Source organism: Pogona vitticeps, chromosome 4 (genome assembly GCF_051106095.1).
Source record: "Pogona vitticeps strain Pit_001003342236 chromosome 4, PviZW2.1, whole genome shotgun sequence".
Classification (NCBI taxonomy): Eukaryota; Metazoa; Chordata; class Lepidosauria; order Squamata; family Agamidae; genus Pogona; species Pogona vitticeps.
In genome coordinates this window covers 203,807,466-203,951,644 of record NC_135786.1, presented here as the reverse complement: position 1 = coordinate 203,951,644, position 144,179 = coordinate 203,807,466, and the positions used below count along the sequence as shown (strand labels likewise).

Below are 144,179 nucleotides of genomic sequence, written 5' to 3'. Positions count from 1 at the left end.
AATATTAAATAAAAATAAGAATACATTTTTGGAAGTAAAATTAAGCTTAAGCAGACTGAACAAAGTCATTAAAAATATTATGAGATGGTATCTACAACTAGATAATACATTTTGATGAAGTGGGGAATTCAAGAAGTGACACTTGGATGTGTAAAATTCACATATACATAGCATGGTGTAGTGGATAGAGTGACAGGCTATAGCTCAGGAGACCAGGATTCAAATCCCTACCTAGCTCTGGGAAATTGCCGGGCCGGGGTGGGGGGCTGAGGCTGGCAAAACCACTCCTCAGATATCTCACTTACCTTGAAAACCTTATTAGGATTGCTGTAAATCAGTTCTGACATGATAGCACACAACAACAACAACAACAACAACAACAACAACAACAACAACAACAACAACAACAGTCACAATGTCAAGATTCAAACCCAGACTGACAAATGTCTTTGAGGGAATTTGGGGGGGAGGGGGACACACACATAGAAGTATCAGTAGCACCTTAAAGACTGAGATACTCATTGTGACACACGCTCGTGAGCTTCCAGTGAAATATTGCCATTGCTTATAAAGGCTCATAACAAAATCAATGTATTCTTCTTTAACATACTTCAAGGTCTGTTGTTTTTTATGAAAATATACTCTGCAAATCACAGAAAATGAGATACCACTGGACAAAAAAAATTGCCTTATCCCTGAATGGCCACAAGAGGTCTCCATATTTCTAGAAATAGAAACCCAAAATTCATTGAGTGTTTCTCCAGTGAAGTTCTAAATTAAGGACTCCCTTCTTTTTATAAATCAGATTTTTTTTTTGTAGTTTAATGCTAGTGATACTGAAGCTGCTATGCCATATGTGCCTTCTTTAATGTTGCATATCATTCTTGTGCAACACATATTTAATGACTATTCATTAAATATAGAGCAGAATCCTAGACCAGAATGCAAGATCTATTCCCCACTGGCGCAGCTCCCACCCACCACAGGCTTCAATTTGGCAACCAGTACTGCCCAGAATATTTGCCCACTCCCCAGTGCAGCCTGCCCTCTGCTTCCCCAATGCTGCTGGCATTTCTTGGTAGCATTCCTGTCTGTCTGTCCATTTGTTTCAATTTAATATAAATTAGACAGAGAGTTAATATGATAAAACCATAACATCTAACCAGAGACTGACAGCGTTAATAAAAAAAACTGTGGAAAAGCGAAAATATAACACAGATACAAACAACAAATAACTGAATAGAGATGTAAAAGTACCTTGGCTCAGCCAAGGGTAGAGTGGAAAGCCTCTCTATCTTTAGTTGCCTCTTAAATGTTGCCAGGCAGAAGGCCAGGTAAAGCTCCTCTGGAGCTGATTCCACAAAGGTGGAGCCACGGTAAAAAAGACCCTTCCTCTTGTAGAAGATTTATGGATCTCCCTCAGGGTGGCTACCTGGAGGAGTCTTATCTGCAACAATCTGGTGGGCTGGGCAGTTGACATTGGGTCAAGATGCTCCAACAAGTAACGTGGGTGCAAACCATGGAGGACTTTGCATGTGAGAGTCAAGACCTTGAACCTAATTCGGGACTCCACGAACAACCAGTGCAGGTTCGTTGATGCAATCATGTCTGCTTGATATGTCTGGCTGCCAGTCTGGCCATTGCATTCTGGACCTGCTTGAGTCTCCAGACCAGACTCCAGGGAAACCTCACATAGAGAACCTTGCAGTAGTCAATCTGGGAAATGACCAATACCTGCAGCAGGGTTCTGAGGGAGCTGTCATCCTGGAAGGGGCAGAGTTGCAACCTGCCTAAGCTGGTTAAAGACTAATCTTGGCATTCCAAGAAAGAGCCATGTCTACAAGCATGGCCAAATTCTGAACTTGGTTCCTAAGTGGTTCCTAAGTTCCTTGGTTCCTAAGTTCCTAAGCTATGCCATCCAGCGTAGGGACCACTACCCCTAACTTTTTGACCAACACCCCCCCCCAAGAACACAACCTCTATCTTGTCCAAGATCAGCTTGAGCCTGTCTGTCCCTGGTCCATTCCAGTACCAAATCCAAATAATGCTCGAATGGACAACATCCATTACAGGAGTGGTAAAGGAGAAATAAAGCTGGGTATCATCAGCATACTGATGACTCATCACTCCAAAACTCCTGATGACCTTCTCCAGCAGCTTCACATAGATGTTAAACAGCATTGGGGACAATGATGACCCCTGAGGGACCCCACAAGTCCAAGGGGCTGACGCATCACCCCCAAGCTGCACTCTCTGCACCCAGTCCTTCAGGAAGGATCAGAACCAGCACAATGCAAGCCCCTTGATCCCAATCTCCAAGAGCCTGTCCAGGGGGATAATGTGGTAGACTGTATCATAAGCCACTGAGAGATCGCAAAGAACCAACAGAGTACATCGACCCCGTCAGTCTCGCTTAAAAGGTCATCATCCTGCAGCGCAATCAGTGCTGTCTCAGTGCCGTGGCCTGAATCCAGACAGGAATGGATCAAGGCAATCCTGTTCCTCCAGATATGCTTGCAGTTGTTTTGCCACCACCCTCTTAATCACCTTGCCCAGGAATAGTATATTGGCAGCTGGGGAGTCAAATGATGGTTTCTTTAATGTGTAGAGGGAGGGTACCCTCCCTCAAAGATGCATTTACAATATTCATGACCCATTCATTCACAGCCCCCTCCTACTCTTCAGGGTTCAATTAGTATGCCCATTACAGTCATTTTCTAATACCTAGTCCCTTCTGGCTCTTGGTGTGTAATCTTTTTGTCTGGCACAATCATTGGGAAGATTAAAAATGTTTTCCCGGTTTGTTTGTTTTTAAAGGGGAAAATTTAGTACTCAGATTGACTTTAGCAGAGTTCCAGATATTCAGAAATTCTGAGTTTTTAAAATTCCAAATTCAAATTTGTAATTCTGAATTTAAATTCCAAATCCAATTTTTGGTGGTGCTAGTGCACTTCCCTAATCACAAGCTTATTACAATTCAGCAAAGTTTGCTTTGTTTTGTGTGTTTTTTTTAAGAGTAACAGCAACACACTGTTGAATTTGAATGCCAACAATGAAAATACAAGATGAGCATGGAGAAACTAAGACAGCTTGCACAAATACAATACAAAAGTTATTATTCAATGCTTCTATCCATGGAGATTCATTATGTGCATAACAGGAAAATATATCAATTGGCTGTATCATCCACATTCAAAATTAGGAGTCAGTCCTTCTAGGCTTGTAGTATAAATATACTTAATAAGATAGTAAGATCCACTGGTTCCCATAGGACTTTACGCATGTATGCATGCCTTTAAGACTGTGGCCGAACAAACATTTGGGATTTTTTCCAAACTCTCTTACTCACTTGCTTTGTAATCTGTGCAAGTCACATGAGGTCTTGTTATGTCTGCAATGTGAGTGTAATATTCTCAGCAGGGACATCTTACTTCCCCACCCCCCAGATCTGTTGCCTATGTGGACTGAGGCTCATTCAGTACTGAGAATTTAAATTCCTTTTTGTTTATATCCCTGTTGATTAATTTCACTATGTGATCCTAAGTTACAGCACTATGAGAGAGGGAGAAAAAAACCTATTTACAAACAAACATTATGTTCTTTCTTAGTTAGGATGTCCCCCCCCCCTTTTTGTCTTAAATTAGAAAGTCACATATCTCTTAGCCTTTGCTCATAGGGAAAGTATTTCAGAGACACTTGATCATTTCACTTGCCCTTTTCTGTATTGTTTCCATTTTATGTTATCTTTATAAAGAAAACTTTATTGAAAATGCACCCATGCCACCCCTTCCTCTTCTTGCTGTTTCCTCTTTTTAATAAATGTGCCCTGTTCAATTAGAAATGACTTCTACAACTTAACCAACACATTTTGTTGTGAGTTAATTTCAGAGAGGCAAAGTACAAATAAGCAGCATTTCAAATGATTAATATAAAGGGCCCATTTGTTATGCTATGAGAATGATTTGAAGCCAAAGACAGTCATGATGGGAAAGGCTGAAAGCAGCAGGAAATGAGGAAGACCAAATATGAGATTGGTTGACTCCCTAAAGGAAGTGACAGGCTTGAGTCTGGAAGAGCTGAGCAGGGATATTGAGGACAAGACTTTTTAGAGATTGCTCATTCATGGGGTCACCATAAGTTGGAGGCAACTTGACAGCACACAACAATAAACAAAATCCTGAAGAGAGCCTCCACAGAGGAGGTTCCTCTTACTAAATTGCCCTCTGCACATAGAAAGGAACAGAAATGAAAGCAATAGCATATTTTTTCTTTCTTGCATGATAATTTTCCTCAGATTTATGATATCTGAAAAGGGTTTATGTTATCTAAATTTCAAATTATTCAGAGCTTTATTCAGAACTTTAGGAGTACAATTCCATATTAAACTACAAAGTGACATAAAACCCAACAGCTGCAGTATACCAAGGAGCTTAGGTTACATATTTCAAATAGTGTTGGGATGAAAAAAAAATGATTATAATTTTAACCATTCCCAAGTGGTATGATAGAAAAGAAATTCCCTTAAAAATAATTTTACATTTCAAAAAAGAACAAGAAGAAACAATATCATAGGTGACATTCAAGAGTCATGTGTTTACCATACTTATGAATTAGCTCACAAGTGTGTGTGCGTTTCACATCTTACACTCGTACCAGCCAACAGGTACCCTTTCCCCTAGCATTCCTTATTTCAATTAAAGCTCAGCACAAGATGCCATAAGGTAACTCCTTCCACAGGGCTTTGTGAGATTGGGAAGAGTGAATGGCCAGGCAGCTACAGGGAGATAATAGGATTTATAATAGAAGGTGGGGTGAGGATGGCGTGGGGAGAGATAATAGCTCTCTGCGTGTTTGTAGTAAACTCATAAACACGGGTCAAAAGAAATTCTACAGACTTCTGAGAACGGAGTACGAAAAAAGCCCCTTTAATATGGAAATCATAATTTGGATCATCAAAGTTTGGCACAGAATAGCTTCAGTTTTTTCCTGGAGCTGGACACAGACTAACAACAAGACTTAATAAGAAGGAGCTGTGTAAGAAGTACTTTTATTTATACACTATAAATGTATTTACAATGGCCCCTCCACAAGGGAACATGTGAAAGGCCTATGGAAGGTACCGAACCCTTCAAGAAGAACCCTCAAGAATGACAAGCACTGAGGCAAAAGTTCTCAAAAGACATTTTTCTTACTCCCTTAGACAAAGAAGGCCATTTGGAGAATGACTGCCAAATTTTATCCATCATTTTCAGTGGATGCTTCCTTACCGTTAGCACCGCAGTGCCATAGATTGGGCATTAGGGAAAGGGAACCGTATAGGAAGCAAGCTGGTAGGCAGATTACCAATACAGTTGCTGTTGCTATTGTCACATGCAGCTATGTGGAAAGAAAGAAAAAAAGGAACAAAAATCCTTTGGGGACAAAACAACAAAACAGTGCTACAAACACTGCTAATGGCAATTCTCAACTCTGAAATTTTTTTGGAGAAATTCAGTGAAACTGTTCTCCCAATTTAATCATCATCATCATCTTAGAACTGCAGAGCTGGAAGGGACTCTTGTTGTTGTTTAGTTGTTTAGTCATGTCCGCCTCTTCGTGACCCCATGGACCAGAGCACGCCAGGCCCTCCTGTCTTCCACCGCCTCCCGGAGTTTGGTAAAATTCATTTTGGTAGCTTTGATGACACTGTCCAACCATCTCATCCTCTGTCGTCCCCTTCGCCTCCTGCCTTCACATTTTCCTAACATCAGGGTCTTTTTTGGGGAGTCTTCTCTTCTCATGAGATGGCCAAAGTATTGGAGCCTCACCTTCAAGATATATCCTTCGAGTGAGCACTCAGGGTTGATTTCCTTTAGAATGGATAGGTTTCTTCTCCTTAGTCCAGGGGACCCTACGGAAAATCAAATCTAGCCCCTGTCAAGAAGGCACAGTGGAGAATTGAATTCACAACCTCAACTTAAACCACTAAGCTATTTCTCCCCCCACAAATAGTGAAGCATTCCAAAATTATCTTTGTGGAAATGTTAACATTGTTTAAGGAGACAGAAAGACAGACAGATTGAAGTTTTTAAGTAGAATTGCTAATCATATGCGAAACCTGAACATTTAATGAATATCTTTCATTTCATGCAAAACAACTTTTCTTCAGTTCAAAGTTCTCAATCCATTCCATTAAGAGGCCACATCCCCAATTAATGCAATTCTCTGAAATTACAGCAAGTAGATAAAGGTTGCTATTCATTTTACCCCATCTTTCTCCAAGGCAGCCTATATCATTAAAAGATAATATTTAAAAATGAAGTGTCCTTTTCTGTATTTATAAAGGATCTGATTTTCCTATAGTTAGATCTCAAATGAGAACCAAAGTGCCACCTCCAATATTTTCAGTACTACTTAAAGACCGTCCTGTTTCTCATGAGTCAATGTTGCTCAGCTTGTTTTTATTTTTAAATGAATTATTAAACCAACGTTGCATTCTGTTATGGCTGTTCATATTTCATAGGTATATATTTATGTGAATGAGCATGGATTCACACTTTCATGGATTGCACACCCTTCAGTAAAGAATGCTTATGGAAAAAATTAAATAAATTACAGCATGCTTCATTATCTCCTTCCCTTTATTATATTAGTTGAGTCAGTTTTTGTCAAATGAAGGAAAAGAGAAGACATGAGGATCTTTCTGCATATGCCACTTTTGGACATTGCATTAAGTGGAGAAAGTTTCTTGTCTTTTACTAAACGAAAAAAATGTTTAAACTAAGTGGCTTCACATCAAGAAATGAGCAGGTTTTGCATGCATTATGCAATTCCAAATTTAAAGCTATAATATTTCCCTCTCCTTAGTATTTATGCTTCATAGATATTTCTCATAGAACTCTTAAAGACATATAGCTAGGCAGATTGAATCATGTCTTCTTATTTCCAGGGTGATTTTAAAATTTTAATTAATGTGGAAAGACAACTGGAATATTGAAGGACAGAATCTGGAATCTCTATTTTGTGTTAGCACTTCACCACACAGACAGCAAAGTTGTTAAACACCAAAGAGAAAAATCAGAGTGTGGGGGGACCATTTTTCAGTGTTCCATCTGTATTATGCAAGTAGTTGCATGCTTCACTTAGTGCCACAAATAACAGCAAGCTCTCATGCAGAACACATTCCATATTTTGAAACACTGAGTCAGCTGCTGCTTTGATATATAGCTTGAAGGAGCCAATGCTCTTTGCTCAGGGCCCTTCTGTCCTCTTCCCATTTTGCTTGATGTCAGCTTGATCTCGACGGGAATTAAGTCTCCCTTAGCCACCACTAAATTTACGAATGTTTAATCAAAGCCTTTGAATGCTTGGCAGCCAATGGCTCCACTGGGTGCTGGGAAAGTGATCTGGGTCTGTGAGTGGAGGAACAGCATGACCATATTTACAGCTGTTGCTATTTTGGGGGAGCATGCTGCCTCGTCTCTTCTTGGCACCCAAAGCACATTGCCTGTCCCTTCATCTTTCAACACTCACTTCTAGCAGGAGAGGATGAAGTGAAACACAGTTTACTCAGAGGAAAATTGCATCTGTGCATCATTCTTTTTTAAATAAGTGGATAACTATCTTAGGTCAATACAAACATCTGTTCCTGTACTGTACCAAAGACCATGGTTTAGTGGCAACTGAAATCACACTCCTTACTTATATTTAGGCATTATATAGCTACAACTCTTGCAGCCTGTTCTTTGCATATAAAATACAGCTAATCTCAAGTGTTGGGTCATACAGGTTCAAGGCTGTGTTGGGTTATCATCACCTACCATATCCTGGCTTGCAGTCATATTTAGCAGACTGTATAAGGCAAACATCGGCATGCTAGCAAGCATCAGCATGCTACCACATTTTCAGAGATGCAGCAAAATTCCTATATGGGTACTGGTTTTCTGCATGAATCAGTAAGCAACTCATACATAGATTATACATTTTTAGGGACACATGCATATCTGTTTTGCTACATGTAGAGCCAACATAAGTCAGAATTGCCCTAACAACACACAATCATTATTATCACATACTGGAAAGCTGTTAACAGGCTGCAGCTTCAAAACAGAGGAACACATATGTGAGACTGTATAAATATAGACACTGGTTTAAGCACAGAACAGCTTCCCTAGAATCAGACAGGAAGAAGAGATAGGGTTGAGTGCATCAGCATACTGATAGTGACCCCAATAGTATGGATAACCTCTCCCAGTTCTTTCATGTAGATGTTGAATAACATGGGAGATAAGATTGAGCCCTGAGGGACATCACACACCAATGGCCAGGATATTTAACAGAAACACCATCTTCTGAGTAAGGCAATTCAGGAAGGATCAGAACCACGATAAAAGAGTACCTCCAAGACCCATCCCAGACAGTTGCCCCAAAAGGATGTCATGATTGATGGTATCAAAAGCCACTGAGAGGTCCAGCAGAAATAACTGAGACACAGTTCTCTATCCAGTTCCTGGCACAGTTCTTCCACCAAGGCACTCAAAACCATCTTTTTCATAGCCAGGCCTGAAGCCAGATTGAAATGGATCTAAATTATGCATGTCATCCAGGAACCTGCAGAGTAGGAACACCACCACATGCTCCAAAACCTTGCCCAAAAATGGACTACAGTGGTGCCTCAACTTATGAACTTAATTGGTTCCGGAACTCCGTCGTAACTCTAAATGGTCGTACGTCGAAACACCATTTCCCATAGGAATGCACTGAAATGCCATTAATCTGTTCTGGCCGAAGGAAAAAAATCACCAAAAAACAAAACAAAACACTGCAAGATCCATCGGAAACACTATTAATCCATTCCGGCCAAAGGAAAAAAGAAAAGCAAAGCGAACAAACCATGCAAGACCCTTCGGAAATGCAAAAAAAAGCAAAGCAGAAAGCAAACAAACCATGCAAGACCCATCAGAAATGGGGGGAAACCCCAAAAAGCAAACAAAGACTTCAAGACCCATCACAGCACAGAAACATAACTCCCCCAGCCCAAAACCATGCTGCAAAACCCACCCAGAACAGTTTTCAAAAAGCAGAAAGCAGCACCTTATCTTACCAGGCAGTCCGAAGGCTCCTCCAGTCGCACACTCTCTAACTGCTGGGGCAAAAGAGCTACAAAGAAGCAGCCTCTTCTCCACCAACCGTTAGCAATTTGAATTCCCCGCCTTTTTTCCCTGACCTTTTCTGGTTGTAACTCAACGCTCTGACTGCAAGCTGAAACAAAATCTCATGGCCAGAGTTGGTTGTAACTCAAAAAGGTCATATGTTGGGACATTCGTAAGTCGAGGCACCACTGTATTGTGCCACATATTGGAGTCTGCATGTTGATCAGGAGATATCCAATGTGGTACTCAGCCATGGAAATTCATCAGGGATGAGGATCTAATCAAACCACTTACCTCTAAAGCCCTATCAGGGTCACTATAATTGGTTCTGACTTCACAGCACATAACAACAATATCAGTCAGATTCCTGTGCAGTTGAATATGAAGACAAAAATCATAACAAAAGAAGAACTACACAATTTTAATGTTGACAATGAAGAAATTGAAATTGTTAAAAGTTTTGTATACCTTGGTTCAGTCATCAGTCCAAATGAAAACTGCACCCAAGAAATCAATAGGAGCTTGAGATTTGGAAGGGCAGCAATGAAAGAATTAGAAAAGATCACCAAATGTAAGGATGTGTCATTGGAGACAAAGATCATCCACACTACTGTATTCCTGATTAATATGAAAGCTGGACAGTGAAAAAAGCCAATATGAAAAAAATCATTTGCTTGGAATATAGTGCCGGGGGAGAGTTTTGTAGATACCGTGGACCACTAGAAAGATGAATAAATGGGTCATAGACCAAATAAAGTCTGGACCCTCTCTAGAAGCAAAATGATAAAACAGATGCTGTTGTACTTTGGGCACATCATGAGAAGGCTAGAATCTATGGAAAATACAATAATGCTGGTAAAAGTTGAGGGCAGCAGGAAAAGAGGAAGACCAAATATAAGATGGATTGACTCCATAAAGGAAAATATAGACTTAAGTTTGGATAGATGTAACAATAAGAACAACACTAATCTTTTAGTTAGGCACTTCCCATGGAAAGCCTTTGCTAATAATTAAGTAGTCTTCCTCCAGCTTCAAATCCTGTCAATCATAAAGCTCATGGGCACAGCCTTGGGTGTGTTCTTATATCGCAGATTAACCAAAACCTTGTTTTAGGAATAAGATGGGATGGGAGAACCACAGACTTTGTCTTGTGCTTTTTATGTGAAATATTCACAATTCGTATAATAAAATTAAATGAACTAAGAAATGGTGAAATGCGAAATGTTTGAAATGTGGTTCTGGAGGAGTGCTTTATAGATACTCTGGACTGCCAGAAAGATGAACAAGTGGGTCCTAGATCAAATCAAGCCTAAACTATCTTTGAAGGCACAAATCTTGAAATTGAATCTGTCCTACTTTGGGCACATCATGAGATGGCAGAATTCTCTGGAAAAGATAATAATGCTGGGAAAGTTGGAAGACCAAATACAAGATGGACTTGCTCCTTAAAGGAAGCTACAGTCCTGGCTTTACAAGAGCTAAGCAGGGCAGTTGAGGACAGGACATTTTGAAGATCGCTAATTCACAGGATTGCCGTAAATTGGAGGTGACTTGACAGCACATAACAAGAACAAGAATAAAAGGTGATTGCTACATAACACTTGATGAGATGTGTAAACTGAGTGGGTGTGAATGAATGAGTAACACAGAGAGTTGAAGGTGGATGGGCAAAAGTGCTATGGTCCCTCATTTTCTTTGGTTGCTTAGTAAGTTAGGGATAAGGTACAAAGGTGTTGTCATCACTAGGATTGGACTCTAAGACAGTAGGCATGATTTTCAGTACTATATATTGCTTTGTAATAACAATTAGAATTTTAGGTTTCTTTCCATTTCCTTAGAATATTTTGAAACTACAAAACCTTGTTTATTTTCTCTCTCTCTTTGGGGATACACAGTCAACATATTTTTGAACTAGAAATCTCTTCTAATACCTTTCTGTGAGCCTAAGGGCTCCTGGCAGCTTCCAAATGAAGCAGAGGAGGCATTCTCAGAAATTTATGGGTGTAGGAACTCCCTGTGCAGTCCACCCACCACCCCAGATTGATGCAATATAAGGCAATAGAAAGAATGCTTTTCATTTAAATGAGGTACTATTTTATGCATCAAATAAAGTATACTATTGTCCAGAAAAGTTCATGTCAAAATAGCTCCAAGAGGAAAAAAATTAAAACGACAGTTCTGATTTGTACTCTCGAAGGCTTTCATGGCCAGGATCCAATGGTTGTTATAGGTTTTTGGGGCTGTTTGTCCATGTTCCAGAACATGGCCAAACAGCCCGAAAAACCTACAACGACCACAGTTCTAATTTATTTGAACAAAAAATGTAGCAGAACCTTCAGAAAACCATGAGATACAAGGGGTAGCTTAGCAACCATTCAGTTCTGCACATGGAGCTTCTGAAACAAATTGCTTTTTAAACAGTACAGCCAAATGCCCATCTATAAAAAGAGTTTATCTGGTAAAAATGGAAAACAAAAAGAGCCACAGAAAGCAATAACAACAAAGCATTCCAAACAAACAAAAAGAGTTAAGTTATTCTATACCTGTTTAACTAGTGACATAAGATTTCAGAACATATTCCAAGTTCCTGGTGAAAAGGATAATCTTGGGTAAACCTTATAGTTAGACATTGTTAGGAAGAGCCTGAATGAGAGTAAACTATGTATATATTCATCAGAATGAGACATAAGTCAGCAAAGACTATTGTTTTATCCAGTGAGACAATGTTCTTCTTGTTGTTATGTGCTGTCAAGTTGCCTCTGCCTTACAACAACCCTATGAATGATCTCCAAAATGTCCTGTCCTCAACAGCTGCATCCGGCTCTTGAAAACTCAAGGCTGTTGCTTTCTTTAGGGCAATGGTTCTCAACCTTGAGTTCATATATATTCTTGGACTACATTTCTCAGTAATCTTCGCCAACACAGCTTGCAGTGAAGACTTCTAAGAATTTAGTGGAAACATTAAGGAACCCAAGGTTGGGAACCACTGCTTTAGCCAATCAATCCACCTCATATTTGAACATCCTCATTTCCTGCTGTCCTCAGCTTTTCCCAGAATTATTATTTTTCAAAGATTTTTGCCCTCTCGTGATGTAACCAAAGTAGGAGAGCCTCAGTTTTGTCATTTTTGCCTCCAGAGATAGTTCAGGTTTGACTTGCTCTATGGCCCACATGTTCATCTTTCTGGCAGTCCAGGGTATCCACAAAGCTCTCCTCCAGCACCAAATTTCAAATACTGTAAATCTTTGTTTTTCCAATTAGTCATACATAGTGACCAAGAACAGGAGAATGGCAATGGTCTTGGTATTCATCTCCAATGACACACCCTTACACTTTTTGGTGCTCTTCCGGGTCCCGGGAAATCAGTCTTCTGATTTCTTAACTGCAGTTTCCATTTGGATTGATGACTGAGCCAAAGTATATAAAATATTTAATTTCAATTTCTTTATTGTCAACGTTAAATCCTGTAGTTCTTCTGTAGTCATGATTTTGGCCTTCAGCTATAATCCTGTTTTAGCATTTTCATCAGAAGGCATTTTAAGTCATTGTTCCTTGCTGCCAGTGAAATGGTAACATCTGCATATCTAAAATTGTCAATGTTTCTTCCACCAATTTTCATTCCTCTTTCATCTGAATCTAGTTCAGCTTTCCACATGATATATTGTGCCTACAGATTGAACAGATATGGAAATAAAATGCACCTTTGCTTATAGGAAACCAGTCTTTCTCCTCATATTATTTTCCTGAAGTGTAATCTATACATGTCCAAAATACAGGTTACATATCAGGACAACCAAGTGAGGAACACCCATTTCTTTCAGATCAAAAGTGTCTCATGACCCACATAGTCAAAGCTTTTGCTGTAAAGTATAAACTGATATTCTTCTAAAACTCAATGGGGCACTTTAATACCCAGTGGATATTTCCAATATAATTTTGAGTGCCTCTTCCTTGTCAGAATCCAGCTTGAACATCAGGCATTTCTAGCTCCATCTAAGGTAAAAGCCTTTGTTGCACCACCTTGAGCATCATGTTGCTTGCACGGATATTAGACTAATGGCCTTACAGTTATTGCATTTTGGCATCCCATTTCCTGATGACTTATATGAAGGGTGGGAGTTTCTAAACAAGGAGGTTCTAAAGGCACAACTACAAACAATTCCAACAAGAAAAAAAGGTGGTCAACAGCAAAAAAAAGAAGAAGAAGAGGAAGAAGAAGAAGGCCACTGTGGCTTCACAAAGTCTCAGATAGGAATTGAAAACAAAAAAGGACACATATAGGAAGTGGAAAGGAGACCAAGTCACAAAGGAAAAGAAAAGACAAGTACTGTAGCAAGGAATTGCAGATATGGCATTAGGACAGCAATTGAGCTGAGAATGAGCTGGAGTTAGCTAAGACACTAAGAGCAACAAAAAAGCATTCTTAGGTACGTGCATAGCAAAAGTATAAACTGACATTCTTCTGAAACTCTATGGAACACTCTAATACCCAGTGGATATTTCCAATATAATTTATCCCTGGAAAAGACCCTGATGTTGGGAAAATGTGAAGGCAAGAGGAAAAGAGGACGAGATAATTGGACAGTGTCATCGAAGCTACCAACATGAATTTGACCAAACTCCGTGAGGCAGTGGAAGACAGGAGGGCCTGGCATGCTCTGGTCCATGGGGTCATGAAGAGTCGGACACGACTTAACAACTAAACAACAAAAACAAATAGCAAAAGACAAAGAAACAGTGGCTCAATTACTCAGTGGAGATGTAAAAATTATAACAGAAGGCAAAGAAAAGGCAGACATGCTCAATTTTTGTTTTAGCTCAGTCTTTTTCCCAAAGGATAGACTATGACCCTCCAGACAAATGTGAAGTGCAAGTGGAGGGGACAGGATTGCAGCTGAAGATTGATAAACAGTCAAGGAATACCTAATTACTTTGAATAAGTTCAAATATCCAGGGCCAGATGAACTGTATTCAAGAATATTGAAGGAATTGCTGAAGAACTCTTTGAACCACTTCCATTATAATATTGTCCCTATTTTCAAAAAGGGCAAAAGGGAGGATGCTGGGAACTACAGACCAGTCAGCCTAACATCAATCCCAGGGAAAATTCCAAAAGAGTATAAAACGGCCACTATGTGACCACCTAGAAAACAATGTATTAATAACTAGAAGCCAACATGGATTTGTCAAGAACAAATCCTGCCGGACTAATCTGATCTCTTTTTTTTTTTAATTCGGTAACCTCTCTGACAGAGAGAGGGAATGCAGTAGACATAATATATCTTGATTTCAGCAGAGCTTCTGACAAACTGCCCAGTGATATTCTGATTAGCAAGCCAACTGTCAGGTGGAAACACAGTTGGCTATAGAATCATACTCAGAGGGTGATGATTAATGACTCCTTTTCAAACTGGGTGGAAGCAACAAGTGGGGTACCCCAGAGCAAAACCTTGGGCCCTGTGCTCTTCAACATTTTAATTACAGTGGTGCCTCGCAAGATGAAATTAATCCGTTTCACAGTTAATGCCGTCTAGCGAAAAGTTTGTCTTGCGAGGCACGGTTTCCCATAGGAATACACTGAAATTTAATTAATGCATTCCTATGGGGAAAAAAGTCCAAAACAAAAAAATTAAAAGTAAGTCACTTATCAGGTACTGTAGACTGAGCCCGGCTCCTCACAGTGCCTTGGTAGCCCCAAAAAGCCAGAAAAAGAGCCCCCCCACCCCTACCCCATGGCAAAGCGGGCCCTGCTTTGTCTTGTGAAGCAGGGCCATAGGAACATTCATCTTGTGAGGCACCAAAACCCTAGCCAGACCCATTTGTCTAGCAGGTTTTTCATGCCACAAGGCGTTCGTCTTGCGAGGCACCACTGTAATGGCCTGAATCAGGGGGTGCAGGGAATTCTAATCAGATTTGTGAATGACACAAAATTTGGTGGAATAACTAATACTCTGGAAGATGGAAACAAAATTCAAAAGCTTCTGGATAGGCTTGAGCACTGGGCTGAAAACAACAGAATGAAATTCAATAGGGATAAATGCAAAGTACTGCACCTAAGAAAAAGAAACCAAACACACAGTTACAAGATGGAGGATACCTGGCTCAGCAATACTACAAACAAGAAGGACTTTGGAATCATCATAGATCACAAGCTGAATATGAGCCAAAAGTGTGATGTGATCACAAAAAAGGCAAATGCTGTTTCAGGATGCATTAACAGAAGTATAGTCTCGAAATCCCATGAGGCACTAGTTCCTCTCTATTTGTCACTGGTTAGGCCTCATCTTGAGTTCTGTATTTACTTCTTGACACTGTACTTCAAGAAGGATGCTGACAAACTGGAACAAGTTCAAAAGACGGCAACAAGGTTGATCAGGGGGCTGGAAATCAAGCTCTCTGAAGAAAGACTGAAATAACTCGTCATGTTTAGCCTTGAGAAGGGAAGACTGAAGGGTGATATGATAGCACTTTTCAAATATTTGAAAGGCTGTCATACAGAGGAGGGGCAAGATCTGTTCTCGATCATACCAGAGTGCAGGACATGCAACAATGAGCTCAAGTTACATGAAGCCAGATTTTGGTTGAATATCAGGAAAAAGTACCTAACTGTTAGAGCAATATGGCAATGGAATCAATTACCTCAAGAAGTGGTGAGTGCTCCACCAGTGGTGGCATTCAAGAGAAATTTAGACAACCACCTGGCAGATATTCTTTGATCTGCATTGAGCAGGGTGTTGGACTTCATGGCCTTATAGGCCCCTTCCCACTCCATTATTCTATAATTCTATGGGCTATGAAAATATTATGAAAGTTGAACATTTCCAGGCTGTGGATCATTGTCTTATTTTGCATATTTGTTGGCTATCTTGTTAGGATATTGGCAGATTCGCTCTCTGTGGCTTGATTTACCCCAGTGATTTATTTCTTCCCAGTGTTTTCACCCCTTCTTGGATGCACATCTTAACATGGTGACAGGTTTAAAGTGTGTCAGAGAAGCCAAGACCAATACCATGAGGAGGCTATGCTTTCATTATGAGTCTGGACTCACCCAAAATAGAATGTTCACAGCTGAGGCACCAGAATAAGATGCATCCATCTTTTTCAAAAGTAACAGCCACATCAGCAGAAGAGAATGGATAATTCCAATGGTGATGGGGACAGAGAAACTTCTGGAAAGCAGCTACCAGCCGAGAACCTTTCACAGACAATAGTAAACCACTGCTGAACCTTTCTTGCTTTGAAAACCCTATGATGAGACAGTGTGGTAATTTTTGTAATGCGCTATTAAGTCAACCAACTTAAGGCAACCCTAACAGGGCTTTCAGGTTAAGTCAAATATTTAAGGAGTAGTTTTGCCAGTTCCACAGCCCCAAGGAGTTTCCATGGCTGAGTGAGAATTTAAATCCAATCCTTTTGAGCCCTAGTTCACCACTTTATCCACTACATGACACTGGGTATCCAGTAAGGTAATACTCTCCTCAGAAAATTCAAACATTGATTAACTCATGTAGGCAGTACAGCCTTGGGCAGTCTTAAAAGTCTTGATTTAATTCCCTGTCCCATCAACCACACTTACAGTGCTCAATTAGGGTAACAGCCTTTTTGTCTGAAGGGTTCATCATCTTTAACAGATATGTAGTACAATGGTGTAACAAGGCTGTCTCCATACTGGAAATACCTCTGTCGACTGAATTTGGACAATGCAAAGGTTGACAGTCGTGTTAAGGTCCTTTGTTTATTCAATACAGTACAATAAAGTACATACCAACATGTCAAAAATTTCTTCAGAAATCTAATAGAAAGAACTTTAAAATGAACTTTTTAAGATGAACTTTTTAAAATGAACTTTGGAAAAAATTTAAATGAACACATTTGTCCATGCCTGCTTATCACAAGTATTCACATTTTCAATAGTGGATACAATTGATTGGTTTGTTTTCCTTGAGTCACAGACTGCGTTTCAAGCTAATTATCTCAAATTAAACAAAGCCAAATTTGCACAATGGCTAGGGTAAATTTGATTTAAATCAAATAAAAAACCTTATTTTTATTTAAATTATTATTGAATCTTGTTTTAAATCAATTCAATTTTTTAAAAAATCATTGATTTTTATCCATGTTGGCTGTGGCATTCATGCAATTATATATACATCACATTACTGTCTCTTCAATGTGAATTTTCCCCTTCAACAAAGTCAGAATGCCTTACCATGAGATACAGAGGTAAGGCATGTTTGAAAGAAGCCCCTGAAACGCATTTGAATTTGTTTGCCACTAAAGAATTCAGGGAGGAGTGGAACAGCATTTATACTCCTAAAAAGGTACTGTACATGTAGTCAGCAGGACAGTGAAGCCTTGAGTATAAGAAAGCAGAAGTAGAAAGCTACACAGTCAAGTTTAAATATCGTGATTGTAAATTCATCCATTAAAAATGCATGATAGTATGTTCACTTTTAAACATTCTTCCCAGTTACCACTTGTGCAGTTTATAGAATTACACAGTTGTAGAGTTGCAGAGGGTCCTAAGAATTATCTGGTCTAACCACCTCTCAATGCAGGAATTCATAGTGAAAGCTGTCCTGACAGATGGCCATGCTATCTCTGTTTAAATCCTTCAAGGGAAAGAGATTCCGCCACCTTCCAAGTAGTGTGTTATACTGTCAAACAGCTGTCACTAGCAAGACATTCTTCCTAATATTTATTCAGAACCTACTTATACACAATTTGAATCTACTTATTCAAGTCCTGCTGGACGCTACAGCAGAAAACAAGCTTGCTCCATCATTCATGTGATAGCCCTTCAAATATTTGAAAATGGCTATTAAACCTGTGCACCTTATTTGCTGAATGCAAAAAACACTAGCTATATCAGGATTATTTTTGTGGCTTCTCTTTTTTGTTGGTATGATGATGATGTCAATGTTCATAAGACTGGCTCCTGCTTCTCTTCTCCTTCTCATGTTATCCAAGTTGGTAGTGGACAAATAATTCTTCCAGAAACAAATATGGTGGTGCAGCAGAACCTCCTCTCCATGATAACCATTTGTTTTTCCCCATGTGCAATACGGAGATTCAATAACACATGAATACTAGCACAGACATGCATTGATTAAAAGTATCCTCAAAAGGGCATAGGGCAAGTTAGATCCTGATATGTTTCCCTTTATTTGGATTCCAGTTTAATCAGGTGTGAGGGCACAGTTATACCTATCATATCACCTCTCAGGCTTACCTTCCCGGGGCTAAATACATCCAGCCCCCTCAACTGTTCCTTGCAGAGCTTGATTTCACCAACTTGGTTTTTACTTCTGATCATATGCCAGTTTGTAAGTATCCTTCTATAACTGGGGTGTTCATAACTGGAAACAATACTCCACAAGGTTTGGCCATAGCAGATTAGAGTGATATACTACGCTCCTTGATCTAACACTGTGCTTCCACTGATGTAGCCTAAAACTGCATTATTTTTTCTTCTTTTTCGTCTGCTGCTGCATTGCACTATTCACTAATGTTTGCCATGTAGCCTACTAAGCCTCCTGGATACTTTTCACACATATTACTGCCAAGGCAAGTGTCACCCATTCCATGTTTGTGCATTTGATTTTTCCTGCCTAAATGTACAACTTAATATTTATCCTTGAGGAAATTAATTTAAATTTCTCTTAACCAAATTCTTCATCCTGTCAAAGTCATCTGGAATCCTGATTCTATTTTCTGAAGTATTAATAGCCCCTCCCAGTTTGCTAACATCTGTTAATTTGATGAGCATCCATTCCTTCATCGAAGCCACTTATGAAAACTTTGAACAATGGCTGGCCCAGGATAGAACCCTGTGGGACTCCTGTCACTTCTGTCCACAATGTGATGGAACCATATGTGAGCACTTCTTGGGTGTGGTCTGTTCATTTAGTACAAATCCACCACATAGTAATATCTCCCACGTTTCTTTCACTCTTCTGGTTTCATGTCTTCCATTTTTCTTTCTCATGGGAACTTATGAAGAAAGGGAGAGTAGTCACAGGCCCTCCTCATGTGTGACTGACAAAGAGAAGACTGAGGGAAAATAGTCTTCCAATATCTGAAGGGTTGCTACAGAGAAGAGGGCATCAATTTATTCATTGCACCTGAGGTTAGGACAAGAACCAATGGGTGTAAACTTGTCAGAAGGAGATCCAACCTGGAAATAAGGAGGAATTTCCTGACGGTGAGAACCATTAAGCAGTGGAACAGCTTGCCTCCCAATGTTGTGGGTGCTCCATTGCTGGAAGTTTTCAAGAAAAGACTGGACAGCCATCTGTCCGGGATAGTATGAGGGTTGGTATGGGGTCTCCTGCCTTGGGCAGGGGTTTGGACTAGAACCCTACGATGATTCTATGATGACAGTATCATTTGTCCCACAGGGAGAATAAAGAAGTGTTAATGGGTTTTATGAGTGTTGGCAGTCTTTCTCTTATGACTTTGATCCTCACAACAGGAAAACAACATATCCCATCAGGTCTACACACTGCTCTCTGTTCCCTCACCACCATGTGGCATGAATCCTTCCATTCATTCTTCCAATCCTCCATGGTTACCTCTGCCTGATCTCTCAGTTTAAATAGCCCAGAATCACCATCCATGGAAAGAATCCATGGAAAACTCCTCTCCAGAACCATCAGGGTAAGTCATCCAAACAACATGTTTGTTTATTTATGGAGTTTTCAAGGATTCAAAAGCTTGTCAGCATTTATTTTTAATTTTAAATCTTGACTTTCTATCATGATGGGAATTCAAGGTCACTTAATAATTACATTATCCATAAAAACAAAATAAAAATATAAAAATAAAAGAACAAATAAGAAAGACAAAAAAATGTGGTGGCACATTAAAGATTAACTGTTATATTTTATTGTGAGCTTTTGTTGACAGGTCCACTTCCTGAGACATAAGAGAGAGATATAACTGGCTGTCTGGTTGGTTGGTTGGTTGGTTGGTTGGTTGGTTGGTTGGTTGGTTGGTTGGTTGGTTGGTTGGTTGGTTGGTTGGTTGGTTGGTTGGTTGGTTGGTTGGTTGGTTGGTTGGTTGGTTGGTTGGTTGGTTGGTTGGTTGGTTGGTTGGTTGGTTGGTTGGTTGGTTAGAAAGTCAATTGGTATTTAACAGTGGGATAATAGCCTCTTTGTTATACAAATATATTCATTTAAGGTTGTGTTATAAAGGATGTAAGAACTTCTATTTTGAATAACAATGATAGAATTGCATGAATGTTAATTATAATGAGGAGACTGACTTTTTATAGTTGCTAATGACCTTTTCTTTATAGGAAGTTATCTGGTGTAATTCACAATATTTTGATGCCATGTATAAATATTTGCTATAACTCTCTCTTATTATGCCTGAAGAAGTGGACCTATCCATGAAAGCTCACATTAAAATACAACAGTCCTTAAGGTGCAACAATGTTTTTGTCATTTTTATTTGTTATTTTATTTTTATTTTGTTTTTACCTATAATGCTTGCAAAGACTAACATGGTTACCTCTTCTGCAACTAACAATGGGCAGGATAATATGGGAAACAAATAGTAATTTAAGTGTCCTTAGGCCAAACTAAACATTATGGTTTATAAGTTATCTGAAGCTAATGGCATGGTTTCCCTCTAGGAATGAAAATCCTTCAAAACTGTGTGTGAGCATATCGAAGAAAAAATTGTGTTAAGATAAACAGATAAATCTTATTTCTCAAAGCAGCTCTGCTTTAAAATGATGACTAACTGCATCATATATTTTGACCTCTATTCAACTTTTGGACTTAAAAGGTAATGGCAGGACTACAAATTGGGTCCAGAAATTACATTGCAACTCAGAGAAGATCAAACAAACAGGGTTCTCACAAATCACCTCAGACAGTAAAAGAATTTTGGAAGCAGTGCGCCTATTTTGTGGAATTTGCGGTCGAGTGTGCCATGGTACGTTAGCCAGCCTTGATTACTACACATTTTGCATTAAAAAGAAAGCATCACCTGCTATTCTACCTGAAAAATGTCTTACATCAGCCCTGTTTATCAGCATTCTGGGTACTACACTCTCTGCCAGTCTTCAAACACTTTCCAAAGATATGCCCAACACATGGACTGTGTTGCTATAATCTAGTGTGGATGCTACAAAGGTATCTACTGCTGTGATAAGGTCAGAGCTGACCCTAAACTCATTAATTAAGCTTTTTCAATCAGCAACTTAAGACAATGTTGCTATCTCCATATTGCAGGAGGAGATGACACTGAGCAAATACTCCTGAGGCAGAATCTGAACTGAGGAATTTCTCACAGCTTACACACCTGGCTAGTCATAACGCCAGCTGTCACTGTGATCCTACACAATATGCTTCAATTCAACTAGAGCTGTGTGCATCTTCCATTTGTGGGGCTGCAGTTTAACACTGGACACTATTATTCCTTATTGGAAGTAGGGAACAAACAGGGAGCATCATTCCACTTATAGGTCTATCATGTAACTACCATCCCACTCTGAAAACTCAATCCTTCTTGTTCCCATGACAACCTACATGTGATTCCATTGTCTCTCCAAGGCCCCTTTCCTGCATTTTTATTTCTGTTCCACCACTTGCCTCCCCCTTCCCTCTTTTTTTTTATTCTGCCGCTTCAATAGTATCTCTGTATTCCTCTCTGTCACTGATTTAACATTCAATATACTGACATGTATACAGTTTTTGTACTGTTATTAGCACTGCTTTCTCTGCAAACCTTTCCAATCCAGGAAGAAGTACCACCGAACTTGAGGTAGACAGTCAAATCACTTATTTTGCATTGGCCATACATCAGGAGCCCATGTATTTTCTCTCCCCTACTTTAAATCACTTTATTATTTTTTTAAAAAACTGGTTTTTCAGTATCCAGCTTTTGGACATTCCCTTTTTCATAGCCTGTTCTTGGAAATGCTGAAAGAAAGACTGAGCTCTCAGTTTATTAATGTACTACATGTAGTGAACTCCCATTCTGGTGTACTGGACAGAACAACAGACTAAGATAGCACATAACACAAACACACACATTTTTACATGCCCTTCCTCCAGAAAAATCAAAGTAGCACATGTGGTTCTCTCCATATCTTTGATTCTTACAAGAATCTTTGAGATACGTTAAGATGGTAATGAACCTAGACACAAAATTTTGCCTGATTCGAACCCTGGGCTTGCCCATTCTAGTCATGTTGCCAAAACTGGGGAGGGGGGAGTACAAGGTATCATGGCACTTGAAGGACTAACATTTGTTCCAGTGTGAGCATTTACAAATCAAAATCTACTTCCTAAGATCCATGAAGAAGACATGTCTTTAAGGAACCAGAATATTTTGCCTCTTTTTTCCCCCACACGTTTTTTTCCCTTTCTTTTCCCTTTCATAGAACTGCTCTATTATTTCCCTGGTTTAGGCATCTAGCTGCAGAGCCAGAGGTTGGGAGATGGATTCCCCACGGGGTCTCCCTGACAGAGGCTGGACTCAATGATCCATTGGGTCCTTTCCAGTCCCGGAAGTTCTAAGATGATGATTATGATGATTTTCACAAAATTCTGAAACAGACTAGCATAGTTACTTTTTTGGAAACTACAATCCTAATTAAACATTCAAGCTGACTTTTTACAGAATTGCCAGGTATTTGCCGATAAAACTTTTATACCTTTAAAGAGTGTTAATATCAACCTCATCATTCTGGAGAAGCCTCGCCTTCTGGCTGCCACTTAGCTGTAAAGGTGTTGGGTTTGCTTGTTTGTTTGTTTGTTTGTTTGTTTGTCTTTCTAAGTAGCGACTCTTTCTCAAACAATTTCAACTTGATTTGATAGAGGGACCATAATCTGATCATAACCTGGGCAAAGTTAGAGCCATTGCAAAAGGAAACATGTCCAACATGCCAGGAGGCTGGTTTTCTGTTTGTTTTGTGGGGTTTTTTTGGTTTGGGGTTTTTTCTTTCTTTCCTGTTAGACAGTGACAGGGTTATCCCCTGGCGTTTCTACGGTCTGAAGTGAAATCGAAAGACCCAAAAAGTCCCAGAGGAAGGCTCTCTAAGAACAAAGGTGGCCAGTGTTTCAACTTCGGAAGCAGAAATTTTTTGGTTGTTGTGGGTTTTTCGGGCTCTCTGGCTGTGTTCTGAAGGTTGTTCTTCCTGACGTTTCGCCAGTCTCTGTGGCCGGCTTCTTCAGAGGACTGCTGACACACTAGACGTGCGAACACAGGCAGCAAGGCAAGGGTGAGGGAGGAAACGCACTCTGCACTTGGCCCCGGGCAGGTACCTTCTTATTAATCCCTCTTATCGTACTCCTGAGTCCGGAGCAAGCAGGTCTGGGAGGGAAACATCCCCCAGGTCGCAGGCGGGGCGAGAGGCACCGCGGCCTCTCTCTCTCTCTCTCTGGAGTCCCCCCTCCGCTCCCCGCTCCCCTGACGCTTCCCCTCAAGTCCGCGGAGGCAGAGCGACACCGCCGCCCCTTCACCAAAAGCACCTGCCTTCCCCTCCCCCTCCCCCTCCCCCTCCCCCGTCCCACGCGCGCCGGCGCGCCTCTTCGGCGAGAGCCTTCCGGGAACTGCGCGCCTTTCGCTCCCGCGCGGCACCTGTCTGCCTGCCTGCCTGCCTGCCTGCCCGTCCGCCGCGGGCTCCGCCTCACTCCCTCCTATGCCCGGGTTGGGAGCCCGCCGGCGGCCGGGCTTGGGTGTGGAAAGAGGGGAGGGGCGGAGGGGAGGAGCGGAGCGGAGGGGAGGGCGGGCGCCGACGCCGAGCTGAGGAGCGCTGCCGGGGAGGGAGCCTTGCCATTTGTCGCGGGGGTCGCAGCGCAGCGCTCCGCGGTGGCAGGAGCCCGAGCAGCCCGGAAGGCGGCGGCGGCGGCGGAGCCGAGTTGGACCCGGGCGTGTCCCGCTCCCCCTGAATGACGGGCGGCAGGTTCGACTTCGACGATGGCGGCACTTATTGCGGAGGCTGGGAGGACGGCAAAGCCCACGGGCACGGCATTTGCACCGGGCCGAAAGGGCAGGGCGAGTACGCGGGCTCGTGGGCGCACGGCTTCGAGGTGGTGGGCACCTACACCTGGCCCAGCGGCAACACCTACCACGGCTACTGGGCGCAGGGCAAGCGCCACGGGCTGGGCGTGGAGACAAAGGGCAAATGGATGTACCGCGGCGAGTGGTCGCACGGGTTCAAGGGCCGCTACGGCGTCCGCCAGAGCCTCACCACCCCGGCCCGCTACGAGGGCACCTGGAGCAACGGGCTGCAGGACGGCTACGGCGTGGAGACCTACGGGGACGGAGGTGAGCGCGCGGGAGGGGGGGAGCCGGCGAGCGGCGGCCGCTGGGGGGCGCCCGGGGGGCGGCGCGGTGGTGGGCGTGTTAAGAGCGCCGCGCTTCCTTCCACACGTGCGGACTTGGAAGTCGCCGGACGCGGGAGGACGGCCTTGCGGGAGGCAGCTCGTAGGTTGAGCCCGCGCTTTCTGGTTTCCTCAGACCGGAGGGGTTTCGTGGAAGGATCTAGCTTGCGAAAGACATGTATGGAGCCTTCGATGGAGAACCAAACCGGGTCGTTCTTTTCGAACCAGAAATAAATGTAATAGTCGCTGTGGGAGCTACACAGTTTACAAGTTTCTGGTTGTTGAAAGAGTCCGGCTTTTCCCCCTTTTCTCCCTAAAGAGCACCGATTTGGCCTTGGTGTTTCATTGTAGCACCGTGGGCCTGGCTGCAAATTGTAACTTACTGAGAAAGAATAGCTAGCCTGATTTCTGGAATTTAAAGAGAAAGAGGTAGAACCACGTTTACTAATCTCACAACCCCCTCTTATATCTTGTGCAAACAACTTTTGGAAGCGTAGGGAAATCCCATACTTAAATCAGTCTCATTATACATGGCATAGTTGAAGGGTGGGCCCTCTATGCTGCATTAATAATTTGCATTTAGCCATCTGTTACTCTTTCTCCTTACCTTTTTGGGGATGTGTTGCGGTAGGTAATTAGGACTCAAGGGAGTCTGGCTAGCCTGATTTAAATTTAAAAGGTTGCCTCCTAGAATCCTTTTCCCACTTCAGCATTCCTAGGTTACACAGCTTTGTAGAGTGCTCTTGGAGATATGCTGTACTGGAAGTGGTTTTTAACTCACAGTGTAAGGGTTACGTCCTTCCAAACTGAACTGTACCATTTTTAAAAAATCATCACTAGCTGAAAGGCAAAACTTTAAAAATGCATTCTTGTGTGGGCTGACATTGCTATAACATATCTGGAATTTTTCATTCCCTAAAAGGTATCTTACAGAGTGATGCTGTCATTCTAATAGCATTCACACTGTTTGCAAGCTTGTTATTTGGGAGGTCTCATTAATGCAACTTCTGTTGAAATCAGTATAGAGTTCCCATAGGTAAGCAGACTTTCTCAGGATTAGTTTCCCAGGAAAGATAGTTATGGGTGTATGCATTTTTACACCAGCATCAATATAAAACGTCTGGTGAGCATTCCATCAGTAACCATATTTCAGTGTAAACAGATAGGTTAAACAACACCCATGGAATCAGCAAAATACAGCATATTTGTATTATAAAATTAAAATCAGTGATAAAACATGCAAGAATGCCTCTGGCTGAAAGTATTGTAGGCTTTGTACTATGCATACTTTCCTGAAGTGAGCAATGCTGAGTTAGGGTGCCAAAACTAAACAGGCCACTTTCTCTGATCCTGATTTACCTGGATAGTGGAGAAACCCATAGAAGGGCCTCAGAAGTAGACTGTGGAGGAAGGTAGAACAAGTGGGCAGGGGCTGAGCTATTTTGGGCTTATAGATAGTAACCAGCACTTCACATTCTGCTGGGGAAAGGAACAGCAGCCAACATGGCAGTTGCAGTATTGGCAAATTGTGTTCTCTGTAGATGTTCCCAGTTAGCAGCTGTGCAAACCGAAGCTTCCAAGAACAACTCAGAGACAAACCCATGTACAAGAGCAATACGTTGTATGTGGCTCCACTGAAGGATTATTAAGACATGGATGTAGAGTCTGGACAGGGAATTTGTGGCAGCAGTTGGTTAAGGGCACTTTGTGCCATGAATGGTACTTGAGCAACCAGTAACAATAGATGTGCTGATAGATTCCACCAATAGAACCAGATACTGAGGAGTAGAGTCACTCCATCCAGAAAAAGCTTGAACATGACCTTTTGGACTAGACAAACAAAGTACTCCAATGAGTGGCCACCAGCTTCTTCCAAGCACTGCTTCAACACTTCCACAGCCTCACCTGACTACGTAAAGTTTAGGAGACAACACAGAACTCTAGGAGATCCCAGGGCACAAATGCTGTGAAGCTGAGCAATAGTCTTCCAGCATCATTCTCTGTAGCAGTAAAAACATTGGAACTAAATTGGAACTAGAGAAGCAAAATAGCTTTTCTAGAATGGAATCTCCATCAAAGCAGTTGCCATTCCAGAGAATAAGCAAGGAGAATAAGCAAGGTGCCATTCATTGGTCATCCATCCTGCTGTGTAGATAATCCATCTGGGTGAGGCTATTTCCATTTTGAACTGAGGCCTAAAAATGGGTGAAATTGATTCAGAAAATAACGGGCTAAATCTAGCATGGTGCTTCCAGCAGTATTGGCATTTTCTTTGTCTCCCTCTCCCCTTACAGCCATCTGCCTAAAATCTGTTCCAAAATATTGGGAAACTATCCAGATATGGTTTTTGTGGAAGTCTGCAGGAAGGCTGGGAATTCTTGCACTTCCACTGGGAGAGCTATCTTCTGCCACTGGAAGTACAGTGTTGGCCATAGCACATTTCAGATATATTTCTACATATTAACTCATTCTTAGCATAAGTGGACAACTAGAAGAAGAGTTTGGAAATCTCAATATCCTTACTATTTACATTTTAAACCATGTGTATTTATTTGAAAAGTCTGAAAGATGCAGAGCTTTGAAGGGCTGCCTCTTGGAACTAAAGTTCCCAATGTTTCATTGTTACTGGCCACACAGCCTGGAGGATTCTATGGTTTGTGGGCCAAAAAACAAACATTTCCAGCCATGCACATTGTAAATCTGAAAAGGACCTGAAGTGTCTATACCATTCTAGATTTGTGATTGTTTGTAAAGTGAATTTTTCTTGGCAACAAATCTCTAAATTTATTTTGGCATTTGAAGTGAACATTACAAGATGTATCAATCAGAAGTTCATTCAGGTCAGGTCAGAGTACAACTTGTCCTGATGAACTGTTTCATTGACATACTATACTAGTATTACTGTATAGAAAAATGCATTTGGGCCAGATTCCCACTGTTTGCAGCAGTGAAGCTTACTGGAAGTTATAGAAGTGCCCCTAATTTATTCCAGGAGAAAGATACAACTGGATTGATTCTTTTAAAAATGTGTGTTCTGCCTGTTGGTCTCAGTCATTTCATGCTGTGGAAAAGACAGGGTGATAAATACTTGCATAAGTAAAGCTTGAGCATATTTATCTTGCTTGTTATGGCAATAAAGGTTGTAGCACTTCAGTGCAACATAATAAATACTACTCTTGTTCTTAAAGCAAAGTTTTTAGTCCAGGAGCAGATACAATAGTGCCTGACATTCAATGCTGCAGCCTATTGGGGGGGAGATGTTTCCTGGAAATTAGTTAGTAATGAGACTAATGGTTCAATTGTCTGCACACAAGTCCTACTAAATTTGGTAGGATTAATATGATAGGATAATGCATGGTTGTTGATCATGGCAGAACTTTTAAGTGGATTCAGCAGAAGCCTTTACAATCACCTCGGCAGACCTTCACACTGAGCATTCAAAGGTTTGCTCCACTTTTAGGTGGGACAGAGCAGGGCTTACATGCACGCAACCATCCACACTATGATTAGAACACTTCCTGCTTTCAGGTGGGAAGCCTGAAAAAGGCTTGTAAGTAAGCTTATTGTGTGTCTGTTCAGAATAACTGAAAAAGAGATTTCATTGCTTCCTAGGTGGCTGAGTAGTCTTTGAGTAGGATGTCATGTCACCCCCCCCCCAGCTTCAGCCAGATGGAAGCTGGCTCTCACACTTCAGATAAGAATAGGAAATAGGAAATTCTGAGGCTGGCTACATGGGAATTTACCCTTCTCTGTAGCTTCCTTCTGGAATGGTTGGGATCACTCAAAGAAGTTGACTACATGTTGCTCTTGTTAGAACATTCCAACCCATCACTAATGAGGAGCAATCCATCCCAGATTGATCTAGGGTTGGAATAATTAGGAGTAGTCCAAATGAAAGCGGTTGTCTTCCTGTCTAATCACCTACATTACTTCAGTGTGGGTGAGGGGTGTATTCTTCTTACATGTCAGTGATGATGTGTAGAGATATTAAATATATATTCAATATATATAGTTTAAATATATATTCCATATGTACAGTTTACTGTATATATATTCTCTATATATAGTTTATATATATTCCACTATAGTGTAGCATCATTTATATCTTATACAGTGGACCCTTGATTTACGGAATTAATCCGTATTGAAACGGTAGCCGCAGGTCAAAAAGTCCATAGGTCTAGGGTCCATTTCCCATAGGAATACATTCAAAACCCATTAATCCATAACCGGCCGAAGAAAAAAATACCCCCCACAAAAAATGAAAATAAATACACCTTACCGGTCCGAAGCCTTCCAAGGGTCCCCCGCCACTGTCATCGCTGCTGCCTGAGGCCTCTGAGGGCTTCACCGCTGCTGCCGGAGGCCTCACGGGGGTCCCTCGCTGCTGCCTTCGCCACTGCCCGAGGCCTCTGAGGCCTTCCCGGCCGCTTCTGGAGGCCTCTTGGAGGTGCCCCACCCCGCCAACGCAGGCTTTCCCAGGGTGGACCGGGCCTACCAGGGGAGGGCTTCCCCGGTAGGCCCGGTCTATCAGGCTTTCCTGGGGAGTAGACCAGGCCTACCAGGGGAAGCCCGGTGTACCCTGGGAAAGCCGGTGGTGGCGGTAGCGGACGATCTCCGAGAGGCCTCCCATGGTGGCGGAGAAGCCCTGGAAGGCCTCCGGAGGTCCCCCTACCCACCAGCCGTACCTCCAGAGCTTCTCCAGAGCATGATTGGTGGTGGTGGGGACCTTTGAGATGCCTCCCATGGTGGCAGAGAAGCCGTGGAAGGCATCTTAGGCACAATCAGCGGCCTACGGACTGGAAAGGGGAGGCGGGGAAAGCGACAAGTTTGAATTTGGCACTTTCCCCACCTCCCCCTTCTGGTCTGTAGGTCAATTCTCCGGCCACAAATCGAAGTAAAATTTTGCGACCAGAGAAGTCCACAACTCGAAAAGTCCGCAGGTGGAGCCCTGCGTAAGTCAAGGGTCCACTGTAAAGTATAGGGCTGAAGATGTTGCTCAGCACCTGTCAATGAAGAGTACATACCACAATAATACAGTAGACAGCATTGTTTGTTTGTTTTTTAAAGTCAAAAATGTATTTCACCCTTTCCTTAAAAAATATGTTAGAAAACTGGAAAAAGTTTAGGGTTGTATTCAGCCCACCGATTTCTCCCTTATCCCAGGTTGTGGATGTAAAGAATTTTCCAGAAAATCTTTAAAAAAACCTCTTAAGAATATATTAAACGATAAAGGGATAAAATGGATAAAAGATTGGATGGAGAAGATGAAAGATAAAGGAAATATAAAAGAGATTTTGGGAGGAGAGAGGATTTCTTGGTTTAACATGATTCAGATAGAAAGGTGGACAAGGTAATGGAAAAGGAAGGAAGGAAAAAGTAGAAAAATGACAAAATTTGAAGAGATTATTGAAAAAATACTGAAATTAGAGGAAAAGACAAAAGAAAGGGAACTGTAAATCAAATGTATAAACTATTAATTCAGGCCGAACAGTATACACAAGGATTAAACGCACAGTGGCAACATGATTTGGATAAAGAAGCAGTAGGAGAAGAATGGGATAAAATGTGGGATCAAAGAATTATGAAGAACATGTATGTAAGGATAAAGGAAAACTGTTATAAGATAATATGGAGATGGTATTTAATTGTAATAATGGTTACGGCAGCAAGGTTAATATTTGCAACAAACTGGAAAAGTGATAACCAAATTAATTTAGAGGAATGGTAGAGAGAATTATGGGATATGGTAATTAATAAATTGACATGTGATGTGAAAATAAGAAGAGGCCTATCAAAAAATAATGATTTTAAGAAAATATGGTGTGTATTCCTGGAATATGCATTTTGGAGAGGGAAGGGGTATATGCCAAGTGGAGAGAAAATGGATTGAATGAATTTTAAAAATATTATTAATGCTAGCCCAGAGGGTGAAGGTGGTACTGGTGTATTATGTAATTGTATTTTCTTGTGGTATTAGGTTTATGTTGTTTAGGTTGGATGTTTGTTTAATAAAAATTAAAATGAAAACAAAAGAAAATGTATTTCAGCAATGAAGAGAGGCAAAGGGTCACTTAGGATTAGAAAGAGAAAAGGAGAAATGCAGAGCTTTTCTCCGTACTCCACCTCTTTGTGCATATAAAATCCAACATTAATGCCAGTTGCAAGCAAATGGAAGCAGGCTGTTTCCTATCTTGGAGACAGCTATTGCAAAGAGAAGGCAGGGAGTGAAAAGGGGAGGGAGCCATTGCAACAAAACAGACAAAAATGGAGCGATCCAGTGCCAACATATGGTTGACTAGATTGAAACTACACGGGCTGCTGGAGTGATTTCTGTATGAATGAAGGAAGCAATTTCATCAAGCTCTACCATTCCAAGGATGTAGTGGCACTGTGGATTAAACCACAGAAGCCTCTGTGCTGCAAGGTTGGAAGACCAGCAGTCATAAGATCAAATGCACACAACGAAGTGAGCTCCCATCGCTTGTCCCAGCTCCTGCCAACATAGCAGTTCGAAAGCATGTAAATGCAAGTAGATAAATAGGTACCATCACAGTGGGAAGGTAACGACGTTCCATGTCTAATTGCGCTGGCCACGTGATCACTGAAACTGTTCACAGACAAATGCTGGTTCTACAGCTTAGAAATGGGGATGAGCACCACGCCCTAGAGTCAGACATGACTAGATTAAATGTCAAGGGGAACCTTTACCTTTTACCTACCATTGCAAAGCAACCAGGCTAGATTGTTCCCTGTCACTAATGTTGGTCTAATTGTAGCATGGAGTCCAGTGTGTGCTGCTTCCTTTCTCTGGATTTAGTGGTCCTGAGGTAAAACCATGCCATTGTGCAAGGCTTGGGAGTGAAAAGCGTATCTTTGTGGTGCACTTGACAAAAAGATTTGCCAACACTGAGTTATCTCAAGGGTTTGTACTAATATAGAGAGATCTTAGATCAGCAGATTCTGTGACATGCAAGATATATGATGATAATACCTATAACTGAAACTGTCTTTAATTTCTTAATATCTTTGTTCTGTTCTCTTTAAATGGCTCATAGTGAATGGAAAGGAATGATTCTGGACACTGAGATAGGAAAATTGAATCTATGATATTACTGACATCATGTAAATATAAGAGAAGATACTTGGTCATTTTCTTTCTCTGATGTTTTAAAATTTCTTTCAAAAGGTACATACCAGGGACAATGGACAGGAGGGATGAGACATGGCTACGGTATGAGGCAGAGTGTTCCCTATGGCATGGCAACTGTAATCCGTTCACCCCTACGGACATCTCTAGCTTCACTTCGTAGTGAGCAGAGCAACGGCACTGTTCTGCATGACATTACTTCAGACAGTCCAGCTGGAACAAGAGGAGGATTTGTGCTGAATTTTCACAGTGATCTTGAAGGTGTCAGTAGTAAGAAAAAAGGAGGATTGTTCAGAAGAGGATCCCTTCTCGGTAGTATAAAACTTAGAAAATCTGAATCAAAATCATCAATTTCTAGTAAACGTAGTAGCTCTGTCAGGAGTGATGCTGCTATGAGCAGGATTAGTTCTAGTGATGCCAATTCTACCATTAGTTTTGGAGATGGGGATTGTGATTACTGTCCAGCAGAAGACCACGTTGATGCCACGACAACAGAAACATACATGGGAGAATGGAAGAATGACAAGCGCAGTGGTTTTGGTATTAGCGAGCGCTCAAATGGTATGAAATATGAAGGAGAGTGGCTAAACAATAAGAGACATGGATATGGATGTACCATGTTTCCAGATGGCACAAAGGAAGAAGGAAAGTATAAAAACAATATTTTGGTCCGTGGAATAAGGAAGCAACTTATACCGATAAGAAACACAAAAACCAAGGAAAAAGTGGAGCGAGCACTTGAGGGTGCCCAACGTGCAGCTGCCATGGCAAGAACTAAAGTGGAAATTGCAACCTCAAGGTATGGCATTTATAAGCATGTTATTATTGGTTGCTTTAGAATTATAAAACTGTAAAGAGTTTGTTTGCTGTAGCTTACTTTGATAAAATTGCAATGCACAAATTCAGGTTTCAATTTATTGAAAGATACTCCACTTGCTTCAGTAGAATACCATATGTGACCTTAATAAGATCATTTTCAAAAGAGGTAGCCATGTTATTCTGTTTCTGCATGTGTAGCAAATATAAAAGCAACAGTGACACTTTAAAGACTAACAGATTTATTTAAGTGTGAAGTTTCATGGACTGCAGTCTGCTTCCTGAAACATGTAGAGCGTAATAGTTACACCGTAAGTTAATATACACAAGGTAAATGATAGAGGGGAGTTGCCCACTAAAGATGAAACATGAAGGCGAACAGTTGTTTTGTAGTGAACATTCAGTTATAGGTGTGTTTTGTGTATGGCTTTAGCCAAGGCATTCTGTTCCTTGCCATATCTCTAACATCGGTGTAACTTCCTAAAAACAGCTCCCTTTGCACTTCAGAGGCAAGAGTCTCCCATTAGTATCAGTTAACAAGTAAGCTGATTGTTTCACCTTTTAATAGGATGTCTATGTAATTGATACTTTGAATGTTCTTTATTGGTGTTAATAATGTAACTTTCACATGCACAATTATCATCATCCTTTTCTCATCTCAATCCATCTCTATCATGTACTCTCTATATACAGACCTTTTGGCCTATTTTGTTCCATGCATCTGAAGAAAGTGGAGTCCAATTCACAGATACGCACACTCAAATTAATCTGTTTTCCTTTAAGATGCCACAATACTTTTGTTTGATTCTTGAGTATATATGTCAGGTTCAGGGGCATAGCAGTATATATGGCTTTCTCATCCAGTGGTTTACATCATGAATTGTTTCTGGTTATTCCCCGCTTGATCATTGATGAAGATAAAAAGGAGTGTCTGCTAGCCTGGCAGACCCTTAAGCTCTCCCTAGGGCTTCCATTTAGTGGAATGACTCAGAATCTCTAATGGAAGATCTGTGAAGGAAATGATGTAAAATTTGGTGTAGTTTGTTTTGCTGTTTTAGGGATCATGTGGCATGTATTTGCCATAGGGAAGACAAAGCAAATATATTTTGACAATCATAATAGTTTGTTAAAATATCTTCCATGATTGCATACAAGCAAAATTATAATCATTTTAATCTTACGTTTTGTTTCCTGCTTTTTGGTTAGTGCTGAAGGATAAGAGAAAACTGTTGTCTAAAATGATTAAAAATAAAATTATGGGTTCAATCCAGGTTTAGTCATAGTTATAGAAAATCAATTTTATTCATAGTCAATCAGTATTAACATAAGACCTGTTAATTAAAGTGAATCTGCTGTCTCTATTGTCTAATCGTAGATACTACCTAGAATTTATGTCTTTGCAAATAAATTGATACAAAGCTTCTTGGGTGGTTTTCTGAAGTTCAATTTTAGTTCAAAGTACAAATTCAGATTTCTCACAATTTAGTTGCAACTGTCACTTATGTATTTTTTTTCATATTATCTGGTGTAAATATGACTTTTATAACAAAGTTAATATGGATATGGAACCTATTAATAGGAAGTCAAAGCTTTTTAAAAAGTAATATTAAAAAGTAATAACTATCACTTATTAACTGTGAGTTACTTCTTTGGAAAACTGCACAAAAGTTTTAAGGGAGAAATTATGTAGGTAGAGTCATAATATATTTCTGGAAAGCAATATAAAGTTTTGAACTGCAGTTCCTAAACCATTTATTGAGAATATTACATGAAATGATTGAAGGAGAATATTCTGGTGCTACAGTCTTGGTAAGAAAATATTCTGTAATATAAATTGGAAGGATGTGTTTGTATTGCACTATTTAAAAAATGACCTTGTGCAGCTGACCCTTGACATTTAGATTAAATCAACCTGCCTGCAGACCATAAATCTTAAGTGATACATTCACTGTACATGCAGTAATGATAATTTTAAGACATCTGAGCTGAGAAGAAGTTTCATATTTTAATTAGTTGCTTAATATCCATATTTAACAAATGTATGAAGTAATTGCATATGATACAACTCAGATTTAAAAGTCTGCAACTAGAGAGGAAATATACTTGATTAACCAATTTGCCCTCCAAGGAATGTTGGGTAGCTTGATTACGAAATAAAGTAAGGAAGAACTTGGCATGCATTATCAGCTAGCAGAGTGTTGCATTGATAGCCTAGTCTAAAATGTGTTCAAGGAACTGTCATATTAAGGATCCAGTTTAGTAGGCAACAGATTAACAGTTCAAATTTTATTTCATATTTTTAGTAAGAAAATGTATAGTAATTACTAAGGATCTTAGTAATATATAACTTTAAAACATTAGACTGTGTTTTGAGTAAATATCCCATTGCGATTTCAAGATACTTTAGTTATAACAAGGGGAATTTAGGGTGGGTGTTTTTTGGGTTTTTTTAAAAAAATCGACAGGGATGTGTGAAAGTAAGCTTCAAAAGAACATAAGAATTCAATTCTTCAAAAAAAAAACCCTCCAGTTTATGAATGAGGGATATTATGCTTCTATACACACAATTCAAAAAGCCAGGAAATGGCCCAACCATGCCCATGTTGCCAGCAGGAAAAACGATGCCAAGCTGTACATAGCAAAGAGCAGCTTGAATGTTGACAACACCAGTGGCAGCGGTCAAGATGGTCTACGGATATCCTCTTCTGCTCACTATCATTTGGTTTTGTTGAAGAACAGCCCTGACAATTGCTTTGCGCTTGTGTGAGAAGTGGTTAACTGATGAAAAGAGGAGTCAGCTTCTGGGATTTTCCTTTGTGTAGTGTCACTTTGTGAATGGTAGTACTGCTGGGGGGGGTCTCCTGTTCAACACCTTGGCCATTAGCCTATGGAGTGTCTCAGGGTTCCATAATTCCCCATATTATTTCACTTATACACGAAAAACCTAAAAGAGCTGTCCGTAATTTTGTGGTGTGGTACCCCAGTGTGCTGATGACACCCAACTCCATCTACATTTTAAGATCTTCCAGAAGGACCTTCTCTCAGTCTCTCAGGCCCCAGTGTGTGGTCACCCAGCCCCTATCACCACCACCAGTTTCACCATAGAGTCTACAAAAGATGCAATATGCAATTTAAGTGTAATTTTGCTTTAATGCCTCATTTAATCCAGAGGCAGCCTTTTTTAGAAACCAGAAGTGACCAGCCTGTCACTTCCCGTTTCTGACTAGCCAAGGTGCATGTGTTGCATTTAAATGGGAAATGGTTCTCCGAGGGTTTCTAGGAGACATGAAACTTTCTCTACTCCAGCATTCTGTTGCCCAACCAGATGTCTACAACAGAGCACGAACACAGTTGCATTCTGTGTTTCCCAGCAACAGCATGCTGCCTCTGGTACCAGACACAATAAATAGCCGTTATGAGTAGCCTTTGCATTAAATTAGACTACTTGTCCATCTAGCCAATACTGTCCACATTCAATTTAATGCTCAAATCAGGGGTGTATTTTACTCAGATAATAATAATTGATCATGTGTCCTCAAGTTGATTCTGAGTTACTGTGACACTCTTCAAGGTCTCCTAGATATATTCAAAAGTGCTTTGCTATCTTCTTCCTTCTAGGGGTGCTCTGAAACTCTGCATCTTCCTGCAGGCTACACAGGCATTCTTCTTCTGGTTCTCTGGGCCCACATTTAAGTACGCAACTGACTGAGCTACCCAATTTGCATTCTATTTTGTTTCCTTGTAATTGGAGATGCCAGGGTTCAAACTGGGGTTCTGCAACAGAGTGAGGGCCAAACAGTTCCATAAGTCACAGAGGAGAGAACTTTGTGGATCATGGGTCACATACGCAGCTTCAGCATCCCTCCTTGAGTCTCCAGATCCATCCCATCAATTAAAAATGTTCAAAACAAAAAGGCAATTGTCCCTTTCAAAACTGGTTAGAGGCATAATTCTTAGCTAAAATAAAGTAGAGTCCCTTATACCTCATTTTAGTCCACAAAACACTTTTTCAGATGCTCTCCCTATATTGTTCTGGCTTTGTTGAAAACAAAAAAATTGGCCTATGTTGCGTTGAAAGGTATGTCATAACTCTACTGTATGAGAATGTGGATAGTGTTAATGGATTGAATTGAAGTAGGGTAATTGAAAATATAATATGGAAAAGTTGAAGCATGGGGCATGGTGAACAGACTCAACTTGTGTTTGCTTAGTTAAATGAATAGCCAGTGTGGGATGTGGATTCTTTGACCAAAGCGATGGCAGGAGACAAGCTGCAGAACTGTATTTTTGCTTAACGTTCCTTGTGGAAGAAATGGTACAAATGTGAATGGAAGCTGCTCTTCCAATTGTTATCTTTTCTCCCACAGCTGGAAAAGCAGCTTTGGTAAAGCAGAGTTGGATTTTAGAAGAGTGGGCAAAGGTACAACCAAGTCCTTTCTTCTCCCTATTGACTTGGGACCATTCCCCCAATCAGATTTGAAACATACTGAAGCTGATTTTTATAACAGTTGGGAGACTCTTACGCTCATCTGGCATGTAATATCTGTGTTTGACTCTTAACTTGAGGAAGATAGGATAGTGATTTTAGTAGACATTTTGTCAATATTTGGTTCCTCCTTGAAGTAAGCAAGAACATTCAGCTTTCTTTTCCTGTGTCCTCTTTGGTTTCTTTTCTCTAACCCAAAAGAGATTTATAGGGTTTGTGTCCCCCATCATTCTCAACTCTTTGGCCCATTTCCTACAAACAGGCATTTGTTTAAATATAGGCCGCTGTGTGTGGCAGTTGTTCATGCCGTCTGTTATCACAAGGATTGGTGGCTTTTTGGCATGCACCCTCCCAAGCCACCTTCCCAGCAGCAGACAGTCATATACAACTGTTTGCTTATGATAAGAATCAGTCTGCCCACATCAGCTGCAAAAAAACGGAGAGCGTGCATATAGCAGTACATGTTTAAAAGCTGTATTTGTGTAGGCTGGAACGATAACAGTTGCAATAAGGATCAGAAAGGAAGTTCATACCACATGCATTTATAAATGGACATACACTAATCTAGGAGCTGCTGATGGCAAGTGCCATAGGAGCTGTGCAGATGACCTTATTTCCTAATATTTAAATGAGTTGAGGTGAGGAATATAAAAGATGATGTACTAATTTGGAGGAAAGTATATAGTTGTTCAAAACAAGGATTGGTAGAATATATTTATTCTATATAGATATCAGGGATACTGTTAAAGCAAATGTCTCACTCTCAGATCTGGAGGTATTTATGCTGTATTTTTTGCACAGTTGCACAGTTCTGACGTAGTTATGCACATACCATATAATTTGCAGCTTGTCCAGTGAAAGATATCTCTGCAGTAGAAAGGAGCAAGCCAGTTCATGATCACAGTGATGCCTCTGATACTGGAAGTGGCTTTGCTATCCTTCTTCCAGACTTCAATTTGGTTGGCAGTTACAAATAACAGCCTGAAAGCCGCTGATGCTCTCAGAGTGTCTGCATGCCCAGAACTATGCTTTTTTTTTTTTAACCTGAAGCATCTGTCTGAGATGAGTGACTCCAAGTTAATCTGTTCAAATATTCTTTAAAGATGAAATTTAAAAGCCTTGTTTCCTTTCCAATTGCCTGAATGAAAGACCAGCAAAGATGTGTGAAACTCAAAAAGACAAAGCTAGTACACAGTGGCTTAGTATGAAAATAAGTATTGAGGAACGTCTCAATAGTCTACACAGGTTTACAGTTTAATAGATTTTAAAATGTACATGTGTATGCTTACAGCTCTTTTTTCTTCATTATATATTGTTAGTTGAGTATATCAGTGATATATGCATTACACAGGCTGGCAGAAATAATGGTACAGGGCATCTTGGCCCATTAAATTCCAAGGAAGTTTGAATCTGACTACATTATGAAATTAAATACCTAAACAGGATTTTAAAAGTACTATTCTGTAATCTGAGTGTTGCATGGGGTACAGTACAGCCATAAAACATATACAGTGGACCCTCTACTTAAGGAATTAATACGTATTGGAATGGTGGCTGCAAGTCGAAAAGTCTGTAAGTCGAATCTCCATTGACCTACAATGCACTGAAAACCGATTAATCCCATAACCAGTGGTTTTTATTCTATTTTTATTCCATTTTGTTTTTTTTCTGGTCTGTAAGTCGATTCTCTGGCTACAAGTTGAATCTAAATTTTGCAGCCAGAAAAGTCTGTAACTCGAAAAGTCTGTAAGTCGAGCCGTCTGTAAGTCAAGGGTCCACTGTATTTTGGAACCAAATACAGTATAAATTATGATGACAAGGGACTCTCTACATGTAATAATGGATTACACACTCTGTGTAATGATATAGTTGAAGCTGATTGGGTATTCTAGCCAGAAGTTGCAGTATGGCCCTCATGTGCAAAGAGATGAAGGAAGGGAAAGAGTGATAACATCTTGGGATGTTAGCTGTTTGGAAGACAAGGACCTTATCCGTAGGGCAAAGATTTTTTTTTCACTCTTAGATCTCAGTGCCCATCCAAATACTAACCATGGACAGACCCAAAGTTGCCATTCACCAGATAAGTAAATTAGACAGCTCTGGACAAAAGTGTTTTCATTGATAACACCAAGGCTTTGAAATGTGCTCCTGGGAAGGCATGCTTTTCACCTACTTTGGTATTGTTTTTTGCCATGGAAAAAAAAATTCTTTATCCTTTGATATCTTTAAGTTACATTATCACTCTGTTTAACCCTCACAAACGTAGGATAGGACTTCTTAGTACCCTAGAGTCACATTTTTCCATACAGAACTTAGACCTACAGAGTAAACATTCTGTGATAGTGGTAGAAAATAAAAAGCAATTTCCTGGAATTTCATCTGTATGCCATGTATGGAGTTGGTTTTTTTTTTCCTTTTACAAGAAAAAAATATTTGGGATGAAAACTTTCCTAACAGATATGTTGTTATTAGGAATGTGCCATTCTGAATTTTTAAACTGCAGATCCCATAATTCTCCATTTCAGAAGTTCCACCTGGGAGACAAACACCTAAATGTGGCTTACCTGGGAGAAAAGTCTGAACTTGAAGGCTTTGTGGCCTAGCTGCACTCAAGCTTCCTGTTTAGAAAGAAGCTGACCAATTGCTGGTATGTGGTGAAGTAATATACTCTGGTTGTCAGTATGTTGACGCCATTTCTTATGTTAGGAACATGACATATAAGATATGTATTCCCACTGTTCTTAGTCATAACTCTAAACTTAACTTTGAATACACTGGGATTTCCACTGAAGTGAGAAACTCATTCAGATATTCGAATCATAGTGCATCTTTTATACTGGAAAGTTGTTCTCAAATCACAATCAGCAATTATTCAATTATTGAGACCTTCTCAAAGAAGGCTGAAGTAGTGTAGCAAAAAAAGGCCTTTTCGGCAGCTGCCCCCAGACTATGGAATGCCCTCCCGACTGAAATTCATCTGGCGCCGATGTTGATGACATTTCGGCGCCAGGTCAAAACCTTCCTGTTCCAGAAGGCTTTTAATTGAAATAATATTAGCTGTGGGTCCGATGGCAATTTTTATATATATTTTAATTGTTCTAAATTTTATTGTATTTTAATTGTTGTAAGCCGCCCAGAGACCTCTGGGTAGAGTGGGCGGCATATAAATTAAATTAATTAATTGATTAATTAAACAAACAAACAAATAAATAAATAAATAAAACTTTATACTAGAGATGGGAGTATTCATATACGAATACCGCTGCTGGACCATCCACTCACGCGTCTGCCAGCAGCCCCTCTCTTCCTTGCAATCGCTCTGGAATGCCACTCACCTAGCCACTTGGCAGCCTTGCAGGAGGACTTGCCCTCCCTCCCTCTGCCAGGACTGGCTAGCCGACTGGGAAGAGAACAGCACTCAGGAGTGATTGGAAGGATGAGCGGGGCCTCCTGTGGTGGTGGACGTGTGAGTGGATAGTCCGGCCCCTGGGGCCCGACCCTTTTAAACTCCAGCTGTGCAAGGATATTGATATTTGTATATGAATTCAAATACCCCCATTTCTGCTTTACACTCTTCTCAATAGCCCTATTAAGGTCACTATAAGATGGTTCTGACTTGGTGGCATGTAAGAATAAGATACACACAGCTACCATTCCCAGGGAGAAACTGTGACTTAGGAGTAGTCAATACCTTAGTGATGGAGCACATGTGTTGTTTGAAGAAGGTCTCAAGCTGAAATCTAAGTATCTTCATGTAGATCTGAGAAAGAATCCTACATTAAACCATATAGCACCAGTGCAGTCGGAGTTGACAATACTGGGCTGATGGTTGGTAGTATAAGGCAACTTTTGATGTTCCTAGTTAATTTTTTAATTGCAATGTGAGATACACTGTGCTTTGGGAGGTACCTGTTACATAACAGCACTGATGTTACCTGTCTGTCATGGGTTTGGAGGGAAAGTTCCATCCTATGGGGAGTGGAAGGCGGGACATCAGGAGGAGGGGCTGTACTGTATAAATATGTGATGCCTGTGTGGTGAGATGTAGATGCTGAGACAGACTGTGAGACACTGGGTGGTGACGAAGCAGCAGCTGGGGAAGAAGAAGCTGTTGTGGGAGTCTGGGTGTCTGACAGGGTACTACTGTGTGTCAGAGTACCAACCTGAAAGGTTCAGGGGTCTGTTGGTTAGCCAGAACTGATGGGTTCAGGGTCTGTGCTTTAAGTTAAAGGTTCTAGGTGAACCAAACTGTATGCTTGTGTGTGTGAGAATAAGCCACGTTACTTTATTTTATTCACCTGATTGTTTTATTTACCCTGTTTGTATTTAAAATAAACCTTATTCTTTTATTGTTTAAAAATCCATCCCTGGTCTGTGTGACTTATTATAGGGAATGGTTGGTGGCAGCTTAGTAACTGTGTGATAGATCCCAGTAGGTCTGGGTTTGTCACAGTACCAATTATTAGATAAGCTTGCGTCAATATTCTTTGAAAAAGTCTGAAATAATCACCAGTTATTATTAAAGAACAGTTTTCTGGTGTAAATTAGGAAGCTGGACTCAGATTTGCAAAAATCTTTAAAAATATTTTATTTTTGTTTTATGGGTTTGCTTGTATCTGCCTTTATGCCAAACTTTGAAACAGTGAACAAAATTGAAAAACAAATATAAGCTAATTATTTTAATAATTAGAACTGAAATTATTAAAAGACAATAGAATGGAACAGTTTCAAAGCATGCTAGTTGTAATAATGATGTTTAAAATGTACAGCACTCAACCGTTGAAAGCCGTGTTATTTGCAGCAGATACATAAATAAGTACAATGGTTTTGCCAAAGAAGACAGCAGCAAGAAAATAAGCAGTTCATGCTCTCAACAACATTTGCACAAGACAGCCTTAATTTGAAATAGATTGTTGATGAATTGATGTAACCCTTTTAAAAAGGTGGATGTCATTGTGCAATGAATAATAGAACAGTAATGTATGTTTTTTCACTGTGCCCTCAATTGTTGGACTGTTGGTCACATTCTTAAGAATACGTAGTGATTGTCTCATATTTTGAATCGTTGTGTTGTACTTGGGATGCTTGCAGTGGTGCAGTAACTAAATTGAGTGTTGTCAGTTGTTTCTAGGTTTTAGAGATCTGTTGTTCAGTTTCCTCTGAATTTCTGTAATGATTCAGTGTAGGTCCATTAATGACAATTGCATTTAGCACAGTCCTTTTAAGAGTTGTTGCTGTGTTGACTGGTGCATATCAGAAAGACATTGGATTTCAGCAAACATCTTTCAGTATGAAATTATAAGCTAGCATCATATTCCGATACCAGTAATGATTAAAATAGTGTTGTAATCAGGAGATATGCTTTCATATTACCAAATTCCGTATACTGTATATATTGACCACAAGCCCAGGAAAAGCAGGTTTGTAATTCTTTCCAGAAAGGTACCAAGGAAGAAACAATGACAAAATACTTTGAAGACTAACAGATTTGTTTCACTGTGGGCTTCTATGGATTGAAACCCACTTCATATGTTTAAACATAATTTTTATCTGGGCTTCTAAGAATCCTAGACTTTGTCCTGAGTAATGTGAGGATCGAATTCTGTAATTAAAGCACAGCAAAAAAGGCAGCAATAGGCAACCACTTCAATGGAGAATGTGGAAGCATCCAGGCAAACATCTGTGATCATTTATCTGACAACCAGGCACATTTGTTTTAACATTGGAATGGCCACATGTTCTCTTCCAGATGGTCCTCCATTTGAAGAACTACCAGAAGACAGTCTTCTTTTTGGAATGGTCCTCGTTTGAATCATTGTCCAGTCTGATTCAGACATTAAAAGAGAGAGATTGGGGACCTTGATGTTGGCTGTCCATAGTTAGCACTGCAGTACTGGACATCACACTTGGCAACCATGACTCTTGTTACACTGTGAGAGGAGGCTTCCCCAACCTGGTGCCCTAGTTTTGGACCAAAACCCCTATGTATTGGCTGTTGCTGAGTGGCAGTCCAAAATATTTAGAAGTTACTAGGCTAGGGAAAGTTGCATGGGAATGTAGCTCTGTTCACAACAATAACGCCCCTTCTTTCCTGATTTTGTTTGGATTGAGCTTTATTTTATTTGCTCTCCTTCAGCCACTGTTGACTCCTGACACCTGTTCAGAACATCTAAATATGCACCAGAATTTAATGTAAAGGAGAAATAGAGCTGGGTATCATCAGCATACTGATGAAACTTTACTCCTAATCTCCAAACACTCTCTCCCGGTGGTTTTACGTAGCTGTTAAACAGCATGGGAGCAAAGCTGGAAACTTGCAGAACCCCATAGAATAAATACCATGGAGCACAGCTGCCATCATCCAGCACTATCATTTGGAAGTGCATTCAGTAAAGGCAGAACTTCTGAAATCCCAGTGCTTTCAGTTTTTTAGTTCTCCATATTCAAAACATGGGATGCTATAGTGGCAGCTGAATGCAGTATTGCCCATTTGGCTTCTTTTGGCAATAAACAGCAAACATGCACAATAGAGCTTGTGGCACTTGTAAAGACCTGTGAAAAAGAACTGAGATATTTGCTACACTTCTGCACTTCAGGACGCCTGATTTGTATGCAATTTTCAGTTTGCACCAAGTTGCAGTTGTAGTAGCTGACAGTGTTGTGAGCATTCTTTGCTTGTTTGTCATGCATGCTATAGAGCTATATCAGAGGTCCTAAGAAATTCTTCTCTTCCCTTAATTTCATCACAAGTCTATTATACTTCAGAAATCAACAGGATATAGAATAGTATTAGTCGTTAGTCAGTTTCAACACTATTTTTCTTTGGTTTATTTGCTTGAGGGTCTAGCTTTCTAGTGGACATTTTTATTTCAGATTTCGCTTCTAATTAACCCTGCCAAACTCTGCAGTTATGTGCAGGGCAGACAACTTTCCACTCTGGATTAAGCCAATGCTACCAGTGTCACTTTACGCAAGACACTAAACTGGGCACTTACAAGACCACTGCCTTGCAAATCTTCAAAATGCTTTGCTTATTATAGATGCAGTATGAACATTGTGTTTAGGAATAGAATTCAGCTGATGGTGGTGGTATTAATATAGGTTTGCTTGGTTTTGTATTTAATATGATTGCACTTTTAAACACAATGCAGGTAAGATAGGGGAAAAAACCCTTAGCTTAACAGGCCAAAAACAGCTAAATGTTTGAGACCTGTAATTCTTGGATAAGCTGTAGTGAAGTAAACACACATATTCACTAGCTAGGACATTGCTGGAATTAGCAATTTTTAAATAGGTCTGTCCGAAATTCTGTTTCTAGAATTCCATTTGAATCACAGAACAGACAAAAATTGATCACTTTGTGCTCACAAAGGCATGCATAACTTTGTATAATATTTAGTGCAAAAATAAATTGCCACTTTTCACCAAAGTTCTAATTTATGAAGATCCAATTAGTTTTAGTTTAGGAATATGAGATATGTAATTTAAGGTAGCAGTATTCTTCACATTGCATTCATTCAGTAGACACATGCTTGCATTTTTTGTGTGTGTCTTACATTTCTAGTTTTGTGACTAAAATATAAGGGAGGGGAACTGACCAATTCTTTTAAACTGTATTTTTAAATTATTCACTATGTTTCAGTAGCTTTCAGAATGAAATATGAAGCACCGCTCCACTGAGCCTAACAATCATTTATTTATTTATTTATTTATTTATTTATTTATTTATTTATTTATTTATTTATTTATTTATTTATTTTCTATCCCATCTTTCTCCCCATAGAGAGTTCCAATGCAACTTACAAATGATTTTAAAAAACACAAATATTAAAAAATACACATACAATAAATTACACGACTAAAATAAACATATTTATTATTAAAAGGTGCTAACTAAAATCTCTTTAAAACACATTAAAAGAGAGAGAGAGAGGGACAGTTTCTCTCTTAAAATCCCTTCCGGAGTAGCAATTTACATACTAAAAGCCTGCCTGAAACTGTGGAATTAGGGCAGAAGCACAGCAGGAAGGGAGGATGTTGCACAGCCTGAGAACAGCCACTGAAAAGCTGTTAAACAAGTCAAGTGTCTTACATTTATTGTGACTGCCAAATTGGGGCTTCTGCTATGTCTTTCTCTAACCTAGTAGTATTCTGTTTTTCACTTCTTGTGCTTCACCAGTCATGCAATCAAAGAATCTAGATCCCACCATCAAATTGGCCCACTTTTTCCAAGAAAAACTTTTATATCATTAACAGGTATTTTATTTTTATTTCTGGTAAATTGGTGGGCAGAGGTAACAGGATTAGGACAAACATGGAGTGACCAAAGTTACTACTAGTGTGAAGTCAAAGATGGATAATCCATAGTAAGTAGAATCAGTAGGAGATGGCACATCGTACTTGCAGGAGAACACAGGGGGAAATGAAGAATTTTTTTTTGGTCTAACATCTGTGTCTCACCTCATTTTCTATGTGGTTGAAAACCATTATCTGCAAGTAAGGCAGACACATAAGATACCCCAGCCCATCGGTCATTACTTATAACCCCAGATTCTTTAGAACGTTGGTTCATAGTTGTATACAAATGTAACTGAGAAGTTGCATTTACATCCTTGCATAGCTAACATCTAATTAGCTAACCTTGAGGAAAATATTTTTTCTGTTTTTCAGTAGGAAAGGAATGGCTTACAGAGCAACAATGGTTATGTAGCTGAAAGTATGTTGTTTCTGTCTTTAAGGTGTAACAATAGGATGGTCAACAAGTCTGGATAAAACAGCTGTGATATAAAGTGTTTTTGTTCCCAGTGTATTTTATTGTTCTTGTGTGTCAAATTCATGCATGCCAACCACTGTGCTATTACTGGATACTTAATGAAATCAAACGAAATGGTATAGAAGTTTGCAAGCCTTGAGTATTTTTTGAAGCTTCTGTTGCATTTTGGCAGGTCCTAAAGGTACTAAACTTTGGATTTGGATTATCAAAATGATTTTCTCCTCCTTTCATAAAGATATTTAATGTTCATTTTCATTATCTTGACATCTAGTTTCACAGTCACATCACTTGAGATATCTTTCGGGGTCAGTTATTGAATATTTGTACTGGGTTGGTTCTTTAGCTGTCACTGAAAGTGACTGGTTAATTTGTACTTGGAAAAATGTATAAGAGAATCTTGAAAATAAGATGTTATGGTACAGTTGTATGTGTCATGGTAAACTCCAGAGTTTTGGCTGAAACAGCTTATTTTTCTGAGTATTTACTGCTATTTCTTTTTCTTTTCTGTTTGCCACCTTTCTTTTCTGTTATCCCAAACTAAACTGCCCGGGTACATGGCCGTGAGACAAAGTTGTGCCCTCAAGTATATCAGTGTGGTTTTAATTGATTTTTGTGGAAGTCATTCATGCATATGTGAGGACAATGTTAGATTGACTTCAGCTGGAAAATAAAAAGCAAGCTAAAACACAAACCAAAACATGAGCTAAAAAAAAAAATCTTGTGCCATGGGAAGTATAAGAATCTACAGATTTCAGATTAGGTGTACATTGTGAAGAATAATGCAAGCATAAAGCACAGTTTATTGTTTATCTCATTGTTTAGTCTAAATGATTTTTTTTCCTAATAAGAATGGTCAAAATATTAACACAGGTTTATTCTGTATCTTAAATTCAGTGTTCATTAACTGTGCCTTCATGTCCAGACATGTTTGGTTAGGTTACAGGTGGCAAGTTTGAGTATTAATGCTATAAATAGCAGAGGCTGGGGGAATTTGAACAGTGTGTAATTTATTTTATGGGAAGAACTGGTACCTCGATCTTCTAGATTCACACAATTTCTTCAGGAGCAACATGAATCAGTGTAATTATGACAGCATTCTATGGTAAGCATTGTTGTTGTTGTTTCTACTTCTATACTGCCCCATAGCGCTGCAGCACTCTCTGGATTGTTTGCAACGTATTTATGTAAACAACAGCTTGGCTTCAGGGACCTTGGAAGACTGAGTCAGCCTCGAGCCTGCTACTTGAACCTGTCAAGATCAAGCTCAGGTTATGAGCAGAAGCTTCACGGCAGTTCTACAGTTTAACCACTGTGCTTTGAGAATGGTAGTCCAGAAAAGTAGCTTTTTATATGTAGACCAGACTTAGGAAAAGTTACTTTTTTAGACCACTGGTTCTTAACCTTTGTTACTCAGATGTTTTTGGACTGCAACTCCCAGAAGCCTTCACCATCAGCTCTGCTGGCTGGGGTTTCTGGGAGTTGCAGTTAAAAAACACCTAACAAAGGTTAAGAACCACTGTTTTAGACTATTGTTGCTAAATTCCCTTAGTCACCAGGGCCACTTTTGCAAACTCTGGATTACTACAGTACGTAACATTGTGGTGCATCCTCAGTGTTTTAGCTTTTACCGTTTTGAGTGTTTGATTAATATGCTAAAATTCTGTATCTTCTGTGGATTAAATACAGCCACTGGTTTCAGGGAGGGGTGGTTGTCTGCCAGAGCACTTCCTCACAAAGGAAAATATATTACAGAATGTCAATGATAGAATATTATGTGGTGTAAGTAAAGCAATTAGCAGTTAATATTATTTCAAAGGTGGCAACAGTTTTGGGTGCTATAGCCAGGAAGTCAAGTTAAATAGTATTAGATCCGTGTAAAGCAAGGATGAGTAAGTGACCCTTTAGATCAGTGGTTGCCAACCTTGGGTAACCTAGATGTTCTTGGATTGCAGATCCCAGAAACTCTAGCCAGCACATCTGGTGGTGAAGCCTTCTGGAAATTGCAGTTCAGGAACACATAGTTACCCAAGATTGGGAACTACTGCTCCAGATGCCTTTTTTTAGCCTACAACATCCATCACCCTTAGTGTGAGGGTTCAAATTTTACCTCCTCTGGTTCCAACAGAGACACTGGGGACACTCGCTTTGGAAAATCATAACTATGTTTTATCGGAACATGTAACAGCAAGTCTGTATGCTCAAACTCCTGCATTGTCTCTCGTCGCCAATGGGTCCCATGAGGGTATCCAAATGTCTTTATTAAAGGGGTTGCAGTTTGAGTCGTTCCAAGGTCCCTTCACAAACGGGTTACTGCTTTCCATCTCAGCAGCTTCTGCCTCAGGGTTTAATAACGGGGTGGTCTCCATCTCGCCCCTTTGACTCATAAGGGTCTTCCTCTCCTTGAAGAAGGGCCCACAGTTCATCAGGTATCCCCTCCTCTGGGCTTCCTTCAGATGCCATAACCAGTGTTCCTTTTCCTCCCTTTCTACCACCTCCTTCTCTTCCCTGAGCCACCTGCACCACTCTCTGGCTTCTGACTCATTCCCGTAGGAAGGACGCTGTGGCAGCCCCCTTATCTATCTGTAATCAGCTGCTTCCCTAGGAACCCGCACCTTCTCCCATTTTCCAGTCCATGGGTCCTCTACCCAAATCATTTCCCAACCTCCTGGTATTACGTCCACCTCCCCTTTTATATCTCCCATTCCCACCTCTACGACAGACCTCCCTCTTTCTCCTCTTCCTGCCAAGTCACTCCCAGTCTGAGTGGTCACTGTCATCTTTGATAGTTCCTGCTCTAATTCCCAGGTATCAACTCCCCGCTGTATAGTTTTGATGGGTGGTGTAGGCGGGTCTGTCTGCACCTCTTGTTCCTTTTTGAGGGAGGATGACACTCCGGTGAGAGCGTCTACCCTCTCACCTTGCGTCTCACACTTAGCCACCAAAATCAGTAGTAAGAGCTGATGAGAATAGCATAAAATATGTTGGGGGGGGGTGTAGTTCCTGCTTCTCTAGACAATTATTTAACATGTAGTTTTGGAAATATTTTCTTTTCTTATCTCCCTGATTTTTGTGACTTGACTGTCTTACATGGTTGCTTTCATCATATAGAATGATTGTGTTTTATTACATCTCTTGTAGTACAACTATTAATATAATAATTGGACCTATTGACCTTTGGGTCCCTTTTAGCATCTGAGTCCCTTCTGTATATTCTGTGAATATGCTGGTTACTATTTTGGGGACATAATAGTACTAAGTGGTTACACAAGAACAGTACACTACATACAACTTCCCATCATCCACAGTAGCATTGTGAGATGGTTCTGCTATGAGCTATATCAGTCTAGCATTGCTGTTAAACCACACCCCTTGCTAAATTCCCTGTAAGAACAGGAGAAAATGAATGCCAAACAAACCTCTGTGTGTGTGAAAAATAAACACTTCATAGATCATGTGCTTCTGGGAATGTACATCTGTGCCAACTGGAAGCTTAGAAATGATTTTTCATAAATAGAACTAGGGTTGTTGTTTTTTTATAATGGTGATGAGTGCAGTTTTCCTCAGGCTTGTGTGTAAACTGTTTTTGGAGAAAAATCAAAATAAAATTACTTACTGAAATTAATGACTCTACACAGGCTTGCTATTGGATTAAGCAAATATGTACTCAGTGTTATTATTATTCATTTGAAAAATTGTTTAACTTTACATATATAATGATAAATAACCTTTTATTTCTTTTTTCCATCTGTGAAAAAGAAAAAATATCACAGTTACCACAAAGTTCTCAAGCCAATTACAGGAAATGTGCCATGGAATGTGGGCGACAAAGAAATGTAAAGTTGAAGAGTTATGGGTGCGTCAGGAGTGTAGAGTATCTGAGAGGGTCTAAAGAGGTTGAGTTCATGGTTGAACACATTTTGAGAAATATAGCTTGACACAGATGTCAGGGAGACTATATTTCTTCTGCAGTTTCTATTACCTATTTTCAGTATTCCTTCTTTAATTTAGATAAAGAGCAGATGACCTTGTGTCCTCCAGATGCTTTGGGCTATAACTCTTATAAGCAGTGCTGGTTGGAACTTTTAGGAGATGTAATCCAAAGTATCAGAATATCAGGTCATCTGCTTCTGCAGTAAGACAACAGTGTTGTCATCATTGTGTGACACTACAGTGCTGAAATACCAAATACTGTATTCAGCTATAGGCCAAAGGTTATAGAATGAGCCCATGCTCCTTTCAACTCTGGAATGGCTTATGTTCATACATCTGTTCTCTGGTAGGTCAGGAGTACTGTACTATCTGGCTAAAGAAGAAAATGAATGAAACTGGCTTATCAGCATTTGACAGCAATACATAACCTACTAAAGCTGATAAAGTAGCCCATCTTTCTGCTACTGTCACCACTTCAAACCCAGTGTATATGATCACTTACTTTGTTGCTAACTTCAACCTCTTACAAAATTGGCCCATGAAAAGAAAATATTGACCTGGTTGGAGTTTTGTTCGTTTTTGATAATTCTAATGTAATTCATACTTTCCAAGTATATTTCTAATTTTAAAAATGTGTGTAGTCCAAGAAACCTCTTTTTCTTTTTCATTATATATTTTTATACTGAAAACTGTGGAGGAAGTAACATGTTTCAAAGGTATAGCTGCCAATAACAGCAGCACCATGTTCTAGTGTGTATAATAGAGGCCATTGTAGTACAAAGCAAGTTCAGCAACAAGGAGCAATCTGATGCTCTGTATTCCATCATATCTTGTTCTCTGGCCAGCACCTTCAACTGAAATCAGTGATACCATTTTTATAAGACTTCCTTTGTTCCCCTAATTAATCACATTTTTGTTTCAACTTGTTGTTTAGGGCCAAATTATGTTACAGAGTCCCATCTGATTCAGTAATTTGTGCTACTTAGTTCTATGACTAAGACAATGTTTGCATGGCCTCTCTCCTTGTATTCATGAAGGTTATAAAGTTTTGAGGTATAATAACCTGTTTATATTAAAATTATATTTGTGGGACATATTTTGGTCATATGTACTCAAAATCATGTGTGACCATTATTAATATATGCTGTTAGCCGCCCAGAGTAGTCAGTTGACTAGATGGGTGGGGAATAAATTCAGTAAATTAATTAATGAATGAATTAATATCTTCCAATAATATTACATGTATATTTGGGTTCAGATCAAGTAAAAAATTATGAAATGGATCCAACAGCCCTGGAAAAAGATAACAGGAGAAACAGCAATAGTACCCACTGCAAAATCAAACTAAATCTGATTTGCAAAATGTTTTGAATATCAGTGTTTCGGAAAAGTAACTTTACAGATAAGTGTTTGAATCTGTACACCCATTTGATGATATTATGTACATGTAGACATATTATTCAGACTTCTGAAAAGTTGAGACAGTGTAAATTGTTCAGAAAATTACAAATTGCTTACTGATTTAAGACACTGAGGATCTGATGTTGCCCACACAGTGTTGCCCACACAGATGTTGCCCACACAGTGCAAGGATGCGGGGGGGGGGGGGGGTATAATAGAAAATGGTTAAGAAGAGGGGGAGGCTCTCTATATGAACCAAATCCCTGTTTTTTTTCTGTATCTTGTCTCATTCAGGGAACTTGTATAGATTAGGGAACCAACGCAAGAGTAACTCTTCTAAATACTGTCGTTTTTGCACCTTGAATCAATGGAGGAAGGGTAGCATGCACATCACATGGAAGAGATACATTTTAATAACTGAATAGGGCTTTCAGATCAAGTATGGTCCTAATGCAGAGTTTGTGGCACTTTAAAGATTTAATGTATAGCTTTAGTCCACAGAAGCTTATGTGTTTTTCCTTTAAAATCTTGGAATGTTGCAACAGCAGAGCTGGAAGGGAACCTATGGATCATCAAATCCAGCCCCTGTCAAGGAGGCACAAAGGGGAATTCAACACCCAGCCTCTGGCTCCACAGCCAGATACCTAAACCACTGAGCTATATGTAACAAGATCTTTGTTTTTGCTACAACATACTAACACAAGTACACTTTTGGAAATCACAATACATGGTGCTTGTGTTTGGAGAATTTTTATATTACTTTTTTATATTTTTGTTTTGTTACCTCAACTTCAAGGGAAATGTGGGCTATAATGTTTTGAATTTTTTGTTGAAACCATAGTATTGATTCAAAACTTGAAAAATCCCCATGTGTCTCACTGACAATAGTGATTTTCAGCTTTAACTTTGTATCATTTTCAGCTTTAACATTGTATCATTGCTACTGTCCACAGATCAACGCCAAATTCCACTCAGATTATTCAGGTGCTCAGACTGTAATGCTAGGTTCATGTTCCTTTCTCCTATGTTTTTTCTCTTCTTGGGGTATAAACCTGTTCCTAAAGAGACTTGTGTCTTCTCTGGAGAATTAATCATCAACTTCCTGCTGTTTTCACACTAGAACAAACATGCATTTGTATTTGTGTTTTTTTAGCTTTTTAAGTCTTGTTTTGATAATGTATCATTAGATGCCTTCAGCAGAAAGATAGGATGAAACAAATTATTAACTAAAACACATTTTCGTATATGCAAAGACTTTGCTGTGCATTATTTGTATTATTCTCACCGTCAACTTTTTATGTTGGTCACTTTTTCTGTTGCTCTAAGAACAAAATAGTAACTAGGACAGGACAATAGAGCACATGTCCAGGTGTGTAGAACTGTGTACTGAACACAGAAATGCACAGTTCTGTTTCTGAAATTTTTAGCTGATAAAGTCTTGAAATAATTCTTAAGTGCCATGTGTATTAAGACTGAGTAGTAGTAAACCTTAAAACTGTCTTTGAAAAAAAGCCTCCAGAACTTCCAGATACAAGATTAGCTTTCTTTTTTTTATATGCCAGAGACTCTTGGAGAACATTCATGTGCTGCCAATGAAAGCATTAACAGAAAGCCTTGCTTGAGGCCTTATTCAAAATATGTACAAGTCTCCGAAGCATCTCATTTTTACAAGAGAATTGGTTGCTGTAGATATTTTTCTAACATCTTGAGGATGTGTGCCCAACTGGTAACATGTGGCTATCTTTAGAATGATTGCTATATGCTAATTTGCTTTGAGTTGCTTGCAGTAACAGTTCTTGAAGAGCTGCATGAAATACCAATTTTCTTCCCACAAAAGAGAAATGGAATATTAGCTGTGTGTTGACACATAGAAGATAAAATGTTTTAAAATGTGTTTAAACTCAAACTGTTTATCACACATTTGATTTGCTGATGTATTCCCTTCTATGCTGTCCAGTGTTACTATTTTAGTATTAGTTGTTGCTCTGAAGCTGGAGAAATAAAACAAAAGTATCTAAAGTTCTTGTTTTACATCTCTGTTTGCATTAGTGCATTTCTTGGAAGTGCATTTCTTGGAGTCTGTGTGTACACATTTTGGTATTCATGAATTTGCCTCAGTTTTCATGTGTCTATGCTGGAGTATGCTTCAGTCTTAACAAGCCTTTATTGAGAAGCACAGCAATATACTTATTGTGCATGTAAGCATTCCTATGTGATTCCAAGTTTCCTTGATGTGGCTCTGTGGAGAAAAGCAGAAGGATGCTATTGTGTGGTTTGAGCCTGGAGTGTGAACATGATGATGATGAGGATGATGAGGAGGAGGAGGAGGAGGAGGAGAAAGGAACAGCATACATACTGCATTGATATTTAACAGATACTGTACTTAGGTTTTCAGTTTAAACTTGTATCTGTTATATAATACCAATGTTTTTATAATTTTGATTGACTGTGCCTGGTGTTTTTGAATGATGATGATGCACTATCAGGTTGACTCTGGCTTATGATAACCCTTCTTGGGATTGTATTAAAGCAGGGTATGTGAATAAGCCATGAGAAGCTGAGACTGGAAAATGCTTTCTGTACCTTGAAGTTGTAAATGTGAAGCAGGCTGAGCAGAATAGAAACCACACCTGGACTGTAATTATTTAGTATGGAAGGTGAATGCAAAAGTGCTTCCTTCCCAAGAAGGAATGCTCATTTGACTGTGGAAAGACGAGAAAAAGATAAAGCAAACTTGAAGCTTCACACATCTGTTCCCATCAGAACTTACAAGGTCAGGGGTGAATCTCTTTTTCTTCACTACTTCCTGGAAGATAACTTTAGATTTTGTTTTAGCAAATGTGATCATTACATTAATGTTTTGTAATGTAAATTATTCCATTTTGATTGAGTTGCTATCATAGTGCTTGAGCAAGGCTTTAATTCTCTGCTGATTTGTGTATACTGTTCCATACATTACTCCACCATGTAAAGTGCTGTGAATACCTGCTGCTAATTTACTGTTGCTGAGCATACCTTTATTGCAGCATGGAGAAGCCTATTATTTACCTCTGAAACTTTGTATGAGATCAGAACACAGTACAGTCAGTATATATATTGGTCAAATTCTATCATGGCACTAAGCTAGAATTAATGTAAGTTAAATTCATAATGCTAGAAAGTTGCAAATTAGCTAGCTGTTGGTTTATAACTAGCCATTGGGAGAGTCTTGTTGTTTAGTCATTAAGTCGTGTCCGACTCTTTGTGACTCCATGGATGAGAGCACACCAGGCCCTCCTGCCTTCCACTGCCTCCTGGAGTTGGGTCAAATTCATGTTGCTAGTTTCAATTACATTGTCCAACCATCTCATCCTCTGTCGTCCCCTTCTCCTCTTGCCCTCACACTTTCCCAACATCAGGGTCTTTTCCAGGGAGTCTTCTCTTCTCGTGTGAAGGCCAAAGTATTGGAACCTCAGCTTCAGGATCTGTCCTTCCAGTGAGCACTCAGGGTTGATTTCCTTTAGAATTGATAGGTTTGTTCTCCTTGCAGTCCAGGGGACTCTCAAGAGCCTTCTCCAGCACCACAATTCAAAAACATCAATTCTTCAGTGGTCAGCCTTCTTTATGGTCCAGCTCTCACTTCCATACATCGCTACTGGAAAAACCATAGCTTTGACTATGCGGACCTTTGTCAGCAAGGTGATGTCTCTGCTTTTTAAGATTGTCTAGGTTTGTCATTGTTTTCCTTGTCTTTTAATTTAGTGGCTGCTGTCATCATCTGCAGTGCAATATATATATCCCGCCCATAATTCCACTTTGCTTTCTTGCATTTCCTTTTCTTTGGGATGGTTTTTGTTGCTGTCTCCTGTACAGTGCTACGAGCCTCCATCCGTAGTTCTTCAGGCACTCTGTCCACCAAATTTAGTTCCTTAAATCTGTTCTTCACTTCCACTGTGTACTAATAAGAGATTTGGTTTAGATAATTCCTGACTAGCCTGGTGGTTTTTCCTATGTTCTTCAATTTAACCTTTACCAAGATTCATAGATCTTACATTCCAGGTTCCTATGCAATATTTTTCTTTGCAACATCGGACCTTCCTTTCACTTCCTGGTGCGTCCGCAGCTGAGCATCCTTTCAGCTTTGGCCCAACCACTTCATTAGCCCTGGAGCTACTTGCAATTGTCCTCTGCTCTTCCTCAGTAGCATGTTGGATGCCTTCTGACCTGAGGGGCCATCTTCCAGCATCATATCTTTTAGCCTTTTGTTTCTATTCATGGAGTATTCTTGGCAAAGATCCTGGAGTGGCTTGCCAGTTCCTACTCCATGTGGATTGTGTTTTGTTAAATCTCTCCACTATGATCTGTCCGTCTTGGGTGTCCCTGTATGGCATATCCCATAGCTTCTCTGAATTACTCAAGCCCCTTCGCCATGACAAGGCAGCAATCCGTGAAGGGGAGCTAGAATTAATACACCCCAAATATCACTCAGTAGTTCAAACTCTGATACAATCCAGACATTACTCTCTTTGTTTTCTACAGAAAATTCAGTCATGACACAAGACCTGAGCTTGGGAAAATGTGAACTTTTTTCCCTTTTATGAGTATAGTCTGGATCAGCAACCCTATCATAAGTACCAGAGGTTTGTTTTGCAGAATAGGGATCTGTTAAAGGAAAAAAAGATTGTGATCCTTTATAGGAAATGATTAGTGATCCACTGAGCAAGATTTTGATATATGAAGGGAAAGGTGGATCCAAACTGGATCCTCAGAGTAAAATGAACAAACAAAAAGTCTGTTTTGGCCCTTGCTTTGTAATAAAAATGAAGATTTTGAGTATTTGGTAGTGTTATTAACTGTAGAAGTGCTGTTTTGCATCAGTCATTTTTTGAGAGAGAGAGAGAGAGAGGCTGTTGTAATAGTTAGTAGCCCCCTGTATTATAGTGCAGATTTAAATTATTTTAGCTGAACCTGATTTCCAATGTTTGCATTATACTGTTTCTAGCTTAGTGTTACGTTAGAACTTAAGTTGCTTTTGTCTTAGTTGTGCTCTGAATTTGGTCGGCCTTATACATATGCATGTAGAAAAGTTGAGAGTAACTGTAGTATAAATATGTTGTTTTTGTTATTACATAGTTAGTTCCTTCGCTATGTTCTCCAGTTAAGAATATGGACTCTGTTCTGAATACATGCAACTTTTGCTTAAGAATATGTTGCCTTGCAGCTGTTGTCATTTTGCCATGAAACACCAAGTATTTCTCTTTTCTGTTGAGCTAAGGACAATGCTTAAGCCTGAACCCTGTCTTCTGGATATGGTTGGTTTGGTTTTGTACTAAATAACAGAGTGTTGTTCATATACTCAACTACATAAAGAATTCTTTTACACCAAGTCAAACTGTCCATGTAATCCCAGTATTGCCTATTTTGTACTTGGGTTGCCAGGGTTACCCAGCAAATGTCTTTACCATCACCCAGTACCCTATTCTTTTAAATGTAAATGGCAGTAATTGAACCTGGAACTTTATGTATGCAAAGCAGATCTTCTGCTACTGAACTATGATCCCTATGATGTGGGTCAAATCAATCTACTATATAATGGAAAAGTGAGTGTAGCAGCCTTGTTATGCAACCTGATCATAATAGGATGAATTTAAGTGTTCTCTGACTATTAGAGAAGCAAATTAGCTCCTAAATATTTGGAGCTTGAACACAGATTGACAGTATTTGTACATTTCATTTTCAGATAACATGACCTGCATTGGTTGAATGTGCGACAAGCTCAGACTGAGTTTCCAGCACAGTTTCAGAAGTTAGTTTGCATATTACAACATCTTTTCTTTTTAACATACAGCTGTTTTAACATTTAAAAAATCCAAACGCAACTTTATAACCTGGTCTATAATTACACCAGAATTATTGAGCTGCTGGGTAATTAAGGCAATTTTAAATATGCCTTGCTGTGTGGTGTCTCATGCAATTACGTTGTCATCAAGATAGACTGTACATTGTGTGTGATTGCATGAATGCAAACACATGTGCCTTTATAAATTGCAAAGGCCTCATTTTTCTGTACTCTTTATCATACCAACTCAGTATATGTGTTATGGTTAAAATCCAGTTGTTCAGTATAGTAGGTCACAATAGAGTAGGCCCTCTGAATCAGTGGACAGTTGGTAAGTCTGCTCTTCTGTATGTTCTATTTGGGCATTTGAGTAATGCGGGGGTGTAGAGATCTATATGCACACACACATGTTGCTTTTATACGAAAGCTGAAATCCTCTTGCTTCATGTAGTAAACTGCAACTAATTTAAGCTCATTGAACCAATGGAATTTACAAAGGATTTGACTCACCAAATCCCCACTGATTTCCCACTGTGAAACTACTCTAGCTGTGTCTCACGATTTCTCACTGAAGCCTTGCAAACTGTTGACCTGGCACCTCTAGCAACAATCAAACCTGGAGGCTTTAATTAACTATTACTGTTTTCCATTTCATTCACACTGAGGAACTGTTACTGCCAGCTTTGTCATACCAATCCATGGCTGGTTCAATATCCTGGATTGTTCTAAAGTTTGTAAATTAATTGGTAAATTGAAGGCTTCTTGAATTCCTTCCTCATACTGTGAGGGGATTGTTTTTATGGGCTAGAAAGTATCATTTATTTCTAAGTCAAAATTAATTTGTCCCAATTAAATTATAGCCAGAAATATTAGGTGGCTTAGTTTGTGCTTCCAGTTGCCCACAACTAAAGGTCTGCACAAAAGCCTTACACAAAACATATTTGCAAGCACTGATTGATTTCTAATTGGAAGCATTTTTTTTCTTTCAGCCTATGAAAGGGCCCCACTGTTCCTAGTCCAGTGAACATTCAGGCCAATCAGTAACTTTTCAGACCTTCACCCCTACAAAGATTACCACCATAGACACCAAGAATACTGTACATACATTGATGAAATGATTAGGATATCTGATGAAGATATGTATCTCATTTGACTCTGTGGACATTTCTGTAATACAGAAAGACTTGGAAACAATAAAACATAACAGAAGAGGTTTAACATGCTCAGGCTCATTCCTCCACCTCTTGTGTTGGGTAAAGGTAAAGGTAAAGGTTCCCCTTGACAATTTTTGTCCAGTCGTGTTCGACTCTATGGGGCGGTGCTCATCCCCGTTTCCAAGCCATAGAGCCAGCGTTTGTCAGAAGACAATCTTCCATGGTCACATGGCCAGTGCGACTTAGACACGGAACGCTGTTACCTTCCCACCGAGGTGGTCCCTATTTATCTACTTGCATTTGCATGCTTTCGAACCGCTAGGTTGGTGGGAGCTGGGACAAGCGATGGGTGCTCACTCCGTTGCATGGATTCGATCTTACGACTGCTTGGTCTTCTGACCCTGCAGCACAGGCTTCTGCGGTTTAGCCCGCAACGCCACCACATCCCTACCTTGTGTTGGGTACCAAACTTTATTCCCTTTATTCTTCTTTGACACAGCTAGTTTTCAAAGAGGTAGCCATATTGGTCTTTTTCAGCAGAAGCTGCGACAGAAGCAGACAAAAACAAAATTTTTGTGGTACTAGACACAAAAGTCAGTGTCAGAATACTTCAGTGTCCTGGGACACTCTGCTGATGATGTCAACGTGGTTGCTGTAGAACAAGAGATTTGAGAGGGAATCAGCTGAAGTGAATTATAACAATAAATACAAGCATACATCTTAACTACATGGCAAGGCTTTTTACCTGTAATACATAAGAATAAGCCAGTTTTTCTTACAAATATTTAATCTATGTTTTGCCCTATTCAAAAGTTTTTAATAATTTCCCATTAAAGATATGTGGAAAATTTCTTCTTAGAATTAATGGTCCTGCCTTACATTTTTTCCAGTCCTCTCCATGTTTTGCTGTTGCTATTATTGTGTTGTTGTTAAAAATTGACTATATACATCGCTGGTTCTTAACCTTGGGTTACTCAGGAGTTTTGGACTGCAACTCCCAGAAGCCTTCACCACCAACTGTGCTGGCTGGGGTTTCTGGGAGTTGCAGTTCAAAAACATCTGAGTAACAAAGGTTAAGAACCACTGATATACATCTTGACCATATTAACAAGCAGGAATGTTTTCTCCGTGTTATTTAAGGGGCATAGTGGTTCAGTTTGCTATGTATTTCTCAGCTTACGAGACACTTCAAAAATCTTCATTTCTTTGTGTAAACAAATACTAAATGTTGTTGATTCAGAAATGTGCCATCCCAAAGATTGCCATCTCCAATCTTGCTACAATTGAAGACACATTTCTAGTTACTGATTAGGCTATACAAAGTACTGCATTGTTAAAGTTCTTGGTGATATCTCTTTTCAAACCTAGTCTAATGAATTAATGATAATGTAGCTTTTTCTATAACTTATCTTTTGCATTATGCTGTGTGTCAATGATAGGTTATTACAGAGTGAACATGATCCAGTTCAGTATAATCTCATTCTGCTTAAAACAGCACTGCCAATTCTCACTTCTATCAACACACACACAAGCACACAACGTAATTGTTTCAAAGTGACATAAAGGGCAGATGAGAAAACACCATGTCTTTGTGGTCCCTTCATCAACTTGCACACACCCACTCATAGTCTTGCAAAAACAGAAGAGATTCAAATAAGGCTGTGTGTCATGTTAATTAATGTTACTGTACCCACTATAAAGAGGCACCATGCATGCAGTGGATTGGATGATAGCCAGCATATGTTAAAATAGTGGTTAATGAGAATCATTATGAAAGGAGATCCCAAAATTAAAACCTCTTTCTGTGGCATTTATTGCTGTGAAATATGACAGGCCGTATTGGTAACAATTTTAAGTCTGTTTCTCAGCATTAATGTTGATGTACATTGCACTGGATTTAAAGTTGGACTGGTGAAAACATGATACTGATTTTCTGACTCAGTTTTTCTCATCCAGACAGACAGCTCAGTGTCTGTTCTGGGTTCTGGCTGATAGGTTACAAAGTTCTGTGGACCTGTAAATGTTTATAGGTACACAGCATCCATTGCCTGTTTAACCTGGATTATACTAAAGTGGTGGCACAGGTCCACTTCAGTGTCATTTTACCATAGCTCACAATTGGGTGACTTCAACATGTCATTGTATAAATGCTTAAATGTTAAAATGCTGGTTAAAATAGTGGTTAAATATATAAATGCTTATTAAAAGTAAGTTTCCAACTATGTTCTGTTTGAATAGTGCATTTCTGTGTAGACTGAAGGTTAAATTACTGGCTAATCCATTATGATTGTTTTTGTCCGTGGTTTTAGATTAACCAGTTGTAAAATGCAGTACTTTTGTCTGAAGAACAAGGATAACGCGGTGTACTTTCTCCTCAGATGTGTGTGGTAAGGATAATGTGTTCAGGCCTCCCAGGAGTAATCTGTGATGTTGGAATATGTAGAAATACTTTTGAATTGTTATTATGCTGTAAGATTATAAAAGAGGATTCTATCATACCTTAGTTGTGTTACAATTATTTTAAATACACATAATATAACTTGAGGCATTTTCTTGCACCTAAATATGTATTTGTTTTTATATGAATACTAACACCTCGGAATACTGAGTGCTAATACAGTGGGGTCTCTACTTAAGAACTTAATCTGTATTGGAAGGTGATTCTCAAGTTGAAAAGTTCTTATGTTGAATCTGCATTTCCCATAGGAATGCATTGAAAACCATTTAATCTGTATCTGCTCTTTTCTGTCCATAGAAACTACAGTGGAACCTCTACTTAAGAACTTAATCCATTTTGGAATGGTGTTCTTAAGTTGAAATATTCTTAAGTTGAAGCAAAATTTCCCATAGGAATGGACTGAAAACCAATTAATCCGTTCTGGCTGTTTTTTTTGTTATGTAGAGGTGTGTTCGTACATTGAAGCATTAGTTCCCATAGGAACTAATGCAAAGCTGGTTAATATGTACTCTACCACTAGGGGGAGAATTTTTTTTAACCTAAGATGACCTAAGGTTAAAAAAAGAGCAGGGAAGGTTTTTTTCCCCTGTTCTTATCTTGGATTTCTGTTCTCAAGTAGAAGCAAAATTTAGCAAATGGAGCTGTTCTTAAGTTGGATTGTTCTTAAGTAGAGACGTTCTTAAGTAGAGACCCCACTGTACCTCAATGTGCCTCATTATTCCAGTAACACAGTGAAATCCAAGAACAACGTAACAGTAACTAAAATATTTATGTCTTACACCAGTCCTTGGAAAATAATTCTCATAAACACAAAACCTCTATCTAAAACTCAATTTTACATCCTATTAAACATATCAGAATGTATGGCTTGAGTCATAGAATCATAGAATAATTGAGTTCAAAGGGGGTGCATAAGGTCACTGAATCCAACCCTCTACTCAATGCAGATCTGACAGAGGGTTGTCCAGTTTTCTCTTGAGTGCATTCAGCATTGGATTGCACACCAAATGTTGGAACAATTTGGTGAAATTGTTCTTCTCCTCATAGTGCTGCCTTTTAGCCCTGAAGGTCAAACTGTACAAGGTAGCAGCTTCACATTTAGAAGCTGATAGCTCATTGGCTCTCTAGTGACACACTTACTTGACAAGATAAGTGAAGTGAGGAAAGCTGGTGCTAGAACAAACAGATATATTTCAGCAGATAAGAAAAACCTACTTGTAACAATGCACTAGAATGGCCAATTTAGCTTTTAGTTTACACAGAACTAAGCGACGCTATTATTATTTTCTACTAACTTTCTGTTAGCTAACATATATCTGGAAATAGAGGGGGAAGTCCATCATACAGTACATCTGTTTCACAAATGGCCTCAAGGAAGAAATGTTCTTTTCCTCTGGAAATATGCTTCTAGAATTGCAAGTTTTTATTATGAAATTGCAGATTCCAACTAAAACTCCGAAGCACTTTGCTTACTATAAAATCTAAGATGATGGAAACCAGCTTTTCCAGCCTCATGTCCTGAAAGGATAAGGGAATGCAACTCTTGGTATTGGCAACAATGACTAAAGAATGCAACTCTTGGTATTGGCAACAATGGCTAAAGATTGTAGGTGTTGTTTTACAGGATAAGGGAAATCTTAATCCATTTGGAGATACCAGGTTGGAGAAGGTGTTTAAAAAGAAATGTGTTTCTTTCTTCTGCATGAAAGATATAGACTCATTTTTCTGAGGCACGTAGGGACAAAAATTGCCATGCATGATGCCAAGAGTATCAGTTTTGTTCATTTTTTAAAAAAATAATGAGTTGAATAGTAATGTAAGATCCCTAATTTTGGAATCAGAATTAAGCTGTTTACATGTACAAGGAGCAAAGACTGTACTGACCTTCTATCTCACCCCCTCCCTCTTAAGAGATAGATTGTTGCTATGGTGATTGCTCTTTCCAACTCATCAACTATAACCTGGTTTTCCACATCAACTGAGTTGCTGGAAGCAAAGCATTATCTTCATTCAGTCATTAAAAATAATTTGGTTTTCCTGTTGTCTTGGGAATCAAGATATTTAGTCTACATATTATTTCTCCTAAATATATTTCTGACATATAGCATATTTTATAGTATATTGTACGCTGCAAGTTATGTAGAATAATGTATACTGCAGCTTCTGAGCAGGAGTCGATTAGCTGCATTGTAAAAAAATTGAAAATAGTCTCTAAAAAGCAGTATCTTTGGGGAAAATCACTCAAAGCATGTTTTTAATTCCTTTTAGTCCGGCCGTGCCCTTTTAATTGCTGTATGTCTATTTAAAACATGCTTACTATAGATAAATAGCTGTGCCAAATCAAGCATCTGCATTCTACAGTTTGCAGTAATGTCCATCACCTTAATCTTCCTACTTTAACTGGAGCATCCTTCATCACAGATGATATGGCCAGGCACTCCGTGCTTCCAGCAGCATTTCACAAGAGTTCCAAAAAGGTTGGAATCTGCTCCTGTGCAGTCAGTGTGCCTTAATATGACATACTGATTATAAGATGACTCTTTGTAGTGGCATGTTTAATTAAGTCCTAGCAAGATGCTGCAAATCAGATATAATTTAATCAAGTAAAATTATTTGTAAATGTAGAAGTGTCTGGCCTGCGCTGTGAGCTTGGAGCCACTCTCCTTAAATATCTAAGAAGGCTCTGTGCCGCCACATTTGGATTACCATGTTTGAGCAACCCTATCCTTAGCTGTTGAACTGTCTGTTGACTCATTTCAGACCAGTAATGACTGTGAGCTGTTTTTCTTTTACTAATTTCATTGGCTGAGCATAAGAGTAGAATTGTTATTTCAGTCCATGTAAGCAATATGGTTGCCTGACTATATTCATCCAACTGTATGTGTGGTTTGTGGTTAACAGCTTTTGTCCAGTTCATAACATTCAATTTTAAGTGCACATCATCAGATTCTATGGTCTAAAGAATCCCATTACTTCATTTAGCTTACATATATCCTCACTGTGTTAGAAGTTAAAGACAGAAAACCCTTTTCTCTGTGAACTAAAACAAAAGTGTGCCTTGGGTAATCTACACAAGCTATAACCTTTAAAAGAAATCACTATAAAAACATGTCACACGGATAAAGTGTAGATGGGTGGGTATAGAAACTGTATTCTATATCTTTTCATTTACACCCAGGTTGCCCACGTTTGGGAACCAGTGATCTACAGTTAGATTCTACAAAATGTCCATTTATTTCTAGTAAATAAAATAATTTCTTTTTTGCAAATGCAGTTGGATTTCTGTAATTTTGATGTATTTTTTGACCAAAATATAGTTAGATATTTTAATTGCTGAAACCTCTTTCAGTGGTATGCCCACAGTCATAATGGATTTTTTAAAGGAACCAGATAGTAGCAAACCTTACTATATTTTTTTCTAAAACAAATGCCATTTTTAGCTACATATGATCCCATGACTGTGAGAGCCACCTTATTGCAGTGTTTAAAATGTTAGACAAAGACTTGGGAAAGTTGTCAAATCTCCATTGAAACATGAATTTCAGTGGGTGACCTTAGGCCAGCCACTACTTCTTAGCGTAGCCTACTTCACAGGATTCTTCCAAAGAATAGAAAGGGTATTTAGATAGCTCAGTGGTTTAGGTATCTGGCTTCTGAGCCAGAGGTTGGGCATTTAATTCCCCAATGTGCCTCCGTGACAGTGGCTGGACTCTTTGATCCATAAGGTCTCTTCCACTTTACAGAGTTTTTTTAAAGATTATTACCATTATCATCATCAATATCAAAACTGTGAGCTCTTTGAAGGAAAGGTAGCACAGTGGTGCCTCGCTTTACGATTGCCCCGTTTAACGATGAAACCGCATTATGATTAACTTTTTACGATCGCAAAACGATGTTTCCTATAGGGGAATTTCGCTTTGCGATGATCGGTTCCCTGCTTCGGGAACCAATTCTTCGCAAAACTATGATTTTCCAACAGCTGATCGGTGGTTTCAAAATGGCCACCAGGTAAACAAAATGCCCCTCCACTGTTTTCTGGGATGGATTCCTCGCTACACAGGCAGCGAAAATGGCCGCCCCATGGAGGATTTTCACTGGACGGTGAGTTTACAGCCCTTTGGAATGCATTAAACGGGTTTTAATGCGTTTCAATGGGTTTTTTCGCATTACGACATTTTCGTTCTACAGCAATTTCGCTGGAACGAATTAACGTTGTAATGCGAGGCACCACTGCATATGAATATGACAAAGAAACTAATAATGATGTATTAGAGAACTGTTATTTGTACTGCAGACTGAAATGTGACCATCAACTAATGTTTGTAAACCTTACTAAAAGCACAATATTTATGGTGTTGCTGCATTTCTGATGGAACCTAGTCCAACATCACACCTAACAGCATCACACTGATTGACTTACTTTACAAGGAAATCCTTTGGTGATAATCCACTAGCAGTTGCATCTTTGCACTTAAAATTAGGGTTACCTCACAACAGTCCTCTGCCAGTATTTTCTCACTTTCACAAGTGAACGTTAGGCAAAAACTATGCAGGATGGAGATGCAATATTTAGATTAGTGCAGTGTTTTGGATTTTTCTGTCATTCTGCTGTTAAAGGATTAGTGACAATATAGAAAAATGGTGTGCAGTTTTGTGTAATTTTATTGAAGAACAGAAGGAGGACTTGGATGGTGATGGGTCTGTCATGTTAGTAGGTTTACATTTTGTTGTTTAGAAACACAGCCAGTGATGGGAAACACTGCAAGCCAGAGAGGCATTCTTCAATTTCTAGGCAGGCATCATTACTTTAGTAGCTTTCTGAGCTACTAAAGATACAAGACACATGCTTATCATTTGCAAGCATGCATTTCGGGTTGGAGAGGAAAACTTGTATCATTCAAAGTAAGCATTTGTTATTACTGTCTCCAGTATTTAAAATTTGTTTCTCCTTACTCAGTCAAAACTTGTTGAGGCGATTAATCTAGCTGAGAAAAAAGTCAGAGCTGTGCTGGATCTTATCAAAGAGTTATCTAATCCAGCATTTGGTTTCCTACAGTGGTCATCATGATGCCTGTGAGAAGCTCCCAAGCAGGATATATGTATGCACAACTGTACATTCTCATTTATTTTCACCTGGAACTTGTATTAAGAGGCATACTTCAACCAGGAAATCCGGTGGAGGTCCTGGGCTGCTCACCAGCTCACTGTGATGAGTTTGCCATTCATTTTGAGGGGAAAATCGCTCAGATTTGCAGCGTGTCCAGAGGGTGGTGCTGGGGGACAGTTGCTCTGTCCCATGGCATTTATGTCATGGAGTTCCTCAGGGCTTGATACTGTCCCCCATGCTTTTTAACATCTACATGGAACCGCTGAGAGAGGTCATCAGGAGGTTTAGGCTGAGAAGTCAGCAATATGTTGACGATACCCAGCTGTACCTCTCATTTCCCACCTATCCAGGTGAGGCAGTTTCTGTGCTGAACTTACGTCTGGACCTGATAATGGACTGGATGAGCGTTAATGAAACTCAATCCAGACAAGATGGAAGTGCTGTTAGTGGGTGCTTCACAGAACAGGCTGGAGGGCCATCTCACTGCCCTGAATGGGGTTACACTCCCCCTAAGGGACAGAGTCCGCAGCCTGGGAGTGCTCCTGGACCCCAGTCTAACTCTGGAAGCCCAGGTGGACTTGGTGGCCAGGGGCGCCTTTCTTCTGCTGTGGAAATTATATCAGCTGTGGCCCTACCTGGACAAGCGGAGTCTCATGACAGTTACACACACACTGGTAACATCTCGTATAGATTACTGTAATGCGCTGTATGTGGGGCTGCCTTTGAAGATGGTCTGGCAACAGCAACTGGTCCAGAATCGAGCTGCACAGCTGGTGAGTGGTGGAGCTGTTAGAGATCACATCAAGCCAATTCTGTTTACATTACACTGGTTACCAGTTGCTGCCCGAGCCCAATTCAAAGTGCTTGTTTTGACATATAAAACCCTAAACAGCTTGGGCCCTGGATACCTGAAGGGCCGCCTCCTTCCATATGAGCCTACTCAGCAGTTAAGATCTAACCAGGGGGCCCTTTTGAAAGAGCCGTCCCTTAAGGAGATAAGAGGGAGGAATTGTAGAGAAAGGGCTTTTTTGGCAGCTGCCCCCAGACTATGGAATGCCCTCCTGACTGAGATTCGTCTGGCGTCAACGTTGATGACATTTCAGCGCCAGGTCAAAACCTTCCTGTTCCAGAAGGCCTTTAATTGAAATAATATCAGCTGTGGGTCCTGATGGCAGTTTTTAAAGTATATATTTTAATTGCATTTTAATTGTTTTGTCTTTTTTAGTGTATTTTAATTGTTGTAACCTCCCAGAGACCTTTGGGTAGAGTGGGCGGCATATAAGTTAAATAAATAAATAAATAAATATTGCTTCTGATACCAATGATAATATACAGCTGTAATGAATAGTAGCTATTGATAGCCTTACTAGTCATAAATTTGTCTAATCTCTTCAAGTCATCTAGGTTGAGGAGCATTGCCACAACTGTATGCTTCAGCTGTGTCTTGTGTGAAAAAGTACCTCTTGTCATCTTGTATGAACTGCCCTGCCAACCATTCAACCTTTGTTAATCATCATTTGACTAAATGTCACAGCCCAGGTTTTGGTTTTGCCACTGGCTTGAAAAAATGAAACAGTTTATCTGAGTCTATTACAATCTTAAATGATAATTTTTCTGTGTGTTCTTCTTGCTTTGATTTTGTGGTGGGTAGTTATGTTGGTGCCAAAATAGCGTATTAAATGGTTAACCAGTGTTGGAAATCTGTCCTGAAGAGATAACAATGCACAATCATAAAATACTGGGAATTCAACTAAAGTAAGCCATTTAAATCAGTGGAACTTGTGGAGACGTTAACTCATCAAATCCCCTGTTGATTCAATGGGCCTATTCTAGTGTAATTTACAATGCTAAGCAACAGGATTTTCCCCCTATGTTTAAGTGTGCGCCTTATTCTGGTTCTGAAACTTTGTTGCATGTTGGGTACCTTCATTTGTCTATGCAAATAATAAATAAATGCAAATAATAAATAAATTTTTACCTCCTGGGTTCTCTGTGATAACTACATTGTGTTGATACTTGTGGAGTTAAGCATTATTATTCAAATTCAAAGCATACCTATTAGATTTTCTCAATCTTTCAACATTGTGTTTCATTTTAAATAAGCTGGCCTCTGAGAGTTTTTATCCTTTGCAGGTATCTGTAATTACTTTGTGAATATCTTTAAAGCTTAAGGCTATTAAAGATGAATGCTTTTCACAATTAGGACTGTACAGTCATTTTAACATCATACTTTTCTTTCCTTTTAGAATCTAAATTTTGGCAAAGTCTTACTTGAGTTTGTACAGTTGTCTCAGAGCTACACAGAAAGCTTTTATAGATCTGCTTACTGGAGAAAACCTGCTAACCCTACCAGCTAGCAGTTTTAAATTCCTCTTTAGTATCCGTGAAAGTTTCATGTGGAGGACAACTTCTTTATGAAAGGAGGACAAAAGTCGAACTGAATTTGAGGCAGGCAAAAATACAAAGATCTATATTTCAGACAGAAAGCTTCAACTGCCTTAACAGCCCAGGGTGATGGGACAAGAGAACAAGAAAATACAACAATAATTACTTTGAGCATTAGATAAAATCAAATATATGAAACATAAAAAAGTACCAGAAGAAATAATTATTTGATTATATGATTATTAATAAAAGAGTTCTAGGAATATATATTATGGGAGAGGAAGAATTTCCCCCTCTGAATGGCTAGTTTAACACTTTTAAAACCTGAAATGTCAAGAAATAATCTGTTCCTGACTGTCTAAGTATAGTTTTATTCAAACAGAGGGTCAAGATACTGTGTTCTTATGTCTAGGAATAATAGGCATTCTAAATAGAAATGAAAATGTACTTTACCTTCCACCAACTAATAGGACAGTATCTATTCAACTAACTTTGGCTGTTATGATATCCATCGACCTCTACCAGTTGGAAGGTTATGACCACCAATTGCTGCCAGTGCCTTCAAATAGCCTTCAAAGGGTCCGAACAGTATTAGCTCTGCTCAGGTCTTACAAACTAAAGGCTGTTTGCTTTTATTAAGTAAATCCACCTCATGTTAGGTATTCCTGGTGCCTTCCACTTTTTCTAGAATCTTCCACTTCTTTTGCAAAAAGCCTTGTCTTCTACAATACTGTACTTCACTTCAGCCATTTTATTTTATTTATGCATTTAAATTAGTCTTCATTTAGTTCATGTAGACTGACAAATATGAACAAATGAAAGCTGAATATTAGGCAGATTCCTAAGGGAATTTATTCTAATTACCGCAACTGTGGAAGCAGTCTGAAAATCAACAGTTAAGTGCTTTGCAGCTTATATATGAATGGGCCCTTGTAATCAAACAGGCTACTGGCAAGCCCAATTCAGAAGTGGTTTGGCAGGTATTAATAGCTCATGGTTCTGGTCTCAGAACATCAAATGCCATTAAGATGCACAGGGAAGTGTACTGGAAAATCATTTTCAGCCAGTAGTGCATATCTAATTATGCACTAATGTTCCCACTAAGCAGCAGGATTCTTAGGCGTCCTTCAGTCTCAAGAGACTATGGTAACATGCTCTGTGTCAAGGACTTGGAACAGCGTCTAGGGTGGCTGTAAAGGCCAATTCGAGAGTGACAATCCCTTCCACACTGAAGACAAATCCAGTCTGTCCCCTGTCCAGCTCCTGATTTTGCTGCTTTCGGGACTGCCTCTTCGCCTCAGCCTGCTGGACAAGGGTGTCTTCAAATTGGGAGAGGCCATGCTGCACCACCTGCCTCCAGGCTGAACGGTCAGATGTCAAGGTTTCCCATCTGTTGAGGTCTATTCCTAAGACTTTCAGATCCCGCTTGCACAATTGCCTTTTGATATTTTAATTTTGCAAAAAGCCTAGTGGTGTACAACAAAAAGCCTTTTGTATAATAAACCAAAACTGAGGAGGCACAGGGGTTAATTCTTGCCCAAAGGATTGACATGATGCACCCACAGTCTTAACATTTCATACCTGTCACCTCTCTAACATCCTGTACACAAAAAAATTAAAAGCCTTTTGTATTTGATGCTGTCCAGATAACTTAAACCACAATTCTCATAATCTCTAATCATTGGGCATTCGGTCTAGAGCTGATGGTATCTTTGGTCCAAAACACCTTTAAAGTGCTGGGTAGGGAACATCTGTATTAGTAGATGAAATTGGTCTAGTTGGCAAAAGATCTCCTGTTGTATCATCTTTGGACTAGAGGGGTCTCTGTGTGTGTACAATCTAAATCCTGTCCTTTCCACTGGTAGACTTTGAATTAAATGACAAATAGTTGTTTATTGTATGTTAAAAAGAAGACATGGTACATTTTCTAACAAAATGTCCTCTGTATGCAGATCTGAGAGACCAATATCTTAAATCCTTAACAACTGGGAACAAGAACACTTCCCCTTTATGTATAGTTTTATTCCTGCCAGCCAGCACAGACTATTATATATCCTATAGGGTTGCTGAATTCTTTAAACGAGCCATGAAAAGACAAAATATATTGCCTGCTTCACAAGTTCTCCAAGTTAATTTCACATCTTGTAAATTTATTGAGGATGCTTATTATTACTTTTATTGTATTTTATGTTTTATGCTTGTTTGTATGCATTTACATTAGATTTCAAATGCTGTTTTTAAAACTGGGCTAATCTATGCGCTTGCGTACATCATGTTCAGCTACAAAGCAATTAAGTACAGTGGTGCTTCACTTTACGATTGCCCCACATTACGATGAAACCGCATTACGACGATCTTTTTACAATCACAATCACAATTGCAATCGCAAAACGATGGTCTGAATGGTTTTTTTTTTGCTTTGCGATGATCAGTTCCCTGCTTCGGGAACCGATTCTTTGCAGAACAACTATTTTCCTCCAGCTGATCGACGGTTTCAAAATGGCCACCGGGTAAATAAAATGGCTCCCCGCTGTTTTCTGGGACAGATTCCTCGCAAGACAGCCACCGAAAATGGCTGCCCTATGGAGGATCTTCGCTGGACGGTGAGTTTCCAGCCCATTGGAACGCATTGAAGGGGTTTTGCATTACGACATTTTTTTTCGCATTACAGTATTTCCGTTTTACAGTGATTTTGCTGGAACAAATTAACGGCACAATGCGAGGCACCACTGTATGTACAGTATGTATATGTGCTACTTTTAATTCTCTTTTAATAATAATTTTGTCTCTTCAAGTCTGTTCTGACTTATGGTGATGCTTTTCAGTGTTTTCTAGGAACTGGTTAACAGTACAGTACCTTCATCCTGGGACTGTGAAGCATGCTCAGGACCAAAAAGGCTGGCTCTTCTGGGATGCATGGTGGAAAACTGAACTCCCAACCGCTGGTTCCACAACCAGTTACCAAACTCACTGAGTTATCGATCCAGCTAATTCTCTTTTACCATGTGTATATTTTCTGAATATGTTCCTCTTTGGTTATATCATAGTTTAAAGATACAAATGGATAATCCTGTAGCCAAATAGAGCCACCCAGAAAAAGCAAAGCATCCTAGGGCATGTAAAAATCAAGACAGTTCTGAGAAAATAAACTATTAAAGGGATATATTTCCTTCAAGAAGAAGAAGAAGAAGAAGAAGAAGAAGAAGAAGAAGAAATTGATAGCCCTACGTGGTCATACAGAAGGATAGAGGAGGGACACAGTAACAGACATTAAATCAACAAGTGCTAGCATGGTGACCACCTGCTTAATGTGCAGGCTGGAGTGAAACTAGAGTAGGAAAGATTGTGTTGGCTAGAGATGAAAGAGGTAAAGGAAGAGTGAAGAGAAAACAGAGAACAATGGCTAAATTGGAAGAAGGCTGTGTAGATAAAATACATGGAATAAGTGAAGGGTACATCATATGCAAACCTTTTTTTAAAAGGGGGAGTGGCTTATCTCATAAAACTGGAAAAACTAGGATGGAGGATGCAGGCTGTCAGATAAAAAAGAAAGAAACAGAAATTAAAGGTGAGATGGAATGCATAATCCTGTGGGAGATAAGACTGGAACTACCAGTATGTAGTTAAGTGTGTTGAATTTATTTACCATTCAGTGCATAAGAAAGTATGTGGGCATGATATAGGTCCAATATAATATAGTGATGTCATACCACACTGTTTACTGAATTGGTGTTGGAACAAGCTAGAGACATGTAGCATTATTTATAATACGGAGAAAGTGGACTGAGATACATTCTTCTCTCATCATAATATAACCCAGAGCCCAGTGAAACTGAATGATGGAAGTTCAGCATAGAGTAAAGGAAATATTTTTCACACAATACATAGTTATACAGTGGAATCACAGCCACAGGATGTGATGATGTCTGCCGACTTAAATGGCTTTGGCAAGGACAGACTAATGAGTAAGGTTAAGGGCCATTGATGATTCCTGGCAGCATGCCTCTGAATACCAGATGCTCAAAAATAAAAACAAAAGAGAGGTGTTTAGTTTTCATGACCTACTTATAGCATTTAGTGGACATTTCATAGACAATCAGTTGACCACTGTAGGAAACTGAATGGACTAGATAGTCCTTTGCTTTGCTACATTAAGGCTCTTATATTTTTGCCAGTGGAATACCCAGTGTGGTGCAGATTAGTAGACTAGAACTCAGAAGTGTTCAAATCCCCAGTTGGCATTTAGTCATGGAAACTGATTGGGGGAGTGGAACTGGTAAAACCCCTCATTAAATATCTCAGCTACCTTAAAAGCCCTATTAGGGTCCACTTTATGTCAGTGTGACTTGAGAACATGTAACATAATACTCTTAGGGGTAAATATAGATTATTGATGGTTTCACTCTGCAAAAGGCTCTGCTTTTTTCCTCTCTGCAATTGGACCTGCTAATCGTTCAATGTGAGCATGCTAGTACAGCTCAGTGTGTTAGGGTCAGGAGTTCAAATCCACAGTGTGCCACCAAGAACTAACAAGTTGACCCACAGAGCATGTGGCTGATGGCATTACATGCATAAGCTTGAGCAAGCTTAAAGTTCCGCCGTGCCACCAGAACGAGGGACTGTTAAACTGCTTCTAAGTACTTTGTATCTAGAAAATCTGAGAGGGTTGCCGTAAGTCCAAATCAACTTGACAGCACATAATTAGTTAGCTGATTTCAGCACTAAGTTAAAACATGGTTATTCACCAAGACCTTTGGGAATTAAGCATCATGGCTTTAATAAGCGAAGCCTTCCTTACAATTAAAATGCTACACAGCACTTGAATATCATAACAGTGTTCTGTTGATGGGGGAAAAAACAATATTTTTATTGTTTTATTGCTACTTTCAACAAATGTTATACTAGATTTTCAGAAGTGTATAGCACAGATAGGAGCATCTGTGAAGACAGAAGCTAAGTCCTAACACCATTTAGTCACCCATCATATTTTTAAAAGATGTTTGAAGTATTGTTCAAAACATTTGCTGTAGGCTATGGATGAAACCAATAGCAATTTTTTAATCCCATGAAGTTTTGACATTGTACCTCAGTGGAGGGGGATCTCTTTGAAACTGCTATGGAGACTGGGATATTTCCCAGAGCAGCAGTGGAAAGAAGTGCCCAGCGCTATTTTTCTCTAGTTTGGGGTTTGGGTTTGTTTGTTTTGTTTTGTTTTTGCCCTTCTTTTATGGGTTTGCAGATTGCTTTTATTTATTATGTTTGGGGAATAGTTGGTGGGGGTTATGGTCTGATATTCTAATGACTGCCCAAACTGGAAGCCACCTCTCCCTCCTTCCTTGGTTGCTGCACTTGTAAATCCTCCTTTCTTTTAGAGATTGAAGATAAGGCTGCTTGATTGGTTACAGCTCTAGAACAGCCCCAGGCAGTCAATCCGGCTTGTGAATGACTGCTTCCACCGGAGATGACTGCAAGCAGGATGAGGGAAAGCTCCAGTTAAGGAGGGAAGGAAGGTGAGAGAGAGGTGGCTTCATCAGCTTGTTTAAATGTATGTATAAAATTGAGAGAGGGAGTGTGTGTGTGTGTGTGTGAGAGAGAGAGAGAGAGAGAGAGACTGACTCAAAACTGAAAAAAGGAACAGGCAAGAAGGGTGGAAGGCTTGGATTAAGGGGGGAAAGGATGGCTTCATCAAGCTTGTTTGAATGTAATGAGAGGAAATGGACGTACTGAACCGAAGCAACTAATTGTTGAAAATTGACGTAGGAAGGGTTTGTGTGTGTGTGTGTGTGTGTGTGTGTCTGTATCTGTGTGTGTGTGTGTGTGTGTGAGAGAGAGAGAGAGAGAGAGAGAGACTTGACTGTTTCATGAAGAGAGACTTGATTCTCTCATATAGCCATGAAAAAAGCAACCTTCTAAAATTTAATCTCCACTGCATTTAGCTCTGCAGTTTCTGCTGAGAACAACAGAAGTCTGAAGTGTGTAGCAATCACGTTTCTCTATTTCTCATCCCCAAAGCAGGCAAGAGTGTCATAGTTTATTCCCAAAATCTGAATCCCAGACTTTCTGCTCCTGGTCCTACTTTGACTGCAGCACCAAACAAAAGACTGGGGGTTTCTTTATTGAGTCAGTCCATCTCATGTGCAGTCTACCTCTATTCCTACTGCATTGCATTTTTTCCTGTATTGCTGACTTTTCCAGAGAGCTTCTCTTCTTATGATGCCACTGTGGTACAGTACCCTTTGTTTGGTTATTTTAGCTTCTAGTGAAAGCTTACAATTTGCTTTACTTATCTTTCTGACAAGTCATAATAGGTTTGTCATCGCTTTCCTCCCAAGAAGCAGGCGTCTTTTAATTTCAGGGCTGCTGTCACCATCTGCAGTGATCATGGAGCCCAAGAAGGTAAAATCTGTGACTGCCTCCATATCTTCCCCTTATATTTGCCAGGAGGTGATGGAACCAGTGGCAATGATCTTAGTTTTTTTGATGTTGAGTTTCAGACCATTTTTTGCACTCTCTTCTTTCATCCTCCTTGTGAGGTTCTTTAACTCCTCCTCATTTTCTGCCATCAGAGTGGTATCATCTGCATATCTGACGTTGTTGATATTTCTTCCGGCAATCTTAATTCCAGTTTGGGATTCATCCAGTCCTGCCTTTCGCATGATGTGTTCTTCATAAATGTTAAATAAGCAGGGGGACAATATACAGCCTTGTTGTACTCCTTTCCCAATTTTGAACCAATCAGTTGTTCCATATCCACTTCTAACTGTTGCTTCCTGTCCCACATATAGGTTTCTCAGGAGATAGACAAGGTGGTCAGGAACTCCCATTTCTTTAAGGACTTGCCATAGTTTGCTGTGGTCCACACAGTCAAAGGCTTTTGCGTAGTCAGTGAAGCAGAAGTAGATGTTTTTCTGGAATTCTCTGGCTTTCTCCATAATCCAGCGCATGTTAGCAATTTGGTCTTGATTTCTTCTGCCCCTTCGGAATCCAGTTTGTACTTCTGGGAGTTCTCGGTCCACATACTGCTGAAGCCTACCTTGTAGGATTTTGAGCATAACCTTGCTAGCATGTGAAAGGAGTGCAATTGTATGGTAGTTGGAACATTCTCTGGCACTGCCCTTCTTTGTGATTGGGATGTAGACTAATCTTTTCCAATCCTCTGGCCACTGTTGAGTTATCCATTGATGATGATTAAAAAAAAAAATAGCGCACTGGTCCTTTGATATTGGGCTGTGGCACCAGGGTGGGTGAAATGACCTTTAGCCTGGTTTCTTTTTGCACACCACACACAGAATGATTAAAGTGGTAGGAAAAGCCGCCCCCCCCCAACTCTGTGTTGGCTGTTTCTAGCAAGCACATCATTGCTAGCACCACTCTGGCAGCCATTGATGATGATTAAATCCTCTGCGAGCTAGCAAAAATTTAATGCGGCTTGCTAGGCACGTTGGACACCTTTCTACTCACCCCATAGCTGGAATGCAATGTGTTCCAGCAAAAATAGTGCACATCTTTATTAAATTTGGTGCATCCTGCTAGTTTGGTACATAGCCTGGTAGCCATTGATGCTGATGATATATCCTGCTAGTTTGTTACATAGCCTGTGTAGATTCAATAATATTTTGAATTCAAATAATGTATGATTTCCTTCCTTGCGAATCAAGGGAGTAATGTCGGCGTATATAAATTTGGCGGGGGGGGGGAGGTAAAAGGTAAAAATGTTCCCTGACCCCTGGACTAGAGCAAAAATGAGATACAAAAATCTGGCAGAGTAGCACTTGAGGCACAAGCAGCAAAGGACTGTCAAAGTTAATCTTGGACAGGAAGCAGTAGGTAAGATTTATCTAGGTACTTCTCATGAATTCTGTAGAGAATGGCATCAGTTCCTGTACAGGCTGTAAGGAATTAAGTGCAAGATTTAACAGGAGCAAACTGAGGACATTTTGCTGGCATAGAAATCTGAGGGAGGAAAGGGAAAAAAATCAGAAGAACCCATAGACTGTGGAGCCTCTAAATACACAAAATACAGCAAAGCATCTCAAAGAGAGTGTGCTGGACTGGGCCAAGCACTTCATTAGCTCTGAATGTTAGAGGCTGCTTGAAAGGATCTAGTTGAAATGTATTTGGATTTGTGACAAATCTTCCATTTGTTGAATGGTACCTAATCTTCAGTGTGTTTGTAGTTTCACTTCACTTACTGGTAAAACTTTTTCCATTAGCCCCTCCAAACATACAGGGTGAATTTTTAGACATGTGGAAATTATATGCTTGTAAACAAAGGATGATCATGCAGAATGCCATTCAAAAATATATATACCTTCAGGATGTGATACCAAGGGTCTTGATTCCTATCAATGTGGGAAAGCATGCTATGTGATCAGTAAACTTGATGCATCAGCAGGTGGGGATGCCTTTACTGTTTGGATCAAGTGAAACGCTTCATGTTTTTTTAAATCCACTGTTCCTCTTTTACCTGAAGCTTCTGATATTTTGTTTTCTGATCAAGACTGCAATCCTTCGGTCATTTACTTGAGAGCAAGCCCTATTGATGTCAGTGGGAATATGTTCTGGACAAACATGCAGGGAGCTTGAAATATTATTTAAATGGTGACCAAAATCCTGTTGTGTTTTTATGCCAGTGTAGAGCAGTCAGTATAATCTGCATTGATTACTACAAGTTAAGGAATCAACATAGGCATTTGCAGTTGCAACCCAAAAAACACATTGTGCACATCAAGGCACAACAAATGTCTACAGTAACCCCTTAACTTGCTGTAATTTACTGCTATGATTTACACCCATTGTATGAATTGGTGGGCATAACTAATAGGATTTGACCATTAACACAGTTGGGTATTAACTGTTCCTCTGTGTGCCTTAGCTGTTGCTTAGTGCTTTACCACTAACATTTTACTGAAACAATGTTACTTTTCAGTTGTTACTTTACACTGATAAATATTTTTCTAATTATTATTTTTTTAAAATAGGAAAACAACAAAAAATGTTCCTCAGTAACATTTTCAAAATAACAAGCAAACATTACATCAAACCACTTAATGCCAATAGTGCTACCGGACATTTTATTTTTCTGCAAATGCAGTGCTTGTTATGTCAAAAGTAATTCATTGCTTATAAGTTTTGGGCCAAAATCCTCTTGTATAGCTATGCAAAATAGCTTCAGGTTAAGAAATTTCCATAGACATTATCAATTGCCCACTGAGTCACACCTCTCAGTATGTAAATAATTCTACAGGGATTTTTTAACTAGAGGCAGTTTACCTCCCAAAGTTATCCTGTGTGTGTTACAGCAGTGTAATTATACAAGAGAATTTTGAGCATAGCTTTCAAACTCTGGATAAGCAGATTTTGGACTTCAACAGCATGTTTAGCTAATTTAATGTTTTTTGGTAAACATTTCTGTCACACTTTATTCTTCCACATGATTCTTTGCTCCAACTGATCTCAGATTGTTCTGTCTGCTGTATCCTTCCAGATCACTTTCTCTTGCATATCTGCTTGATCCCTTTAGCATCATTTCGTATCTGCATTAAAAATGTTATCACCTGTTTCTGGTATAAATATTTCAGTGGCCTCTGTTTGTGAGTATTGCTTTTATTGTTGAGTTTTTAATGAGATTTGCTTAAATCTTGAAATGCTATAATAATGTATTGTTTTTAGCATTTATACTGTTCATTTTTTATATTATAACCCACCTTGGCTTCTTTTTAGGAGAAAGGCAGGGTAAAAATATTTTAAGTAAATAAATACGTGAACTTGTTTAGTCAGATGTCCAGTTGTCCAGTTCTTACCATGTAACAACATTTGCCCTAATTCTCAGCCCACTGGGCATGGCTCCACCCCTCACATGTGACATCTTTCCCCCCCCCTCCCAGTTCCATTGTAACCAGAACCAAAAGGGCTGGAAACAATTGGTGTGGGTGTATGGAGAAGGATCAAAGCTGCACTGAGAGGTGGTAGAGATGCACACCTTTCGGGGAACCTTGCCTTATAGCATCCACTGCCACCTGTTGACTTTATTATGAGTTTGGCTGCCTCTTTTAACAGAGAGAACACACTTAAATTCAGCTCTTCTTGGCTGCCATTTTTGTTTATCTTGTATCCAGCATTTGGGTCAATAATGCCTGGAGGACATCACAAATTTTGTTGTTTAATAAAACGCGTAGTGGAATATTCTTCAACACCCTTTAACTGTTTTTGCCTTCAGTTGCTTCCTAGAATGTTGCCAACGTTATGTTTTGGTTCTTGTCCCAATGATGGAAGGGGAGGTGAAGATTTTGTTTTTTTTTGTGGCGAGAGGAATTCAGGAGTGGCCACATATGCTGTCTGGCCTCCTGTTCTTATTTGTGCTGGGTGCCAGAGATGAAGTGAAGATTTTAGGTAGACAGTTTTAGCTGCATGATGCCTCTTACATTTGGTGGGCAGAGAAAGAGCCCAAGTTCAAAGGGAAGGGAGTGAAGAAAGCAGTATTTGTTTAGCTATTTGCAGCATGTAGTATGCTTCTCTTGATGCTGTTTAATATCTTCATGAAGCCGCTGGGTGGGGTCATCAGGGGATGTGGGGCATCGTGTCATCAGTATGCGGATGACACCCAGCTCTACATCTCCTTTTCACCAACTGCAGGTGATGCCGTCCTGTCCCTTCAGCGCTGCCTGGGGACTGTACTGGAATGAATGCAGGAGAATGGGCTGAAGGTGAATCCAGACAAGACGGAGGTCCTGAGGGTGTATGCCCCCACTGTTGGTGGCTTGGGTGACTCCCTCTCGTTTGGGGGGTGACCCTTGCAGCAGTCTGGGGATCCATCTGGACCCGGCGCTGTCCATGGAGACCCAGGTGACGTCGGTGGTCCGCACCGCCTTTTTTCATCTCTGGCGGATAGCCCGGCGGCAACCCTATCTTGATGTGGGGGTGCTCACCACCTTGGTCCATGCGCTCGTAAACTCAGAATTAGACCACTGTAACGCGCTCTACGTGGGGCTAACTTTGAGGTTGACGCAGAAACTCCAAGTGGTGCAGAATGCAGCGGCCAGACACCTGAGTGGAGCGAGAAGATACCATCACATTTCTCCTATTCTGGCCGCGTTGCATTGGCTGCCCATTCAAAGTTTTGATGCTTACGTTTAAAGCCCTAAACGGTTTAGGGCCTCGATATTTCGCAGAACGCTTACTCCCACCCAGTTCTACCCGTGTGACTCGCGCAAGTCAGGAGGTGAGGTTGAGGAGCCTGATGCCGAGGGAGGCCCGGAAGGAAAAAACAAGAAACCAGGCCTTCTCGGCGGTGGCTCTTCGCCTCTGGAACAACTTACCTCCTGAGATTCGCGCGGCTCCCTCGCTGGGTATTTTCAAGAAACGACTGAAAACATGGATGTTCAGGCAGGCCTTCCCCCCTTCCAGTTAACTCCTAATTATTCTTTCTTTCTTATTCCGTTACAATATACCCCGTTTCTTGCCATCTTTGGGGAAAAAAATATTTCTTTTCATTTATGCAAATTATGTTATGTTATGTTATGTGTTATGTTATATGCCTAATTGTTTTTATAGTGTGTCTTGTAAGAGTGGTCACAATCGACCAGATAGGTGGGGTATGTATAAATAAATAAATAAATAAATAAATAAATAAATAAATAAATAAATAAATAAATAAATAAATAAATAAATAAATACATACATAAATACATAAATACATAAATAAATAAATAAATACATACATACATACATACATACATACATACATACATACATACATACATACATAAATGGGCAAAGATGCTTTCTAATTTTGAGATATGCACCTCACTAGAAGAGACATTCCCTATTATGAAAAAAATAGCCCCCAACACAGCTTGCTTACTTCTTCCAGCTGAAAACCATAAAGTACTTAAGTAATAAAAGTCAGATCCTCAGAAGAGCTGATGATTTATTACAGTGGTTCTTAACCTTTTTTAAAGAAATGCCCCCTTGAGTCATTGAGGAAGTTATCATCGCCCCCTCCCCGCAGTGATGATATCTTATTTATTTATTTATTTATTTATTTATTTATTTATTTATTTATTTATTTATTTATTTATTTATTTATTTAAGACACTTAAATCCTATGACCCCTGAAAACAGAATTAAATTCCAAGAAAATGAAATGCCCCCCAAAAAGTAACATTTAATGATTCAGTTGCAAGTGAATTTTAAGACGCAAAAAGAAATATAAAAAGGGCATAAAAACAAATGCAGGAACTAAAAATTTCAAGACAAAAAGTCTGAAACTAAATTAAAATTGGAGGAAAATATATATTCATGCACACTGTAAAAAGGCTGCAGCCATCTTCACAGGTTTGGCTTGCTCCAGCGCCCCATTACCGCTCCCCTTCTGCTCCAGCGCCCCCACGCCGCCCCTTTTTGTTCTACCGCCCCCCTGAAAAATGAAATCGCTCCCTGGGGGGGCATTATTGCCCACGTTAAGAACCACTGATTTATTATATTAACCCAGACTCCCGCTTTCACCAAATAGCTTCGATTGTAGATTCAGTCATAATAAAACTTCCCTTAAATTAAAATCCACCTCTTGCAGCATCTCGCCTCCTTAAACCCCTTTTTTCCCCTATTATAAAAATTTATAAGAGAAGCTGTGAGTTGTTCAACCGAGGACAGGGGATCAGGGGCAAAAGTCTGTGTCTCTGTCCTTGTCAGTTCCAGTTTCTGTTATTCAGGCGTGACACATTAATAAAATACCAATCTGTCTGGGTTTAAAGCTTGTTTGCCGCTTCCAAGATTACACTGTCTTCTTTGAAATCAGCCACTTAAGTTTATTTTGTACTTACAAAGGTGATGTTGAAACCAATTAGTCCTTGTTTATGCAGTCATTCGTAAATCTTCATGCTTCCCTCCTGCCTGCGGAGCTTCACAGCTAAGACGACATTAGAAAATGGCGTCAGCGGAATCCTTTGTCTGGAGAAGGAGTAATCTGAGAGGTGGTTGCTTTCCACCCCCCAGGAGATCTCCGCTCTCCTACGACTCAGGGTGGGCTTCTCCTAGCCTTCCCAGTCTCCCCCAATTTCTTGGAGAGAGTCTGGATTCACGGCATGCAGCAGAATTCTGGAGAGTCCAGATTTCTTGCTGCCTCGCTGTTTATGGCTCCACCCCCTCCCAGATAAGCATAGAATTTTTTAATGATTAAAATTCCCATATTACATTCAATTTGAATGTTTAAACCCTATTATCCAAAACTTCAGCACATATCCTGTAATGCAAATGGGTATTATTGGACTGCCATCCCAGAATGTCTCACCATAAGCTATTCTAGATTCAACAGAGAGAGTTGCAACCCTGAAGCATCACAAATTGCATTCTTCTGCATGTGATATACACACAGAGACACTGCATTGCTGTCCTTTTTGATTTAAAGTTAATATGAAGACTTCTGCAGTGATAACAATAATCTGATATCTTTCCTCTGTTCCTGGAAGAGATCCTTCTGTGAACATAAACCTCCTTCTATGACTAGAAGCTTCATCTATGGATAGAACAACATTCAAGAGCAGCAGCAGCTTCTTCTATAATTTTTTTCTAGAATATTATTGGATCATAAGTAATACACTTTAGATTATTTTAAATAAATGGCAGGGAGAGACTCAACACGTTCTCAATGGCAATGGCTCCATAGGCCAGCCTACCCTGAGGCTTCCCTTCCCACATATTCTTTCTTGGTTTGCCTTATACTGAACACTCCTCATTGACAAATTCCATATTTCTTTGACTAACCAGCCCTAGTCCACAAATCTCCTTCCTAAATGCAACCATTTGCTTTGCTACAAGCTTCTATGCCTGGTTCTGTTCCCGACATTCATGCTGTTTCTTTTGTTTGAAAAAGGTTCATGCCAAGTAGTAGAGTTAAGGCTTCATAATGTAGAGATTCATTGAATGATATTGACTTTCTCCTGGTCTCATCCAGCAAATAGGCTGAGCGAGGCAATTGCCTGAAGTGGCAGACGTTGAGGGCAGCAACAGAATCTGTCCCAGAATCCTGTTACCAGTGCTTTGGCTTCTCTAACATGGAATGGAAATAGTTGGTTTTTCTCTCTCTCTCTTTTTTTAAATGCAGTAACGTTTCATAGTTTGCCCATGTTTTGGTCAATTTTTCTGTTAGTGTATTTACTGGAACTTACATTTTAGTGTTAAACTCTGCAGTACAGGGGCTATAATATCAGGGAGCAATCTTGGGGCAATGTCAGGTTGAGAGTAAATACAGTAAGTTGTTCAAAAATGTGGGATAAGTGGTTTGAATTCATCTTTACTACATTTCAAAGCAAGCATTTCCAGAGCATTTTCAGAACATTTCCACCACATATGAAGTTTATTTCTGCACCCTGTGCCACTTTAATTCAGGTGGGGAGAAGTCTTCTGTGTTGTATTTCGTGAAGGAAGTTGTTACAAACCTGGCAAGATGGCGAAATCTATTTAATGTTTACATCCCTGTAGCATCTTAAAAGACTGGCATAGTACCTTTATGTTCTAGGTTGGCCTTTGTTAGTCATCCATGCAAACTATCTTAACATACTTAAAAGGATCTTTTGATTTTAATATATTCTAATGTCAGCACTACTTTAAAAAGTAAAAGCTGGATGAGTTCTTTTTATAAGAAATGTAGTTATACTCCTAGCAGTGATGACAGAAACACCTCATTCTTATTCCATCTGTCAGTACTTTCTGTACAAAGATGTGACGCACAAGAGTTCTGATAAATGTTCTGATGAGTAGGAGTTTGCACTTATCAGAAGGGATGAAACTGCGCACCAGAGTGAAGTGTGAGGAGTCTCTTCTTTGCTGCTGCTAGGCTTAGAATAGAAGGCCTTTGTCATACCTAGTGCTGTACTGTTGAAGGGCAGACTCCAGGGATGTGAGAGTGTAAGTTTGTTTACATGACGGACCCCCTCCAGCTTAAGTCTACACTAAAAGTTTCCCCAGTCTGCCAGAACAGATTCTGTAGGTACAGAGAGCTCCTGACAGAAGCACTTCTATTTGCAAAGTGATTTCTTTGGCCTTCACCCCAAATGATTATATCCCAGAACAGCTTCTTTACAGAGAATTTGCTTCGAGCCCAAATAGAGACAGATGAAGGCATAGTAGCAGTTTTGTGTGGGAGGAGTAATGGCCATTCCACCTTCCTCTTTACATCACCTGGTAAAGTCCCTCCCAGTTCTTCACATCCCTCCCTTGCAGCATTAATATCTTCCTATGTAAGAAAGTCTTTGGCTTTTTATTATGTTTCCATTTTTTTGTAATCCACCTTGAACTACATGAGGAAACATAACATGGTATAAATATTTTAAATAAAATAAATGAATAACCTGGTGGGTGTAGAAAGCAGTATCTTTAAGTACACCATATGTGCATACAGCAAATGATAAATATGTACAGTTCTCACACTTAACCATCTTTTCACTTAGTAGTAATGTGTTGAAGGAACTCTCAGATGGAAGCAAGTACAAAAGGAATCAAAAGGAAAATTATGGTTTATGTATAGCAGAATTGGTTCAAACTAAGGAATTAGGAGGGATAAAGATGAAAAATGGCAGGCAGAGGACAACACATTTTAAGTATCACTCCCTGTGTGCTGCTTTGGCAGAGAGTGATAGACAAAGTGTCATGAAGAATGGGGGGGGGGGAGTCAAGAGCTCTAGTGAAAGAAAGCCAAGGATAAGGCAGCATGCAGTGAACAGTGGGGACAGAGGCAAACTGAGATATGCCAGGACTTGGAGCTTTATACGTGCTGAATTGGAATAAAAAATTGAGCAGATAGACAAATGGGAGAGGAACAAATCATAGAATAAAAACTTTCTAGAGCAACACTGGAAAACATATTTTAGTTTCTAGGCTGAGTTCAGTTTTGGAGAAGTTCTTGACAGGGGGCTGTATTTCAGTAATGAGAAGAGTAATAGACAAATGTGAAATGTCTGCATTTTTAGGTTAATGCTTTTAATGCCAATAATTAAGCTTTAGTGGGGGCATTTCAGCCTTAAAGTAAGGGGGGCAGACAGGGAAATCATTAGACATGGGGAAAGAGGCATGGCCTTCTGGGAGACTAGAGAGAGCCATATTGGGATCCTGGAAGCACCAGATTTAGCACCAGCATTTGAGGCTGCCCTTCCTTGTCTTAGAGAATGTCAGTAAACAAAATGTCATAATCTATAGGAACTGGAGCTGAGCACTCCAAAAAGGCTAGCCGAGAGGTGAGAGAAGAGGAAGAAGAATGACCGACCTAACAAATGTTGCACTTAATGCCTTTTTTGATGCCATGCTACAGTACTTTGGTACACAGATGTTTTCAGCGAGACAAAAGAAGTCAAGATGTGTGGTCAGCCAGAGGTGAATGTATAAGCATATATAATTTCTTTTAATGTGTCATTAAAAAGTATTATTCTTTCAAGATGATTCACTATGGGGATAGGATATAAGAAGTCTTTGTTTCTCTTTGTGGAACAGGATAGGGAAGACAAATATCATCTGCTCCACATGAAAGGAGGGGATACCATCTGAGTGATTTCTGTTTATATTGACTTTGGATCTGTGTAGAATCTTCATTTTGGCTGGGGGAATTAAGTGATGATGAAAAACAATAATGCATGATAAATGAGGGGTTAGTTATTGTTTGAAAAGTAGATAGTGAAATTAATCAAATAATTATAATAAGCCAGTGTTGGATTACGATTCAGGAGATCTGGGTTCAACTCCCCTTTTGGAACCTCAGGATGGGGCAGCAATGGTAAACCACTCCCCAAACATACCTTGAAAACCCCATCAGATTCATCATACATTGAAAGTACTTTGACTGCACATAGCAAATAATAATCATTATGATAATCTTTGTTTTGTGAAAGTGTAGTTTATCAGCCTGAATTTTAACATGAAGATTTACACAGAGTTGTATACAAAGATCCATTCAGTTTGTCTCCTCCATCCAGTGACAATTGTGTAGCACAGGGGTTCTCCACCCCCCATGGCAATTGCCTTCTGTCTCCTAGACTATCTGTCTGTCTACGTTCCTAACATCTCTGTCTTTTCCCATGTCAGTGGGATTCGTCCACTTATTTTTGTACTGTAGACCATGAGTAGCCTCTCTTTTGGATAAATGTTCAAAATGTTATTTAACCTTGCTTGTATCATCACTTACCTCAGTCAGATTTATACTTTTCACCAACTTTCGCTAACTTGGTACTTTCTAGATATTTTGAATTGTAACTCTCAGAATTCTTGACCATTTGCTATGCTGTGGCTTCAGTACATGAAAATTTAAGTCCAAAACCAAAATACATGGAGGACATCATGTATTTGGAGAGTGCCTATGAAGAGATTACGTAATGCAAGAAGGTTCAATATGTTTTCAGATATTCATCCCTACTGTGTTGCTGCATTTCTTTACCATTATATTTCTTTAAACTTATTTGTCTGTTTCACTTAATTTAATCTAAAAATTAAAACACAAAATGTTACACATTAAAAACAAACCATAACAGTAACTAAAATACATTAAAATATTAAAAATACATTAAAATGATTAAAAACAAACTTAGGGGAAAAAATAGCATCTAGGGTCTCAGTCAGAGTTATAAAAATCCTGCATGAAGAGGTGGGTCTTTGGCTGTCAGTAGAAGGATAAAAAAGGGAGGGGCCAATCTAACCTCCTGAGGGGACAGCATTACACAACCTGGAAGCAGCCACAGAGAAGTCCCTCTCTTGTGTCCTCAACAAGCATATTGACAATGGCAGTGGGACTGAGAGAAGGGCCTCCTCTGAAGATCCTAAAGACCAAGAAAGCTCCTATGAGGAGACATGGTCCTTCAGATTGCCTGGAACCAAACCATATAGGGCTTTATAGGTAATTACCAGCCTATCGTTGTTGTAGCAGAGGCATTATGTGCTTCCTATAACTGATCCTAGTCAGTAATCTGTCAGCTGCATTTTGAACCAGCTGAAGTTTCTGAATCATCTTCAAAGGCAACCCCATGTACAGAATGTTACAGTAATCCAAAGTGGGATGTAATTAAGACATGTGTCACTGTGGTCAAACTAAACATCTCAAGGAATGGGCACAGCTGGCATACCAGTTTTAACTGTGCAAATGTATTGCTGGTCACTGCTGACACCTGGGTACCCTGAATTCAAGAGAAAACTCAAGCTGCAGACTTGATTTTTCAGGGAATGTAACCTCACTCAACATAGCTTGCATCCCTATTCCTGTTCCACTCATTTCATCATCATCTGCTCTCTGGTAAACCAGGGGACTTGTCTGGATCTACTCCATGAAAAAAGACCTTTAGGAGTAATCATGTCCATGACAACACTACAGAGTGTTCCTCCACACCCAGATCACCATCATCATTCCAAGCACAAAAGACGAGGTACAGAGTACACCCTGCAGCCAAATTTCACTTGAGACAGACCCATGGTAATCATGGAGGACAAGAAGTCTTGAGCCACTCCTAATAAGGTGGCCTTGGCATGAATGTTGAGGTCTCCCAGTACTTATAAGCCTAGGACTCTAGCATCAGCTTTGAGACCATGTCATGTGTTTTGATATACTATCATGGTGCTAAATGTCCATGTTTACACCCTGCATTTTTTCTTTCCTGTAGTGACAATATTCATTATTCACTGTTAGTGTCTGAGGTAGTTAAGAATATTCTATGGCAAGAGCAAGAGGGCACGTTGCTTACTTTCCCTCTGCTTTGAAGCCTTGTCGACTTAAGTGATTATATACACCATGCCTGGAATGTAGCTATGAGTGTTCCTTAACTGGCATTGTTTCTTTTGTGCAGAGAGAACTTGATTCATTATGGGGCGAGACTGAAACAAGTACTGTATATTGTTGGTTAGACGAAGAGATAGCAGAGAGAAGGTTAAAGCTACAAGTCAGCGGCTCAGAATGAAAAACTGATATAATACTGTACACAGAATCTTATACACATTTATATAACCAAAATGCTTTAATTCCACATTTCCCCTCCAACATATTCTTATTGTAAGATTCATTTTGCAAAAAAGTGAAATGTAATTTTTTAATGAAATGGAATTTACTTTACATGATTTTATTTCTCAAATACTTAAATAATTCTTCAGAAACTACGTGCACCTGTAATAAAAATATAGAAGCATTTGGTTATTTATATTTTCAGTCTTCCAGAATATTCAGTTCATAGAGCTGCCTTTGGATGTTGTGCTGTTGTGTTTGAGTAAACAGTGCTAGTTAATGCATAGGGGCTAATGTTAGATGGATGTACAATTAAGAAAAGAGGATCCCATACCTTTCCTGTGGGTGATAATAAAAAAGTGTCCTCTGCATCGTATCTGAAGGCATGTAAGGCACGAGGGTGATAGGGAAGGGAGCAGAATTGGAACAGTGAGCAAGAATTGCAGAGAAGTTGCGTTCAGCAACTGTAACATTCTGTAACTTCGAGAATGTCACACATTAACTGATCTTAGGGGGAATCCAACTAGGTTCCATATGCCAGTGACATCATGGCCAATGTCCCATGGTTGCAGAACTAGGCCGGCTTTATCCCTCTGTGGCAAGGAGCTTTTCCTTTTTGGCCTATGAGCTTTCTGCATGGTCCATGGGCTGCAAGTGATCACTTCCAGGAGTGGGAAAATGTCGTATTGCCCAGACCATGTTGATCTTGTCATACTTTGGATGATAGGCAGGGTTAGACCTGGTTGAGGAAAGCAGTCAGAGAATACCAGGAATCAGAAGGTGAGTTAGGAAAGAATGCTGCCAGAAACTCTGAAGAGCCACTGCCAGTCAGAATTGTCAGTACTGGGCTGGATGGACCACAGTGTGTAGCAGGGGAAGCAATGCATAGGAACCTTCCTAAAGCCCAATGTGGGTCAGGTTTCAGTAATCCCTCTTCTTTCCCGTACTCCCCCTCCATTAACTTTAGTAGATGAAGAATGTTTTTGTGATTGTTGTGTTTCTAGCTGGCCTGTGGATTCATGAAAGAGCATAAGAGGCCTGCCTAGACCAGGCTAAGTGGCTATGTAGTACAGCATCTGTGGATACATGTGGCCCTTCACTGTTTTGGATTGTCAGTCATGAAACCTCTTATTGCATAAACCCTGGCACTGTTGGCTGTCCCTGCTACAGCAGATGGGAGTTGTAAGCTAGAAATAGCTGAAGGACCACAGATGCCCACTGCTGTAGTACAGTGTCCTGTTTCACACAGAAGGTAACTTTGGGTCTCTAGGAAATCCACAGGCAGGAAGTGAGAGCAATAATTCTCTTCCTTTACTGTGTTGTAGAAACTCAGAGCCAAAATGATGCCGTGGATAAAGTGGTGCACTTGGACTCAAAAGAGTCAGGTTCAAATCCCCCCCCCCTTGGTCATTTGAACTCACAGAGAAGTAGTTCTGGTAAAACTACTCCTTAAATATTTCACATACCTTGAAAACCCTACTAGGGTAACTATAAGGCAGATATGATTTTACACAACATAGCAATATAGCAGTAACTCATATTCAAGGGTTGAATCTTAAGGTTGCATACAGCCAAAATAATAAGAAGTTTCATGAATTGTGGCAGTGGTATTTCACTTCTTGTATTAGTCCAGATGGCATGATAAGTCCAATGTCAGCACACCAAAAAAAAAGGCAGGAGTGAGGGGAGAGCACTGGCTAGAGAGCTATTGGGCACATGCACTTGAGCCTGTTGTACAGTTTGGAGCAATGTGCACATAGTGAGCCAGTGACCCTTGTGCCAGCTGAGAAGAAGTGGAGCTAGATGCCCAGTTTTTTCATATCTTCATATACAAAAACCAAACTATTTCCTCCTTCCTTGCTGCTCACCCTGGGCTTGTCTCCCCTCCGGTAGACTCAGAAAAACATAATAATTCAGCTGGTGCCCTGAGACCTGGCAACCCTACTGTGGATAAACATGTTCCCTCTGACCTTGTCTAATATCCTTTGTCTAGGAGCCATCATGGCATTTTGTGGCCATAAATTCCGGAAGTTAACAATAAACCTTTGTCTCTCTTGTATCTTCCCTGAGAAAACTTCATTGGATGGCCCAAGGCTATTATGAGAGGAAGGAAATTCATTTTCCTATCAGCCTTCTGCATAACACACGTAACTTTCTAAACCTCTTTTGGGCTTTCCCACCCCAACTTCCTGTGGCTTGCTTCTTTTTTTTTCCCCTCCTTCTGACTAGAAAGCCTTAAGATTGGCTGGGTTTATGCACAGGAAAATCCTCCATCCTCCTAGTTGTTCTGACAGCACGCATGCACATTCCATAATATCGGGAAATTAAAGAGGTAACTCGATGCTGATGCTATGTAACATTATCATAGTTAATTAAAATCACTATGAATAATAATTTTATCTAAGTATATATTAAAAGCTTCTTTTCCAGAAAGAGGGATAATTATGTCAAGTAGTTGCATTGAAAAAAAAATAAAAATAAAAAGAACACCTGTATTAGTAAACACCCTTTTTGTTGCATCCCTTACAGAACTGCACATGCAAGAGCTAAAGCTGATGCTGCAGATCAAGCCGCCCAATCTGCCCGTCAGGAGTGTGACATTGCCAGAGCAGTTGCCAGAGAACTTTCCCCAACTTTCTACCAACCAGGTAATGTGAGGAGTGTTTAACAAAAAAAAAAAGGTGTGATTGGATGCACTTAAGAAATTTGGGAATTTGTTATTTTTGAGTAGGATCGTTGGGTCACTGAGCAAGAGATAGTAAGAAAGAGAGTCCGGGAATTTTATTTTATTTTATTTTTGTACAATAGCTCCCATAATTCCCCAGGTGTCATGGCCAGTGGCTTGTTTACCAGAGTTTCTGGGATACATAGTCCAGAAAATAACTTTGGGGAGGGGATTGTTATACTGTATTTATAAACTAATGAGAGAGTTTGCACCTTATTGTATGCACTAGGATTTATGCAAGAAAGCACAGATCAGTTTAGCTGTGCTTTTGCTATGTCTATGTTCTTTATTTTATTTAATTCTGGGATTTGTAGCGTGAGGGCTCATCCCTACAGTGGTACTGTCCTGGGTCATTTTGCTGTTTTTTTCTTGCAGATGTGAATAGATCGACACAGTATTTGCATTCACAAATTTGGAGGCTATCTGTTGCTGGATGTACTGAGAAACACTGTGTTATTCCAGTACTACCTGTCCACAGGTAGTACTGGAATAACACAGGAGTTGCTCCCTTATATGTCACTCCCTTGGGATATATAAGAGATTATCTTCCCTTTTGCCTACATTCTCCACCTCAGTCCATCCATTTCACTCTGTTCTTTCCCCCACTTCTTTTACCCACCCACCTGTTTCACTGAGTTTACCAGTATTTGACTTTTAATTTTTTTATTTTGAGTTTTCATTCTACATTGTTTAATCAGTATTTGATTTCAGGGGGAAGCAACTATTGCCATGTTTTGAGGAAGGCCTGTGCCACAATAGCATGCAATACAGAAATTTAAACTTGCTGCGTGTGGAGTGGCATGTACCCTCTAGTGGCATAAATTGTGGTCCCATCATTTGAGATTAAAGCAACTTTATTGTACCCTTGACAACAAGATGTCTAGCCAACAGAACTGAAATGGAATTTGTGCTACTAAACATGAATAAAATAGTTTAATTGCATAAAAAATTTTTCCATCTTGAAGAATCTGTTATCTGATGTAATAATTTCTTTGTGTTGTATTTGGAAGCTGCCTAGAGTGGCCGTAAGACCAGATAGGCGGGAGATATATATAAATAAATAAATAAAATAATGGGCGATTGCTCCTTAGTGTTTCTTCCTAAAAACATAACTTAGCTTTTGAAATTTAAGAGAAAAAGAAAAGAATTATATACTCTGCAGAATTTGTTGGTCAACCTTGCCTTGACTGCTTCCCAGCTGTGATTCTTGTGAGAACCCCCTCCCCCCCCTGCAAAAAAAGCTTCGGCAGAGCAGAACCCCACTCTTTCTCTTTGTTACTACTGGTGCTGGAGTTACTCAGCCTGGCTGGCTTCTCTTGTGTTTACCACCTTATCAGCTTGAACTATAGTGATGGACTTTTCAGCCAAGCCTCAGAGCACCAGGTTGTTGGATCTCCTGAAGGATACCACTGATCTCTCTGTGTTTTGCAAAAGCCTCCAGCTTGGTACTGTTTGCAGAGGGTGGGATTGGAGGGGAAAAGAGACTTCCTTTGTTTTAAATTCATATGGTGGGGGGATGAGTCCAACTCATCCAGCTGTCCCATCTCTTGCCATAGCTGCCTGTAAGAGCACAGTGTGAAGCTCTTCTACACAGCTGAGCCCTCACATTTTCCTCTGTGCAGGGAAGTGCTTGAGATGATGCACAGCCTTCCAAGCCCCCACCCCTGGCCAGAAAAGGACGTCTGGATTTGGTTGAGAACTTTGCTGTCTGCCTGCTGATGGGAGACAAGCTTGAACACAAGAAATGTGGGAGGGACACATTTTCTACTAATAGGTTTGTGCCTCTGTTGTGAATTTGTTGGTTGACCAAGCTTCAATATTCTAGCCTATAGTTCTTCCCCCTGGACACCTAACGTCTTCATGAAGACCTTAAGAAATTGACTAGGGTGGCTGAATTCCTGGTAGATTCTTAAACGGACTCTGCTCATTAAGCCTTCAGAGCTTCTAGAGTATTGATTCTGGAATAGTGATGTGCAGGAGCCTGTAACTCTATCACTAGGCCCAACATTCCAGGTTAAACTTGGCTGCCACCCCTTTTCTTAGGGAAAACCTACATAGAGATTCCTTTAGGCCTCACATTCTGGAGTCCAAAGGAAGCAATTTTTGCCAGACAGAAAGGAGGACCGAAAAAGGAGCACACTCTCTTGTTGATCCAAGGGGAAGCCTTTCTCGTCTTCTGCATAACCTTTATACACCCATTTCTTGCAACAAGGCTGCTGTTAGAGAAAACAGTAGTCCTATCCAAGAGCGGGGTTGCAGATTCCACACAGACTGGGTGACACTACATACATATCTGTTCCATCATAGTCAGGACATAGTTCTTCCTGGTTCTCATCCAAATATAGTTCACCCCAGGGAACAGGAGTGAGACGAGTTAGATGTGAAGAGGGTGCTCCATACTTACAGCAAGCTGAGTGTCATCTCCTCTAAGCCCAGGGATCAAGAGAGGCAGTCTCAGGTTGACATTAACCACTGGGTAACAGTATGCATCATATTGAGTTCCAGGTCTAGGGATGGCCTTGTTCCAACAGGCATTATAGCTCACATTATCTAGCAGTACCACCCATATTATTTAGCAATGCCATCTTCATATTGAAGGAGGTGGGGGCAGCTTGAGGCTGAGCAATAGCAGTCTGCCTAAGGCCATTCAGAGTTCATAACTGATCTTGAGCCCTGGTGCTGTTCATAATACTTCAGCTGCCATAATGTATATCAGTCTCTATATACAAGAAGACACATGAGCCAGTAATATTCTCGCAGGAAAACCATTCCAGTGGTACTTATTAATGAAAAGATGTTGATGTATTTAGTTTGTGTTAAAAGTTTGAAATATTGACTCATTTTTGTTTGAATTTGACCTGTCAATATCTTCTACTAACATATTTCTAATGTAGGATTTGCATTTACATATGCTGCAATCTGATGGTAAGTCACAACTAGAATAGACTTATTAAACTTATGGAGAAGTTGACTCACGAAATCCCTGCTGATTCAGTGGGCCTGCTGTCATTGCAACTTACACCCAGATTTCAGCCATTTACAACACTTAATTACAAAAAAAAAAAATCCTTTACAATTCGTCTAAAATAAAACTCTTTGAAAAATCTAATAAAATTCGTAACATGTGAAAGAAAAGGAACAGGGAGATATATAGGGATATATACAAATGTGTAAAAAGAGACTGAATGGGTGGCATTTGTACAATTTGATGCAACCATAGGGTAGAGCAAGTAGCTGCTGGTTGCCCACAAATGGAGCAGGACCAATCCCATGCATCCATGCTCAATCTGCTATCATCAGGTTAATTTAAAGAAAAAATGCCACAGTTCTGTAGTATAGGCTATAGTATACCTGGGAAGAATACCTGTCACCTAAGGAGAATGCCTCGGTAACGTCCAAGATCTTTCCTGGGCACTCCAACTACTGAGGTGCTTGTAGGGCTCAGAGTTTTGTGCAATGCAACCAGGGCTGAAAAGATCCTTATCTTCAGTGCAATCTATTTTAACTCTCATAGGCATCTGTGAGGCAGAACAAAGACCTATTTTGCATCTTAATGTATCATCCCCAAAACACTGCATGTGCCAGAAAGATATGGGCCAGCTCTTAAAGGGAGAGGGTGGATCATTGTAAGTAGAAACACAAGCAAAGTCTTTTTTTTCGCTCTCTCGATCCCTTTGCAGCTGCTTGATATAGCTGCAGAGTGATGCAAAAGATACAAATCATTGCTAGCTAGGATTCATGTTCTTGAATTCTCCCCTTTAGTTTATGTCATTTATCAATTTTTGTGTCAGAAAGTTTAGACTATAAGGATTGTGTGTGTGTGTGTCCCTGTGGATCAATGCATGCATTTTTCTTATAGAGGCTCTGAGTGGCTAGGTCAAAATTAGTACATTAGCATCCTTTTTTTGAATGTGGTGGCACAAATGTCAGTGCCTGCTGGTCTTTTTGACATTGCAAGAAGGTGATTGTGAGTAGAATAGAATTTCATTCTTGTGTTCTCTCTCTTTCTCCCTCTGAGTATTAAACACACCCCACATTCTTGAAATTGTATAATCCCCCCACCATCCCAAGTAATAGTTCTGTGCATGTACCTGTGACAAACCCAGACCTACTGGGATCTGCCACACAGTTACACTAAGCTGCCACCAACCATTCCCTATAAAAAGTCACACAGACCAGGGATGGATTTTTAAACAGTAAAAGAATAAGGTTTATTTTAAATACAAACAGGGTAAATAAAACAATCAGGTGAATAAAATAAAGTAACGTGGCTTATTCTCACACACACAAGCATACAGTTTGGTTCACCTAGAACCTTTAACTTAAAGCACAGACCCTGAACCCATCAGTTCTGGCTAACCAACAGACCCCTGAACCTTTCAGGTTGGTACTCTGACACACAGTAGTACCCTGTCAGACACCCAGACTCCCACAACAGCTCCTTCTTCCCCAGCTGCTGCTTCGTCCCAACCCAGTGTCTCACAGTCTGTCTCAGCATCTCCTCTTCACCACACAGGCATCACATATTTATACAGTACAGCCCCTCCTCCTGATGTCCCGCCTTCCACTCCCCATAGGATGGAACTTTCCCTCCAAACCCATGACAGACAGGTAGCATCAGTGCTGTTATGTAACACCTCCCCTCTTTATAAGTTGTTTTGTAGGGGGAAAGCTAAAAGTGCTTTTCACCAAAAAAACAACCTGTATAAAATACACAACAACAGTAATACATACCAAATAATACTTACATCCAAAGTTAACCATAGCAAATAGGCATTTCAAACATTTACCATAGGCATTACATCAATTTTACCTTTATTAATACAAACCAATTTAAAACCAGGTACATTTTAACTTTTTGTCTTCATTATATACATATAGTCCATGTTCTTTCGCCGTCTTCAGTCTTCAGGTCTTCTTGATAAGGCGTCAGCAACACAGTTCACTGACCCTCTGACCACCTTCACTTCAAAGTCATAGTCCTGTAAGTTCAAAGCCCACCTCATAAGTTTGCTATTGTGGGTTTTCATTGTCTTTAACCATTGCAATGGTGAATGGTCAGTACACAGAATAAAATGTCTTCCCCAGATGTAAGGCTTGGCCTTCTGGATCGCGTAGACTATGGCCAAACACTCCTTCTCCACGGTTGCCAAATGTCTCTCACCTTTTTGAAGTTTCCTACTCAGGTAGGACACTGGATGCTGGTCACCATTCTCATCCTCCTGGCACAGAACTGCTCCTACCCCGCTGTTAGACGCATCGGTGTAGATGATGAACTCCCGGTCGAAGTCTGGAGCCCGCAGGACTGGATAGTTGATGAGCGCCTCTTTCAACCTCTGGAACGCCGCCTCACAGTCGCTGGTCCACGGGATGCGGTCATCAGCCTTCTTCCTCGTCAGATCGGTCAGCGGAGCCGCAATCTCGCTAAACCTCGGGATGAACTTTCTGTAGTAGCCCACCAACCCAAGAAATGATTTGACTTTTTTCTTGGTGCTGGGTCTAGGCCAATCACGAACAGCTTCTATTTTGGCCTCCAGGGGTTTTATCATTCCTCCCCCTACCATGTGACCCAAGTATTTTATTTCTGGGCTACCCAGCTGACACTTGCTGGCCTTTACTGTTAGCCCTGCTGCACTTAACCTCTGCAGCACTAACTCCAGGTGTATCAGGTGATCTTCCCAGGTATTACTGAAGATCCCTATGTCGTCAATGTAGGCCACTGTAAAGTCACTGAGCCCGGCCAAGGTCTGGTCCATCAGCCTTTGGAATGTGGCTGGTGCATTTCTGAGACCAAAGCTCAGGACTCGAAACTCATAGAGACCAAAAGGGCTGCAAAAGGCAGTCTTTTCTTGATCCCTGGGATCAATTCTTAATTGCCAATATCCCTTTACCAGGTCCAATGATGAGATGAACCGACAACCCCCTATGGTTTCAATCAGGTTGTCTAGCCTGGGCATGGGGTAGGCATCAGGAGTGGTTACACGGTTTAATTTCCTGTAATCGACACAAAACCTAATGCTCCCATCAGGCTTGTCCACAAGGACTATCGGAGAGGACCAAGGACTAGAAGAGGGGACGATTATATTCTCCCTCAGCATCTCGTCCAACTCCTTCCGCACCTTGTCCCTATAGGGTCCCGTTACTCGGTATGGGGATACTGCCTGCGGGGGTGCATCCCCTGTGTGGATCCGATGCATCACTCCCTTCACTATCCCCGGCTTGTTGGAAAACACCTGGTGATATTTACTAAGCAGCATTTTTAGTTCTTGCTGCTGGTCTTGGGTGAGTGCAGGACTGATCTTTACCTCCTCTGGGTTGTATTTTACTTCCCCTCTACCCTCCCAGAAGGGTAATTCCGCTTCCTCACCCTCAGCTGCTTTTATCGTGAATAAAACCCTCTGTTCCCCTCTGTAGTAGGGTTTTAGGGCATTCACATGAACCACCCTCCTTGCTTGGTTCTCCTCCTGCTCTATTAGGTAGTTCAGGTCTGACATCTTGGAAATGACCCTATATGGTCCTGCCCATTTGAGCTGCAGTTTATTCTCTCTGCAGGGCCTAAGCCAAAGCACTTCCTCCCCTGGGTCAAAGTGCCTCTCTCTAGCTTTGCGGTCATACCATGTTTTCTGTTTGACCTTCTGCGCTTGCAGGTTTTCTGCTGCCAGCTCTAGATTTCGCTTTAGGTCATTCATCAAGGTGTCTATGTAAGTCACAACGTCTTGTGGGTCATCCTGGGTGATCTGCTCCCAATTTTGTTTTATCAAATCAAGGGGCCCTTTCACCCCTAAGTGTGCAGCAAACATGTCAGAGTGACCCCTTTGTAAGATCATGGGGCGATACTTTGCAGGTACCACCAGCTGACTTCTTATCCCATCTCCCCCTTTTGAGATATTCCTCAGGGTCTCTCTATATAAAATCTCCTTTTTCTCCAGAAATCTCACTGGGGTTTCAGGTGTTAGCTGGGCGTCAGTCACCTGTTCAAAACACTTTTGGAGAGTGGCGTCTGCCTTTTGCTCCTGTCCAAATCTGCTGTCTGTGGTTAAGGTTTCCACCACAGCTTCTGAACTCCCCTCTGCTTCCGTCTCTGGCTCATCATTACCCCCCTGAACTGTCCCTGTGGTGGCTTGTGAGCGTGTAATCACTAGCACCCGTTTCACATGTTCAGCCAGGTCATTTCCCACGAGCACGGCTGCTGGCAGAGTAGATGAAATCGCTATCCGCCAATCTCCCCTCCAGCCTTGAAAGTTGACAGGTACCTCTGCTACTGGCAGAGAGATTACCTGCCCCTCAATACCTGCTACCTTTATGCTCTCATTTGGGATTATAAACTCCCTAGGAATAATATCTGGATGGCACAGGGTTACCTGGGAACAAGTGTCCCGCAGCCCCCTATACTGACGGTCAAGTATTCCTACGTCCACCCCTGCTGTCTCAAACAACTGAGAATCTGTTTTTATCAGCAAGCAGCGCTTTACCTCCAGAAGAGGACCATTTTCCTCAGCCTGATCAGCAGAGGTAGCTGTTCCAGACTGAGTAGTCATGGCAACAGGCTCCCTCTGTGACAATGAGCTTTGCTCTTTCTGGACACAGAACACAGCTTTTGGCTTGGTCCCACTAGAATTCTGAGGCACCATTCCTTTTAGCTGCTTTAATTTCTCACACTCTGAGATTAGATGACCCTTTCCCTGACAGAAATAGCATTTTCTGGTATATTTTGATTCTCTCTCATCTTGTTTTGGTTTTCCCTCCAAAATCTGAGGTCTTGGTTTCATGTCTGAGGGCTTCCCTTCACCATGGGCCCCTCCCCCTTGCTGGCTTTTCCCTGGTCCCTGAGAGTACTTGCTGTAGGTTTCTTTGGGTTTACCTACAGATTTCCCCTCACCCAAGGGCTTTCTTATTTGGGAGATAAAATCCGCGATCTCTGCGGCTTGTGCCACAGATTTTGGTTTCCTTTCCCTCACCTGGAATTTCAATTCCCCATGCAGAACTGAATAGAACTGTTCCAGGGCTATCAAGTCTTTAAGCTGTTCATAGGTCTCTGTTCCCTCCTGCGACAGCCATTTCTCAAGCAGCCTCACCAATTGGGCCCCCACTTGGGTAAAAGTCTGTTCTGGCTTCTTGGTAAGGGACCTGAATCTTTGTCTCAGCTGCTCTGCATTTATCCCATGTCTGGCAAAAACCAGTTTTTTAAACTCTGCAAAATCTTTCATCAGTCCCTCAGGCATCTCGGCATAAACCTCAGCCAGGCTACCACTGATTAAAGATCGCATGATGGTCATCTTCTCAGTTTCCCTCACTGAGAAGTCCACAAACGCTCTTTCCACTAAGGAAAAGAACACCTCAGGACAATCTCCCTTGTGGTACACAGGGAATTTCTTCAGGTCAGCCTTAGACAATTGGCCTCCCTCAGAATCCCTATTATTATTATTGTTCTGGTTCATCAGTTCCAGTTTTCTTAATTCAAACGCCATTCTTTCTTTTTCCAGAGCAATTCTCTCTCTCTCCCTCTCCATTTCCATTCTTTCTCTCTCTCTCTCTAATTCAAATTGCCGCTGTTTCTCTCTTTCCCTTTCCTCCATTTCCCTCACCCTCAGTTCATGCTGTTGGGCTATGAGTATTTTTCTGAGTTCTGGGTCTTGCTCTCCTGTGCTGTCACCTTGCACTGAGCCAAATTCATCCTCAGAACCTTGGTCAATCTGGGGGTCTTTCACTTCACCCATGTCTGTTACTTGACTTCGAGTCAAGGGCATAATCCCCCCTCAGAACAGGCTGCTTTAAAAAGTCAAGCCTCAAAATAAAACGACCACTTTTTTCCTTTTTGCCTCAGAACCAGCTCTCCTAGAGATTGCTGCTGTTCTTCAGCACTAAATTTGCAACAGTATCGAGTCAGAGCCTACCCCCCTCTGCTGGGCCTCTCAGCTGGCAAGCTAGCTCACTGTTGCTACGCAGTTTTGCCTCAGCGTTTTCCCGCCAAAACTAGGCTGCCTCAGAGCACCTTAATCTAAGTCTCCCCAGTTGGCACGTTCTTCTACTAGCGCACCTCCCCGTGAGGTACACCTAGAAGATTACCTACGCGCCTCAGACTGTCCCTGACTAGACCCCCCTTGCTCTGGGCACACCTGCCAAGGCTTTGCTGGACCGCTGGACAACTGGACCAGTCGTATCCCACCCGCTGGACACCAATCAATGTGACAAACCCAGACCTACTGGGATCTGCCACACAGTTACACTAAGCTGCCACCAACCATTCCCTATAAAAAGTCACACAGACCAGGGATGGATTTTTAAACAGTAAAAGAATAAGGTTTATTTTAAATACAAACAGGGTAAATAAAACAATCAGGTGAATAAAATAAAGTAACGTGGCTTATTCTCACACACACAAGCATACAGTTTGGTTCACCTAGAACCTTTAACTTAAAGCACAGACCCTGAACCCATCAGTTCTGGCTAACCAACAGACCCCTGAACCTTTCAGGTTGGTACTCTGACACACAGTAGTACCCTGTCAGACACCCAGACTCCCACAACAGCTCCTTCTTCCCCAGCTGCTGCTTCGTCCCAACCCAGTGTCTCACAGTCTGTCTCAGCATCTCCTCTTCACCACACAGGCATCACATATTTATACAGTACAGCCCCTCCTCCTGATGTCCCGCCTTCCACTCCCCATAGGATGGAACTTTCCCTCCAAACCCATGACAGACAGGTAGCATCAGTGCTGTTATGTAACAGTACCCATCAAAGTAAATGGAATTTTCATGGAAATCTAAAAATGTGCAAATGCTGACACAGACAAGAATATATTTAAGAGTCACCAAAAGAGCACAGGGAACAGGTTAGAAACCAATCTGTGCTTACTTATTTGAGCAGAATGTGGGGTGGCGGTAGTTTCCTGAAACCCAGGAAAACCTCTGAATAAAGCAATAACTGCCTTATTGCCAGTTTGTCTTTGCTAAGCTAATTTATTTGTAGCAACTCCAAAGTTGCTTTTAGGCAAATGAAATGATACTGTCAATCTCCATGTTATATAAGATCAAGGGCTGATCTATTACTAGAGTCTCTCTTCTTTCTGTTTTGACAAGTAGGTGCCTTGAGGGCTGAACAGATTTCTGTTTCCTAGAAGTACTGAAAGAAACAAAAAGTCTGGTTATTGATTGCTCTTCTATCATCTAGGAAGATGCAGAGTAAGAAACTCTGAGCCGCAAGTCAGAAGCAAAGTCCTGCAGCCATAAAAGCATGAGGGAGACTGTTGTTTGCCTAGGAAAGTCAACATCTAACATGGATCCCTCTGTAATTCTAGGCCACAAGGAAACAGTGGTTTGCTAGAAGGCTAGAATTCCTTGGAGGCCAAAGACACATTTCACCAGCTCACTCTACAACCTGCAGCACAAAGATCTTATAGTTCTCCTTTGTAGCTGTGGCAACTACCCTGTGCTTCCTGGCTGTAGCTAGGCAACATCCTTGTTGTGTCAAATTGTTCTGAAATACAATATTCTGGGAAAATGTATTTTTTCTTTTTTGTTCTTGTTGTTTTTGTTGTTGGTAAAAGTGCTTAGTGTAAAAAGCTAGCAGTTTGGCCTTTAGACTCCACATAGGAAATCTACAAGGCTACCTTTGATGAAGAAAAGGTGGACAAAAGATTTCCTTGGTAATCTTTTCTTTTTTTTATTCAAGTTTGCATTAATGCCATAGAGATCTAATCTTTATACTGGCCTTCTGCCCACAGAGATGGAACAAGTTGTATTTCAACATATCTGGAGATGTGGAGAGGCTGCTCTGAAAATTAGCTTTTCCATCAGTTTTTTTAATACACACTACAGATTTCAAAATCATTTCTTTTATTTGATGTACGTTGAGCACAGACTACAATTAGCTACTTACGAAACATGCTTATTGCAGATGAATTGGAAGCATCTATGCCAGATAATTGTGAAGAAAACATCTGCAAATGCAACCATTTGTTCCTTTTCCCACCTTAGGGCTGGTTGGGCATTTATTATTTATTCTTTGTACAGTAATATCTCTTTGGAACCATTTTGAATTGCTTGAGTTAAAGAATTTCAGAGCAGAATAGAAAATGTTGTCCTACTGATTTTATCAAAGTTACATTTTATTGGTAGATATTTGTCTGAATGTGAGAATACCTACATGGATTCTCCTGCTTTGCTGATTTAAACACTGATACCCATACCAAATTTTAATGCTGCAAGCCTACTGCAGAAGTATGGGACTGGGCAATTGGCAGGGCAATCTGTGGAGGACTAAGACAGGACTTATCTTCACTGAGGCTGGGGAGCCTGTACGTGAATATATTTTTACCTCTATGTCAGGTAAATTCTCAGTTATATAAGGAACCATACAAGGCTGAGGTTTTCATAGAGCTTGGAAAAGTTACCCAGAATCCCCCTACCAGGATGGCCAATGGCTAATTAAACAAGCACGCAAACAGACAAACTTTTCTGAGCATTGGCATTTATGTTTATTGTTCACATATGGCTGAAAAGTCAGAATATTTTTTGGACTTAGATTTCAAAATTCATTTCTGCTCAGTAAGCCCTTACTAAGCATTGACTGATGCCAAATTTATTTGTTTGTTTGTTCATTTGTTTATTATATAAAATATTTGCACCATGCTTTTCTCCTTAAAATGGGCCCAAGGTGGCTTACATAATTCAAAACACAATATTAAAACCTAAGAACAATACATTATTCAAAGATTAAAGGAGAATTAATAACATATTTAAAATGCTAGGTAAAAGCTTTATTGAAAACAGATTTAGAAGCAACAAAATATAAGCCCTCCTATTTATTGTCTCATAGACAATAAGTCACTAAGGAAAATTGCTATACAGAAATTACATCCATAAGCTCTATTTCTTCCTGCCTCTTTACTTATGGCAGTTTGCTGCTAAGATGTACAATAAAGTTAATGTTGGCATAAATACCTACTAGGATTCCAGCCATTGTGCCTTTTAAAAGTGTTTGTTTTCAAACAACATTGATTTCATTGGTGAATTCTCAGTCCTCTAAAGATAATTTTCTTCAGATTTCTGTGAAACTACAAATGCAGAAGCTACATACTCAGGAGTAGTAGCAATTCTCAAAATGCATGTTTCAAACAAAGTAAGTGAGGAGAACATTCCATTTCTATGGTAGTCTCTTGAAATGCCCATAGACAGGGACATGAATTAGTCTTCTGTGTGGACTATTACCAGAGCCGTTTTGCAGGATATTTATTATAAATCTCTGTTTATGGACTGTCATATATATTTGTTCTATGTTGAAGCCTTGCTTACAAAATGTACATGTGAAAAGGGTTCTTGTGTTTATATTCATTTATTTTTAGAACACCATTGTATTTGCTTCTGTTTTCAAAGAGTAAGCTGTGTTTTGGCAAAGAGAAGTCTTTTGAGATTTTTAAAGACAGAAAGATCTGTTAAGGCATCAGCTTTCATGAACTATTCTGATATATGAAAATTTATGTCATAATAAAATTGAACACAGCGATCCTGGCACCCAGATCTAACTGCTGCTGCTGCTTCTGCTTCTGCTTCTAGTTCTACTTCTACTTATTGTTGTTGTTGTTGTTGTTCTTGTTGTTGTTATTGTTGTTATTGTTATTATTAAAAAATTCCAGGCGCAGTCAACTTATAAAAACATCAACCAGTATTATATAACAAATACAAGTTTTAACCAAAAACCTAAGTATCTGTTAAATATTGATGCAGCATGTATGCTATTCCTAATATAGTAGTTTTTTGTAGCTCTGATAGTGGTATAATAATAATAATAATAATAATAATAATAATAATAATAATAATAATAATAATAATAATAATAATAATAATAATAATAATAATAATAATAATAATAATAATAGTAGTAGTAGTAGTAGTAGTAGTAGTAGTAGTAGTAGTAGTAGTAGTAGTAGTAGTAGTAGTAGTTTTGTATCACCTTTCTCCTTAAAAGGGACCCAAGGTGGCTTAGATGATAAAAAGACAATACTCAAAGCTAAAAATTATAAGTACACAAATACCAAAAAGGATCAAACAAATACCACACTAAAAACGGTAAACAAGCAACACCAAGTCAGCCAGTCACTAAGTGAAAGCTTGCCTGAAGAGAAAGGTCTTTGTGTGCTTGCGGAAGGACAGCAAAGATGGGGTCAACTTCACCTCCTGTGAGAAGGAGATCCAAAGTCTGGGAGCAGTGACGAAAAGGGTCTATCTCATGTCCCCACCAAACGCACTCATAGAGGTGGTGGGACCGAGAGAAAGGCTCTCCTGATTATCTTTATATGTTGTTGAAGAAGGTTTGGATTGCCTTTCCACCAATGGAGAGTTCCATGCACACAAACGTTCCACTGACATTGTTACTATAGACAGAATCCAATAGGAAACACCCAAATAAGCAATTGCATGAGGAATAGGGGTGCATGCAGCCCTTATACCCATGCAGCAAATCCATTGAGCTTCCATTTCTCTGATGAACCCCAACATTAGGCCTGTCACCTACACCAACTTGGAGCCAGTAGGAATTTTCTTTTCCTTCATAACCAACAGGAGGGTCTCTTTGCTCTCTTCACACATCCCTCCTTGAAGACCAGTGTTAGTCTTTAAGGTGCCACAAGACTATTCAGTTTTGTTTTGGCTTTTAAACAGTTATAACATTCAGCATCTGTCTTAGCCTTGAAGAAGTTTTTGTTTTTTTCTGCAGATTATATGGTGAGACAGGGTTAGGACATGGTACTATGTACATAGTACACAGCTTTTGAAATTGTCAGTATTTTCTACATATGAAAGTGACTCACTTTCAGGAAGCCAGCAGTTCTTGTCAAACATCCAATTCAATTAACTATCCATTTATAAGATTTCATATTTTCTCTGGTATGACTCAAAGGTAAGTACAGTAGGAAGCTATCCAGGTTCCTTAAAGCAGTTGTCCAGAGGGAAAACATGAGAAGTACAAAATTAAAATACCTGGAGTTCACAGTCACAAAGGAGACGTGGCAGCTGAGTACCTGATTTCTCAGAATAATCTCTCAGCAGTAATTCCGTTGAAGTGTGAGATTTATGAAATGACCTACCTTCTAAGCATAAATTATGCAACTATTAATAGCTGCTCAATTTTGTGGTTCTCCTGAATTCGTTCATTTAGGGTTTTTTATATTTATTTAGCATTTCGGTTAATGACAGAAAACAGAGTTGAACAATACATTTCAATTGAAGTATTGCCTCAATTTGTATATGGTTTTTTCATTTTTTGCTTTGAATTCATATATGTGATGTACGCAGTTTTGCAAAAGGCTGAAACAATTTGTTTTTCCCACCACATTTTTGATGTTTTAGCCCTACTAACCATTGATTTTCCATTGCCATTTTGTTTTGTTTTTTAAACTAGTGTTGCACCATAGTTACAGTATATAGATTGCTTAATCTATGGCTGTTCCATACTCTCCCAAACTCTGTACTAGGAAAGTATTTTCAGATATTTTATTTTGGATGATATACATTGTTATGATTATTTGTTGTATTTAAATATTTTGTAACAGATAATTAAAAAATACTATGGCACTCAGTTGTCATTAAATCTATCCTAGAGCATAACATGTCTTCATTCATATATATACATATGTAAGAAATGAGGAAAATTAGATAGATAGATAGATAGATAGATAGATAGATAGATAGATAGATAGATAGATAGATAGATAGATAGATAGATAGATAGATAGATAGATAGATAGATAGATAGATAGATAGATAGATAGATAGATAGATAGATAGATAGATAGATAGATAGATAGATAGAAAAAGCGGCCAGGTAGACAGGCAGACAGCCATTTTCTATCTCTCTACCAAATAGTTTCAAATACTGTTTACAAAAAATTGAAGCAGTGCAGTTGAGGGAGCCACATAAAGGCTTTTTAGCAGCCACAGATAGAATACATGGCTGTTTATTTATTAACATTAGCAATGGGAATGAATCGCCATTTTGGGAATAGCGTGATCCATCAGAGTTGATGAAGCACGAATCTTATCCCTATGAACCAATGAAACATGAATTTATTCGTTGGTTCATGGAAGGGTTAGACAGCCGGATGCTGTCTAAAAAAAAAAAAAAAAGCTGACCCCTCCACCCCCACAGCCTGCCCCCTTCCCACTACCTCATCACCTCCCTACCTTGGCTGCCGCAGTCTGCACCGCTGCCGCCACCACCACCATCCACAGAAGCCTGTGCCCAGTGGCCTCCTCAGTCACCATCCAGCTCCGCTTTCCAGATGTTTGTCATGTTTCTAGTTCTTTACCAGATGAGATATAAACGTGTTATACAAATATGGAGGAAATTCCTTGCATTTTACGTGTCTGTCACAGCCAGTGCCATGTTGCTTCCCTGGATTGGTAGAAAAATGCTTTAGCTAATTCTGAATTCTAATTCTACTGGAGCCATTTCAGTTTTAAAATTATTAAAACAAAAGTAGTGCTTTTTAGCATGTGTGGGCAGATGCCCTATGGAAGGCAGTCACTGTAGAATAATCAGACATCCCCCACAATCCTAGGAGTATCAGTGTCAAGGCTGATTTGTTGGTAGTTCTTTAGGACCAGGAAGAAGTTCTGCAAATCTTTTCCCTCCCAAACTATGTAGGTAGTTTAAGATGGGACTGTTTGGATTGTAGAAGAATGAGACCAGTACAGTATCAGTTGTGTCAGTTGTTCTTCCCTGATTTTCCCATGTCAGTCCAGGAGCCATTCCTAGACTGAGGTTGTCCACAAGTGTTAGTTATAATGGGCAGTTGCCAAACCCCTTATGCAGTGAATGAGGAGCACTCCATGCAGTGCAGAGTTGCCGCTGTGGTTGTGCTTTGCCTGCCCGCTCGAAGGAGACGAGTGTGGGCAAATAACATCAAGGCCGGAGGAAGGGGGCTTGGAGGAGCCTTCATCTTGCCTGCCTCCCCCGAGATTGGCCTTGGCCCTTTGCCATGGCGGGTAGTGTGAAAGGTAAGAGATTTGGTGAGTTCCTTTGGGACACCTGAGGAGGGTGTCAATCAGCCCATTTCCCTGATTGGTAGAACAAGGAGTATATGAAGAGGAATGGGAGCTAAAGGAATCTCCCAAGCAGTAGTGCACCTAGGGTCATGAGGCTCGGTGACTGAAGCAGTGGGAGGATTCCTGCAAATGGGCAGCTGAAGATGTGCTAGTCAGAGGCAGCGCGCTTCAGCGATAGGCACTCACCCTTAGTGGCCTGATCCAGTTGTAAACGGTACACTGGAATCAGATGATAATTTTGCACTACAGTGAGCCCCCTTGGAAAAGGAAATCAATGTTTTAGTAGTTAATAAAGTTGTGGCCCTAGTTTATCCAACACCTGTGTCTCATCTCTTTATTCTGGGCTGGACAGGCAAATGGTACTAGAAAGAAGAACTTAAAATGCCCTAGTAATTTTTTAAGCATTTAGGAGAGACTGGGCTTCTTTTGCATAAGTTTGTTGCAGATGAGAAAGCATTACATAGCCCAGTTTAAAATTAACAGAAGAGAAACAAATATTCATCAAATGGAAAAAGAAACATGACTAAAAAGTAATGCTGTGAAACAAACTTAGAGGTGATAGGAGTCAGCAAATTAGATGAGAGACGTGATCCTGCACCCATTGAGGTGAACTGACAAACACTGCAGGCTCAGCCCATGTATTTGAAATGTGATACAGCTGCAAATGTGCTAATGCTATTTTAGGCTATGTATGTAAAAGCAGGACGTCATGGAGAAGCAAGGTGATAGTCCCTTCTTTGCCGATGTCTGTTGGCGTTGCCTTGGATGTTGGGTGTTGCAGAAAAGCTGAAGGGGATTCAGATAGAACAGTTATGGCAGGAATGACATGATATTCTGAAAGATGGCGCCGGATAAATGATCTTGCAATTTCTCTTGCCTTGCACATATTACTGTGACAGTTGCTTAATATGTTGGAAACTTTTAATTTAAAAGCACTGGAAAGATGACACACAGCAGTTCTGTTTTAGGGTTGCCCTTATTGAACTACTTTGATGGGTTCTCATGCCAGGACCACACATTTAATATTCATGGACTCACTTTTTCAAATGATGTCCTGAAAATACACAGATAGTGGTATTAGGTTAGAATTGGTCGTTGAATTGCCTTTCTAGGTGGAAGTATGAGCAGAATCCTCAGTTCCTCTCTGGTTATTCTCACACCTTCAGCTTCAGAATACATCAAAGGCTTCCAAAGCAAAGCAGAAATATGCTGTTTATATACCACACCATAGTGCTTAAAACACTCTCTGGGCCGTTTACAATTTAATTGTGCAGGCTGCACATTGCCCTCTCCCAGCAACCTGAGTACTCAATTTCTTGACCTCAGAAGGATGGCAGGCTGAGTCAGCTTTGAGCAGGCTATCTGATCTCATTGAGCTTGAACTCAGATCATGAGCAGAGGCTTGACTGCAGTACTGTAGTTTAATCACAGTGCCACAAACATCATAGTGTATTTATTGACAGAGATCAGTAAACAATGGAATTTAAAATATGTACCTGTGAATATTAGTAGGAAAAAAACTTTTAATAAGTTTTAGGAGGGGGAAAAAACCACCCAAATAAAATCTATGATAGTAATCAAGGCCCACATCAGAGGTGGGTAATTGTAGCCCTCTGAACATTTTTTTCCTTTCCTTTTTTCCTGCAACTATCAGCGGTCTTAGCCACTATAGCAAATAGTCACGGATTGTGAGACTCAATCCAAAAACAACTAGCTGGCCATAGTCACCCACATGTGGTTTATACCTATTGTCGTGCTGGTAGCCAGTGACAAGTGCTAGTGACTGTCTGTCTTCTGTTCTCCCTAATGAAATATTCATACTGTCCACAAGAAAGAAAGAAAGAAAGAAAGAAAGAAAGAAAGAAAGAAAGAAAGAAAGAAAGAAAGAAAGAAAGAAAGAAAGAAAGAAAGAAAGAAAGAAAAGCTCCAGGGGCAGGTTTGGGGCATGCACAGTGGGACAGCAGTGAGAATGGAGGAATAATATTGATTGGCTGCCTGAAGGGGGTATTTGAATGGATTGTTGTACCTTGCTGATGCTTTAAATGTATTTTTGGTGTTGTGTTTGTTTCCATTTTTTCAGTATGGCATTTGTTTAATCGTTTTTAGAATGTACTGTATATATTTACTTTTTAAAGCTTTAAATATTGTTTTTTAATTATCTAAGCCACTTTAAAAAGGACCGTGGTGGCACTGCGGGTTAAACCGCAGAAGCCTCTGTGCTGCAAGGTCGGAAGACCAGCAGTCATAAGATCGAATCCACGCAACGGAGTGAGCTCCCATCACTTGTCCCAGCACCTGCCAACCTAGCAGTTTGAAAGCATGCAAATGCGAGTAGATAAATAGGTACCACCACGATGCAAAGATAACGGTGTTCCATGTCTAGTCGCGCTGGCCACGTGACTGTGGAAACTGTCTTCGGACAAACGCTGGCTCTACGGCTTGGAAATGGGGATGAGCACTGCCCCCTAGAGTCGGACATGACTGGACTAAATGTCAAGGAGAACCTTTACCTTTACCTTTGCCACTGTATGTCCTTTTTAAGGAGAAAGCTGGGGGTGGGTGGGGGTTAAAATATTTTAAATATTTACTTGCTTCATCAGAATTACTTATCTTTTCTTTCCTAAGAATAAAATAAAATGCAAAGGTAAATAATCATTTCTAAAACAAAAGCAAAAATAACTTTGAAGCAGATGCAACTAGTATGCTACATGGGACTCTGACTTCCTCCTTTTTTAAAATGTTATTAAAATTTCAGGTCCTGATTATATCAAGCAACGATTTCAAGAGGGTGCAGAAGTTAAGGAAAACACTGAGGAAAAGCTTCAAGAAGAACCACCTACACCAAAAGAGTCTCCTCATTTTTATCGAAAAGGCACTACACCACCTGGAACACCAGAAGAGAGCGTGAGGCACAGTCCACTCCCCCCTGACAAGCCGTCCCCTGCAAAAAAAGGCAAAAAGCAAAACTCCACCTCAGAGATAAGACTTATTCAAGAAAAAAAGAATTTAACCAGTGAAAGTATAACACCACCAATCAGCAAGCCTCTTTATTCAAAAGTACCTGTGAAAGAAGAGGTGATTGTCAAGCATCAACCAAAGCTGTCACCCCATAACAACCCAAGCAGTGGAGAGAATGGAGAGTTGCATGATCATTACCATGGCTATTATGTGAAAATGAATCCATCAGTGTATCCGCTTGAGATTGAGGAAGACGAGGACCATACCAACCCATCATCTTCAGCACTTGCACTAGTAGTATCAGGCCAGAAGCCAAGCCCAACCAGATCTGGGCTTCTGTTAGATGCCAAAGAATCATTAAAGAAATCTGAATCTGCTGCACCAAAGAATCCTACTAATAACTTCTATTCAGTGGAAACAGAATTCAGTGTGGTAGGTACAGTAAGCTGAGCATATTTTGTTTTGCCTGCGTATTTTATATTTTATATTTGCATAAGTTTGTATCTGCATCAGAGGTTTGCTGTCTGACATAAGCTCTTTAGATATAGATGGCAGGCAGGCAGTAAAACATTAGTAGACCCCTTTCTGACCATCTGTTCTTTAGGATTTGACTGTGCAATCATATGCAAATAATAAAATCCTTATATGACCCTTATATGGGTCTACTAGTGCATCCTTCTAAGCATGTACTGTACTATGCAAGTGACATTAACCAGAGAACTGTAATTGACATCACTCTCTGGTGGTCGTTATTTGCCAACAAACACAAGATTTGCAGTATGTAATATGAGGAAAGGCATTTATTTCAGGATAAGGGAAAGAAGAATCCAAAGACTATAATCTTGTTAGAGATTGTTATCTCTTTTAATTGCTCTGCAACCTTACATTAACCTGTTAAATGAATACAGATGGTTAAAATGGAAGGTAACAAACAAAAAACTACAGTGACACCTTAAAAAGTGAAATATTTAAGGTACCAGAGAACTATTGTTAGGTATCTAGCTGCAAAACCAGAGATTGGGAGTTTGATTCTCCATTGTGCTTCCTGAGGGAAGAGCCAGCCTCTGTAGCCTTGGGTAAGGTGCACAATTCCGGGGTTCCCCCAGAAAACGGGAGAAGTAATTAATTTTAAGAACTGTCTATCTAGGAACTCCTGGGAAGGATTGCATTAGTCAGAAAAGAGTTGACAGCACATAATTATTGTTACTATATGAACATCACTCACATGACTCTTTCTATAAATATAATGTGCAGCAGACACATTGGCCAGAATCACGTTGCTTAATGTACTAAGTTATACTGGAGTAGGCCCACTGATCAACCCTGAGTGCTCAACTGGAAGGACAGATCCTGAAGCTGAGGCTCTAATACTTTGGCCATCTCATGAGAAGAGAAGACTCCCTGGAAAAGACCCTGTTGTTGGGAAAGTGTGAGGGCAAGAGGAGAAGGGGACGACAGAGGATGACATGGTTGGACAGTGTCATCGAAGCTACCAACATGAATTTGACCAAACTCCGGGAGGCAGTGGAGGACAGGAGGGCCTGGCGTGCTCTGGTCCATGGGGTCACGAAGAGTCGGACACGACTTAACAATTAAACAACAACAACAAAGGCCCACTGAATCAGTGTGTATTTAGTGAGTCAGTTCCTCTGTAAGTTCCATTGATTCAAATGGGCCTTTTGTAACTGAAATTTACTGTGCTAAAGTGACAGTTAGAGTGGACCATTTGAATCAGTGGAATTTATTGAGGAGTTGACTCACTAAATCACCATTGGTTTAGTGGGTGTACTGCAGTGTGATTTACTATGTTAAGCTGCAAGATTTTGGCCACTATAATTGTACATATGCTATTTTACTAAACAAAAGTAATACCAGTTTAATGTATTCGCGAAGGCTTTCACGGCCGGGATCTAATGGTTGTTGTGGGTTTTTCGGGCTCTTTGGCCGTGTTCTAAAGGTCGTTCTTCCTAACATTTCGCCAGTCTCTGTGGCCGGCATCTTCAGAGGACAGAGTGCTATCCTCTGAAGATGCCGGCCACAGAGACTGGTGAAACAGTAGGAAGAACAAACTTCAGAACATGGCCAAAGAACCCAAAAAACCCACAACAACCAATATCAGTTTAAATAATATAATTGTTCATTGGTCCTTGGTTACTGATTTAACAAAAGAATCATGACAATTCCTTTTCTCTTTGGAGCACTATACTGTAATTACATTTGCCTTGGTAACACCAGCACAACTGAGGGTGATGAATAAACATTCAAATCAGACAATAGAGTATAAGCCTTTTGTTACACAGTTCTCAAATTTTATTTTCTAGTAGACAATGGGTGTTTTTTGCTTTTCTAAGTTAAAAGATGAAGTATGCTACAAATGTAATTGTTTTTCTCACTTTTTACTTATTTCAAAGCAAGACAGAAGCTTTCAATGTCAATTTCTGGAGAATATCTCCTGTTATATTATTTTCAGTAGCAGAAGTGCTTCCAAGTGGATTCATGTCCTTGGAGTCCAGATGAAACAGAGGTTTCGTATAATATTGCTTGCAGATTTCCCTCTTCATCTTCAGCATTATTTCACCTATAAGGGGGAAATTACCATTCTACCTCTACTCCTGGCCTTTTAAGTGAAAGAGAACACCCAATTAGCCATTACTCAGAAATGGGAAATCAAAAGATATGGAGATATAATTTAATGAGATTTAATAGATCAGTCTGAAGTGCCAGAAAACATTTTATACTGAATTGTACTAGATGTAGATTATATGATGCCCACAATTACGGTAGCCCAAATGTGAAAATTTAATTTGAAAGATCTTATATACCTTATTAAAAATGGTGCAATATGTTTAATATTTTTAATATCTTTAATACAAAACTGTTTGATGCAAGAATTAATGGTCATTTCTCATCTGATATAAAACTTCATTAAAAAGTCACTGGAACTGGGATGTAAGAAGTTGCCTTGCATCAAGTCTGTTTTAGCTGACCTGATGGCTGACTTCCATTTCAGGGCAGTTTTCAGGGGCTCTGTTCCAGTGGTGAGCAAAGACAAGAGAAAAAATATTGGACAAATAAGTACTAAATTGTACGTGTTTAATTTGAAACCTCTTCTGCCAATTGATGAGCCTTAGGAGGTGAATTTCAGGAGGAGAAATACATTTTCTAAATGTAAAAAAATCCATACAAAAGTTCAGAAGCCACTAAATGGTGATGTTATATGGTTGGGGGAGAGACTTCAGGGTAACAGCATAGGGCTGTAATTTTTTTAATATACATTTTATATATGTGTGCACATCTCTTCATGAGACTGATGGATCTCCACTCTATTTGGCTAAATCTAGTGCCTTTTATAGTCATAGTTTTCGGTGTTAGTCTGTGCAAACATTATATACTTTTCCTCTTTAGTATGCCTGAAACTTGCTGTTATATAAGGACAATTCCGGGCATGCATAAAGCTCTTCTGTTACAGCTTCTTTGTAACACCTGTTCAAGTCAGTCATGGAAGGCAGAGACTAATTTTGCCTTTATCTATTTTAAGCCACTGCAGAGCACTGAGTCCTTATTTTTGGTACTTCACCCTAAAGCATTTTGGAGTCACACTATTAATGTTTTAAAAGCCAGAATTAGAGTCACATTTTGAATTCCATGATAGAGTAGAGGTCTCTGCAGTATGCTTGGTCATTCTTAGCACAATTAAGAGTCCCTAAGAATTATTTGGTAGGTCTTAAAGGATCTCATTCCATATCTCATTCTGTCTTGTAAGACTGAGAAGATAGCAAAGCATGTCTGAGCTACTTTCATTTGAGTTGAATTTGTTAACTTAATTCTATTATATAAACAACAGTGTGGGGATTATATTGTACGACAAAAATAACAGAATCACCACCTTTGATATTGCCTATATGAAACCGAGGCCATTCTCTTGGAGGACACCACAGAGATACTGCAGAGATGGCTTTTCCATACTTTCTCATCCCCAACTGAGGCCACAATGTTTAGCGTTATTCATAGAGTAATTCTGTTGTTGCTGCTGCTGTTTTTGAGGAAAGTTTCTGTGCTAGGGTGCAAACCACTTTCTAGAAGAGTATTGAAGCATTTTGTGTCATGCACTATCCCTTGCCATTTTCTCCACCAACCAAAGACCTCCTCCAAATTTGGGATTTGAGGGTACCCAGTGGGAAGAGGAAGTCATCTCCTTCCTGGTTCAGCTAATGGAAGCAGTTCCACTAGCAGAACAATCCCACAGGATCCCACACAAAGTAATGTATTACTTTAGATACATCATTGCACTGTGGTCATTGCCAATCATTCATACATGTTTAGTGTCTGTGCTCTAGTTCCTTAATGGGATGTAGAATATAAGCCAGTTCACTTACCTGAGAAGAAACTCTAGTCATAAACTCATGTCTTCCATCTGAGTGACAACAATATCCATCCTTTTGAGGGCAATACAGTCACATATTGTGTCTATTCATTCGCAGAACTGAAGATGTGGTAAGTATATTTCTTGGCTTTGCAAGGTTTAATGTTAGCAAAATAGAACATCTTGTAGTGTTGCTAAATATTAAGCTCATACCAGGCTAACCTTTTATAATATTTCAGCTTACTCTTTGGTTAGACCTCCTGCATCCCACTGCCATTCGAGTAAGGAGGAACACGTCCTTATGATCCAGATAAGGAAGTTAGGTCGGTAGCTAACCATATGTTCCCGAGAATTGATGTGTTCAGATATACCAATACTCTTCAGTTACCTTTAAAATAAAATCTCTCACATTTTAAAATCAAGTTGAAAGACTTTGAGACCTTTGTTTTGTTTTGATGTGTTTTGCTTGTACCCTGTTTATGAGCTAAATATAACCTGCAACTTCTTTCAATTTCAGTGCATTCAGTAGAGTGGTGTCTAAACTATTTCATATCAAGGTTTCCATTTAAAATGTTTGTATTACAATAGAATAATCTCAGTATTAAAAGGTAAGGTTCAGATGAGGGGAGATAAAAATATGGCTAACGTTTATGTACCATTGGAAATCTTAAAACTATTCTGTTTTTCATAGCATAACTGAATCTACAGGAGAAACAGCTCAGTCCACATAGTATTATCCTTCCCCATCCCCATCATTGCATATTAGAACTTAAATGTCTCTAGAAATGAAATCAAATATATAACATCTGTTGCTTTCAAAATAATTAATATTTTATATGATAATTAATATTTGAGTACAGTAAAACCCGTGAATAAGTGGTCTAGTTTGATATGATGCAATTTGGAATCAAGTTAAAATTTGCAACATATTTATTCATAGTCTTTATTTTTGTGAGTGTAATCAAAATTCCTTTTAATTCATTTTCAGGGTCCTAATTCAATCATGATTGTTCTGGTAATGCTGTTGAATATTGGTTTAGCCATTCTTTTTGTCCATTTTCTAACTTGATTGGAATTACAAAAGGTAAGAGTGGTCTTATATTTTACATTAAACATTGTATCCTATCCTGCATTCTCATTTTTAATCTTTCCCATTTAAAATGGCAAACTATTATTTGCAAACTTTAATGTTTTGTCACTTTAATTTTGGCTATGCCTGAATGTGATTCAACATTGTTACTTAATGATATAACTGTTTTGATCCTTCAGTGAAGTCATGACAACTAGTGGCGTAAGCCCACAATTCTCGGCAGTTGTGTCATCAGCCTTTTAAATGGCACGAGTCATGTTCAGACACAGGGAAGGAGGCATGGCATTAGGATGGGACACAAGAGAGATGAAACTTGGAAAACTCAGCCCAGGGGCTTTTGGGTCCTCTGAAAGCTGAAGCGAGCATCCATGTTGGGGGAAAAAAATACGTGCGCCTACACACACAAGCTTGCTGAAGCAACCCAAAGTGTGTTGGTTACTCCATCTGTTCCAGCAGAGAGTGTGACTAAACTGGAAATGTACGGAGCTGCACTTTTGTTGATGGAAGCTAACAGCTGCCTTACTATTTTGCCGTCTGATGTTTTTGGTGGGGGAGATGGGAAAACGACTGCCAGAGGAATGTGGTCAGAGGATTCTGTTGCTGTGGAAGCGATTCCAGTATTCACTCCTATCTCATTAGAAGAAATAGTTAGCAGCATCACTCACCAGTCTTATTCCATTACCTGCTGCTTTTAAAATCTCCTTGCGATTTTCTGGGAGATTGTGTTTCATTGCTTATGCATGGTTCTGTTCCTTTACTATTTATTTAAAACCTATGTGTACAGCCATAATATAATAATGTAGACCAGCCAGGAAAACTTCACACTACTCCTTCCACCCTGCATCAGAAAAACAAAATTAAAGCCTGTAGCATATGTGCAGTGTAGATATCTTTTCTTGGAAGGATCAATTTCTCCATACCACTACTACTACTTTTTTAAACAAAGCCGGTAATGTCATTTTTCTCTTAAGGGTTAGGCTGTATGCAATGATGTTTTAAACCATCACTTATATCTTCCTTGTGAAAGTGGCAAGAAGACTTGTTTTAAATACGCTAAGATTGGTTGGGCTATCTCAATGTACTGGTGGACGAACAAGGAAAAATATTTTGAGAAGAGTTGTGCCACTTTGGGTCTTATCTCAATATTACAATTTTTTTATTGGCATTTAAAAGCCTTGCCTGTTTGAACAATGGAAACCGCTATTAAATTTATGGTAAATAATTATTTTTAAAGGTCAAGCTTCATGTTGAATACATTCAGGTAGAGCATTTAAGTCTGTTAACAATGATTGAGTATCAGCTGAATGCCTTTTAATGTTGTTGAAATGAGTCTGTAATCTTACCTCAGTTAGTAAAAACAAGCCTCAAACTTTTGTTTGGACTCTTTGTCTTAACTAGATTACCGTCCTGTGTTTTGGTGATGCAATCCATGTATTTTTTTTCTTCTTCCTGGTGTTAATTTACTCTATTCCATATTATTCAAATGCATGCTTGTTTTACTTATAGGAAAACTGTAGACGGTGTGGTCATTTTGAAAGTCAGCATTTTAAATTAGAAATAAAAGAGTAAAGGGCTTAGGTTTTATTTTATTTTTACCTCTTAGAAGACAACACTCTCCAGGGTTTTGATCCTGTTTGTAAATTTATTATTAATATTAGTATTACTATTATTATTATTATTTGCATGGTTAAATGAGAGGTTTTCTTATAACTATGTGGGCTACTGTACAAGGCAGCCAATGGAGTGGACATGGGTATGGAGTTATTTTTGTAGCCTGGAGCAACTCAATGCAGGGCAGTAACGCAGTGGCATTTTTTGCAGAAGTGGGTTGAGGATCCTGTGTTTTGACCAGTGTGGAATCAAGAAGAAAGCAGAAAGGCAGCAAATGAAAATTTAACACCTTATATTTGTTTGTTAAGGAAGGAGAATGTGTTTTACTTATAAATTTAGAAAAGTAATCAATTCAGAATCAGGTTTTTAAAGTATACTAAGCCATGGTATCCTGTATAAACACCTTTTCACAGTCCAACCCCGATAAGTTATTGATTAAACTAGTTTTATAACTGACATTTAAATAATACATGTGTATTTAAAAATCAAAAAATATGGCTTTTGAAAACATTTATAAATTTAAGCATGTTAGTTCCATTTATAATATAAATATGTATGATTTATAAGCTTTTTTAAAAATAAAGCTTCAATCAAGAATTGTTGGTATTTTTCTAAAATGTGCACAGCTGTATTTTACATAAAAGGCTATTTATAGTTGGTTGTATACTGTACACTACATTTTGGACAGCTCATAAGTCTGCCAATTGTACTTAATTATATGTCACTTTGTCTATTTAAAATTTCTTGCTGTGAACAAATTCTTTATCTATGAGCTTCTTTATTTATATTTCTGGAACTCAAAATAGATAATGTACAGTTTTCATAACTGTATTTGCTCTAATAAAAAGGAATTGGTTACTAATGTGTCAATGTGTTTTCTCTTCATATAAATAAAGCCATTGCACATTCCTCATTGCAAGAAAACCTGTGTAGGTCTTGTCCAACAAAGTAGTGAATTCAGTCATCGAAAGAAGACTAAACTGCTTTAAAAGCCTTCATTCTATAGCTTTATGCCTTCATTTTATAGCTTTATATAAAGTGATAAAACACATTTTGTTTTATGTGTTCTTTAGCTTTATGGAAGCAGGTGTTATTAACACTTAGATTTTAATTAAACTGTTTCTAGAATAATCTGTCCCTTAACTATATTTCCTTTTCTTTTTTGGGATTACTAGAAGTGTTTAAACAGTGACAAAGCCACATGTTTGTTGAAAGCACACAATCAATTTTATTGATCAATAGATCTTTTGCCTTTCAGGGGTGAGAGTAGAATAAAATATAGTGATAATATTCCAAGTGTTCTATCAAACAAACAAGGAATTCACATGAATTGAAATATGATTATGCAAAGCGCATTTGTTTTTCAAGTATGACACCATGTTCTGTTTTCTTTTACAACATCCACCATGTGCTTTGAAAAATATGGTTTCAAATGTAAGAATATAGTTCTGTGGCACTTGAGCAAATGGTCGAAGCTTTAATAACTAACTATACTGAAGATTATCAAAATCAGACAACAGTCCTCTGCATTCATTTGTCTTTTGGTCTCCGTTGCCATTAATTCCATTGTGGAGATATAGATCCAGGCACATATACATGAATGTCATTCACAAATGCTAATCCAGAATGATGTACTGTATGTATGTATAGTAAGAGAGAGTGCAAAGATATATAATGACTGATTCTGATTATAGCCTGGATGCACTGTAACATGCCTGGGCATATTAAATTGCTTATTATAAACAACCGCCTTAATAAGTGGCTGTAATGAGCAGCAGAAGGGGGTCATTGAATTTTCAGCACATAAACAAGACAGATACATAGCATGTATAAAGAACTATAATGATTGGTTGGCAATTAGCAGTCAAGTGCATTTGACTAAAAACATTCTACAGTAGAAATAAAAAACGAAATATGTTAGAATCAATTCTGAGATTTCTGTTTTTAATTAAGTGTTCTGTGATATGATGAATAACAAATAAAATAATATCTTAAGGGATTTACTCCTGCTGGTGCATTATATATTTTGACATATAATCATAATGTGATGAAGCTGAAATGCTGATGAAATTCATATATTCTGGTGTCTGAATAAAATTTCAGAGTTGATAGAGTCCTCATCTTTTCTTACCAGCCTAACAAGCATTGAGAAAGCATGAACAAAGATCCTTGAAAATACAGTGCTGGTGGGAAAAAGAGATGACGTGACACATTAGCAACACACAAACCCCAGCAGAACAGCTAGCCTAGGTAAGACCAAGCATAGCAAAGCTACAGTGAGTCAAAGTCTTGGAAAGCATTAGATTGACCCTGGTAGATAAAATCCATAGGCCAACACTCTGCAGAACAACTAAGGGATGGAAAGTCCTGCCAGTGTGCACTGCTGATGAAGTATTATAACATGCAGATAGGGTGGCTTTTTCTCATTGAGACCACTGGCAATCTGCAGTAGCAATACTTGCTCAGGTGGCACAGTCCTCTATGCTACACTATGGAATTTTTTGCTCAGCAAAAGCTGAAACCACCATCTTGTCTGGAGGTCCAGAGCTGGGAGAAGTTGTTTCTTTAGATTACAACTCTTAAACTGTGGCTGTGACATCTGGGATATTGTATGGATTGTAGTCCAAAAAAGGTAACTTTTCCAAGCGCTGATAGTATCTGACACATTAGATCTAGGATTCCCTGTACATCCTTCTCCAGCAGCATTTCACATAACAAGAAGGAACAAAGGGCCATCCACACAAGAACCCAGGAACAGTGTCAGTTCTTGCAGTGGGATGGAGGAGTTTTCTAGTATTCTCTAGGTTTTTCTTTTTGTTTTTTGGCCCAGTTGAAATGAAGCATGGAGGGTGAGATTCACCTCTAAAATTCGGTTCAAGCATGCTTTAGTCAGTTATCAAATATGTATTTGCAGCCACCATTAGAAGCATGTATTGAAAACCATAAATACTGTAGTACCATCTTTCACTCTAAACCAGTCATAGTTTGCCATATTTTAAGAGGCAGCTTAATTGAAACTATGTAGAACTTTTTGCATTAGCAGTAAAACAATGGTTCATTTTTAGCATTGCATTGCAAACAACATGAGAACATTTCCCCATATGGGTGGACCCTGCTAAATGACTTATCCATGGCATGTCATCTCCATGACATACATTGTGGAGTACACAAAGACTGTGTTGGTTTCGCATACAGTGTGATTACATCCAAAAATAAAATATGGAGCTGTCTTATTCACAAGCCTACTTTCACAAAGCCCTGAACCACTTGCCTTATATTAACATCTTTCTGTAATTTTGAGATGTCATATATCCAGCTGACCACTGTAGCAAAATTCTGTGCTTCCTGGAGAAATCTGAAAGTTCTTGGAGCTTTACTGTAATAACAGCTTGACGAGCCCTGAGCCACAGCTTTGCATTTGTCTGGAGTACTGAATCAACAATAATTCATCAGTTTGTTTACTTTTAATCAGGTAAGGAATGCCTTCAGATTACCAAAATTAAACCAAATTGTCTGCGTTTACCCTACATAGTTCCGCTATTTGAGCTTCAAAATGGGCCTGTTCCTGATTAAGGATGTTTGCTTAAGACATGGCATTGTGGGAGGTGAAAATGGCCTGAACCTAATATTGTGCTGATACCTGACCACGAACATTGTACAACTTTCTTCCCTTCCCCTCCCCTCCCCTCCCCCATGCAGTCCTCCAAGTTCCCAATACCTCTGGAGAGTTTCTCAGGCCTTGTGGAAACAATAATATCCAGTAGAAATATACTGTTGGATTCCGGCAAAAATATGAAGAAGTCATTCCCAACCACTACCAGTTTTAACAACAGAAACAGGACTTCTCAAACATAATTGGGAGGGTGGAAGGCTCTTCCATATATATATTGTACCTATGTAGGTTTCCTGCATGAACAAGAACATGAGAAAAATAAGGGATCTGTTTTATATGGGAAGCCCATATATATAAGCTTCCCATATAAAACAGATCCCTTATTTTTCTCATGTTCTTGTTCATGCAGGAAACCTACATAGGTACAATCTGAAGAAAGGGCTTTTCAAAGGTCAATAGAAGCCTAGGTCGTAGGGTCCGTCACTAGAACAAGCCAACTCGGGTGTTGCCCCAGGGCCCTAAATATAGAGGGTACATTTCTTCCCCAAGACCTCAGTTGACCTTTCATTATCCTGGTCTAACACCACCGCAAAGAAAGCAATGGAGCAAGGCCCCCAAATGAACTTGCAAGTGGCTCTGGGCAGGCCACATGACCAGTAGAAGACAGAGAAAAGGTGGTCAGAGTGCTAGACTCTACTGAGGCAGTGGAGAGAATATCTACTGTACAAGGGTCTGGTAGACTTGGCATCTGGCCTGAATCTGCAAGTCCAGACAAAGGGCTGGTCTAACCAGATCATGAGTAGACTGGATCTCCCCATGGGACCACATTTCTATCCAGTTCTTGGAAGATGAGGCTTCTGAACTGAACAATACAGAACATCAGCCAATTAATATATATGCTATGCCAAACAATAGCCAGTATCCTATTGGTGATGGTGTGACATGTGCAGCTAATTGTGGCTAATTGGCAAGCTGCTATGGTGCATATTAAAAATGAAGAAATGCCAAAACAAAGTTACAAAAATGTTTTCAATTTGAGGCCCAGAACCTTCTGGGTGAGTCCTGGGCGAATGTTCCTCTTGTGCGCGCACACAAACCCTAGATATCCTATTGAGCTCTGTCCAGAATCTCTTAATGGTTGTGACCTTATGTGTTGACTTCAAAGTATGTACAAGTCCTGTGATTTTGTTTCATACTGACTATTGTTCTTAAATAACTACCCTGTTTCCCTGAAAATAAGACTTAACCTGAAAATAAGCCCTAGTATGATTTCAGGATGCTTGAAATATAAGCCCTACCCCCAAAATAAGCCCCAGTTAAGTGAAACGCCACGCTCCACCATTATGCAGCAACCAGAAGATGATATGACTGTCAAATAAAACATCCCCTGAAAATAAGCCCTAATGAGTTTTTTTGGAGCAAAAATTAATATAAGACGCTGTCTTATTTTTGGGTAAACAAGGGAGAAGAAAGTAATTGTGCTGTTTCATTAGAAATGACTGTCTTTATTATACTCTGTGCACACGCGCACACATGCACACACACATGTTTGAGAAATTCTGCCCCAAATATTTTGGTTCCCAAACAGGATTTTCTCATCACCTTTATCTTTAAGTCAAATAAAATGAATCATCGTGAGCAGGAACATAAGAATTTGACTTCTTCTGGGCCAGACCATTAATCCACTGAGGTGCAGTGTTCTCTACAGATCGGTTGTGTCTCCAAGGTTTTGGAGTAGAGGTTTTGCTGGCCTACATGAAGATACCAGCAGTTGAACTCGGTATTATTTACAAGGAAAGCATGTGCTTTCACCCTGTGCCCAAATAGTTGATGCAAAAAGGAATTCAAATGTAATGTGGGTTGTGAATTACACTGCACATTTTCCTGCACAGACCAGAATGCAGAAATATATACTGCTGAACCCACTTTGGGAATTCTTGTCTTACTGTGACCTGATGACATGATCATTATTTTAGCACTTGATATATAGACCACATGATCACCAGGGGGAAGAAGCAGCAGACGTGGCCTATCACTCGGGCTATGAAAAAGGCTTCATTTAATGCTTTGAGCTTTGTCGAATCACTACAGGAAGTTACAGTTGGTAGGAAATCATCATTTTTCAAGCAAATCCTTGGTGTTGAGTGGGTAAATCATAATTAAATGTTTAGGAAAAGTCCATAGTAGTGTTTTATGGAAAGCCATAATTTCACATGCTTGAGTCCTCATACCACAAATGTCCGGTAAGTAAAAAAACTGACACATCTTGGATAAAGACCATCCTCCCCCTCTTTAATTTGTTTTCCCCATGGTGCAAATGGTGGGATAGCATTCCTATGTCTGCCTCATGTTCTTTGTGTTAATTCTTGATTGCTGGTTGAGATCTTAAATCCATCCCTTTCATGAAAATGCAAGGATGATCAGACCACTGGAACAGCCAGGGTGCATTTAATTTAAGAGCCCCATAGCACAGTGATTAAAATACAGTACTGCAGTTAAGACTCTGCTCGTGATCTGAGTTTGATCCCAACAGAGTCTTGTAGTAAGGTTGTCTCAGACTTGCATTCTTTCAAGGTTGGTAAAATGAGTATCTAGCTCATTGGGGGGGGGGGCAGGGAAAATGTTACTTGTATAATTATGTTGTGATCACCTGGAAGTAGTTATTCCTTACTACAATAAGGTAGACAAGTGGTTATTTACAGATGTATGCTGAGTAGATACTGGAGCTAACAATTTGATATCAAGGTAGGACATAGAAGCAGTGAAAGAAAAAGAGAGTGAGGACATTTTCTATAGTGCAAGACAAATGTGAATAGACTGATGAACACTGAAGTCAACAAAGACTCTTTGGGATGTGTACCATAACTGATGCCCACACTATAAGGGCTCGTGTGTACACCAAAATGTGCAGTTGTTGAGGCCAGGTGGCATGTGCAGTTGTTCCACAGCTTCCTGGTATGTGAAATGATCAGTAAAAAAAAGAAAAGTGCTCAGTACATTTTCTTTCACAAAGCCAAAACATTCCATCTCCACACCACTATTTACATGCATAATAATCACATCTTGGCTCCACAGCTAAAATACGTGTGAAATTTCTGATCCCATCATTTAGATAGAGTTTTGCAAAATGGCTTAAGAATCCAATAATCGTGACTTCTAGCCTGGTTTGCCCTTGTGAGCTACGTAGAGAATAAAGATTGGAAACCTCACTCTTACTCTTGGGGAAGTGGAAAGCCTGCTCTCTCCTATAGGGGGAGCAAGACTAGTCCCACAAGTTCCCATGACAGACCACATCAAGGCAACCTGTCTTGACCATAACCTAGACAAGGGAGAAATTTTGTTATGTCCAGCAGACCTCTTCGTCCATATAGCAATGGTGCATCATCAAACCTTCTGTTTTAAGGGCAGGTACTCTAGTTTTCCATATGCTCTCAGCACATTATTGCAGCTGGGCTGTACAGAAGAAAGTCAAGCTAATCACACACACTGCTGGGATTGTTTGTACTGACTGATTTCATAAATCACTGGAAGGAAATAGCTCTCCATTCATGGGATCTTCCTGCTAATAATATATTTCTGTGGGAAGCTTCTGAGGGAAGAAATAAAATTATATTCTGGAGGATAGCTTCCAAAATTCATAGTCATAATGTATTCTCAAAGGCTTTCATGGCCAAGATCCAATGGTAGGTTTTTCAGGCTGTTTGGCCGTGTTCTGGAGGTTTTTCTTCCTAACGTTTTGCCAATCTCTGTGGCTGGCATCTTAAGAGGGCTGGCAAAATGTTAGGGAAATAAAAACCTCCAGAACACGGACAAACAGCCCGAAAAACCTACAACAACCATAGTCATAATGTTTAATTTTTACAATTTGATTACCTCAGAAATGACACAGGAATATAAGTATATTTCTTTTAAACCAAGCATTACACTTCCTGCATCTTACAATGAGCTATATGAGGAATTACAACGAGCTACATGAGGAATCAAGTTGAGGAGTACACTCAAAGAGCTGCTAGTAATACACATTACACAGGCAAATTTTCTCTCCCTGACCCCACCCCACCTATTTCTCTTTGTTATTCCTCTTTCTTGTTTCCATGTGACTGGCTTGCTGATGGTGATTCATAGCTATAGAGTTTATTCAGTGCTTCAAGGCACCAAATGGCCGTTTATCCTGGGGATCCAGAACTGTCAGATGCTATCTGTAAGAATGTGTTAAGCCATCAGACGGGGACCATTTTTATGTTGTTTTGAGAAGGAAAGAGTAGTGCTTTGCCTTAGAACTCACTAGGTGGTTATTTCATAGAACTAAAAGGAGGCTAAATGTTATTGAAGGTGCAGTAAACAGGCTGAAGATCTAGGTGCCATAAACAATTTTAACTATGAGGAACTTAGTGGTGGGATTTGAGGTTCTTCACACATTGCATAGATTGCATCATTGCTGCATGATGCTTTTACTAATTATTTTAGTACTGTACACATCTAGTCATTTTGTTCTCAGATTAGTAAGCAAGTGACAGTTACAGCTGTAAACTTTGAAGGCAGCAGATTGCAGAAACCAGTTTCATGTCTTTATTTTTAAATGCATTGGGGGGGGGGGAACTACAGAAAATGTCACTGATACATTTAATCCAATGGCTTCTTTATTTAATATCTAGTTTTGTATGGCATCTTTAACTTATTGTATGCTTTTAACTGTTTTTAACAACATGTGGAAAGGCAGCATATAAATAAAATAAAATACATAAATAAATAAATACATCCTCAAGAAAAAGTAGTTCCCAGATGGCCAAAAAGAAGGGATCTGGGACAAGCGACGGGGGCTCACTCTGTCGCGTGGATTCAATCTTATGACTGCAGGTCTTCTGACCTTGCAGCACAAAGGCTTCTGTGGTTCAACCCGCAGCGCCACCACGGTGGCCCCTTAACTGGAGCCATTTGCAATTCTTTAGGATTTGCCAAACCAGCAGGCACACCTGCCCTTGAGAATCCTAGCAGTGACTCATTAATTACCAACCAGAAGTCAATGAATGTTAGGCCATTTGCCTTTCGTAGGAGTGGCAAAACAACAGGATTTCAGCCAAACAAAATGAAAGACAGGCACTTTGGTTTTTCAATGCAAATCCATGAAAGACAGGAAGATCTGCATTTCTGAATCTCAGTTCAGATCTATAGACCGAACCAGGCTAGGCACAAAGGAATCAGAATCAAAATTAGTTCAATGCATTGGGCTCGGAACAGAATTGGGTACCCTACTATACATTTTAAGATCACTCATTTCTCCTTTCTGTACCTGTTGACTGTATTCAAAATCAATGCATTCTAAACCAAAAAGAAACTCTCCATGTCTCTCATAACTATACCTTCAGCTGTAATGTAAGATTTTGCTTTATTTTATTAGAAGAATCATGCTTGAGCATCACAGCTGCTAGCTAAGTGGAGAATAGTAATGCTAGGGAACAGAATTCATGACCTTTAACTCAAGATGACTGCATACTACCTTAAAAAAAACATAAAGGAGTGACACACATCTTCTTCACATATTACCCAAAAGGGTTGTGTGAAGTAGACCATTCCAAATGCAAAGGATTATATAGGCATGGGAGAAACTTCAGCCTGCAGAGGTCAGTGATGCACACACAGACAAGAGTGTGCCCACACTCCACAACTTAAGTCTTCTGAAACTTGCAGTTTATGCCACAGATACTTCACAAGCTCCAGTGGGAGGCAGTTTTTGTGTCTACACTCGCAAGTTATTTTCAATAATCCAAATGTACTCTGTCAAAGCTCTGTTTACACAGTCTGTTGCATTATGAAGCGAGGGTCTATCATTTAAAGTTGCAAGGTCCCAATTTCACACTTATAGTTTGCCCATTCTGACAGTTTCAAGCACAGAGGTATAGAGGTATAACGAGATGTATAACAGTCGTTAGAGACTTCAAAAATTTAGCACACCCACTACCCCTGCTAAGTGAGTATGCAAGGGAGACAGAAAGGGAGAATCCAGTCTATGTCCAGGAGAAGCACACTAAGGAAGATCTTATCCAAATTTTAGAAGTCCATTCAATGGATGGGCAAAATGATTATGGTTATCCTACAGAAAAATGCAAGGATGATAGCCATACAACAAAAAAGGTCATTCCAGGTCTTGCTTGGCCAGAAGAGGGGGCAGAGACTCATCTTATTGCCTCCTTTAGCAGACTGCCAATTTGTGAGCAGATGTCTTTAGTATACCAACTGGAATGTCTGGTTGCAACTTTGAGGAATCTGGGATAACCCCCAAATACCAACAAAGACCCAGCAAACCATCAATTGCCCATACCTGGCACCCCAGTAGTGACACAGACTAAGGATAGAGTTAAATCCCCTCTGGAGCCCATGATAACAATAAACTAAAGGGCACTCAATTCTAACTTGACAGTGCCTGCGAACCATCCTGAGCTGTGCTTGATAGCCGAGGCACCCCTAGATGAAGACCAGAGAAACTTTCCTGATATTACTAAGATAAATTGATAACCCTGCAGCATAATGATACCATAGCTAGAATCTGTTCTACACAACCTGAAAGCTATCCATAGGATAAAGGGGAGATCTTGAGTGCAACACATGATCAGCTCAAAGTTATCTCATGGAACATAGCAGGGTGGGCCACAAAGCAAAATGATCCCAACTTTCTGGAACATCTGAGGGCTCATTATATAATTTTTATTCAGGAAATATGGTTCACCAAACAAATCAAGCTAAATGGATATGCTGTATCTGATATGCCTACTGAGACCACCAAAAGGAAAGGTAGACCTAAAGCAGGTTTAGCAGTAGTGATATCTACTGCTCTCCAGGCATCTGTCAACTGGCTCCCCACTTGTGGGAAAATAGCAATGGCCGGGCATATAGTCTTTGGGCCTAAGACCCTTGTTATGGTCAGTGTTTATATCCCACCCTTCTCATCTCAGAAAAACACAAAACAAGCTTGGGAAGACCTGGAAAATTATATAATAGGACCAGAATGCAAACTCCCTAGAGCCCAGTTACTCATAATGGGGGACTTTAATGCAAGATTAGGCTCAAATAACAGCACACTCTTTTCTTCCAGTTTATGGGGGGCAGTTGACAATGAGATATTTGCCCCTAGCTATGATGGAATGTCCAAAGATACTAAGGTGAATTATGGTGGCATCTGTATTATCCAAATAGTGACTCGCCTCAGTTTTATAATATTAAACGGGAACCCCGCTATGACAAACACGCTGAATTCACCTATGTATCAGGACATGGAAGCAGTGCTGTGGATGTCGTGCTAATCTCCCACTCTTTATCTAGAGAGGTACTGGAATCGTCTGTAGGTCTAAGGCTGGATAGTGATCACCTGCCCCTTAATACCACCGTCCTACTTTCACAGTCTGTCCATCTGAGTGCAAAACCTCATCTTCAAGATAAATTTGCATTTTCTTCTTCCATGTAGTCACACTCCAATCATTATTTTTTTTATTTCCATTTATTCCAACTGAGTCTGGATCCAAACTTATAGAATTATTACTGTACACTTTTTGGGCTCCAGTACAAAATACAGAACAAGAAAATGGGATATAAAGCTAGTTAATAAATGATATGATGAATTAAGCAAGTGCCTAAATATCTCCAGTTGAAACCAGTTGAATATTAAAATGTGCACAGATATCTAGGTCATGCTTTTAGTTTCAGTGATCATTTGGGTCTCCTCACCAGCAGGAAAAGGTGTGAAATTCTTACATCAGAAATGCTAATAGACTTCAAGCCAGTTCACAGGACTTCATTTCAATTTTCTTCATTAGCAATTTGAAACCTACGTACACAACAAACCTCCAGCACTCCCCTATAGCTCTCGACACTTCCTTTTATCTAGTAAGCTGTCACTCCATTCAGAAATCTCTGATATTTGACAAAATGCATGGGTTATTTAAGGACATGGAAATGCTAGGCATTATTTCTCCATGACTTAATCATAGGCAGTGCTCCTGTCAGGATCATATGATACCATGCTGAATACCAATCTATTTGAAAAGTTCAAGTAGAATAAGGTTGAGGGGGCTTATTCCCTCCCACTGAGAACTTTATAGGCACCATTAGAAAGGCAGTAATATATCATCTGGTTGAAGCACAAATTAGCATCCTAATTGCTTCTTGTTGAATTCAAAGGCCAGATTCTATCGCATTAGGAAATAATTTTAATATAAAAAAACAAAGTACTGATTATCATTATTGAATAACTAAGGATAGCTCAAGAGTAATCCCAAATCTACAGATAAATTCCAACCAAATAAAGAAGTCATATAACTTCTCACACAACTCTGTTCATTTAAGGGAAACATTATTCTTCTTAAATTTCCATCTTCTAATCTAAAGGATCTAGGCGACAACCGTGCCTGAAGATTTCTCTAGGTAATGAGACCAACGGTTAACATAACAATTCAGGTTTCCGTCTTTCCAGGTGGCCTAAAAATAATTTTAAATAAATAATACAAGTAATTATTACTTGGATCAAGAACCAATGTCCTATGGTGATTAAGAGTGGAGAAGGCTGGATTAAAATCTCTGGTCACCCATGAATCACATTGGATGATCTTTGGCCCAGCAAATTTTTGCTGCCTGAGGCAACAGAACTTGCCAGTGCCATCCTCATCTGCATACAGAATCTGATCAGAATGGCAGTTGACTTTTACAATATCCTTTGCCACACCTAAAGACACCAAGCAAGTTTAGGGGGTGAATAGCCATGCTAGTTCAGAGGATTCAGCTGGTGCGGCCATTCCCCATATCAGCTCCTTAAGGCACTTGCCTCACTCTGCCCACACAGCAAAAAAGGCATATCTCTGATTGCACCAGAAAGGGTCAGTTTGATAGGAGTGACCTTTTTTTGTCAGTCAGGGAATTGGTTCAGCCCAGTCTCATAAAGTAGTAGCCCTACTGCAGGACCAAAAAAGGTCCAGCTTGGTCACAGATTTTGGCCTGGAGTGCTATTCCCTGTTTCTTGTGTGATCACTAGAAATGGGCACGAACCTTGGTTTGGAGGTTAATGGCAGTTTGTACGTGCAGCATCCCAGGAGCCTCATGTTTCTTCCCCACTTCTGCAGCCAGTGGCCCACTCACCAGTCAGAGCAAGCTTCTCTCCTTCTCCTCTTCAGCTGTTCAGCCAGTCCCCAGCAGGAGCACAGGCTTGCCTGTCCTGCCTCCTTGTCTGAGTGGGTGATCAGCCAAGGCCATGGGCCAGGGAAGTCCATGCTCCTGCCGCAGACTGGCTGAACAGCCAAAGAGGAGGAGGAGGAGGAGAGGAGCCCATGCCGGCTGGTGAGAATCTAATCAGGGAGGCAGGGGAAGGAAACATGCAGCACCTGTGGTGCCCCACGTACAACTCACCATGAACCTCTGACCTGAGGTTTGTGCCCATTTCTAGTGATCAATCCCCACATGTTGGGTGAAACAGGCTGCACCAGGCCATGCCACTAATAATCCAAAATGCAAGCTATATGTGATTACACCCTAAGTTGCTTAATACACAATTCTACCCAGTTCACGTTTCTAGGTGTGCTAACCTTGCTCCCCTTACCTCACCACGTGCCAGCTCAGTCCAATCAATCCCCAGCCCATTTCTCTCCAAATGAAGCCGGTCTCCCAATCATACATGGACTTCTCATGCTCAAGCCAATGGAATTAGACACCACTTTTAGACCTCTCCATTTAATGTAGGACACTGGTGACAGTGAGTGTGGAAGTGGCTTTCAAATTCCCTTAGTTCTCGTGTTCAACAACTGGGCTTGTCTCTAATCTCACTTACAAAATTAAGATGTAGGTGAGATGGATGATGACGTAGGCTGCCTTGCTCTGAGCATTGTGGAAGAAAGGTAGGATAAAGATATGATTAGTAAAAATAAGAAGATACACATTTCCTCAAACCGCCTCTCTAGAATCCATGCAAGCTCTAGGCAGAAGCAATTTTATCAGTAGAAGAGTCAAATAATATGTTGCACGGGTAGACAAGACACTTTTAAAAAATAAAGAAATTTCTAAAGATTGGACCTGAATTTTATAGAACTCATTCTTAAGTTTTAGACTACAGTACTTGAAAACGCTGTGGGAAAACCAAAGTAGACTATAATTCCCAGATCTCCCACTGGTACCATCCTGAGTAGGGGATTTAGGGCATTGTAGTCCAGAACAGTAACTTTTTTTTCTTAGCTCTAGGAAAATCAGATGAGGCTTGTGTGTGTGAAATCAATTTGCACTCTTAAAGCATGCTTGTATCCCTTTTAGTTAAAGAGAAAAATCTCAACGTTTTGGTTCCTTGAAGAACCAAGAAACTGATGAATAAAGAAAACATTCATTGAATCTTGTTATAGTTTGGGTTCACTTATTGCCTCATGTTCAAAATCATAGATTACAGGAAGAAAGGGTAATCAAATCTTTGTTGGTTGCCCTTTCTTCCCACAATCAAAAGGAATACAAAAGGAATGCACACTTTAACCGTGCAATGTGGCCATCAAGTGAGTCTCATACAAAGCCAAGAAAGACCGATCTGTGTTTTCATTCTCTTTTCAAATTGTGCCTGGCATCAAACACCTTGCTATTTATAGCTTTACATGCAACCAAATATGTATTCCAACCTCCTATAGGGGTGGTTATTCTAAATGTCAGTGGATTACTTACTACAGTGAACTAATTACTTGTATAAATACCTCTTTGGGGAGAAGGGGATGTGATCCCTTAGGATGATTTAGACGTCTTAGACCTGGCTGGTCGATGGGGTGAGCTGTGGGATCCCGCGCTGGCGATGTTATCTTCCTTTCCTTGGAAGCTGCTTGGAAGCTTCTGTCCTTGGAAGCTTCTGTTGTCAGAAGGCTAGAGGCAGTTCCTCAAGCCTTCCTCGGGAGCCTGTTTTACGTGCCTGAATTAAACTTGCAATGTCTCTTTCCTTGCCCCGCATTCGGACGCCAATTGTTGGGGTTCAGGCAATGAGCAGGCTGATGGGCTTTGTGGTGATAGGATAGCAAAGAGTCTCTTAGCAACAGATTAAAGAAGTCAGCCACACACACAGATGGATGTCTGCCAGCAGTACTCCTGATGGGTGACTCAGCAAGGAAGCAGAATGAGAAGTTGTCTGACCCTCCATGATGTTCTCCTCCTCTGCCACCAGGAGACTGTCCTTTTATTAACATTACAAGGTCACAGGTAGTGACAGCATTACAGATAGTAGACAGGGTCCAGATAGGACAATGGTTACATTAGGGTTGGTCTGCAGAAAGGCAATTATCAAGCGCTCTTATTGGCCTAAGGAAAGGCTTCTATGCCAAGCTCTCAATGATAATGAGAAGGAGGGAGAATGATGGCAGCTCCTTCCCTCAGAAGCAGCCACAGGATGCTAGGCAAGTTTTCCCTCACTAGAACACCCAAGTGGTTTAGCAACCTTAGGAATGGTACCCCCCACAATCAGTAAGCATTTAATGTCTTTTGTACACAAGACAAAACCCATAGAGTTTTGTGTACCTGCATCTTTTACTAATGAAAGCAATTGTTTTTAGCAGGAAACTTTTAGTGATACATTTACTTTTCTTTTATTAATATTTGTCAAATATAATGTATTGCACCCAGAGTGGTATGATTGTAAAGCTGATTTTTTATGTTGAGAAGACAATGAACTGTCCCAGTTACCTATCTAGAAGTATTCCCAGGATGTTAACTTTTTGGAACCACGCACATCTACTTTCCTGAAATTGGACTTATAAAATGATGATGACAAGAAAGTCAACAAGATATGTTCATTCATCAATGCATGCCTCTCCTTTCAGCTAAAATGAAGGTGCTTGGTTTAACAGTGAAGAGCTTGCTGCATAAAATATACCAGCTTGCCTCATGCAGAGATTTCCAAACATATATGCAGCATTTGACATATTGAATTGTTCTCAAAGGAGTAATCGTGTTTGGCTGCTAAAGCAAAAGCTAAAGCAAAAAAGAAAAGAAAAATAGACCTTATTTATAATAGTGGACTTCCTCAGTATTATCCAAGATGTAACCACAATATAGTTGAGGGTGACATTGTAGATAAGCTATCTCAATGTATTCATTAACACACCAGATTTAGAAGCTGGGAAGCAAACACCTCTCCATAGCTGTAAAAAATAGTCCCCAAATTTCAGCTGCCTGTCGTGAACTGTTCCTTTAGCAAATAGTGAAAAACAAGTAGGCCAGAAAAATGTCCAAGAGCTAAATCCAGTTGTTAATCACAGCTAAATTGAAGCCACGGAGGGAATAGTCAACACTGAAATAAGTCATTCAGTCACTCTGCCACAGTTGGAATTCACAACTGGATTTTGCTTATAGGATACTTTGTTGTCCCAACTCACATCCCATGCTGTTTTTTAGCTAAACATGATGCATTAAAGCAGAAATTGGAATTTTCTTTGCCAGGGGAACATTGGCATTCTCTTACTAGGGTCAGGAAATACAATGGGTGGGAATTACCTACCCCAAAACCAACCCCTGATCCCAACTCTCAAGAAACTGGCATTTTCACTAGAGTCGGAAAACATTTCACATAGTACAAAGTTATTGCACTTCTAGATAGATCAATAGTTTAGGCAGAAGTTGGGAGTTCGATTCCCCACTGTGCCTCCTTAACAGCGGTTGGACTCAATGAACCATAGGCATTCTTCCAAATACCAAGATTATTAACCTTGGTATTTGGGTGTTATAAGACTCCGTTGTCTCTGTTTCCTAAGAATAACAAAATAGGTCTATGACCTTTTGTAGGGAAATTGAGCCCAAGATGCAAAATCCAAGTGGAAGTTCACAAAGCCTTCTGCTTCTGCTTCCATTTCTAAATCATGCATTCACTTTTTCACAGCTCTTGGCTTGTCAGCAGGATGACGGATCATACACCTTCCTGGGGTACATTGTCAGATAGCTTTTCACAGCATGCTAACATACTAGAGTATAAGATCTCTGCAAGCCTAAGATTTTTGAAGATTTATGATTCTGTTTTCCAGGCATCACAAGGTAGTTTTGCTTCCTGCTTAAAGAGTTGTGCCTGTAGGGGGAAAAATCACACCTGTCTCTTCATTTAAAAAATGCAGAAACAAACACTGTTCCATCATGCCACTGGGTGGTTTACACACACACACACACACACACACACACACACAGAGAGAGAGAGAGAGAGAGAGAGAGAGAGAGAGAGAGAGAGAGAGAGAGCGCATAATGCTTCTTATCATTTCTGAAAGTACAGTGGTGGATACTTTCCAAAACAGCATGTACCTTAAACAAAATTTTAAAACAAATGTATTGTAGCACATTTAAGACTAACACAACAGAAGTATGAGCTTCCATGAATCCACATCCTTGGATACACAAAGCAGCTTGCCTCACAAAAGGCTTTCCCTGAATTTTCTAGATCTTGGTTTTTCTTAACAAAAAAATAATTATATTCACCATCAAGTCAGTTCTAAGTTATGGGTACCCATTTCAGGGTTTTCCAAGTAGAGAACATTCAGAAGTTTTTTTTTACCATTCCCTTCTTCTGGAGGTGCCCTGGGACTATGCAGCTTGCCCAAGGCCACACAGGCTGCCTCTTCACCCAGGAGGCACAGTGAGGGATCAGACTGTCAACTTCTGGGTCTACAGCCAGATAGCTAGATACCGAAACCATTGAGCAATTCAACCAAGAATAATGAATTAAATACACAAGTATTATTCATTTGCTGTAGGGCAGCTAGGTGTCTTTTGTCAGGTCTCTGTGATGAACAATGTGGAACATCATTATGATGTAAGGCTAAGAAGCACCCTAGTATGTAACCCAAGATTTCTTGTGATCAAGAATCAGAATGGTCTTCAAGCTCAAAGAAAACAACCACAGCATCAGCTCTTGTGACTGATAGATCAATAAAACCATTAGACTTGATTATATCAGATGTAATCCAATGTTTACTCCTTGCTTGGTCAACAGAATAATACTTCCTGTCTGATGTACTTCGGGCCCTGACTGTGAGGAAGAACTATTCATTTCCAGGACTCATAGAGTTCAAGACTCTGGCCTGGACTTGATATTCTTAGCTAGATCAGCAGCTGCTTAAGGAAGGTTATACCACCTGCCTTCTTCCAATTAGATTAATATAACAGCTCAGTACAGGCCAGTCTCCACACATGTTTCTTGTATAGTTCCAGGGGCCAGCAGTAGTGCTCACCTAGGTGTACCTTTTATGAGAAATAGTACCTGATGGCCTTGATTCATATGACTACGAGCTGCATGTATAACTCCCATAACTAGTACTTTGGTATTCTTTCATCAGGTGCTTCTATAGGGTGTGATGCAAACTTGAACAAGCCCTGCATTCACAGCTTGCCCATGACATTAATCTGCTTAAGATAAAGTTAAGATGTCATCTGCTTCCATTAAGGAAGGTGACAAGATTTCCCACTAAATCGTATTTCACTACTGGTATTGGGGTACTGGTATTAGGGTAACATTATTCATCACACCTGAGGATAGTAGGCTAGATCAGACCATATAGGGCAGGTTATACCACCCAGTTCTATTCTCCAGCAGAGAGAAACAGTCAAGAGACTCACGAGGAACAGCCAGGTAGTGGCCACTCCTGTCTTCCACTATCTGCAACTGGAGGCAATTTCCTCTTTCCACCTAATGATAGGGCTGGCCCCAACTTGATTTTCTACCTACATATCCCACTCTTCCCAGAGCAAGCATTTCCTAAAAAAGAGGAAACATATCAAAGTGTTGCATTAGGCTGTCATGTGGAATTGCAACATGTATCTGTTTTGACATATGAGCACATACCTCAGCTACAAATGAAACACCAGTTCCAAATCTCTCCATCCAACAACCTGCTTATGGCCTGCAAAGGTTTTCTACCTCATAGCATTTTTTGTTTAAGAATATGAAACACTTAGATCAGTGGTTCTTAACCTTTGTCACTCGGATGTTTTTGAACTGCAACTCCCAGAAACCCCAGCCAGCACAGTTGGTGGTGAAGGCTTCTGGGAGTTGCAGTCCAAAACTCCTGAGTAACCCAAGGTTAAGAACCAGTGACTTAGATGAACTCTGAGCATTGTAGGAGATGGGCAGGTGACTGCAGTCCATGTTTTGAGGTTTAAGATTTTACCCAACTCTTTATGTTTTATTTACAGTGCATGGAACAATCCATCAGTTTAACCTCTTTGATGTCCAGGCAACTGGGGAATTATATAAGAAAGAAAGGCAAGCACAACCTCTTTATACTTCATAAGATATAAAGGTAACATTTTAAACCTCCATTGTGATCAAGTACAATTAATTTAGGCAATATCAACTGGAACTAGATTCTAGGCTTTCTGCAGAGAACAAATGCAGCAAAGCCCCATCTCCTAATTGCTACTTGCCACAGCTGCTGACATTCCTAGTGCTTTTTAAAACAATAATATACACTTTTGTCATTTGTGCAATAATACAGAATGACAACCAATTGCCAAAGCAATTGTTTGGTGGAGTTCTTCTCTGACTTTTCAGGCTGCCCCATTCAACTCTGGCAAGCTTGGCTTCCTTCCTGGTCACAGTGGGTGGTTTCCTTTTAAGTAGCGCAGGTTACTACAACATATTGGGTTGCTTAAAGCTATAATGTTATGAAAGAAAGAGTTTCTTTTCTAGTTCACTTGTTTTGGGAGGTGCAGAGTTTGACTGCATTCTATCACTCTGATATCTGCAGAATAATAAATAATTCAGACATCCAAAGGGGGAAAACATACACCTTCCATGTGAATAAGGAGAAGAATTATTTTAACTCAACAGCAGGCTAGCAAGAGAAAGCTATGTATTGCTCAGACACATTCCAGGTAGAATAATTAAAGTTATTTTCAGGGTGCATACTATTGTGAAAAAAATCTAGTCAAAAGTCCTGCTCCTTTTCTCTTCCCCTCTGACTGTGGGCTAGTTCCAGCCATTATTTTGATGGGGGGGGGTCCCCTTTAAAATTTATTTTTGTTGCCTTTGTAGAAGTCTATGAGTTGTTTTTCTGCTTTCTTTCTATGCCCTAGACCAAATTTTCCAACAATGTTTGGTTCTGTTTTGTTTCCTACTTTTGCATTCCACTCACCTATGATGATTAGCATGTCTTATCTGAGTGAGCAATCAATTTCCTCCTGGATGTTTGCATAAAAACTTTCTATTTCATCTTCTTCAGCATTGGTAGCTGAAGCATAGACTTGAAGGATGGTTACGTTGATAGGTTTTCGATGGAGCCTAATTGATATTATTTAGTCAGAACCTACATTATACCCCATAACTGTCTGTGTTATGTCTTGCCTACATCTGCCATCCCCATTGGAACTATCCATTCTCTTTTGCTGATATGACAATTACTCTTGAAGAGGGTGAGTGCATTTTAGTCTGTTGTCTCGGCTGTGGCCATTCTGCCTTGAGTGACCCTGTAAAGAGTTGAGGTTCGAAATGGAGTTTGGCCTCCTGATGCTCTCAGCTTCACTGACACACTCAAGCCCCTTCACTGCATTGAGGTTTGCATCCAAGAAGGTTGTTTATTTTGCATAAGCACAATTGTTCATTTGTTCATTTGAATTATATCCCGCTTTTTTCTCTGAAAAATGGAAATCATTGTGACTCAGAATAAATCTGAATATTTTAAATGCAATTAAAAATTAATTGCAATTAAATGCCAAAAAAGCCCGATACTGAAACACAACATGAATTTAGATATTAAAATTAGTTTAATTCAAAACATACAAAACTCATGAGATCTTAAACCCTCTACCATCCAAAAATGACCTTCTGCTTTTTTATCTTTATTTCCTTTTCTTTTCATTTTTAGCATTTCTCTCATATTGTGCCAGACTCTTGTCCTTGAGGTCTCCTCTCTTTTTTTTGGATCAATAACCACAAAATTCCCCAAAGGCTTTTGGCTTGTTTTAGACTTGCTGATTCTAATAGTAGTCTTAGCTCTCTTGGTTCTTTCTTTGTCCTACCATTGATAACTCATTGACAAACATGATTGCATGATTAATTCCCTTAAATTCCACTAATACTGAAGCCTTTTGAAAGGGAGAGATCCCTGCAGGACCAGCCTTAACCATGGCTGGTGGTTTTCTGAATATCACAGGTTTGCTACAGTCACCTATGATGATGGGATCATGAAAAACAATTAGATCTGTGATTTCTTATTGTTGTATTTTTACTGCCAGTTGTATGTATGTTGATAAGACTATGCAGAATATCTGTAAAAAAAAGAAAGGAACTTAATCAAACACCCAATGTGTAGAAGGACGTTGAACAGAATTAGAACTCAGAATGATGCAGTTATTACTATCAGCTTACTTCCACTAGGCTTTTTGTGTTCTACAACACCATTTTGGAAATGTCTGAATTAACAAAAATTGAATAATTCTGCAGGCCATGCTGGCTGTAGAATTCTGGAAGCCATGGATCCAAAAAAGTAGATTTTCAAAGCTCTAAATAAAATTCATGGTTTGCTTAATCCAGCAAGTTAGTACCCAGACAATTCTTACCTTGCAATCCTTTCTTTTCTGTTCTTTGCCAACATAAGTGTCAGATTTTTCCCTGTCTTGACCAACTGACAGGAAACACGATGCCCACATACAGCACAGACTGACATCACCCACATAGACTGAAGGTGGGAGGTGCCAGGACCATCACATGAATGGTCACCATTGCCTGTTCTTGGCAAAGGGGCAAAGCATTCAATGGCTTGGTAAATCTCCAGCTTTCAGATTTCTAATTCTCCATCTTACACGCCACTATTTGAACGTTTCATCCCAGGACCTGCCCATCTTCATGTCATTGCCCCAGACTGAAATTTTTAACCTTGGTGAACTACAGCCCAAGTCAAACTTTTCCAACCAAATGAGTTAAAAGTGATGAGGTGTCTTTTGAGTGATGGAAAAACATGGGTTTCAAATGGGGTGCTCATGTGACATCATACTAACATCTAGCACAAATCTTTATTCTTGTTTGAAAGACCCAACTTCTCATAAAATATTTTCCTCTTCAAAATATACACATACATCGATAGCTATCAATCCTAAAATTATCAGGCTAAGTTTAGTAAAGTTACTGTTTGAATTACAGAAGTTACTTCTCTACTATTTCCATAATTTGCCAGATATGACAAGAGGCCAACCAAAAGGGGTAAATGAATAAAGTGAGTTTTTAATGATAATGATAATCCTCAAAGTGGAATGCCTTTATATTGTACTGAGCCAACATAATTCTTTGTCTCAGGCAGAATTCCTTCTCCTTGAGTTGCTTTTGCATTATGCCTGCTTGGAGCACAGAATCCATATGCTCACAGTTATGGCCGTAAGCAGCAAATTAGACTGAAAGCCATGCTATCCATTCACTAAGATCTGGAAATAATATTTCTGTTTGTTTGAGCTTGGTAATTATCTGAATTCTTGGGTGTACCGGTTATCCTGTACATGTAAAACTACAATGCTGATCACAGAACTTACCGTAAATCACAAACACGCACATATTTGCTTTGCTTCTAAATGTGAGGAGCTGGATTCATTCACTGATCTGGAATCATGACAAAGTACTCCTTAATACGTGACTGTACCAAAGCAAAGAGTTCTGTTAACATTTCAAGACAAGTTCTCCTCCACAGAGTTTATTTCTCTATTTTTATTTATTGTAGTCCTACCTCCACTTGTCCACCACTAGGTTGATAATTATCGTACAATATAATAAAAAGAAATACCAAATTCAGCCATAGAATCATTAAGATGAAATAAAACCAGACACAGCCTATTTTAAAAAATCATTTAAACCAGTTATGTCTTGAAACAATTTAAATCATCACAATACATTAACAAAGCCAATGTAGAAAAATGTGTCTTATCACTCTTTCTAAAACCTGTGAGAGCAGAAACAGATCAAAACACGTCTTTTGGCCTTTGATTGCACATATCTTAGTAGTGTTCACACTAACTTAAATGTACTGAGTATTGACACAAATCTAATTTGGAAAAATGTATAATAAGGAATTTATCATGGGTCAGTTGCCATGCAACAATAAAAATGAATGTTTTGCTCAAGACCTTTTTAAAAAAGCTTTTGTATCTTCCATTAATTGCTCCCTCAAAAATCATCAAAACACTACAAACTATTTTAAAAATTGTATTTCAGACTCAAAAATTCAAAGTGAAACTTTCAAGGATATTTCTGGGGTGGGTAGGAAGTCCGGGCAGTATCAATTGTTTTCAGACAGCTGTGACTGCAATAGTATAGCCCTCAAAGCAAAATAGGTGCTAGAACAAGCTGTTGTTCTAATACCATTAAAAGACTGAATTTTGAGAACAGGACAAAATCAAGTGAGCAATGCTACCATGTTTCCCTAAAAATAAGACAGGGTCTTATATTAATTTTTGCTCCAAAAAACACATTAGGGCTTATTTTTAGGGGATGTTTTACTTATTTCATGTAAAGCAATCTACTTTTATTCAAATATAGTCATGTCACCTTCTTGTTGCTGTACAATGGTGGAGGGCGGGGTTTCTCTTAACTGGGGCTTGTTTTTGGAGCAGGGCTTATATTATGAGCATCCTGAAAAATCATACTAGGGCTTATTTTCAGGGCATAAGCCTCAATTAATGTCAATAATTTATTTTAACTGTTTTCAGAAGACTACAATGTACTGCAACTCTAATTCACTGAAATAAAAATGATTGGCAAAAATCATCAAATATATCAGTCAAATGCAACAAGGCATTCAAATAGTCATATCTAACCATCTACATAAAAAGAGCTGTTGAAAGAAAATTTATGGAACCATACATATTGACTGAAATTGGTTTGTTTAGTGTAGTGAGATGCTCTAGAACAGGCCACTGAAGTAAGTCATTACAAGAATAGGCCAATTATGAAAGAGTTGACTCACGGATTCAATGGGTCTACTCCAGTACAACTTACTATACTAAGCAAAAATATTACAGCCATATTCTTTCTGAAGAACTATAAACTAATTACATTTTAATTGAGAATTGTTATTAAAATTATATAAGGTGGTATTGGAATTACAGATTTAGGAGACAGTGATAAAAAGATGGAAAATCAACACAAGGTAAGAAAAAACAGACTGCATATGTGTTGGCTTTTACCCTCTCTAGCATCTGTGGAAGTATGTTTCACTAGAAGCAGTCATGTTTGTTCAATCTGTTGTTTGATCTGTTCAATTATAAGTAATGAAACCTTTTATTGCTTCTCTTACTAATGTCTCAGAGTGACTTACTGAAACCATAAGTGCCAGCTCGTGAGAAAAGGGAGTGGATTAATCCGTGGGACTTGAAGTTATTCTGCTCTGTGATGCCTGACTTCTGCTGCACATCTAGAGGAATTTAACCAAAATTTAAAACTCTGCAACACTTTTTTGAATGGAGGTGGGAGTAACAGCCTCCCAAGTACTTCAATACAGGAGATGTTTGTGCCTGGTCCAGAACCAATGTAGGTCTGCAACTAGATCGTGGATGTCAATGAAGAACAGAAGGGCTCGGGATGTTTTTATTTAACAATTTCTCAAGGCATACATACTTCACACATCTCCCTTCCCACTGTCTATGTCACTGGAGATGAACCAGCCAACATGGCAGGGGGAGACGTTCCAGGGTTGGATCTTCCTTCTAGAGGCACATGTCTCTCCTTTACTGGAGCAAGAGGAGAACCAACCTATCATCAGCATTTAGAACCTAGACAGCAGCCTTACCAAATCGTTAGGTCATGGATTTCCCCACCATTTAATGCAGTTTTATTTTCCCAGGAATTATTCACATTTACATCTATAGCTATAGATTAGCACATACAAATTTTATACAGATCTGTATAATCTTTCATGCTGCTTTTCAGTTGACACCCAACTAAAGGAAAGGAAATGGAAGCTTCAGACTATGCTCTAGTGAAGGGAAGTTGCCCTTGTAAGGATCAGCAAGATGTCCCGTCTACCTCCTGCCTCCATTGTGGAAAACTGGCCTGTTGTTTACAGTAGTTGCCTTCTGACTCAAGCCATTCGACTGCAGAGGGCCGCTGCTATAAAGTTGCTTCCACACAGTCAAAAGTTCTTTATGCATATGAAGTGTTATACCATGATGAATGTCTCAGGGAAATGGCTTCTGTCCTGTTTCTGATTTTTTTTAATCACACTATTCTATGCTCTATCTTTCTTATGAATAGCCTGTGTTTCTCTGTGGAAGCTCCTTAGTTAACCCTTAGTTTATCTCTTACCCATCAGATGTAAATCAATAGCCGTAGGAATCATCTTTCCAAGGTTAATCAGCACAGCAGGCACCTGTTATTGCCTTTCACATTTGACTCTGCAGAGTGCTGAATTACTTAGTAAGGTATATCATTTGCAGATACATCTATACAGACTGCATTTTGGATTTGCACTATGCAAAATATGTGATGGTTGTCTTCATGCTTTTCCCTAAGAAGTCATAATACCTAGAAATATAAGGAGTTTGTAGGAAACTGTCTTAATTCTCTTTAGTCTTGTGTGGTCTCATCTGACAGCAATTCCTCACATAAAGAGAATGATTATCATACATTGTATCAAGGAGAGTCAGCAACTCGTAGATCATTGGAAGATGTGCAGTTGATCAGCAAGGGTTGGTCACTTATCCTATCCAAGACACGCACACAATGGTGCTTTGTTGACGAGGCTCTTTTGTACATTTGCCCTGCTTCATTAGTGGAATTTGAGAGGTGTGCTGGCTGGCCAATCATGTCTTCTTTTGTCTTCTTTTTGTAACCTTCATGTATTTTTCCACCATTCCTTCCATATTTCTTGCTATGACCAAAAGAAATTCCTTAAGGAGACAAAGATGGACACATCCCATAAAGTCCTGTGACTCAATGTACTAGAAGCATCCACATTTTCATATGAAAGTTATAATACTTAAAGAATCCCCAGATGCTCATCTTTTCAAAGTTAGCATATAGAGGGGTACTTTTAGCTTTTATTTCTTCTTAAATCATGGATGAGTGGTGTTGAAAAGGATACCAAGGATCAGCTAGCCAGACCTCCAGCCAATGCAGTATAGCAGCAGCTAATGCTTCTTTGATGAATCACTATCTCTTTAAAATAAAGGACAGTCCATTGCCTTCTGAGATAATGCATTCCACAAACAGACCTTAGCATCAGGAAGTTCTTCCCAATGTTTAATATTTCGTTTTCTGTAAATTAAATCTATTAGTTCAGGTCATACCTTCTGGAGCAGCAGAAACATTTGCTCCATCTTTCACATGACAACTTCAGGTATCTTAAAACGGCTATAATATCACATCTGCATCTTCCTCAATGGTTCCTTGTACCTGGTTTACAGGTTCCTTCACCAGCTTGTCACTCTCCTTTGGACATCTTCCAATTTGTCAATATCCTTCTTAAAATACTGTGCAGTGTATTCCAGATGATATATGACAAAGCAAAACAAAGTACTGCCATTACTTGTGTTGATCCGTGCCCCATACTGAATGTATTCATATTGAGTTATCTGGAAATGTTGTCTCATTTGATGTTGTCATTTTTTCTGATGATGTTGTAAGATGCTTTGATCATTGTTTGACCTGGGAAAAGCAGCAGATAAATAAACTGCATAGGCAATGGATGTCACTCATCCTAGTTACTAGAACTAGATGACTCCTGGCATCCTCTGCTGCGTGGTGAGTGGTGGGTATGACAGTGGGGATAGTAGACTGACAAAGTGGAGTGGGCCTCCTGGGCATGGAGGATACTGGGAGTTATAATCTTACTGCCCACAAAACTCTATAGAAGATCCTTCCTGAATAACTATGACTCATGAAAAGATCTGCAACTCCTAGGTAAAACCTCAACAGCTTCCTTCTTTTGGAATGCAGAGACTAGCTGGCAAAACCAACAACAGAAGTAAATACCCAGAAAGATGGTCTGTAATGAATTGATCTGAGATTGATTTAATCCTGCATCCTTCTCTGCTAAATGGAATTCAAAAGCAAACTGTAAATCTTAGGACTCCGCAGGATGGAGTCATGACAGATAAAGTGGTATCAAACTGACATAGCTTCATAATACACATGTAGCTTTTAGAAAGATGAGGTGGTGATATCAGTAACTATAATAACAGTTGTTTCTGTACAGATTCTACAGAATCACACCAAATCTTGCTTGTACCATTTTCCCAGATGTTTGTCAGTATCAGAGAGCATAATACAAAAAAAAAATCCATTCTCTGCCTGAATTTCAGCTTCTTAGAGGGATGTCTGCTTATAATATGCATGGCTTTAATGAAAATCTTATTCCTGTACAGTACAGTGAAATCAATAAATGGTACATAGACATGTTTGGAAGCTATCAGAGTACAAGGTGATTTCACATTATTGGTGCCTATTTGGGACTTATTTTAATAGCCATTGAATTGTCACATCTTCTGTGACTTTAACAAGACTAAACACACTAACAGACAATGCAATGTCATGACTCTCAACAGCATCAAGTACTTTCTACCAAATGTCTGAAGTTTGTGTACTAACCCAACCATCTCTATGGCACTGTGTCCACATTAAATTAGTTATATTTTAGCCTAATTTAAGTCAATGGGACTTAAATTAGCAAAAGCTAACTTGTCCACTGATCTCAGTGGGACTAACACATAACAAGCTTTTTCTGGATGCAGCCCTATGACTTCAAGGAAACTAAACTCACATTACACTTGCAAACCATAGGAGAAGGATTTCCTAAGAGAGTGCTTATACTGTTAATCTCTAGTGTGAAAATCAGAAACTTAGCACACTGTTGTCAAACTCAAGTCTAGAATTTACTTCTGCTTTTTCTCTTCATTGCTTTGGGGCATAGACTACGAAGCTATCCTCAAGGCTCCCTGCATTTAGTCTAAATTTAGTAAAGGAAGATTTCCAAAATCAGTTTTGAAAGGAACCAGTTACATCAGTGGTTCTGCTCTTTAGTTTTCTGTTACTTTTCCCTGTCTTGTGGAAGGATTTGAATTGATGGAATAAAATATGAGAAATTCTTGACTTTGAAAAGAACCTTGAAAAGAAACTGGGAAACGCTACTTGTTACACCAATGAAGTAACTTTAATCCTGCTTTTGAAAAGAAACTTCCGTATGCCCTTGTTATTTCCAAGTTCTATGTGCATTTTATATGGGCTCCTATGAGTGGATTTTATTTTTAAAAAATGTTTGAGCCCCAGTCTGCAGCTGATTTACTGCTTATCGTTTGCCCTTCATTTGAACATCTGGCAATGACAACTGTATTGTGCTCACACACTCTCATCCTTGATCACAACACTGTGGCAATCTGTTGACCCCGGCCACAGCCAGTGTGCTCAGAAGGACATGCTCCTGCCAAAAGCCCTTTAAGCAGAGAACCATGCAGGTCAAAATCTGGGAATTATTCAGATCAGTGGGTGCCTAAAGAGAGAAAAGCCTGCTTCAGATCAAAAGAGACAAGTTGACGGCCCACAATTCATTTTCTGAAGCTGGTTGCTGCTGCCAACTACAGACTGGCGGGTGAAAAGAGTAACTTAGCTCTGGACATGAAGGACAATGTCATGTTCTCTCGTTCGCCCTCTCTCTCACCCAGCCTTTTTCATTTAGGAAAGAAGCCAATGATCTGTGGACACAGAGCTCTGTTAATCTGATAGCTAAATCTGGATGCCAGCCAGCTCCGACATATAAAGGAATGGAAGTTAAAGATCAATGAGGACAATATTGATCCCGTCAAAGCTCTTTGGAGGTAATTACAACACACCCTGGCTCCCGACTGCTCACCACAGACATATAATAAGGTCACTAGGTTGTAATAAAGTGCAGCTTTTGGCTCAGAT

At 39.8% G+C, this 144,179-nt stretch overlaps 1 protein-coding gene across 4 annotated transcripts; it reads left to right on the top strand.

The window, feature by feature from the left end:
- Positions 1 to 23,910: 23,910 nt before the first annotated feature.
- JPH1 (junctophilin 1) lies at positions 23,911 to 116,568 on the top strand. Of its 4 annotated transcripts, none has more exons than XM_020787545.3 (6): positions 23,911 to 24,416; positions 31,662 to 32,421; positions 89,450 to 89,568; positions 108,444 to 109,078; positions 113,998 to 114,093; positions 115,921 to 116,568. In XM_020787545.3, the coding sequence occupies exons 1-5, from the start codon at positions 24,038 to 24,040 to the stop codon at positions 114,076 to 114,078; spliced, it is 1,974 nt and encodes a 657-aa protein (XP_020643204.3). In that variant the 5' UTR covers positions 23,911 to 24,037; the 3' UTR covers positions 114,079 to 114,093; positions 115,921 to 116,568. The 4 variants fall into 4 exon arrangements, 3 of the variants coding, with proteins under 3 accessions (XP_020643204.3, XP_020643203.3, XP_072855146.1); XM_020787544.3 differs by having other exon boundaries at positions 114,279 to 116,568; XR_013545452.1 differs by lacking the exon at positions 89,450 to 89,568.
- The last annotated feature ends 27,611 nt before the right edge of the window (positions 116,569 to 144,179 follow it).

What these genes read in the sequence shown, in the direction of transcription:
- JPH1 (XM_020787545.3), top strand. Translation starts at nt 24,038, where the DNA reads ATGACGGGCGGCAGGTTCGACTTCGACGATGGCGGCACTTATTGCGGA. An exon ending in CCCAACTTTCTACCAACCAG is followed by an intron (nt 89,569 to 108,443) that starts GTAATGTGAGGA and finishes TTAAAATTTCAG; the next exon opens with GTCCTGATTATATCAAGCAA. An exon ending in TGGAAACAGAATTCAGTGTG is followed by an intron (nt 109,079 to 113,997) that starts GTAGGTACAGTA and finishes ATTCATTTTCAG; the next exon opens with GGTCCTAATTCAATCATGAT.